This window comes from Ylistrum balloti, unplaced genomic scaffold, assembly GCF_031769215.1.
Source record: "Ylistrum balloti isolate Yb309-2 unplaced genomic scaffold, AGI_CSIRO_Ybal_v1 Utg369808, whole genome shotgun sequence".
NCBI lineage: Eukaryota > Metazoa > Mollusca > Bivalvia > Pectinida > Pectinidae > Ylistrum > Ylistrum balloti.
In genome coordinates this window covers 1,572,968-1,694,642 of record NW_026781982.1, presented here as the reverse complement: position 1 = coordinate 1,694,642, position 121,675 = coordinate 1,572,968, and the positions used below count along the sequence as shown (strand labels likewise).

The 121,675-nt window shown below is 35.2% G+C and overlaps 3 protein-coding genes across 4 annotated transcripts; 2 read left to right on the top strand and 1 right to left on the bottom strand.

The window, feature by feature from the left end:
• Positions 1–17,776: 17,776 nt before the first annotated feature.
• Positions 17,777–25,208, top strand: LOC132544743 (endonuclease V-like). Of its 2 annotated transcripts, none has more exons than XR_009554013.1 (8): positions 17,777–18,177; positions 18,846–19,041; positions 19,319–19,453; positions 20,393–20,432; positions 20,750–20,862; positions 21,240–21,308; positions 23,262–23,382; positions 24,390–24,456. XR_009554013.1 is itself a non-coding variant. In XM_060208392.1 (8 exons), the coding sequence occupies exons 1-8, from the start codon at positions 18,002–18,004 to the stop codon at positions 24,465–24,467; spliced, it is 936 nt and encodes a 311-aa protein (XP_060064375.1). In that variant the 5' UTR covers positions 17,777–18,001; the 3' UTR covers positions 24,468–25,208. The 2 variants fall into 2 exon arrangements, 1 of the variants encoding a protein (XP_060064375.1); XM_060208392.1 differs by having other exon boundaries at positions 23,254–23,382; positions 24,390–25,208.
• Positions 25,209–37,647: 12,439 nt separating this feature from the next.
• LOC132544727 (palmitoyltransferase ZDHHC15B-like) lies at positions 37,648–54,124 on the bottom strand. Its single transcript, XM_060208375.1, has 13 exons — positions 54,013–54,124; positions 52,317–52,343; positions 50,777–50,871; positions 49,821–49,941; positions 48,643–48,712; positions 48,159–48,191; positions 47,596–47,716; positions 46,952–47,084; positions 46,474–46,600; positions 45,942–46,016; positions 42,852–42,952; positions 41,151–41,208; positions 37,648–37,724 (listed from the first exon to the last, which is right to left on the bottom strand). The coding sequence occupies exons 1-12, from the start codon at positions 54,122–54,124 to the stop codon at positions 41,159–41,161; spliced, it is 1,065 nt and encodes a 354-aa protein (XP_060064358.1). The 3' UTR covers positions 37,648–37,724; positions 41,151–41,158.
• Positions 54,125–54,691: 567 nt separating this feature from the next.
• LOC132544781 (von Willebrand factor A domain-containing protein 3B-like) lies at positions 54,692–108,867 on the top strand. The gene is made up of 35 exons (XM_060208427.1): positions 54,692–54,746; positions 58,606–58,821; positions 61,326–61,420; positions 61,963–62,213; positions 62,682–62,841; positions 63,115–63,183; positions 63,540–63,646; positions 64,005–64,240; positions 66,205–66,398; positions 68,537–68,691; positions 68,988–69,126; positions 69,578–69,808; positions 70,179–70,364; positions 70,867–71,000; positions 71,390–71,649; positions 74,779–74,907; positions 77,896–77,947; positions 80,425–80,581; positions 81,186–81,307; positions 81,577–81,627; positions 84,745–85,201; positions 97,033–97,219; positions 99,522–99,646; positions 101,199–101,339; positions 101,618–101,715; positions 102,573–102,641; positions 103,028–103,407; positions 103,453–103,595; positions 103,929–104,030; positions 105,941–106,004; positions 106,591–106,701; positions 107,300–107,421; positions 107,590–107,848; positions 108,224–108,458; positions 108,756–108,867. The coding sequence occupies exons 1-35, from the start codon at positions 54,692–54,694 to the stop codon at positions 108,865–108,867; spliced, it is 5,604 nt and encodes a 1,867-aa protein (XP_060064410.1).
• Positions 108,868–121,675: the final 12,808 nt, after the last annotated feature.

The window sequence follows — 121,675 nt, the reverse complement described above, 5'->3', positions numbered from 1 at the left end:
ACACGCCTTGTTTAGTGTCACGTAACACAACAGAAGTGTTCTGGGCGGAACACGCCTTGTTTAGTGTCACGTGACACAACAGAAGTGTTCTGGGCGGAACACGCCTTGTTTAGTGTTACGTGATACAACAGAAGTGTTCTGAGCGGAACACGCCTTGTTTAGTGTTACGCGATACAACAGAAGTGTTCTGGGCGGAACATGTCTTGTTTAGTATTACGCGATACAACAGAAGTGTTCTGGGCGGAACACGCCTTGTTTAGTATTACGCGATACAACAGAAGTGTTCTGGGCGGAACACGCCTTGTTTAGTATTACGTGATACAACAGAAGTGTTCGGGGCGGAACACGCCTTGTTTAGTGTTACGTGATACAACAGAAGTGTTCTGGGCGGAACATGTCTTGTTTAGTATTACGTGATACAACAGAAGTGTTCCGGGCGGAACATGCCTTGTTTAGTGTTACGTGATACAACAGAAGTGTTCTGGGCGGAACACGCCTTGTTGAGTGTTACGTGATACAACAGAAGTGTTCTGGGCGGAACATGTCTTGTTTAAGTAAAAGTGATGGCATTAATGCAGACAGATGTGGTGCCTATTGGACTAAATGACCAGAAGTGGATATTCGGTGGTATACAGATTTAATCTAGTGGAGTTATATTTCTGTTATGGATACCGTCATCACGTCACGTGGTTTCCCTACACCGTCCAGAATCCAACAATCATATCACACCTGACAAGTACAGGGGCTGTGTTTTTGACTCAGTACGTATTTGTCAGAAATAGGAGTTATGAATCCAACAAAAACCGAGTGCCTGCTAGACAACACATGTATATTGCTTGTGAGTGAATTAACACGTTCTCATCATTTTCAGGTATCCATCCATTACATAATGTAAGTTCCGACATCTTGCCCAATTAGTATTTTATCAAAATCATGTTTAGATAAACCACATATCCCAAAATGTCGATCTCCCAGGGCTAACCTACAGTGCATTACCAAGTACGAATGTATTGTGTTGAAAACGAATTTAGTTTTGATAAATGTATATAACAAAGACTTTACAACAATTGATGTGGGTTTCTGTTGAATGTTGTTTGGCCGGTAGCTCCGTCCCAGTTACACAAAACAGGTTCAATATTTGTTTAGACGGCATTGTAAACCAAAGATAAAAAAGTTTAATAACGCACCACTTGTCCTCAAAATAACTTATCGGTTTATTTGATCTAAGGTTATACATGTATATAGTGAAAAATATTTCAGATTTCGCAAAATAGGGGTGGGAGAAGGGAGAATGCATCATATCCCCGTAACGGCCATTTTAAGTAGCTAATGGAGACAATGGTACGTACCTATGGGAACTCGATAGTACAATCAAAACATCGAGGAACACTGATTATGGAGTAATTTGCATTTAGAGAAAATTATTGTTTCTTCTGAACAAACTGTGAAAGTAAGCGATCAGTTAATAGTTATCTAGATATAAATAGATGTCATTGGATTGAGATGGTAGTACACTGGGCAGCTATGGTTACTATAACATCAGTAGAAATATCACAGAAAACTAATATACTGTAACCAAGACGGATTTATCCTTAACAAGATCAGGTCTTAAAGGTGCATGTCAAGATGTAAAAAAATGTCCTTATTTTGTGGAGTAACGTTTTCTATAATGTGTTCTTACATTGGAAGAATTATTTATTTGACACAAGATAAAAATAAACAATTAAAACATAACCGTTGTTTTTGTCTTTTACGGCCTTGGGGCATGTCATTACTATGTAGATACACGTGGCGATAATTACAGAGTTCTGCAGGCTTGGATGTAGGACATTTAAAAGTTTCCAGTGTTTTATTTATCCGTCATCATTATGGACAAGTTAAATATTAGTTGTTAGGAATGTTTCTAATCAAGAAGTGATGTACTAGACACATCCTTCACTGAAATATCTTATTAAAATGCAAACCAAAACACTAGATCAACGAATTTGTACAAAAAAATGTAAATTTTTATTCTGCCGAAACGAAGCAAAAAGATTTGCGTATTATGCGCTATAATCATCCATGTGTATATTAGATGATACTCTGAAAGTTTCAATATTATACAATAGTTGTCACCTTATCTAGGAACATGTGATGACGCAGTTATCTAAAAGTTTGTCTAAAAGTTATATGTCACTCCTAAATCAGTGTTATACAATAGTTGTCACTTACCTTATCTAGCATGTGATGACGCAGTTATCTAAAAGTTTGTCACCATCGCTAAATCAGTGTTATACAATAGTTGTGTCACCTTATCTAGGAACATGTGATGACGCAGTTATCTAAAAGTTTGTCTATTAGACCATCGCTGGGTATAAGTCACTCCTACATCAGTGTTATACAATAGTTGTGTCACCTTATCTAGGAACATGTGATGACGCAGTTATCTAAAAGTTTGTCTATTAGACCATCGCTGGGTATATGTCACTCCTAAATCAGTGTTATACAATAGTTGTCACTTACCTTATCTAGAAACATGTGATGACGCAGTTATCTAAAAGTTTGTCTATTAGACCATCGCTGGGTATAGGTCACTCCTAAATCAGTGTTATACAATAGTTGTGTCACCTTATCTAGGAACATGTGATGACGCAGTTATCTAAAAGTTTGTCTATTAGACCATCGCTGGGTATAGGTCACTCCTAAATCAGTGTTATACAATAGTTGTGTCACCTTATCTAGAAACATGTATGACGCAGTTATCTAAAAGTTTGTCTATTAGACCATCGCTGGGTATAAGTCACTCCTACATCAGTGTTATACAATAGTTGTGTCACCTTATCTAGAAACGTGATGACGCAGTTATCTAAAAGCTTGTCTACTATACCATCGCTGGTATGGTCAACATTTCGTTTCTATTTTGCTATCATAAATGCCAGACAAGAATCCATTTATTCTGAGTGGTAAGCAGAGTCGCCAAGGGAGATAAATCTTTATTAGTTACACAATATCGTAACATAAATCCGGTGTTCTTCATCCTAACCACAGGAATGCCACCCTTACATACTTAGAATATAAGTAACCGACCTTTAGCACTTGTCACAAGGTGACCGAGGTAATGGTGTTGGAGGTGACTTGGTTAAAGCATTTTCGCTATGATTGGTGATCTAAAAGACCTCTATGAGCTTCGTGATGTCCCCTCTACTTAGAACTACGCAGTGTGTAACAGAGCGATCTGTAAAGAAGACAAACTTCTCGGATGTTCTTGACTGACCGGGAAGCGAGATCCTGTTCAGAGAGTTAGAATACTCAAGGCAATGGTCACTGGGAAAGCAAACAAAAATTAAGATAATACATTGTATTTTGTTGTAGATGTTCAAACAGGTTAATATCTGGGTCAGTATTTAGTCTTGTTAAGACATAAATCTCCAGGAGAGAACAGACTCTAAATGAAACTATTTGTTTCCTGGAATCTACAATGGGGGCTGTAGTTGTCGGTTAATACTGCATGAAGAGGCCGGATTCTGTTTTGAGCCAGACTGTTGATACAATACACGGAAACAAGAATTTTCGAAATCTTCACGTCTTCCTCGGTTTCGGGGTAGACATCAGCAATTTTGTGACTAGTCAGTACCATCTGTTGCTTTTACAATCTACACGGCTATACTCGCTGTTGTCTGATATATCTGTAGTTCTGGGATTCATTATACCTTTCTCGGATACAGGGATAAGTCTCCCATGAGTGCTCTCAGCTGAGCGCGTGAGTGGTAACCCGGAGAACTGGTTCAACCAATGATCGTAGTTATTGTCACCATGACTACGCCAAGGGGCCGAATTTCATCTGCAGTAGTGGAAATAAAACGACTTTATGTTGTGTGGATATGGGATCTTGCATGAGTTTTCATTTGGTATGTAATGTAGGAAAAACGTCTTTAAAATTAAAAAAAATGTTTTGGCGACCTTGAAAAAATGTGACGAGTTTCATAAAAACATATCAAATGGAAACGAATTGACGTGGAAGTCATTTCAGCTCTTCATCGTTACGTCACAATACGCAATATGTGACGTCATTTCTTTATCTTAACCTGACGTCACGGTAGATTATATTACACATGTGTAACACTAAAAAAATTACATTGATTTGTTCACGGAATAAAAATACAGTTGTGAGATTAGGGTTCTTTTTGAATAACGACGACTGGTTCAATGGTATTGGGATCAAATGTATTGTCCGCACAAAGAAATCCCTAAAAAGACAGAAACACGGGTATACAATACGAGCACATAAAACTACTTTTACAAAACGTTATCGAACGCACTACACAATTACTTTACAATACATAATGCGAACCACTGGACATCTGAAGTAAGAGTTAATATATAAAAGACTGAACTTGTAAGCAATCGTAATTACTAATGAATAATAATCATTTACAAATAGTTCACAGCAACTTACCCTGCATGTGGTGCTGGAGATGTATACTTGGATTTCGAATAATGTCCAACCCCTTTGAAATCTGCTGCCCAAGTGAAGAGAAAGACTGAAAAGCGGGAAAGGACAGGAAGATTGACAGCGCGCATGTGTCTGGAGTGATCAGTCCGGTCAACAAAAGAATACAACACATCACACCACATCACACCACACACAATTACACACATTACATAACCATACTCAATATGCCTAGCACGGGCCGCAATGCAAAATACATATAAACCGAAAGTGACGGTCACGTGATCTAGCGACACGACGCGATTATGCTAATCATTTAATCAAGGTGCCACATAGTCCTGTGATAAGTCATGCCGTCTTACATTTAGAAGTCAAAGTGAACAAGTTGATATATAACTCGTGGTTTTCTATACACACACACCACACACACACGCCACACCACACACACACACACACACACACACACACACACACACACCAAACACACATAAAGGTCAAAACCACGTGAAACATGGAAAATGAACGTTAGTACATAAATAAGATAAACTATAATTTCGTTGTAACAAAACTCATAAACTTTAATAAACCTATGAAAGTTTACACCAGTTCAATTTACTTCTTTTGGATGTGATTACTATATAAATACCCAAGTCGTTAAGACGTACGACAGTATATACCAATAAGCACGTTATATCTACTTCTTTGTTGGAGCAGAATAAAAGAATAAGACAAAAAAATATTTAAAGGATCGTTTCACCAAGTTTGAGTTCTACGAATTTAGTTCGCTACATTTCTAACACTTATAAAAATCCACAGACCACTTCTTAAAACTTGTGCAACGTCCTTATTGTCTCTTCGGTGGCACTAAAATGTGCCGTTTTACTATTAAATAGCCGATCCGAAATGAATCTGTCACACTTCATGTCGACAGAGGGAAAGAGACCTGGTGTATATCAGCCTTGTTTAGCATGTTTTATAGCTCATCCTTACGAGTGGTCCTATCGGTATCAATGTTACTCTTCCTAAGTAAACGAACGAAATCCAACGAGAGCACGAACATGGTAGTGTATAGAACGGGAAATTGAATGCACTGAAGAAAATCTGTAACGTATTGTTATGGTTGTGCTTTCGAATTCCTCAAAATCTGAATGCATTGTCGGGTACATAATATATCTATGTACATGTAACGGTTAATTTGATTATCATCGCTAAAAATATTAATATCAAAATATGAAATGAAAATAAGGTTTAAAGAGACTTTGGAGCTAATCATCGTGGAAACTTGGCTGTGTTCATCATAAACACGCGAATTGAAGGAATTCTGTAATTTATCACAGGTGGAATATCAACAATGCCTTAATTATGAATCATTAACAAAGAATCTAGGAAGGAGCGACCCGCTATAAGTCCCTGTCACACGATTGTTTGCATTTTTTCATACCCAGAAATAATTCATATGATTTTAAAGTAATAATAACTTTGGAGAGTTTTTCTGTACTCGAACCTTTTGTGTGCCTCCGTGTGTCAACCCAAAGAACAACCAATATGTCTACTACCCTCTTGAAATTCAAACGAGAGTTTTCATAATCCGTTGGTGAGAGAGTCTATGGACAACATACCGACGATACGGTTTCAGGATATAAACGTTCAACCTTTCGCAGATCGTGATATAGACTTCAGCACGTGCGTGATCCCAATCCTGTTTAAATATAGACATTTATAAAACTTCAGCTAACATCGTTAATTTTTAATTGTGTAACATCAAAGGAATACTCACCTATGTCTGGGATTAGTCTGTGAAGAGGTGAACGCGCGTGGCACGTGCAGCACGTGCTCTAGTCGTGTGACTAGTCAGGGTCACCTCGTTACGGGGTAATGTCCACAATATTTTGGTGTATAAAGAGTTAGTCTGGTGTTGTTGGCATCCTAGATTTACGGACATAAAGACATTGAGACTTTCAGCTTTACTTCGACTGCTAAGACGGTCGGACAGGAATTTCTTTTCTTCATAAAAGATGAAACCTAGACTTAAATATTGAAATGGAAATCAAGGAAAATGTTGGATCAGTTTAAGTTTTAATGATTTACGGTACATGTCAATAGTTTATACTAAAACCTTTCGTGATAATAAAATAGAAAAAATCTACGGTTATTTGGATCAATTTAATGTCGTTTTTCTTCTTTTACTATATTAAAATGTATTGAAATCCTAGTAAATGTAATCATTTTTTATTTGAAATAACAACATCCTCGGGAAATGTACACGTGTTATTACACTGACACCCTCGGGAAATGTACACAGATTATTACACTGACACCCTCGGGAAATGTACACGTGTTATTACACTGACACCCTCGGGAAATGTACACGTGTTATTACACTGACACCCTCGGGAAATGTACACGTGTTATTACACTGACACCCTCGGGAAATGTACACGTGTTATTACACTGACACCCTCGGGATATGTATACAGATTATAACACTGACACCCTCGGGAAATGTTCACGTGTTATTACACTGTCACCCTCGGGAAATGTACACGTGTTATTACACTGACACCCTCGGGAAATGTACACGTGTTATTACACTGACACCCTCGGGAAATGTACACGTGTTATCACACTGACACCCTCGGGAAATGTACACGTGTTATTACACTGACACCCTCGGGAAATGTACACGTGTTATTACACTGTCACCCTCGGGAAATGTACACGTGTTATTACACTGACACCCTCGGGAAATGTACACTGGTTATTACACTGACACCCTCGGGAAATGTACACGTGTTATTACACTGTCACCCTCGGGAAATGTACAGAGATTATTACACTCGGGAAATGTACACAGATTATTACACTGACACCCTCGGGAAATGTCCACAGATTATTACACTGACACCCTCGGGAAATGTACACAGATTATTACACTGTCACCCTCGGGAAATGTACAGAGATTATTACACTGTCACCCTCGGGAAATGTACACGTGTTATTACACTGACACCCTCGGGAAATGTACACAGATTATTACACTGACACCCTCGGGAAATGTACACAGATTATTACACTGTCACCCTCGGGAAATGTACACGTGTTATTACACTGTCACCCTCGGGAAATGTACACGTGTTATTACACTGACACCCTCGGGAAATGTACACAGATTATACCCTCGGGACACACTGTCACCCTGACACCCTGACACCCTCGGGAAATGTACACAGATTATTACATTGACACCCTCGGGAAATGTACACGTGTTATTACACTGACACCCTTGTACATTATTACACTGACACCCTCGGGAAAAATGTACACGTTATTACACGTCGTTATTACACTGTTATTACACTGACACCCTCGGGAAATGTACACGTGTTATTACACTGACACCCTCGGGAAATGTACACGTGTTATTACACTGACACCCTCGGGAAATGTACACGTGTTATTACACTGACACCCTCGGGAAATGTACACGTGTTATTACACTGTCACCCTCGGGAAATGTCCACAGATTATTACACTGACACCCTCGGGAAATGTACACCAGTTATTACACTGACACCCTCGGGATATGTACACAGATTATAACACTGGCACCCTCGGGAAATGTACACCAGTTATTACACTGACACCCTCGGGAAACGTACACGTGTTATTACACTGACACCCTCGGGAAACGCACACGTGTTATTACACTGTCACCCTCGGGAAATGTACAGAAATTATTACACTGACACCCTCGGGAAATGTAAACGTGTTATTACACTGACACCCTGGGATATGTACACAGATTATTACACTAACACCCTCGGGAAATGTACACGGTTATTGCACTAGTATATTTGAATCTAAATCCGTCAGTATAAGAAACCTAAGTTGACGATTCAGGAACTTATCAGCTAATTAATAATTCAACAAAAAAGTAAAATTGATTTATTCTGATAATAACTAATTTCAGATCATACAGATCAGACACATAACTAATTATTTATCCATTTTCCACACAATTCTAAGGTTCAAGAAGTAAAGTAAGTTAAATGGTATTAAAGGGTACAATCAATGAAAATATTTTCTTAACTCTCAGGCTGTTTACACGACTGATCGAAAGCTTTTCAAAATCCGACAGAGAAAACACAACTTCATCACTTGAATGTATTTAATCAAATTCCAATAATAATGTTTCATAACACATTTATTTGATAATTTTAACCTTAAAAGAAATCTTATTAAGAAATCCATGTCGGTAATGCTTTGACACACAGAGTTACGGTGAACATAGTAATTTAACTTTTAAGCCATTCTATTTTGTAAATATCACCTGTATTTCTGCGCATGCTCTATGGAGATAACACCCTGTCTGTATTGAGGTAGTGGTCCGTGACACCAATTTGATATCGACTATCTATGTATTCGCATCACTGACTTCGATTTTCCATAAAGGCGTCCATCTTAATATCTGGTAATTTTAATCTGAAGCATCCCTGTTGGTTCAACGAAATATGACATTTCTTTACGCTTGCTTTCCCAATCTCATATCGCACAAACACACAGGACATGGTCACTGGGTGGTCAGCTGGACCTATGGGTCATTTAACATGTGGATTTAAGAGATTCTAACCAACATTGAAACCTGACCCCTTCAATAATAGTGGGTAAGTACACGCGACCCGAGAGATAAGGTCACGAGTTCGATCCCTTGTCGCTTCGTACCATTCCCCTCCCCCCCCTTTTTTTTTTGCTTGTTTGTAAGTAGATTTAAAATATGCATATCAAAAATGACCACTGACGTTTAAAGGATTTTCCGACGAATGAATGGGGATCCGGATAATAAATATGCAGTTTGTAGAAAATGGATGTGGCATGTCTTCTTATTTATTTCTTATGTATTTGAAGAGATCCAGTAGCTAATGAAATCTGATATATCAGTAACATAACACAGGTCTTTGTCGCCAATTCCAATCTCCACTTGTGTGTCATGAATATTGTTGAATTAAAGGATTATATAAAATACTTACACGTAAATAACAAAAGACAATCAAGCCAAACGATGAAGTTAACTGCATCATAAAGCTGTTGGTCTGGTCACGTGTGACAAATACCACTCAAAGGGGATATTATTACCAGTAATATATACATATAGGGACATCGTAATGAGTTCTGGAGACAAACGGGAACATTAATACCAGCTCTACACAAAACGATCATTTTCACAAGTCATACTTAAAGACGGAAACATCGACACAATCCATATATACAATTGGGAACATTGTCACTAGTCATACATACACACAGGAACATTGTCACTAGTCATACATACTAACAGGAACATTGTCTCTAATCATACATACTAACAGGAACATTATCTCTAGTCATACATACTAACAGGAACATTGTCTCTAGTCATACATACAAACAGGAACATTGTCTCTAGTCATACATACTAACAGGAACATTGTCACTAGTCATACATACTAACAGGAACATTGTCTCTAATCATACATACTAACAGGAACATTATCTCTAGTCATACATACTAACAGGAACATTGTCTCTAGTCATACATACAAACAGGAACATTGTCTCTAGTCATACATACTAACAGGAACATTGTCACTAGTCATACATACTAAAGGAACATTGTCTCTAATCATACATACTAACAGGAACATTGTCACTAGTCATACATACTAACAGGAACATTGTCTCTAGTCATACATACAAACAGGAACATTGTCTCTAGTCATACATACTAACAGGAACATTGTCTCTAGTCATACATACAAACAGGAACATTGTCTCTAATCATACATACTAACAGGAACATTATCTCTAGTCATACATACTAACAGGAACATTGTCTCTAGTCATACATACACACAGGAACATTGTCACTAGTCATACATACTAACAGGAACATTGTCTCTAGTCATATATACAAACAGGAACATTGTCTCTAGTCATACATACTAACAGGAACATTGTCTCTAGTCATACATACAAACAGGAACATTGTCACTAGTCATACATACAAATGGGAACATTGTCACTAGTCATACATACAAATGGGAACATTGTCACTAGTCATACATACTAACAGGAACATTGTCACTAGTCATACATACAAATGGGAACATTGTCACTAGTCATACATACTAACAGGAACATTGTCTCTAGTCATACATACAAATGGGAACATTGTCACTAGTCATACATACAAATGGGAACATTGTCACTAGTCATACATACAAACAGGAACATTGTCACTAGTCATACATACAAATGGGAACATTGTCACTAGTCATACATACTAACAAGAACATTGTCACTAGTCATACATACAAATGGGAACATTGTCACTAGTCATACATACAAACAGGAACATTGTCACTAGTCATACATACAAATGGGAACATTGTCACTAGTCATACATACTAACAGGAACATTGTCTCTAGTCATACATACAAATGGGAACATTGTCACTAGTCATACATACTAACAGGAACATTGTCACTAGTCATACATACAAACAGGAACATTGTCTCTAGTCATACATACAAATAGGAACATTGTCTCTAGTCATACATACAAATGGGAACATTGTCACTAGTCATACATACAAACGGGAACATTGTCACTAGTCATACATACAAATGAGAACATTGTCACTAGTCATACATACAAATGGGAACATTGTCACTAGTCATACATACTAACAGGAACATTGTCACTAGTCATACATACAAATGGGAACATTGTCACTAGTCATACATACTAACAGGAACATTGTCACTAGTCATACATACAAACGGGAACATTGTCACTAGTCATACATACAAATGAGAACATTGTCACTAGTCATACATACAAATGGGAACATTGTCACTAGTCATACATACTAACAGGAACATTGTCACTAGTCATACATACAAATGGGAACATTGTCACTAGTCATACATACTAACAGGAACATTGTCTCTAGTCATACATACAAATGGGAACATTGTCACTAGTCATACATACAAATGGGAACATTGTCACTAGTCATACATACAAACAGGAACATTGTCTCTAGTCATACATACAAATAGGAACATTGTCTCTAGTCATACATACAAATGGGAACATTGTCACTAGTCATACATACAAACGGGAACATTGTCACTAGTCATACATACAAATGAGAACATTGTCACTAGTCATACATACAAATGGGAACATTGTCACTAGTCATACATACAAACAGGAACATTGTCACTAGTCATACATACTAACAGGAACATTGTCTCTGGTCATACATACAAATGGGAATATTGTCTCTAGTCATACATACAAAAAGGAACATTGTCTCTAGTCATACATACTAACAGGAACATTGTCACTAGTCATACATACAAACAGGAACATTGTCTCTAGTCATACATACTAACAGGAACATTGTCACTAGTCATACATACAAACAGGAACATTGTCTCTAGTCATACATACAAACAGGAACATTGTCTCTAGTCATACATAAAAACAGGAACATTGTCTCTAGTCATACATACAAAGCGGCACTGTGCCTCTATGATTCTTGTTAGTCTGTGTTACATACAGTCCGATCTCATTAAGATTTCATCCTACCCTTTCACTTCTGTTCCAATCTGAGGGAGACTAATACCATAAAGATACAAATTCACAGGACAAGCTACAAAGGTATAATACATGACATACATTTTGATGAAACGCTTTAAAAGATAGATGTGGTAGATTGTGTTCATACATGTAGATATCAACGTTTTATTATTCATATCTCTTCAACACAATTCCGTAAATATGTTCGTAAATCTCGAGTGTCTGAGCAGCCGTCTCCAGACGACCGTGATGTGTCAGAATCGACAAGAAGGGTGTCATATTCAGTATAGCTATGTTTCTAGTGTCAAACCGACCGCAAGCCGTGTCTGTGTATTGGCTATGGCAACCCGAAATGAATTGGAAATTGTAAACCAATTACTGTAGTAATATAAGGTTTATAAGCCATATATAACCCATCTGTCGTCTGTTATATACCGTAATATAAGGTTTATTGTGAGGAATAATGCAGAAAATACAAATAATGTGTCACACAGGAAAAGCAGGCTGTGTACAGTGTGCTGACTCCTGATGTATAGAAATTATATGTACACTGACCAAACCATAGAACGGACGGATCGGGTCGGTGGTCGGGGATATTTTAATTTGACTAATTTCCAATGCAGTAGTACAAAATAAACATATATAGAAATAGGAGAAACAATGATGAAGTGTTTACATCACTCCGTCTCCTATTTGTTGTTTAGGAGCAAGAGGGAGATAGTATTATCATATTTCACTATTAGTACATATATATGAATATAGGCACTTTACCCATAATTGTTCTGGATGACATGTGACTGACCTCTCTATCCTAATTGTTCCGGGTGACATGTGACTGACCTCTCTATCCTAATCGTTCCGGGTGACATGTGACTGGCCTCTCTATTCTAATTGTTCTGGGTGACATGTGACTGACCTCTCTATTCTAATCGTTCCGGGTGACATGTGACGGACCTCTCTATCCTAATTGTTCCGGGTGACATGTGACGGACCTCTCTATCCTCATTGTTCCGGGTGACATGTGACGGACCTCTCTATCCTAATTGTTCCGGGTGACATGTGACGGACCTCTCTATCCTAATTGTTCCGGGTGACATGTGACGGACCTCTCTATCCTAATTGTTCCGGGTGACATGTGACGGACCTCTCTATCCTAATTGTTCCGGGTGACATGTGACGGACCTCTCTATCCTCATTGTTCCGGGTGACATGTGACGGACCTCTCTATCCTCATTGTTCCGGGTGACATGTGACGGACCTCTCTATCCTAATTGTACCGGGTGACATGTGACGGACCTCTCGTATGTTGTTCAGTGAGGTAGGCTTTGCCATTAGCTATTACAAGGAGGTTCTGCATTAAAACGATCCTGGATATTCACGGAGTGATAACCTTAACAAACAAACATGGCTACAGTATACAAACAGGGAAAAGAGGGATGGAAGAAGATGCGTTAGGAGAATGTTGGCCTGGGAGAAATTCAGACTGAAACTGTTCCATTCCATGAGTTCTTTGCTTCAAATATGATTATCTATATGAATTGCGTCACGGTCACTCCAATGGCTGTATATGTCCATTCAATTGTTCTTATCATAAAAGATTTTACAAAAAATGAAACTCTCCTGTTCGACCTGACCATCATTGTTTACAGGTCAGATTTGTAGGGTAGGCATTAACTAGAAGTCTATAACCATTACTGTTGTAAAATCTCACCACATAATTCAGAATACGAAAACTGTCATATTTGTAATCGTTTTGAAAAATACATATTACCAGTTTCTTTTTAAACTCTCTTGGAGCACTTAGGATAAATAATGTAATTACATCGATTTCGGGAGGCGATTCTTGAAATTCGGTTGTCTGGTTGTTCTGATTTATCAGAAATCGAGAAAGATTGTTGTCTTTGTAAGCAGGGAGCGAAATGAACTCCGCAAAGGGGGTATATAAAGTGTAAGTTATTTTGTTTAGCTGGTTTAAACTATAATGGCTTCAGAGCTGGTCAGCTGTGTAAATCAGAGATAGTTTCAGGAGAGCCTGTTGTTTATTGATAAAAGAGTGCTCATTTAGTTCGTGCAATTCCTAGTTCATGTCATCATTTGAAAATATGTTTTAGACCCTAAGCATCATTGACGGGTCCTAGAAGGACGAAACAGGTGTATGATGTAACATCACTGACGAGTCCTAGAAGGATGAAACAGGTGTATGATGTAGCATCACTGACGAGTCCTAGAAGGACGAAATAGCTGTATGATGTACCATCACTGGCGAGGCCTTGGCGGACGAAACAGTTGTATGATGTAGCATTACTGGCGAGTCCTAGAAGGACGAAACAGCTGTATGATGTAGCATTACTGGCGAGTCCTAGAAGGACGAAACAGCTGTATGATGTAGCATCACTGACGAGTCCTAGATGGACGAAATAGCTGTATGATGTACCATCACTGGCGAGGCCTTGGCGGACGAAACAGTTGTATGATGTAGCATTACTGGCGAGTCCTAGAAGGACGAAACAGCTGTATGATGTAGCATTACTGGCGAGTCCTAGATGGACGAAATAGCTGTATGATGTAGCATCACTGAAGAGTCCTAGAAGGACGAAACAGCTGTATGATGTAACATCACTGGCGAGTCCTAGAAGGACGAAACAGCTGTATGATGTACCATCACTGGCGAGGCCTTGAAGGACGAAACAGTTGTATGATGTAGCATTACTGGCGAGTCCTAGATGGACGAAATAGCTGTATGATGTACCATCACTGGCGAGGCCTTGGCGGACGAAACAGTTGTATGATGTAGCATTACTGGCGAGTCCTAGAAGGACGAAACAGCTGTATGATGTAGCATTACTGGCGAGTCCTAGAAGGACGAAACAGCTGTATGATGTAGCATCACTGACGAGTCCTAGATGGACGAAATAGCTGTATGATGTACCATCACTGGCGAGGCCTTGGCGGACGAAACAGTTGTATGATGTAGCATTATTGGCGAGTCCTAGAAGGACGAAACAGCTGTATGATGTAGCATTACTGGCGAGTCCTAGATGGACGAAATAGCTGTATGATGTAGCATCACTGAAGAGTCCTAGAAGGACGAAACAGCTGTATGATGTAACATCACTGACGGGTCCTAGAAGGACGAAACAGCTGTATGATGTACCATCACTGGCGAGGCCTTGAAGGACGAAACAGTTGTATGATGTAGCATTACTGGCGAGTCCTAGATGGACGAAATAGCTGTATGATGTAGCATCACTGAAGAGTCCTAGAAGGACGAAACAGCTGTATGATGTAACATCACTGACGGGTCCTAGAAGGACGAAACAGCTGTATGATGTACCATCACTGGCGAGGCCTTGAAGGACGAAACAGTTGTATGATGTAGCATTACTGGCGAGTCCTAGAAGGACGAAATAGCTGTATGATGTACCATCACTGGCGAATCCTTGAAGGACGAAACAGTTGTATGATGTAGCATTACTGGCGAGTCCTAGAAGGACGAAACAGCTGTATGATGTACCATCACTGGCGAGGCCTTGAAGGACGAAACAGTTCTATGATGCAGTTTAATCTATTGTTTGGCTTTACTGTATCTCACTCTTAATTATGAAAAGGTGTTATTCACTTGTGTGTCTTTTGTTCAATCTTTATGTTTAACATACTCAACAATGAATCCAGATTGACAGAATCTTTACAACAGTTCACTATCGACTAAGGAACGATAGTCTGTTGACAAACGTTCTAGATGCATTTTCGTCCCATTAGTATTCTGATATACTAAAGGCAGACTGAAGGGACGCGCCAAGTCAATGATTCATCCAATCTTTATTTGTTGTACATGTCCCTGTTTTAATATTAAAATCCTTAACCAGAGACAATTTCTTTACATTTATAGCGAGCGCTTCAAGGTATTGTGTGTGTTGTTATTCAACTCCAACAAACTACCCATACGATCAAGTTTAAACGGAAGTGTGGCTGGAACATCATTACCCACAATACACTTACCGCAGCACGCAATGAGAACTACTGACCCGTTGAATGGATTGAAATGATTTTGACCAACAAAATAACGTTTTAAGCTCTCATGTAGAAATGAAATCATACTAAAAATCTTAAATAATTCAAATGGATTTAACTAATATATACTTTAATGGTTTTAAACGCATATAACGAATATCTCGTTGAAAAATTACAATTTTAACCATTCAAGATATGTGCACGATTGTGCACCGATGTATCTGATTTCCGGTTTAACCTTCGGGAACTTTCGTAACTTTCCGTACGACATCGTCTCTTACACGAAAACAGCCGAAAGGTACTGATTTGGCGAAAACCCTGTCCTGTCTCCTAACAATATTAATTCTGCAAGATGTGGATATTCTTTCGATAACTGTTTGAAATTAATTATGATCAAATATATGAATGTTTAGAAATTTTCCAGCAGACACTTGTAAGGCACGATGATAAGATAACTATTGGTGATTTTTTTTTTTCAGAAAAATGCATTTTATGTAATATATTGTGACTTTTGAATTTCGTTTGAACATTTACATTTATATTGATTTTCTGAATTACAATGTATAACACAATAGTCTCAACAGTGTTTATAACTTCACCCTCTTTTTGCTATCAAGACAAGTCAACATTGCTTAAAAAACTGAAGGTTCAAAGCATTTTATGATTTGTTAATTAACAGATCGAAAACATTCAATAGCAAAGTGAAAAGAAAACGATGGTGGAGAACATTCTGTTGTTAATAAATGAAACTTTGTTAAACATATAACCACCGCCGTTACAAATCCGACTAAAACCATATTGTATTTCATAATATTTTGACTACAAACTCTTTTTTTAAGCAAAATCGTTATATAGTCCTCTTTGCAATATCTGTAACTCTGAAAGGGAAATTCTTGTACATTTATTTTGAAAACATTTTTTTTTTTATCAATTTTTAAGTCTAGATATGTTGTCAAAGACTTTATTAATACATTTACTGTTACCATTGAAACCGATGACCCTCATCACAAATTTCAGTTTTTCTGGGCCAATGCTCTGAAAACGTTCAAGATAATTGCTCAAAATTTTTTACACTTATTAGGCTTGTAGTATTTTTTGCTATTGGGGAAGTTCACCATTTAACTACTTTCTCTGTTACCATGGAAACAGATAGCCCAAATAACAAAATTAAGTTTTGTCAGGCCAGTTCTCTTAAACCATTCAAGGTAATTACCCGTTACTCATAACTTTGTACAGGCATCAAGCTAGTACTTTAGCAAAAGTTCTCAATTTCAATACTTTTTATGGAATTATTTGAATCGAACCCCGGACGGCTAGGTGAAAGACAAGTGTGTTACAACTGTGCCACCAAATCATCGACTGATCATGTTGATACATTGTTTTCTAGAAGATCAACAAGATGTAATGATGATGATGATGATGATGATGATGATATATTGGTACATTTGTATGTGCAGATGTTTTGTTAAAATCTTGCGAAATGAACAATTTTAAAAACACGCTTCAGTGCAGACACCGCTCAGGCTGTTCAAAATGTGCATCTTGTTGACCAACTTGAGCTCGCTTTTAGGCAGTGCCTATTTCATATTATATTCTCTAAAGAAAGCTCATGCCTCCTTAACTTTCAAACATGTAAGCCTCGAATGACCCAGACGCACTTCCGGTAAATCATGCTACTTCCGGGAAAAATAACGTATAAACAGTTCTTGCTGACAATTTCGTCAGTCACCTTATTCAGTTATACACTTATTTGTATGATAAAAGGCATATATTCTAGCACAGATATTTTCAGGCGATACTACAATTAAATACCTTCCTTTGCCTTGATGAACGTGAACGGTTTCAGAATAAGCTTTCGACTAAGACCCAAAGTCGTGCCCAACAACCACTTAACAACTGGCGCTGACTTTAATAGGTCCTAGTTTATAAGATATATGTTAATTATGTATCGGCGCTATTTAGAGATACTTAAGTCTTACATCTTCGGTGACACTGAATCGACAGATGACAGTAAAGAAACGAAGAATGAAGTTGAAGAATCCCAACGTTGCGAGAATACTGAACTGAAATCGGAAACAATTCCGGACGAGGTCCGAGCGAAATGGGAGAGGTATGACGGAGATAAAAACGATGTCAGATGTTTTGAAATTCATTGATGTTATTTTTCATTACAGATTTCTAAATATATTGGAAAGAAAACTTCAATTTTTCATATGAAGTTTCCTTAATAAACTGACTACAATCAAATACACGTGCACAAAACACCCATTGTCTACTATATATAGTTCTTCTATACAGACGTATATGGTAATAACGCTTGTGGGTATAGACCTTTGTAACTCCTAATTAAATGTAAGGCCGTTACAATAGAGCATGATTCAACACAATGTAAACTGATTTTAAAGATAAAATACATAGTCGGAAAAAGAAATGTGAATATAAATTTCATGTGAATATTTATATAAAAGCTATTTCATCAAAAGAAGAATCTCTCAATGTATGGATGTGAGTTAGTATTGATATCAATACCCCTGTTTCCTCTGACTGGTGATCTGGACAACATATTATGAAAAGAATGGTATCCTTGGTAGTATGACATGATTGAGGCTAAGATGTTAAGTTATTTTCCCAATTTTCAGGAAAACTTTCATTCACTGGTTTATCTTAACAAAAAGTTCAGAACACAGACATTCCTTGGAAAAGCCATATTAAATAATGACATTTTTTGTTGTTTTTTTAGTTTTGTTCTTTCGTTTACTTTGTTTTATTTAATTCTAGTGAACAGCAGAGGTTAAAGACCAATGTGATTGACTCTGATGCAGATGTGGTAAAGGAGATTCGACAATCTTCAGGACAACCTGGCAAGGGTGACATGCGTCAGTTTTATCTTGGAGGTGTTGACATTTCATTTGTAAAGGGAGATAATGTGAACGCTTGTGCTGCTTTAGTAGTGGTCAGCTTTCCTAGTCTAGAGGTTGGTAATAACTCGACTTTAAAGACAATTTTGAAATCTATATCAACTGTTATGACACTATTAAAATATCAGATATACAAAGAACTGGTTTTATAAACTATTGAAAATGAAAATTTATTTCAAATATAAGTTGTCACATTATGCCAAGATGTGAAATGAAAAAATAATATGCTATGTAAGTTTTTCCCGTATGATAAGCACTTTAAAAATGGATTTTGTTTTTTTTCTTTGCATCAATCTCACACAAAAAATAAGATGTATTTATTTTCTGTTTCAGGTAGTCTATGAAGATTATGAAATGATCAAATTGACAGCTCCATATGTGTCAGGTTTCCTTGCCTTCAGAGAGGTAGATTTTATTGTAGCCTTATATCGTAAAGTCCAGAAGAATGATCCTGAACACACACCAGATGTAAGACTGAATTGATTCATCTGTACTTCTCTATCTCTATTTCAACTCTTTTCTCTGTCCATCTTAACAGATGCTCAGAAATTAGTAACTGAATAAATGATTTGTTATCATAGCAGTGCTGTTTCTGTAGAAGACATCTTTGTCATCATGAGGCAAATGTGAATATTGAAACAGAATCTAATATTATATACATTTACAATGTACTTGAAACCTACAAGAAAAAGTTGTTGATTGTCAAAATAAGAACAAGCTTCAGGATTGACTTTGATCTCCATACTAAAGTTTTTGTCTTTCTTGCCATCAAGATAAATAGAGGTATTGTCTTACATAAAGAATTATTATTATCTTGATTACAAAGATAAATTTTAATCTCTACACATACATTGACGTACATATGATACCTGTGATGTCTGTTCAAATTACTAGTATTTATCTTAATAATAATATATATTTATAATAAGTTTATTCAGGAAAGATTTGCACAAATGTATACAAAGCACGATAAATAAAATACATGTTACATAGTACATAAGGTGTAAAATTTACATAAATAAAACATGCAACACCGGAACATAAAATCACAATAAAGACAGCTGATATATGTTAAACAAATCTATCCAAGGATAACCCAAAAAGCGTAATAATATACACTTATTTCCGTTGGGGTCCTTCTGTAAATACATTATAAAATACATTATGATTATACATTAATTTCTTCCGTGTTTGCCTGTTATAAATTAATTTATTGATAATCAAGGATGGTAATACTGTCTAAATGGATCTCCTTTCAGAACACTTTTTTCAGGTATTTTATGCGCAGAACTCAATCTGATAATTTTCCAACAGGTACACAGAAACATATCATTAATGAATTCTTAAGTTTGGAAACTGGATTTCATTGTAAAGTCTACATATGTTGTTGTTTATTGTTTGTTTCAGATTATACTTGTGGATGGTAATGGGATCCTGCATCATCGACGTAAGTTATTCATGTTTTTTTTTATCTCTAGATATAATTATGGCAACTTGTATCAGTAGTATTGGATGAATATATATGATCCCATTTAGCCTCGTTTTTGGTGCTTATGTATTTACATTGCTGATGTGGTGATTTTGTTTTCTTTTATTTCAAATTAACTCTTAAACATTTTTTATACATGACAAGTATATTTTGAAGTGATATTCAAACAATATTTAACACCTACATTGAAGTTATTTTAAATGTGTGATTAAGAGTGACTCATGATTTGTTCAAAGTTGTAATGTATTCACTGAGAAATCTAGTTTTTATTGCAGAGTTTGGCCTGGCTTGTCACCTAGGAGTTCTATTGGACATTCCCTGTATAGGGGTAGCCAAAAAGTTGTGTCAGGTAGATGGTCTTGAGAAGGATGCAGACCATACAACAAAGGTAGAGTTATCTTTCTTGAATGCAATCAAAGCAGTAGTAATTAAGTAAACATAGGGATAGCTTTTAGTCAGTATCAGGAATGTTGTGCTCGTTCCAATAGCAATTTGAAATCCATATTTACACAAATGTTTACCCAATGTTTTCTATAAATATTTCCAATCTTTGACAAAATATTTCATTCTTTTCTCTTTGTAATTTGTCCTATGTTTGCCATAATTGTTAAATAAGGGAGAATGGTTCGTGTGAAGAACTAGCTTACAAGTGAAGTATTCTTTGCTGTTACAACTGATAAATGGACACCCTTTGAAATTGTCTTAAAATGATTAGAAACAAGAAAACAACAGGTGTTTAATCAGAAACATATCTGTCTGATTTAGATTAAAGAACTGAAAAAGGGCGGTGATATGTTCCAACTGATTGGTGACTCTGGGAGATGTCTGGGAATGGTGAGTGTGAAACTATTTGTATCAACTTGATATTTGATAAGAGTTTAAAATACATTTCTGAACTAATCACTTACTTGTCATGAAAAAATGTTGCTGTTTACTCCTCCCATCAATCATTGTAGCACCTTGTCCAGGTCTTATCTCTCGAATGATAGTTTTAAGAGAACATGTTTTCCATGATGTGTTTACTATTATATACAATAGAAATTCTTACTTCTTATTTTTCTTTTTTTTTGTGCTGTCATACATCTCTCTCTCCCTCTCCCCCTCTCCCCTCAGTGTGTGTGTGTGTGTGTGAGGGTGAGTGTGTGAGTGTGTGTGTGTGTGTGTAAGAGTGTGAGGGTGTGTGTAAGTGTGTGTAAGAGTGTGTAAGAGGGTGAGTGTGTGAGGGCGTGGGTGTGTGTGTGTAAGTGTGTGTATGTATGTGAGTGTACATGTGTGGTAGGTTCAAGAGAACAATTTATTACTTCATCATCATGTAATAGCTAATGTTTGATATGATTCCTGATGATATGTGTGATGGACGTGAAGGATGGGTGAATGAATTAATGTATGTGGCGTTAACATGTATACTATTTAATTTATGTAAAAAAAAATTGAAAATAAAACATATACAAAAAAAAAATAGAAATTCTTACAATGTAAGGATGTAAGGATCTGTATTTAAGAATCAGACAGCTGAGGTCTTTATCAGTGACTTACAACATAGGGATGTGAAGATCTGTATTTAAGAATCAGACAGCTGAGGTCTATCAGTGACTTACAACATAGGGATGTAAGGATCTGTATTTAAGAATCAGACAGCTGAGGTCTTTATCAGTGACTTACAACATAGGGATGTAAGGATCTGTATTTTAGAATCAGACAGCTGAGGTCTTTATCAGTGTCTTACAACATAGGGATGTGAAGATCTGTATTTAAGAATCAGACAGCTGAGGTCTTTATCAGTGACTTACAACATAGGGATGTAAGGATCTGTATTTAAGAATCAGACAGCTGAGGTCTTTATCAGTGACTTACAACATAGGGATGTAAGGATCTGTATTTTAGAATCAGACAGCTGAGGTCTTTATCAGTGACTTACAACATAGGGATGTAAGGATCTGTATTTAAGAATCAGACAGCTGAGGTCTTTATCAGTGACTTACAACATAGGGATGTAAGGATCTGTATTTTAGAATCAGACAGCTGAGGTCTTTATCAGTGACTTACAACATAGGGATGTAAGGATCTGTATTTAAGAATCAGACAGCTGAGGTCTTTATCAGTGACTTACAACATAGGGATGTAAGGATCTGTATTTAAGAATCAGACAGCTGAGGTCTTTATCAGTAACTTACAACATAGGGATGTGAAGATCTGTATTTAAGAATCAGACAGCTGAGGTCTTTATCAGTGACTTACAACATAGGGCTGTAAGGATCTGTATTTAAGAATCAGACAGCTGAGGTCTTTATCAGTGACTTACAACATAGGGATGTAAGGATCTGTATTTAAGAATCAGACAGCTGAGGTCTTTATCAGTGACTTACAACATAGGGATGTAAGGATCTGTATTTAAGAATCAGACAGCTGAGGTCTTTATCAGTAACTTACAACATAGGGATGTGAAGATCTGTATTTAAGAATCAGACAGCTGAGGTCTTTATCAGTGACTTACAACATAGGGATGTGAAGATCTGTATTTAAGAATCAGACAGCTGAGGTCTTTATCAGTGACTTACAACATAGGGATGTAAGGATCTGTTTTTTTACAACTTTTAATATAGACTTTGAACTTTGAACCCTTGCAACTTGTGTAAGGTATTGTTATAGTTGACCTTGAAATATCCAATTCAATCTTGAAAAATTGTAAATCATCATTTTTGTGTGTAGCAATATTTGATAGAAGTGAACAGTTTTGATACCTGATACATCATAATTACATGTATGTTTTCTCTCCCAGACTCTCAGGAGCCACGACACGAGTACCAACCCCATCTATGTCTCAACAGGACATCGGATCTCCCTTGACTCCGCCACTTGGCTGGTCCACCAGTGCTGTAGATACCGAGTTCCAGAACCTGTCCGACTGGTATGTTTGTAACAGATCTACAGTTTCTTTACACAGTCAATAGATAATCTTATATACATTGTATTACCAGAACCTCAGGCTGTCTAGTGTCCCTAAAATTCCTAAAAAATCCTAATTTTTTTCAGTCTTGCTAAAATTCCTATAAAAATGAAAAATTCAAAAGGAATTCCTAAAAACACCCTAATTTGTCACTTCAGTTCCTACTTTTTTTTTTATATTTCTTACAATTTACTGAAAATGTTTCATTAAATTCATACTTAAAATGTATTTTAATGTAGTCTGTAGTTCTAATTCAGGGTAGACAATGAAAGGCAGTTGACCAGTGGATCTATGTACCCAGATTGTTATTGGTTGTGACTGAGTGACAGAGGTGTGATTCTTAAGGTCACAGCCAACAGCAGCTGGGACACTGAAACCCTGGAAGGCACCTTTCCTGCAATTAAGGCATTGTATGTTAGTTTCTATTTTGTCAAATTTGCAAAGGTAAGTCAGTTTAATGCTTTCATACTCCCTATTCTAGTTACAAAATTCCTAATTTTAGCCCTAAATTTGCCCTAAAATTTTGTCAAAAAGTGCTAGGCAGCCTGGAACCTGTCCGACTGGTATGTTTGTAACAGATCTACAGTTTCTTTACACGGTCAATAGATAATCTTATATGTAGTATGTTAACTTTATTCCTTCTACAATAATTGTAAAACAAGTCTTAAGATTGTATTAATCACTCTTTATATCCTGGATGAAAGTGTATGAGTGGGTCTAATTGTGGGAGAGAAACAGGGGTATTTGGGGATAACTGTGTTGACGTTAGGTGACCCTATATCTTGTCATATCCATTCAGGAATGTCTAGCCAACAAGTGTGTTATCAATGCACCACCATCCCACAAAACAGGTAACTTTATGAAATCTGAAATTTAATTTTCAGACTTCATGGTCTATCAGAGTATCTTTATGCAATATTTGAGATATTTCTGAAACTTTTGCATAATGAACATTACTTGTATTACAGGCAGATGTCAACTCTAGGGAGTACCTGAGAAACAATTTCAAACCGGACAAATTAGCAGATCCAGCTGATGATGTTTGAAAAATATGTTTATCTTTTGAATAATTCATTGATTTATCACTGTTTTAAATGTCAGAATAGAAAATCATGTATGTTGTAGTAAGAGAAATCCTTCTGAACATTATGTTAATGACATTTAAACTTCTAGCAACGGTATTTTGACACCCAAAAGAAAGTTCACACAAAAAATTGTTTATTTTAATAATTCCATATGTAAAATAGAATTTTTCAAAAATGTCTGAATTTTTCCAAATTGAATGCAGGCTAGCAGGAATTGAAGTTTTCCTGTTAGTGTGTTGTGTATCAATAATAGTACTTTGGTGCCTTAGCAGATATCATGTGTTTTTGTTACATATATACAGGGTACATGTGTTGATACCATTCAATTACACATTGCACCATTTTTGACTTGTGCAGTGTATCACAATTTAGACTACGAATATGTCAGCAATTTTTTACTTTCACTTTGTACCATGAAAAGGCACAAGATTTTTACATTTGATTATTGAAGATATTTTTTCATCTTTTAATGCCTTACTATGTGGATGTGATGCAGATGAAAGTTTTAGAATTTTAATACTACATAAGATTATTACTGTAATATTTTGATAACTTGTTTGAAACATTCTGCAATTATTTGTGACAGTGAATATCAAAATTGAATGTAGAAATATTTCAAAAAGTAAAAACAATTTATGACATACTGTAAAATCTTATATTATGGTGGGCGTCTTATTTTTGTGATTTTTTCAAAATAATTTTTTCGTGGACGACTTTAGCTCAATGATTCTACTTATGTCATCAGTTTGTAGACATATGAATGAATTGACTAAGAGTACCGAAAAAATGATTGAAAATCAGTCTCCCACAAAAGTGGATGATTTTACAGCTCTACGGGTACTAGATTGCAGATATCACAGATAGTTTGACTGAATCATTTAACTTATCTTTGTACTGGTATTACACACCTGGATATGTGTGACAGAGGGTTGAGAATGAATGTTTGTACGTACAGTGTGTGAGATGATCTCTCCTATGATGGTGGAGACTCACATTACATGAAAGTTGGTTTAAAGACAAAACTTTTTAACATGGTGTACTTACCTATATTTCAGAAACACAAGCAATATTAAGTTACTGTTTAGGAAAACAAATTCTTCTATATCATAAAATGATCATGTGGATTGTTTTTTTTTTAATTTTGGTAAAACAATATTTCTTCATTTCAGTCTTAAATATGAAATTACAATTAAGATAGAACTAGAGTATTTTTATTTTTTTATAAAGAAAATTTATCAGTTTTAAAGTACAAGGCACGTCCATGCAAAGTCGTTATACATACATGTTTATATCTGTGATAATATCTGATGTTGACCTGTTTTCCTGATGGTTGATTTATACAAAACATTATTTTACGTTGTTAAAAGAATTTTGTTATTTCAATAAATTATAATAGTTTCTATAAACATTATCAGTATTGTTTTTTATTGAGGGAGTGAATATGAACTGTATTATGCTATAGGATGAAATATTATGACAAAATCACAAAAACTAAGAAACAAGGAAGATTATAATAAGAGGGTAAAAATAAATCTATATTAAACATGTGACTTAAGTTCACACATATTGGACGGGAGTTAGAACAGGTACTTAGACTTAATGAATTAAAGACAAGGGGCATAACTTTTGTCAGTGTGACTTCATTTTAGGGGTTATGGTCAGGTGTACCGCGTCATGGATACAGGTCTAGATAAGTAGGAGTTCTTAAGGCAAAACTGACTCATTATGTGTATGGATAAAATAACAAGAGGCCAAACAGGCCTGTATCACTCACCTTCTCTATGACTGAAGAAGAGACAACATTATTAGTAGTAACTTAACTGTTCATTCTTTACAAATGGTCTGATAGAAGGATCACATATATTATATCATTTGTCATAAACCCTAAGTCCTTTGTGTGTGGATCAAGGTCATTCATTTTAACAAACTTGGTAGTCTTTCGTCCAAACATGCTACAGGCCCAATACCTTGGCCCAGGGACTCTTTGGTTATTGTTTCTATCTTGTTCTACAATCTTTTTAACACATCAGACATTTTGGGAAGGTAAGCCACAAAGTACATCATTTGAATTATATATTTTCCTGAAAAGTCATTCAAAAGTGGTGGTTGCCAGACATTTTTATACGCCTGTCGAAAGACAGGAGACTTCACATGAAGGTTTATTACCAGGTCAAATTCGATAACCAAAATTTTTCGATCATTATTTACAGAGTTATGGCCCTTGGTACATTTGCAAAATAGGTTTCCCCTGAATAACTTGAGTAATTTTTCATTTATTAAATTTGAAACTTCATATGAAGGTTTATACAAAAGGTTTCCGCTCAACAACTTACATGATAACAATTAAATGGAATTCATTGAGGCAGTTTTATTGTCATGGAAGCTGGGTAACTTCGATAGCCGAGAAATGAAATTCATCCAGTTATGGTTGCTCAAATTAGGACGGGCATATTTTGTAATGCTTGTTTATATCAGGGGAAGTAACTTTTGTTAAGAAAAAAATGGACAACAAGGCATTGAAACATAGCTACTCTATATACTATGTACTTAGTTTGGTAAAAATATGAACAAGTACAGTACATTAGACATAGATAATATTCTCGCAATGTCGTGTCTAAATTGGTTTACAAAATTTTAGTGAAGTAAAATACAAAACAGCACAACTTCTATGGTGAAATATATCATAAGTTCCTAATCATCCTTATGTAAATTTATGTACTGGCCGGCAGGTCGTGTAGAACAAATGGTTGACTTATTACAGGGCAATATCTGGGCAATATCTACTGGAGTTTTCTCATCATATCAGAGTTTTAGGGTCAGTGTATACTTTATGGTTCAAGACCTCCAATGATTAAAACTTGTCACAAGATATAATAAACTGAACCAGCACTTTGATACTTTTCAAGTTTATTTAAAAGGTGATGTGATGCAATCAAATTCAACAGCAACAATATTCCTAGTAAACTTTGATGTAGATGTTATTAAAACCCATTCCATCGTCTGTCAAGCTTATCACTATAATATCTGACAGAGTGAAACAACTTCTGTGTAATCTTTTGAACGTCTTCACTGATGGATATCTGGCAGAGTGAAAGAAATTCTGTGTAATCTTTTGAACGTCTTCACTGATGGATATCTGACAGAGTGAAACAACTTCTGTGTAATCTTTTGAACGTCTTCACTGATGGATATCTGACAGAGTGAAACAACTTCTGTGTAATCTTTTGAACGTCTTCACTGATGGATATCTGACAGAGTGAAACAAATTCTGTGTAATCTTTTGAACGTCTTCACTGATGGATATCTGGCAGAGTGAAACAAATTCTGTGTAATCTTTTGAATGTCTTTGCTGATGGATATCTAAAAGACAACAAATTCTGTGTAATCTTTTGAACGTCTTCACTGATGGATATCTGACAGAGTGAAACAAATTCTGTGTAATCTTTTGAACGTCTTCACTGATGGATATCTGGCAGAGTGAAAGAAATTCTGTGTAATCTTTTGAATGTCTTTGCTGATGGATATCTAAAAGACAACAAATTCTGTGTAATCTTTTGAACGTCTTCACTGATGGATATCTGACAGAGTGAAACAAATTCTGTGTAATCTTTTGAATGTCTTTGCTGATGGATATCTAAAAGACAACAAATTCTGTGTAATCTTTTGAACGTCTTCACTGATGGATATCTAAAAGACAACAAATTCTGTGTAATCTTTTGAACGTCTTCACTGATGGATATCTAAAAGACAACAAATTCTGTGTAATCTTTTGAACGTCTTCACTGATGGATATCTAAAAGACAACAAATTCTGTGTAATCTTTTGAACGTCTTTGCTGATGGATATCTAAAAGACAACAAATTCTGTGTAATCTTTTGAACGTCTTCACTGATGGATATCTAAAAGACAACAAATTCTGTGTAATCTTTTGAACGTCTTCACTGATGGATATCTAAAAGACAACAAATTCTGTGTAATCTTTTGAATATCTTTGCTGATGGATATCTAAAAGACAACAAATCCTGTGTAATCTTTTGAACGTCTTCACTGATGGATATCTAAAAGACAACAAATTCTGTGTAATCTTTTGAATGTCTTTGCTGATGGATATCTAAAAGACAACAAATTCTGTGTAATCTTTTGAACGTCTTCACTGATGGATATCTAAAAGACAACAACTTCTGTGTAATCTTTTGAACGTCTTCACTGATGGATATCTAAAAGACAACAAAATCTGTGTAATCTTTTGAACATCTTCACTGATGGATATCTAAAAGACAACAAATTCTGTGTAATCTTTTGAACATCTTCACTGATGGATATCTAAAAGACAACAAAATCTGTGTAATCTTTTGAACATCTTCACTGATGGATATCTAAAAGACAACAAATTCTGTGTAATCTTTTGAACATCTTCACTGATGGATATCTAAAAGACAACAAAATCTGTGTAATCTTTATATCTAAAAGACAACAAATTCTGTGTAATCTTTTGAACGTCTTCACTAATGGATATCTAAAAGACAACAAAATCTGAAAATCACATGTGTTCATATTTAATATCTCCATCAAAGTCAATAAAACTTCAAATATTGAAAAAAAGATCAATTTGCTATCTACGAAAAATGACCAAATCTCTTATGATTGAATGATAAGTTAATTTTGCCTTGGCTTTGTTCACAACAAATCCAGTTAACCTGTCCAATAACATGGATTTAAAATGAAAGGTCCCGTTATTTACTACAAAACCTGGATCTACTCTTATATAGAAAAAATCTCTTTACTCTGGTTCCAGAGTAACCAACTTACTGTCACAAAGTGGACTTACATGATCAAAGTGTCAAAAGAGATCTACATACAACTGAATATAGATAGTCTTGGTTTCTATGGTCTGGAAATCTAACGGAAAGGGACTTACTTAAACTTTGTGACCTGACAATTTATAAATCTGTTATCTTTTAGAAAAGCAAAATCCAGTTGTGAAATGCAAGTCTAAGTCGAGTTCTGAATGCACTGAACAGACCTTAAATGAATACTTTGTATAGCACTGACCACAAGGCTTGTTGGTCCTTTAGATAGCACTGACCACAAGGCTTGCTGACTTTGGTCCTATAGATAGCACTGACCACAAGGCTTGCTGACTTTGGTCCTATAGATAGCACTGACCACAAGGCTTGCTGAATTTGGTCCTATAGATAGCACTGCTCTGCCAAACTGATTGACCTGCGATCCATGCTGGTCGATATCTAAGTGAAAGAATTATCAATATTCGACGGTAAATAACATCAATATTTGATGGAAATACTTTGAATTTGTTTTGTGTATCGTCCAATGACATGGTTTAAACATTGAAATGTTTTAATTGAATTGTAACTGATATGACATTACAATGAAAAGCAGTGCTAATAAATCGCCTGTAATTTAATAGTTACATGTACTGCCAACAGAAGGCCTTTGGATAAACTTACTATTTATCAACCAATCAAATGAGAGTATGAAACAGCAGGATGACATTATGATGCTGAAGGTCTGGAAAAGATTTGTTAAGAAATATATCTATCTACAGCATTAACTAGTGATCATTGATCCTTGTCAATTTAAGATTTTTTTTAAAGAACTAATGAAATGAATAATTGCAAAAAACAAAAAAAACCCAAACAAAAGCTGAATTCATCATCTACACATTCTAACAGTCACAAATATCAAAGTAGTGAGATTGAAGAGTTAAAATTGGAAATGTGATGCTAATGAAATTACTTCTCTGGCATGATGACTAGCATGGTAAGAGCACTTAAAACCATCCACATAATTCCTTACAAGTGACCAGTGTTTGTTACATGACCTTGTTTAGTCCAAAAAAAAGTGTCTTGTTGGGCTGAAATTAACCTGCCATATTTAATTTGGGTGATTACATTAATTCAAAATTACGACCACTTCTCAATAATGATGGAGTGTATGACACAGCAGGAAGATTGATGATTTTTTACGATGGAACAGTAAAATGAAAGGTGAATGTGACAGATGATTCTGGATGGAATATACTATTGAAAGGGTATGGCCAATATGGACCGTTCACTATGTATGACACTACATGTCATCATTTCTCTCCATAAAATGAGGGGCACAATTCAAAATATTTTCATTTAGAACAGGAAATTGTCAAAGTGCCCAAAGTATAGCCAGAGTAAACTACAGATGACATTTCTTTTTTTCCAGTAATAGAAAATTTTGTAATCTTTCTATTTCATGATGGTATGACGTTTGAATTGAGTATAACTTCCTTTTTTTGTGTACAACATTGATTTTACTGTACCATGAGAAGCTGTGACAGAAATAGATTTCTATAAATAGATCACCAACATAGTGATTCAGCATCCATTTACTTTGTGAAGATTAAACCTTGAAAAAAAAACAGCACTTTTTTCAGACATGTGTTAACAAGTAATACCTATTATTATTGCTACTTTCACAAATTAAATCTCTTGTGAAGAAATGACAAACACCAAAATCACAAATAAAGTAACGGTGATGATATTCACTGCCACACAGAGTTAAGATATATAAAACTTATAAACAGTGTCAAGACATATAAAAGTTATGACAAATCAAATGAAAATTAATGCAGATTTTTTTCTTATATGCACACCTGCCAAACGAAAAATAAAAAAATGATACCCTAAATCACACACTGATAAATACACTGTCAATGGTCTTTATCTTTCCAATCAATAATGAATTTATTCAATTCTGATATACAAATATTTCAAAATTGAAGTGCACAGCAGTATTCTACAACTGACTAAACAGTCTCAAACGATGTTTATATAAACAACATGAAACAATGTTTAAAAGTCACTTTATCTGAGAAGCCTGACAGGCAGTAGTATCGTTAGTGCACTTAAATACACTACTGTGATTTCTTGGTGAGACTTTGACTCTGCCAAGATATGTATGTCTTTACCGGTAATATATATATATTTAAAAAAAAAAAAAGAAAAAAAAAATATTCATCAGGACATCCATCCTGAATTCTATCACTTCAAACAACAAATGATACCGATAAGATCAAAAGACAATATCTAAATACATGTACTTCTAAACCATATCTCACTAAGGGAGACAACTCATGTATCTACAGAATGTACACATTTACAGGTAAAGAACAATGCCACAAAAATAACCAAACACATTATTTACTGTTTTAGTGGCTGGGCACATTTTATAACAGAAATGGTAATTTTATCTACAACTGGTATAAAAGTGGCTGGTATCAACGTGTGAGAGGCCCTTATATCACAGTGTTGATATCACATCACTGTAAGTAATGTGTAAATGTGATGTCATATCACTATAGAAGAGTGAATGAAGTTTAGGGGATGAAGTGCCTGTAACTATTGATTTCTACGATTCCAATACAATAAAACATTGGTTATGTAGACAATTGTCCCAATTCATTATGTACACAATGAAAATAACTTATAAATACGCAATAAACATAAAATGCCATCATATTATTCTTTTCCATTTACCCAAACAATCCTCCCCACTTAAAAACTGACAAAAACAACAGACCATCTATAAACCTGGTTAAATTATCAATTGGAAATGCGACAGTTGGGTTATTGATAGTGAACTTATAGGTGACAGGACAATTTTTGGGGGATAATCCACTGGTAATGAAGGTGACTGGATTATCTACTGGGAATGAAGGTGACTGGATTATCTACTGGGAAAGAAGGTGACTGGATTATCTACTGGGAATGAAGGTGACTGGATTATCTACTGGGAATGAAGGTGACTGGATTATCTACTTGGAATGAAGGTGATTGGATTATCTACTGGGAATGAAGGTGACTGGATTATCTACTGGGAATGAAGGTGACTGGATTATCTACTGGGAATGAAGGTGACTGGATTATCTACTGGGAATGAAGGTGACTGGATTATCTACTGGGAATGAAGGTGACTGGATTATCTACTGGGAATGAAGGTGACTGGATTATCTACTGAAAAATGAAGGTGATTGGATTATCTACTGGGAATGAAGGTGACTGGATTATCTACTGGGAATGAAGGTGACTGGATTATCTACTGGGAATGAAGGTGACTGGATTATCTACTGAAAAATGAAGGTGATTGGATTATCTACTGGGAATGAAGGTGACTGGATTATCTACTGGGAATGAAGGTGACTGGATTATCTACTGGGAATGAAGGTGACTGGATTATCTACTGGTAATACAGTTGTTTATTTATTGGGTATAGAGGTGACTGAATTATCAATTAAAAAAAAAAGGTGACAGGATTATCTAAAGTAAAAGCTGAACGGATTATTGATTGGGTGAATTGTTAGCAATTAATGGTCCAAGGTTTTATTCTGATACATCTTTTTGTACCAACATTTTTTCAAACCGTAAATGTTAGATTTTCATAACCATTACATATCAAGAATTTATATGATTTAAAAAAATCAATATTCTATTAAGCAAGCTAAACAAAATTAAAATCACCAAATGAACACACTTATAAAATGTTTAGAAATAACCATAATACAGTGTACCAAATGTTACTCTCGGTTACACACTGTAATGAAAATCAGTAACAATTTCATCAATAGATCATCTCTCTCTCTATATGTGTTTAATGAGGGCAGAATATAGATAAAGCTGCTGTGCTTGTGATAGTGAAATAAATTAGATTATAAACAAACACAATATATAAACAGTAAGACATTTCTTAACGAAACCTTATATAACTATTGGATTATTTATTTGTATAGACTTATAAAAAAATTCAGTTGGTGAAGGCAATTTACTTGTGTTTAAGGTATTTCTATTTAACAAGAAAGAATTATACTGAATTCAACAAATAGGCTACATTTTGTAAATTAATTTTATTGTTTGCATGGTAAAAAAGTGATACAATTGAAGCAGAATTCTTTATGTAAAACACACTAAATAAATAAACATTGATGTAAACAAACCATTCCTTGAATCTTTGACCTACAGCAGTTTGATAATACATAAATATCTGTATCTTCTTACATGGTATTTCAACTGTTCAAATGTCCCAATCTGAGAGTTACAGATAATGATGGACTTATCGTCAGATATGGGCTTATTACTCGATAAATACAGTAATAATATAACAACTTCATGCCAAACAGAGTAGATCTAGGATAAACACACTACCCAGTAAGCTTATATATAGACCTGTAGATATCTGTTGATAATATTGACCATACTAATTGGCCAATGCATTTAGTAAGCTTATTTGTCCTGCAGTAAGTAGAGGCAAACACAACTTCTGGTTCAAATTAACGGATCAGTTGATAACCATGACTGAACACACAAAGATACTTGTGGATTAATGCAGCATTTACAGTCAAAGACAAACTTTTAAATGAATTCAGTCAAATATGATACAGCATTCAACAAGGTTTTTTTAAGTGAAGTTTTCAAATGTCTTTGTGACTTAAATCTATGGAACCAGTATATTTTTTATCAGCTGAAAGGTGTTGCTTAGCTAAAATCATAGCAAACCTAAAGAAACTTTTAAAAGCTACAAAATAGGATACAGATTATCCAACACAAAGCCCATAACACAGACACATACCTGATCTCAAAGTACGGTACTATAATACTTAACAGCATTAGTTGGTGCTTCTAACAAAAATAATATACACACACTTTGGCTTAAAAATAAATACACACACTTTGGCTTATATTACCAGGCACTGACTTTTTGTAAGATAATATTGAAAATCTTGAAAACAAAATTTGACCCTCTCAGTTACCATGCTTTCATCAGCACAAGCAAAAATTACAAATAGCCAACACTCTGTCTTGAATTAAAGTATTTCTCTGTGAAAATTTGTAAGTACAATGATACATGGGACTTGTTAAAAACAGAATTAGAGGATCACAGTACAGGTCAGTGGATGTTTTTCGCTGAAACTCGACTCTGGATAGATATTATGATTTTTTCTAGTGGTAGGTTTTAGGTAAACATGGTTCTTACTCGTCAAGTTTAGAAATTACAGGTAAACATGGTTCTTACTCGTCAAGTTTAGAAATTACAGGTAAACATGGTTCTTACTCGTCAAGTTTAGAAATTACAGGTAAACATGGTTCTTACTCGTCAAGTTTAGAAATTACAGGTAAACATGGTTCTTACTCGTCAAGTTTAGAAATTACAGGTAAACATGGTTCTTACTCGTCAAGTTTAGAAATTACAGGTTATCTCTTTAAAATCCTGAGCAGAAAAACAGATTGCCTCTACACACGTTATCATCCATTGTAGAATATTTCCCCCCAGCACTGCCTCCTTTAAACATTTATATATTACAAAGTAAATTTCTTCAAAGAAAAAGAATAGTTTCAGTTTTCCCACTTTCTATTGTTTTATTTGGATTTAAATAAAAAACTCTGAAAAATCTACAAAATCCTTTTCAAGTAAATCAAGAAATAAATGTAAATACTCTCTCAAATGGACACTAAAACTCAACAACAACACAAACATTACGTGTCTTAAATTCAGCCTCATACCACATAGATGAGATCAGATAAAACATATCACATAACACATATACAATATACATCTTAAATGAGATTTCACTTCCTATGAATTTTACGAATTTAGTCTTAAAAGTTTTTATTTTTGCAAGCCTTGGCAAGCTGAAATTTAAACTTGGGAGACCATCTTAATAAAATCTCATAGGGAAGGAAAACAAATTTCAGATATTTTTTATCACATAACTCAATGAAGTTACAATGTGACAAGTTTTAAAGTAAAAATATGAAGCACAAAATTAAATTCAGACAGCCATTTTGTTGCTTCATTTTCAATTCAAGATGTAATAACAGGTTGATGATGTGATAAGTTCATATACAACATATTATATATACAATATATTTATCAAGTAGCAGTAATTTTTAAGTCTTAATCATGCTGAATAAACCATTGAAAAGAAAATTTCCTACCTCCTGTCATTTGTCCATCTCATTTCAATAAATTCTTAACTCTGTATTTCCATATGAAATATCCTTCTCAATCAATAATAGACCACTAACCATATATGTTTTTTTCACTCGCTGAAATAGGATTGATATGGAATTGCAAAAAAAATATAGGTGGGTGGGCTTATATCTGAGCAAGGCCTATACTCAGTAAAATTTAACAATAGTTGTGGTACCTATGCAATTACACGATAAATGATGATGTTATACAATAAATATCAAAACCAATGTATTTTATGGATTGTATAACCTTATCACATAATTCTTCATATTGGTAATCAAATCAAATTATCTGAAGAGGAAAAGAACAGAAAAATTCTTCATCAAATAATTTATTCAACAAAATCTAATATATTGTACATGTAGGTACAACTTGGAGATGATAAAAGTAATTCTCAGCTTGTAGAAAAATAAATAAATATGTAAACATTATACATTCAATTTAAAGCCCCATGAGAAAATCATTCATTATTCTACCATATTGTGTAATTATACAACAAGTATTGGTCAATTCACCCTGTCCCCGCAATATTACCCATGACCCTTAAAGCAACTCATTTTATTGACCTTGTGAATTGTCCTTCTTATCAACTTTGATTGGTCATTCAAATAAACAGAAAGGTTAATTACAGGTTAGCTACAATCTAACTCACAGCCAAATGAACCAAGAAAACTATCACCAATGTGACACTATAACACAGTTATAACTGGGAATGACAGTGTAAAACAGTGCATTCTCTAAAACTACTGTTTTAGGTAAAAAGTAAAGTAATACTATACAGCTTGTGTGTGTTACTAGTGAGCCATACCCAGACTTCCCTTTACTTCTGTACTTCAGGGTATAATTTACAGAAACTCTCCATAGGGAATGTGAGAGACACATCTGTAGATCTTTACAACTTTCACAGACCATTTCATGAACAAATCATGATTTTAGCAAACTGTTGAGATCCTTGGCTGTTAGCTGACAGACCTTGGCAAACTGTTGATATCTTTGGTTGCCATGCTGACAGACCTTTGCAAATTGTTGATATCTTCTGTTGTCATGCTGACAGACCTAGGCAAACTGTTGATATCTTTGGTTGCCATGCTGACACACCTAGGCAAACTGTTGATATCTTTGGCTGCCATGCTGACAGACCTAGGCAAACTGTTGATATCTTTGGTTGCCATGCTGACAGACCTAGGCAAACTGTTGATATCTTCTGTTGTCATGCTGACAGACCTAGGCAAACTGTTGATATCTTTGATTGCCATGCTGACACACCTAGGCAAACTGTTGATATCTTTGGTTGCCATGCTGACACACCTAGGCAAACTGTTGATATCTTTGGCTGCCATGCTGACAGACCTAGGCAAACTGTTGATATCTTTGGTTGCCATGCTGACAGACCTAGGCAAACTGTTGATATCTTCTGTTGTCATGCTGACAGACCTAGGCAAACTGTTGATATCTTTGATTGCCATGCTGACACACCTAGGCAAACTGTTGATATCTTTGGCTGCCATGCTGACAGACCTTGGCAAACTGTTGATATCTTTGGCTGCCATGCTGACAGACCTAGGCAAACTGTTGATATCTTTGGTTGCCATGCTGACACACCTAGGCAAACTGTTGATATCTTCTGTTGTCATGATGACAACCTTGGTGCCAAAAGTGACCACCAGCTTTCAGTGCAGATGCAGTGTATAAAAGGTGAATTTCTGAGCTTCATCTGATCCATGAAAATTTATTTGAGTTGGTCATAGTCAGAACCATGATGACAAAATAGTCTCGTGGCTGGCCTGCATCCGGAACTCTTCTATCAGAGGAAATCACAATCAGTCATATTTCACTCACCATGCAGTGCCTTTATCAGTCAGTTTTACCTCAGCAGGGAGCTCAAGTCAAGTCAGAATTTACTCCATAGTGAGAGTCACTGTTACCTTGACCTTACTCCCAGTCAGATTTCACTCTACAGGAATAAATTTCTCGTTAGAACATCTTTTGTTTTTCAGTAGTTTACCACAAATGGGTGCCTTATCAGTCATTACCTCTCACTAGGAGACACCACTGTTCCACATGTTGTAACAAAGAACTGCTAGTATAAGTCACTTCAGACCAAAGGGCACAGCCTCATTATCTCTTCATTTATCAGCAAACACCACTATCTCAGCTCAAGGTTCATCCCGGTGTTGTCATGGGCACCATAACTATTTCCTGTAACAAATTCATATCACAATATAAACTGTGGGTAAATTTCTTTTTTTTTTTTTTTTTTTTTAATTTTTAACATGTTTTGACAGAAGCAATATCACAACTTCTTTGAAACATCAACAAAGTTTGTTAAAGGTTATTTCTCTATGCATACAAAATATAATTTGAATGAAGTCATCTTATTCTACATGACAGAATATGAAATGAGTGATAAATGAAAATACCGTCATTCGTTTGAGGTATACTGGTAATACAATAATATTTCACTAATTGTCTACCGTAAAACCATACATTTTTTTCACAAAAAAATCAATGTTTAATTTAAAAATCTAAATAGATCTGATTTTGACAAAACAGAACCATAAACCAATGCTATCAAGGCTCCCTTGATTTCTAGTGATTTTATTAGCCAGGTCTATCGTCCTTTCAACAGCCAGGATAATTTAGAATCTTCCTGTAGTATCTGCTGGCTACCTTACTGAACACTATGTCAGATGCCCTCTGTATGTTCTCTAAAGCAATTGGAGTAAAGAGTCTTGCCGAAGGGCACAACAACACACAAAACAATTTGCTGATTCAGCTCTCTGAAAAACACAAACTGTCCTGCATAGAGACATCTCAGATGTCCCCTTATATTTCAAATATCTAATGTTCAAACAAAGGAGTTATGATACCCTATTTTTCTACTGGACTAACTGGAAATGATTATTAGGATTTTTACAGAATTTTCAGCGACCTTAGTGACAATGAACTGAGTCTATAACTAAATAAAGACACAAATAAGACTGTCCCTCAAAGTAAGGGAGGGCGTTGACTGTGTAACAAAGAATTTAAAACTCCAAAAATTCATGGCATGGTAAAGCTAAATTTGATGTGAGGACAAGCAAACTGATGTTATCATGATAATAATGAAAGGCAGTACTAGGGTTATCTTCTATAGTCAGCATTTGAAATAGTATTCTAAACATGTCTACATGACAAAGCTTATTTTAATAATGCCTTTATTCCCTAAAACTGACCTCTGACCTGTAAGTCAGATTGAATACTTTTAGTTAATATTAGTAATAAATTCAAATAAAATATTCACCACTTTTTATAAAACAACAATGTTTAGGTAGGTGAAAGCATACTCAGAGGTCAATATCAACATACAGACCAGGATTGTATTGACTATGTGAAGCAATTCAAACCAACTGCAACATGCTGTAGGTCTGTAGGGAAATTCTGAAGGGTATTGTGGACATTTTTAGAAATGGCATCCCTTAGTGAAGAATAACAGGTTAAGTGTAGGCAATGGGATCCACATGCTGCCAGAGAAAAACTGAGGCAAACAACACTCTCTTACTTTAGACCTCAGAGATAATAATCCTAATGACTAAATATGGAATTTGATCTATATAATATCCTATCTCTCATGAGCAACTTATAGTCTTCACTTCCTTTTGTGTCATTTTGAAAGCACTAGACTTACTTTCTCTAACAGTGTTAAGCCTCCCTCAAGTTTTGATGATTTTCAGGGCAGATGCATATAAAATATCACAAACACCATCAGTGAGATGATAAATGAAGGTAGGGGATAGGGATGCATCTATCAGGGAGGAGCTTTCATTGTTTATTGCTAAAAGAACATGTTACAAGGCATGCTTAGGACACAAGAGTTGTCTCCCTTGTTATCATGGTGTATTTTGGCCTTCTTGAATGCAATGTTTTCATTCACTGAAATTTTCTCAAAAGAAATGGTCTGTTATACAAGGTCATAGCCATTTGTGGCGATAAAGCTAAACTTACTTACAGGTAAAAACTTCAACCTTTGGTGCTCTGTTTGTTGTGTGTTATGGCTCCATATAACCATATTTCTATCTGACAATAACCCCATACCTGGTAATAAGCCCATTCATACATACTTCTATCTGACAATAACCCCATGCCTGGTAAAAAGCCCATTCATACATATTTCTATCTGACAATAACCCCATACCTGGTAATAAGCCCATTCATACATACTTCTATCTGACAATAACCCCATGCCTGGTAAAAAGCCCATTCATACATATTTCTATCTGACAATAACCCCATGCCTGGTAAAAAGCCCATTCATACATATTTCTATCTGACAATAACCCCATGCCTGGTAAAAAGCCCATTCATACATATTTCTATCTGACAATAACCCCATGCCTGGTAAAAAGCCCATTCATACATATTTCTATCTGACAATAACCCCATGCCTGGTAAAAAGCCCATTCATACATATTTCTATCTGACAATAACCCCATGCCTGGTAAAAAGCCCATTCATACATATTTCTATCTGACAATAACCCCATGCCTGGTAAAAAGCCCATTCAAACATCTTTCAGATTCATCAGAAATGTCAGAAAATGCTAATGAAATTTTGTTATATGCCCATCTCTGTAACTTTGAGCGAGATGTAATGTGTTGCCCAATTTTACCCTCTTATTGCAGGACATCACTAACTGATGTCATATAAAATCAGACTGAAGACAACAGGAAAATTCCTGACTTTAAGGCTGAGGGGTGGATATATGGTGCAGGCAGCCTTCACACACCTCTGGTATATTAGTGCTATAATGAGGATATATGAGTTTCCTGATGGGCCTATAAAAATACATATATTCACTGATATTAAGTGACATTAACGAGGTTATGGTGGAGAATGCTGATCTCTGGGTTTATTTTATAAGTTTTGTGCAATAACACTGGGTAAGTTTACTAGTGAAAAACTGGAAAACACCAATGTATAGTTTCTGCTACATAAAATATTGAATACCGTACCCATGCATTCCTCAGCGATAAAGCTATAAACCCATGGTTAATACCTAGTTTGTACAGTGTCATCCTCGGATGCTATATGAAGAAAAAATAATGAAAAAATAAAACACAATTGTATGACACAATCATGTTGTATGACACAATTATGTTGTATGACACAATTATGAGACTTAAAGATGCATTAGGTAAAAAAAAAAAAAAAAAAATCAAAATATGTCAAACTTCATACAGGGCTTTAGGACTTCCACTGCAGATGATCAATGCAAAAATGTTTCCCATTGGTCAGTAATGTTAGCCATGATTTTTTGGACAACTGATCCCAACACAGTCTTATGCTAACAAATACTTGAACTTAGTACATAACAGAATGTACATGAGGTGGTTTGTGAATACATGTAGTATGAAGATTAGCAATCTCCTCACGAGATCAACATTCATTGATCAGTTAACAGAAATGAATCTAGACAAAACCTTTCAAGACAGTATCTGGTGAAGAGATGTTGTTTGACAGAGCTGGAGATAAAAAGCTGGGGACAAAATGACATAGGTAACCCCAATCAAAACACTTCCATTTACTCCATGCAAGTTTAAGTTAATTATTTCACAGGCCATGCAGAAATATTGATCACCCACAAACCTGTAGAGTCAGTCTTGAGACATGGCTATTAACTGTTGACTAGAGCCAGTGTTGTCTCCTAAAACAGAAATCCTGTCTACAATATCACATTATCTTTGTCTAAGGAGTCCACAGTTTCTCCAGGTGTAACTGTCTTTGTTGTTCACAAGTTTGAATGGTGTAACACCATTAGCTACACTGTGTCTGCAAATTATTGAACAAGGACAGTTTTAATCTTTTCTAGGAGGGAGGTCGGTACTGTACCTATTTCACATACCCCTATTTGTACCTTGAACAGGGATCTTCCAATCAAAAATACTCCACGCAGTTGACAAGAAAAACTGTCAAAAAGAAACCCAGAATATATCTGTAGGACATGAATGCCCTTCCTCATACAGATTGTAACAGTGACCTTGACCTAGGAACCCTGAAGCTTGAACTCATCATCTGCCATTTTTTTAGGTTCTGACAGAAATCTTTTCAGAAATGAAGTCACTAGTGTAAAGACATTGACTTATACAGGATGAACATGATGGAACTAAAACTACCACCCCTTACTCCATGAAAATGGCAGGGCAAAAACATTGAATCCACACACAAAAAGAGGGGAAGATGAAATTATTGTTCTACTCATTAACTTTAGACAGTGATCATGATGAAAAGTAAATCAACTGCATCAACACAGCAACAAATATGAATCATCAGAAACTTTCATCCACACAGACGTTAATAAAGATGAATTTTACTTGTACCCCTACTCCTGCCTTCCCCTTTAAGGTAAGATTAAACAGGTCCAAAATGTAACCAACTCGGTTAAGTTTACGCATAAACAAAATATCTAATCTGTTAAATCAAATCAACATGATGGATTAACCGAGAAAAACTGGTAAATGAAGAAAAAAAGATGAATTGATGAAACAGACTAATAGCTATATAGGTAAACATGTACACTGTAATAATCCAAGAATCAGACTACATATTAACGTTTATCTTCGTTGTCTTTAACAAATCCTAATCACAAACAATACTAACCATTTATTTTCAGGAGGGATTTATTATTGTTAAATTCAAGAATATTCAAAATACACAGATTCATAGATCCATGAAATAATAAGTGGAGAAAAATCAACATGGATAATAGGACTTGTGGATGTTAAAAGCAAGACCTATTTATGCAATTAAGTGCCGACAGAAATATACATTTTCCTAACACTGCAAAGTTTTCGTCCAATGAAAATATATATGATTTTACAGTAAGAGATAAAACATGATCACACATTTCCCTCAGGGGATATTTGTCATTCATCATAATACCTTGGTATATTTTAAATGTTTTATCCAGATTTTTTCCAAATACAAGATTTCCAAATAATTTGTTTTCATTGTTTTCCCAAGTAATGATATCTAGACTTGCTTTTTATCATTTTATCACAGCAGTTTAACTTTTGTGAAATTATGACTGCGCAATTATTTTGATGAGTATACTTAAAGCACCAGAAGCTCTAGCCAGTGCTTTCATCAATAAATATCAGCATTAACTTGATAATTTTACAACAATTACAATCATGTTATTTCAACTTACACTTCTAACTTGTTTAGGCAGGTGACACCTTACCTTGTCACATCTGTTTTCGGAAATCGAACCCCGCATGCCTAAGTGAAAGACGAGTGTGTTACCACTGCGCCACCCAACCACCCCATTCATCAATAGTTACAATATACCTAAATCTCCTCCCTCCTCCATCCACCTCTGTCGCTCGGCCAGCAGACCATCACTGTCCAGGTCGACTGTACGTGTTGGATAGGTAATACCATCTCCCACACTGTAACACAAGGTCCATAGTGACACACATGTTCTATACTCACATGTTCTACAGCCAATGTTTACTACACAATAACTTTATCATTATAGTGGGGTCTGACTTAGGGAAAGTTAATGTACCTGTACCCAGTGTCTAGATATAACATGTATCCTAGTTCTTCAGAGAGACTAGCAAGGAATATCATGGAAAAGTTAATTTCACTATAAAGAATTGAAATGGTGCAAAATCTTTATCACCATAGTGATAATGCTTGTCATCATACACAGAGAAAAAAGTCATGCAAGGTATAAAGTACAAACAGGTGGAAAGTTTCACCGTGAAAAGCTCAAATGCAAAACATGCATAGACCAAAATGATATCACAGATTGTAGTAATCCTCAAAAGTTTCAGATTAATGCTGCCACATGGAATATTGAATTGGTTAATACTTGTAAATATATTCATAAAAGAGTCGGAGGTAAATCAGTTATCCACCAAGTAATATAATGTCACTAAAATAGAAAAGATACTGGTGGGTTATACTAATTATACATGTAAGTTCTATTTAAAGCCAATGTGAATTAAGGAAAACCATACTCTTACTTTAATCGTAATTTCAATCTTTTACATTTGACCTGTGCTTTAATCTCAAATATAACAAATAAAACAGAATTTTATGTTTTACATTTGTAATTAATTCTGAATACAAGATAAAACTTATGTAATCCTTATGATGTAATATAGACATCCTGATTATGTTTATAGATCAGAATAGCATTCTCTACTGAAATCTACACAAACAAACCTAAGTGGGTATTCCTCAAGGATACCTTATGTCCTTCCATTTCTCTTCCTAATTGATTGAATTCAATAATTATATGCAGATTCATGCCAAGTACATAATTCTCCATTATTAAGTACAAAACATATGGAAAAAGAAAGTATTAAGACATATATATCAAACAGATGGTAGCCCTTAACTGTTTGTAGAGCAGAGTGCCCCTTCCACATCCCACAGCTACTGGCACAAGGGTCAAAGGTTAGCTCTGATGATTTTTAAGAAGCAATCACTCAAGAAAAACAACTACTTTCATATACAATGTATTACATGTACCAAGATTTATGTATTTTGCCATTTTTAAAAAGTTTTCTGTATCTTTAAAAATCTACAAATCAAGAAAACAAATCAACTAAGGTAAATGGTCAAAGCACAATAATAGATTATCAGGGGACAGGAACCCCACTGACCCTTAACTATTATGGAATTTTAGAGGAAAAATGCTCAACTTAGAAAAATGTTGTATCCTGGAAATTATCATCTACACATGCATACTTACATATCAACATTACCCTGTCTAGAGTGATGACATGTAATCAACAGATTTTCATTTTCTCCACCTTCCTAATTATTTTCAAAGTCATATTAACAAAATTTCCTCTTTAGAACATTCTGTATACTAACAATTCTGACAATGGATTTTTTTTATTTAATTATCGAATGATTTATTAATTTAGTTTTGCCTGGGAAGAAGGTCAAACTTGCCACATAAATCCTAGACATGTATGTTTTATAGGTGAAGACCTTTCCTTAACCTTTGATAGTTAATTAGTAAGCATCATGTACAAACAACAGGATATATGTAGTAATAAAAAGATTAAGAAACATTGTTTCAAAAAACAATTAAGTTAGTAAGAAATATATGTCACTGGCAACTACAATAGAGTTCATCTGTCATTCACATGAAAATCAAGAAATACAGCAATGATAATTACGTTTCTTCTCTTAACAGAATTCATACTTTGTTCATTTTTGAAACCAAGAGTTACAATAACATATACCATTATCAAGAAAAGCTAAAATGGAAGTTTAGAACAAGAAAAAAAATTAGTATATTATATAGGTGTCAGTTTTTGAACATCATTTTGAAATGATAAAAAAATGCATTTAAAATTGTAAATATTTGATAAAGAATGTATCGTTCTGTTTTTGTAAACGTACAACAAAAGCATATTTAAACTAAGTAAGAGAAGAAAGTATAAAACTGGCAAGCATGCACTGTAAAAAAGCCGAAAACAAAACATACAGAACATAATCCTATCATACAGAAACTTTAAAATCATATTACAGAGTAAATTATATAATAACAAACACAATATTTTATGAGTTATTATTTTCCAATTAAGAATTTGACACACGAATACATCAAATTCAAACTTTTACTCTAAAGAAAGTGTTTGATAGAGTTATCTTCCCTTTTTGGAAACGTTTACAAAGCTTGAAATCTCTGTCAAGGCTTACCAGACAATGACATCTAATTTCTAGATCTCTATTTCATAAATTACCAAATCTAGTGCAACCTGTCATAACATTTGGAATCAAGGAAACAGAGCTGTAGAAATAATTTGCCATGTGTAGTCTTTCATCCATAATGATTAGTCTAGTGCTTTATATATTATTTCACTACATTTTTGTGCAAATTCAAAAACCAGGCAATCCATGCATTTAGTACCCTTAATGAGACAGCATACAGTGTTAGCTTCTACAGAGAGTGAGACACAGGTACAAACATGGATGAACTTTGAGAAAGTTAACTGTTACATACATGTAGTAAAGTGTTATTAAAAAGAAAATTGCAGACAATGTTATGAAAATCTGATACAGTACTCATCCGTGTAATAAAACTATCTTCTTACTTGTTAAGATCAATACAATTGTTTATCTCCTGCCCTTTATTTCAATTTCAAAGATATTTTTTTCTTATAAAAATTATTTCTGGAGATATTCATTAATGAAACATCACAAGAATGCCATGTTCAACCTCAACCATACACTTCAAAATAAAAAATGGCTAAATGGGACAGAGTACAATATCTAATTTTCAAACAACTGCATCGCAGATACAGAGCATTAGTGTTGGTCCAGGATGACAAAGCCACAATGATACAAACATATATCTATGAAATCCTTAGTATCACAATACAAGTGTATAAGGGAAAAGGCAGAGCTAACCTTGGAGTTTTACCCATTGTTTGGTACGTATTAGCTTGCTTCGTGCGAGTAGGAAAGGACACCCCGTCTCTTTGACTGTTACCATGGTAACCAACAAAACAAACAAAAAGAACTTTTGTTACCATTTTTAATTCATTTTACATTGAACATAAATATTGTTATATTCATTGATTGATAACTTTTTTTTAATCTATCACATTTTTACTGAGTTGGGAAACCTCCAAATGACAAATATTTCCCTAACTTCAAGACCAACCAGCCACAGCTATACCATATATAGGTGGCAGTGTAATACAATGTTGGTCCTTGAAGACTTTTATTTTATAAATTTCCACCCCCAACCAAAAAAAAAATTATCTGATTCTTCTCCTTTTATTGCTGAAGATATTTTTGTCTGACATTATTTCATTCATTTACTCATCAACTCTCGTGCGACAGCCACCTCAACTGTTAGGGAGCAGATGTCTGACAGCCAATGGCAATCCATTCATTCCATCGAAAACGTTTTTATGAACATGTCAAAATTACTTACGTTGAAAAAATGGGCAGAAACCATTGCTTCTTTGTTTCACCAAAGACTTCAATAAAGTTACTATACTTTCCCAAACTGAAGCCATTTTTGTCTGGACCACTTTGGAAAATTGGCGATCTAAATGCCTCTGAAAAATGAAAAACGAAAGTAAGGAAAATATATATGTATGTGTTAAATTAATGAATATTGAATCAAAATATTGTTTAAATTAACTAAAATAATAGTAAACGATGAAATTGATAGGACTTATATTACTACATGCAGCAGCCTGATCTGTGGCAGAAAAGTGGTCCTACAAACTTAATAGGGTAGATAAGTTTTCTTTAATTTGAATTTCAGCATTATTTCTATGAAACAGAAATCAAAATCACATTGCTGTTCATTTACAAAACACTATTTAAAGGTAGACAAGAATAAATATGATTCTATACTATAGGTAAATCTGTGATATATATGTATGTGACATGTTTATACTTACCTAGTGTTGATCTGTTACTAGCAGTGAGGTAACAGTGGTAACCAAACAGGGAGATTAAACTGATCCCAAACATAATGGACACGAAGAAGAGGAAAAGCACATGAAACTTCCCCATGTCTCGATTACCTTCACCCTATCAATAAAATTTAATCAGAAGTTTTAATCAACGTGCCAGACAGGATTGCTGATATATGTGGGATTGAGGCAGGAGTTTGAAATCACACTGGAACCATGGGAAAAAAATAACACTGGTTGTAAGTAAAATCTCCTTTAACAAGAATTCCTGGATATTTTTTCATGTCCCACTACTCCTGCAATATGAGTCTTTGAAATAAGTTATATTCAAAATGCAAAAATGGCTGACTGAGCAGATGGTGTGTTTTTCAAAATTCTATTTATCAAAATTACTTTATTCAAAATATTGAGCCAATTAAAACATCTTTGAATTTGTTGCCAGTTCTCTAAATCCATCAAGATTTCATATTTATTGATGAAAATATCAGAAATCTCTGTATTTTCCTTCTTGTGTTGTATACACACTATGATGAACCTACACAAAATTTGGTTGCTATAGTAACTGTAAGATATCAAGGTATCTTCAGGATAGAATTATACATATCTATAAAGAAAATGTCTGTACTTACCGACCAAAACAAAATGAAATATTTCACAGATGTAGCAGCTACATATAAACAGTATATAAGGGCGTAACCCAAAAACTGTACAAAAAACTTGTAATTTGTGAAACCCACACAATTGTTCACCCTGAAAAAGCAAAACAACCCACATTTATTTTTTATATTGTTTCCTTGGTAAATTCAGCACACCTAACCACTGTCCTAGTTCTATCATATCCTTACATGGCAGCTAGATATGAAGTGTCTAAAACACTGAGGTATTGAAGCTTGACATTGAAAAATATACCATGTTTAATTACAGAAGAGTACAGGGACATTTTGTATTATTTCACTGTGTACAGAATACAACTTTCAAGACAACATTTAGGCAATATTATCACTATGGTGTCTGTTTTAAATTAGCAAACAACAATTCAAATCTGACTAAAATAGCATCTTGTGTCTTATTTAAATTAGCTGGAAATTTTATAAAGATGAGATATCATTTAGGAGAATCAATTAAAAGTTTTAATACCAAGAAATCATCTGAAAATGTTTAAATAATACTTAGTATCTTATCTAACACTCACCATGGACAGTGATGGTCCATCTTTAATACACATCTGGAATGTAAAACAGAGAAATAGGACATATACATCTCACATATAGTACCCCGTACTTTATCTGTGAAAATTCTAGTTAAAACCCTTTAAGGATTTTCTTTTATCTGTTTATAACGTATTATTAGTCTGGTTCAGCTATGAAGGTCTCCATTGCTGATCAAGGAATAACACATCCTTCAATTCACTAGAAGAGATTCTGAACAGGAAAATGTGATGCCATTTCAAAAACTGGAAATTTCAAATTCCCTTTAAATGTCAATTAAATCTTTAAAACTAAAATAAACAACTCCTAAAACTAAAATGATATTGTTAGGACAACAAAAGAAATAGGAAACCACCTCATTGTGTATAATCTATGGGATTCTTACAATCTTATTCATTATAATAATTGTTTTTTAACTACAAATATTTAGTATTGAACTTTGAAGTAGATAACAGGCGATATACTTACGCCCCACACACAGAACAGTGATGACATCTGTCTGGTTTTATACATTTACACTTTTCACAATAGCGTGGTACTGCAAACAAAGGCAGAACTTGATTAAAGAACATCTTCTTACTAATCACAAATGTAAATATTCTAAATATCTTATTATCAAACCACACAGGCAATAATTGATGTATGTACTGTATTGAACAATGAGTAGGTAACAATCCAGAGTTGTTATCAGCTATAACCTTTTTCCAAATCATCATTTACATTTGTTTGTTTTTTTTTTCTCAAAAAAAAAAAAAAAAATATGATCAAATCAAAAGGATGCTTTGTTTACTGTATATATCAATGATTTTTTTCTCTCCTTGTTTTTGACTTGAACACTTTGGTATGAAGAAGAATTTACTTACATCCTGATGATGTTAACTATTGGCAGACTTTGGTATGAAGAAGAATTTACTTACATCCTGATGATGTTAACTATTGGCAGACTTTGGTATGACGAAGAATTTACTTACATCCTGATGATGTTAACTATTGGCAGACTTTGGTATGAAGAAGAATTTACTTACATCCTGATGATGTTAACTATTGGCAGACTTTGGTATGAAGAAGAATTTACTTACATCCTGATGATGTTAACTATTGGCAGACTTTGGTATGACGAAGAATTTACTTACATCCTGATGATGCTAACTATTGGCAGACTTTGGTATGACAAAGAATTTACTTACATCCTGATGATGTTCTGTTAAGTATTGGCAGACTTTGTTAACTATTGGCAGACTTTGGTATGAAGAATTTACTTACATCCTGATGATGTTAACTATTGGCAGACTTTGGTATGAAGAAGAATTTACTTACATCCTGATGATGTTAACTATTGGCAGACTTTGGTATGACGAAGAATTTACTTACATCCTGATGATGCTAACTATTGGCAGACTTTGGTATGACAAAGAATTTACTTACATCCTGATGATGTTAACTATTGGCAGACTTTGGTATGACGAAGAATTTACTTACATCCTGATGATGCTAACTATTGGCAGACTTTGGTATGACAAAGAATTTACTTACATCCTGATGATGTTCTGTTAAGTATTGGCAGACTTTGGTAAGAAGAAGAATTTACTTACATCCTGATGATGTTAACTATTGGCAGACTTTGGTATGGAGAAGAATTTACTTACATCCTGATGATGTTCTGTTAACTATTGGCAGATCCTTAGCAGCGTTCACTAAAATTGCTTTTTGTATGTCTTCATTTGTTTCTCTTGTCAGGCGGTCAGAATCTTGTTTATTTAAGTAAAACTGCAACATAAAATTTCTGTCAACTGAAAACTCTGAACAATTTTGCATAACTAGGGAGATAAACTTAAACATATGTAGGTAAATATAACTTAACAGATAGTTAAACAAATATCTTATTTTTTAGAATATGTTTGAATTAAAAAGAAATATCTTATTTTTTAGAATATGTTTGAATATATTTTTTAAAATGAAATATCTTATTTTTTAGAATATGTTTGAATTAAAAAGAAATATATCACATATAAAAATAAAAAGATTAACAATTGAAAGAACCTGCAGATATGTTGGATTACAAATTATATATATATATATACATCCAAAACATCAGGAAAGTGGTAGCAACAGCTGAGTTGGTTAGAGTGTTGCACTACATAAGTGTGAAGATCTGAGGTGTAGTGTGACACTCCCTTTCCATGATGGTTTGTGTTTCCCAAGAAGCTCAGATACAGACATGGTTGTGTCATCGAGCGAGAGACTTTTACCAAAATTGCCTTTAATGGCAACTGCAGAGAGACCCGGCCTCAAAATGACCCTGGCTGATCACAGGGCAATACACCCAGCAAACCAAATAAAGACTTATCAGGTAAAATTATGCAATCTAATTAATATTTAATAAAACTGAAACGTTATCCTTACAAACACAACAAGATTGAAAACACAACAAGATTGAAACAAGCATTTCTTCAGTCTTACTGATTGTGTTCCTATGCCTAGTTTCAAAATAAATTCGTTCTCTTATCCCAGAGGACAAAGTTTTGCCTACAAATACTTGAAAACATTACAGACCTTCTGATCACATGGCCTGCCTAGTCTAGTACACTGGCTTTATACACACCTGACGTGGGACTTTTCCTGGAGCAGCCATTATTGTGCGTGCATAGGACCACATGAAGACGATCAGCAGGGGATGATAAAGGATTAAGTACACAACTGGAAAAAAGTGTATTATCTGTTAAGTATATTAACTTTTGTACCCGTAATAGCTGTACACAGATGTAACTCGCAAACAACAAGTCACAAATTCCTGACAGTCCTAGCCATGGTCGTAAATTCCTGACAGTCCTAGCCATGGTCGTAAATTCCTGACAGTCCTAGCCATGGTCGTAAATTCCTGACAGTCCTACCCATGGTCGTAAATTCCTGACAGTCCTACCCATGGTCGTAAATTCCTGACAGTCCTACCCATGGTCGTAAATTCCTGACAGTCCTAGCCATGGTCGTAAATTCCTGACAGTCCTAGCCATGGTCGTAAATTCCTGACAGTCCTTGCCATGGTCATAAATTCCTGACAGTCCTAGCCATGGTCGTAAATTCCTGACAGTCCTACCCATGGTCGTAAATTCCTGACAGTCCTAGCCATGGTCAGTTATTTCATATGTTTTGTAAAGAGTGATATAGTGTATCAGCTAAAATATTCAGTTTTGTATTTCCCTGATTATAAATCACTTTAGGATATAAGCCACAGTCATTTTTAGTGACTTTTTAGATTTGATCCACATGTAAGTCGCACTGGAATATCAGTTGTGCCCTTTCTTACGAAGTGGTAACTATTACGTTGACCAAAGTTTGTTGATATAACAAACAACAGAGGGCAATTTTATCAAGATCATAAGTGAAATATCTAATAAAGTATGAAAATGAATTATACACAGATAATCCTTTCTTTTATCTATGTATTTCAAAAAATGCATAAAATAGCAAATATCAAACTTTTTTGGCTTGGGTGCCTTCACAGATTGTCTACAAACAGATATAGGGCCTGACGTTATGTGCAGTTTACTAAACAATCTCCATCAGTGTCTGTATTGTTAAATATTAATATAGATCCTTGTATGCTGACCAAACTTTCGTAGTTCCATATTATTTCTTCTTTTAAGTTATACAAAACCATTCATATCATATACAGGCATGGTGGTTGTTATATAATTTGACCTATAACCCAATGACCTATTGATACCAGGATGCAAAAGGCTATTGTAAACTTCCACTATGGCTTCAAAGTAACCTTGAAAGTCCAGAAAATGTTATTGTGATCATATTAAAAGGTATGATTAATAAAATCCACAAGAATGCTATTTTTATTTCAATCTTCATATCATCCTGTACAAGATTGCAAGTGACAATTCTAGACAATCTGTTTCAGTCACAAACATGTGATGGGCAGGGACTCATAAGGAAAAAAGTTGTGGTTTATAATCCAGAAAAATATGGTATAGAAAATCACAATGTATAGTCAATAATTTGATATCAAACAATATTTGTACATATTCATGTTCTGATTTAAAGTATTTGTTTTTGTGGGATTCTGTATTTCAATGATTACAAGTTCACAAACACTAGCCCTTTCTGGATACTGTCAATATAAACATACTGACCTTTTTCAGCTATGCTGGGAACAGTTACTGCAAAAAATCAAATAACAATATGACTTATATAGCTAATAATCATAAAATATGACTGTACATGTATTTTCACAAAGAATCATCAAAGTCTGACATACATTTTCAGGAGAGGTAAATAAATTCTCACATTCATGACATAAATACCTATTGTATAATTAGTGACAGGTGAATTCTAGGTGATAATGATGATGTAAATCTCCAAAATTTTGACTTGAAACATTACATGATCATTACACTACTGAATCTATGTGCCTTGTTATATGGTAAATTTCATTTACTGGTTTTTTTTTGACACTATACTTTTGCATACTTGATATCTGTTTTAGAACTTTTTTCTGAAGACAAAAGCAACAGTATCTTTAAATCTACCTATATATATATATTAATTGGTTCAATGTATAAACACCAAATCCATAATTAACAAAGCATTTGATAGTGAACACTTGATAAGGACCAGCGTTCCCCATTAATCCTGAATGAGGGAAGAAAAAAAACTAAGATTTGTTCCCCCAGTCTTCAGGGACTCTCATACATGACTATATTTTTAAGGGTAAACTGTGCCCCAGTTTTAAAATACATGGGGTAACACTGAGGAAAATTCAATATTCAACATTTATAAGGTCAATATGTGGTCAGATATTAATGTTCACATATTTATCCAACAAAAATTTCTCCAACACATTATCAGTTATAATCAATTAATACTGACTGGATCATTGTCCACAATAAACAGCAACTTAAAAATATTAAAATTCAATACATTTGAGAGCTGGTACTTATTACATTGTGATGCATTTCTATTATGATACTCTTTTAATTATCTTTGGCTATGATGATGCATATGTAACCCTAGCTGGTAAAGTAATGGGTGTAATATATGGTTTGGCTAGAGAGAACTCAGCAGCTTTATTAGTTGAGTGCAAGACTAGTAGGCCAGGCATCCAACATTTGATTCCATGCAAAAACTTTAAGTAAATAATGACATTTTGATATTTGCTCTGATGTATGGCCTCTGGAATAATTCTTCTAAAATCAGAATTTATTTCCTGGAGGGGCATAGGCATCCCTGGTAAAATACAAGCCTCAATCTACTGCTTGGCTAGAGAAATCTTCTCTTTAGTTTGATTGGTTTAGTGTAAGATGAGAAAGCCAGGGGCCGGGTCTTCGGTTCGCTTCCAAGTAATGACGATGGAATAGATGATAACATCTGTTACACCTATCTTTTTTTTTTAAATTCTTTTTGAGGTACTGAAAGTCATAAGGAAGGTGATTATGGAATTTATAAATGATGTAAAAAAATAGCATAAAGAGCTAAATACTATATTTTACATCTTATGAAGGAAATGTCATTATGGTCATGTGATGATGAACATGTTGGTAAAAGCTGCTGAACTGGATCTAAATATAACATTTTTAAAAAAACACACTTTCAAGACTAAAGTAAGTCGCCCTTTAACGCCATGGAAACAATTCACGAATATAAAACAATAATACCAATAATATTAAATATTCAATATAAACCATCCTATTTCCAAATCATCAAGTTATCATCGATTTTACAGCGAAAATAGACAAAACATCTTGTTCCACAACAAATGTCAAACACCCTTAAGCTCTAAAGGCATTGTCGTATGATAGAAAACGATTTCCCTAATATAATCAAACTTACAAGCACAGAGTTGAACAACGTATGCATAATACGACCATACAACCACAGCAGTTATAAATACGACTGGAAACCATCGGACAACATCACAACACACTTTTAGTGCGTTCGCCATTTCGATGTTTCTCTTCCGGAATCAAGTTTGTGATGTACGTCATCAGTTTTGTTTGTTCTAGTTAAATTGTAATTGGGTCATGTGTACGCTTGTAAGCCAAGGGTTGGAGTAAGGATATTACAAGCGTCAAATAAAAAAAATTTTTTAAAAAAATATTAAAAAATATTTAATGCATAATTCATCATTTCAGTTTATTCCTTTTATTTAAATTTTGTAAATAATTGATAGCGAAATATTTTTAGGTAAATTATATTGTATTATTTTTTAACGGGCACCTTACTCTACTCCCAGGCAACTACGATGTAAACAAGATGGCGGCTGTTGGCAGGTTTGAGGTGTTGAAAACATGATATGGGTTGGCGTGATACAGGTCGTCACTAAAAGTGAAAGCTATTTTACGCTATTTGGTTAACCTGTGAGCTAGTCGGGGATTTGATTACACGTGGATAAGTGATTGGAAAGTGTAACTGGCTTCATTAACAACAAGGCCTGTTTATAAAAAGGAAACACAGTGAAAGGGAAAGCGTGACAGTTGTTTTTTCGGCGTGAGATCATAGAACACCAAAGATGGCTACAAAACTGATGGCATGCGAACCATACAAGAAAAACGCATACTCAGAAGGTAATACTGCTGTTTTCTATCCACTTTCCAGCAGCAAAATTAGGATACAAGACTTTTAACCACTATAATGAAACAAGCAGTGTTATGTTAACAACCCAAGTAGTTAAACTTATCTTTCGTTTATCTGTAACGTGTCAAGTTTCTTTAGCTTGAAGCCTTGCATCTATAAGCATAGCAAGTCGCCCGATACAATAAACCCATTCAACTGGGACACTGAAATATGTTGTTATTGAAAAACACCTTTTATTTAACTTTACATGTATTGATAAAGTGGTTTTATCAATCCATTGTTTGTGCTGTTTGAACTGTTTCTGCTTCAAAAATGCTGTTATGGCTTTCAAATCTATTTCTATTTTTTTTTGCTTTTTTTTTCTTTTTTTATTAATTCTCATGCATATTCATAACTCAAGATATATAAAATAATGACTTTGGGATACTTTTGTTGTGGATTCCTGTTTTCCTTTGGGACGTGTTAAAATTTTGAGAACCCACTGACACATTATACTTTTTAGTAATAAGGATTGTCATAATTTTGGTAATGGCATTCTAGACACTCTTGAAAAAATCCAACAAATATTGGCATGCTTTCACTGATGTATAGGTGTTGGCAAGTGTACATATAGTTTTGGCAAAAATAAGATAAACAATGGATTTTGTGTGTCTGCATCGAGTCTCACATTAAGACATGTATGTATGATAAACTCTCTAGTTTCCATATTTTTATGAAACTATTCTACCCCCCAACTTTTTATTGATAATAGTTTTTATGAATTATTCATGATCAATTAACTTAACTCTAAAACATAAAATAACCACTAAAGATTACTTAAGTTAAGGGCAGAGAGTGAGGTCCAAATGACTGGAAAATATCAGGAATCTTCAAATAACATGATAAGTTATACATGATTTTAACAGTTTTATTCAAAAGACAAGAAAATACTTAGGTAGAGTGCCTGTGATACAATAAATATTATGATTTCATGACATTATGACTTTAACACAATGATTGTGATTTGTGAATCAATCAAATCCAATTATCATTTCATAATAAAATGAGAAATTTAACTTGAATTGAATCAGAATGACTAAGGTTAGCCAGGTATAATTTGATTATTTATAAGTAATTTACTTGACAACTTAAAAACTTGAATTCCTCAACAGAAAAATTACCTCAAGGTATTTAACTTTGTCATATCATAAATAAATATTTGTATACCTGCGTAGCCAATGTAACAAGATGAGACAAATTGTCTTACTATATCATAGATAAATGTACAAAAGATAACAACATGTATTCATACTGAAAAGCATAAACTGAAATACTTGTTATCGTGAAGTCAAAAACATATTATGTGTAATACAAGTTAAAGTGAATTATAATCACCTGAATACTAAAATTATCAAAAATTTGATTTGACCCTTGATGTCAACTTAAGGACTGTGAAGTGTTTTCTGTTGAAATATAACATTTAAGTCTAAACAATACCCGTATTAAATTGACCCACATTTTTATGATTATAATGATTATACATTGTAAACAAATATGTACATATAAGCATATAGACAACTAAACAGTATGTAAAAATGTTTCTTATTTACAACAATACCTCCTAACCATAATTGATATTAAATATCAAAAAGAATTTTGAAAAAAATGACCTGTAATTTTAGGTTTATGTTTGGATTATTTTTAAGCAATATAAATGGTTTATTCTGTAAACAGATATAAATTTCAAATTGACAGAGCATGAAGTATATACCAATTAACACCAAGTCCCATTCAGTAATACATCATTCCTTTACTTTTCTTCATTTTGACAGATAATGCTAATGAAATCATTTTTGGTATAGTTCTACTACTATATATATTTCTGTGAGAGTAAGCCCTTAAAGTATGGTAGTAAGCTAGACCATATAATCATATTGTTGTACATGAAAGTGTAAACCGTTTGATGCTATTTTATTGCCCTGTAATTATAAACATTATGAGCCACTCCCGGCCCCACCTATGAGCCATGCCCCTACCCCCATGCCCCCACCCCCTGACTTTAGCTGAATTAATTACATGATATATTGTTGACTTGTGCTTATTTCTGGATACATACAGTAATTCTTAATTCTTTTCTTGAAATGAAGGAAGAACTTATGATCACTTTAAATTGAAAATGGAAATGATGTGGCAATATTTCAAAAACATGTTATAGTAAATATCCTACTTTAGATCTTCACTGACCATCAATGATTTGGTTGTTGGCTTTGATGGCTATATAAGCCTGGGATGGGTTAGTTTCACAGGAAATGAGTTCACATTTATTGCTAAATGTATTCACTGAACATTTGATAGCTGATGATAAAAGACCATTTTGGTAATTCTATAATACAAACTTTTCAGTCTCCACCCAGAAGTATGACAGTAAAGTCAAAGTTACAATCTTTGTAGTGAAAGTGTTTTAGCTGTATGTAGTGACTGATGGTATCACAAGATCTAGCAGATACAGAAGATCAGTAAATAGCTACCAAAAATTTTGTAAGTTAGTGGCCATTGGTAGTGTTAATTAGTTTTAACGTTGATTAACCCATCCAGCTTACTTTCAGAATAATAATAAGTCTTTTTGATTTGCCATGACTTCCTGCCCATTTTAAAGTGTTAGCAAGTTTTTTTTTCTCAAAAAGACAAGAATATTTAACCAAACTTTAATATTCACATCTAAGTCATATTTTCATTAGGAATACTGCCTTAGACAAAGCTAATTTAAATATACAGGAAAGCTAGAGTTTGAACTAATCTGAATTTACAGCATATAAACTGCCTTATTTATATAAGATAGATGACTATTTCAACCATCTTCATTTTTGGTTTGATTTGTCCATGAATCAGTTAGTTATCAGAGAAAGAATAGGGAGGGAGGTGGGGGTCTATCCTTTCTTTATTGGATAATAAAAAAACATTATTTAACAACATGAAGCTTTCCTAGGTCGCTTTTCATTGCCTCAGACTTGTAGATTCAATGATGATCACTGGAGACGGTTCACACTGGAAGAATTGGTTGTTACGGACGCTATTGATTGGCAAAATATTATTTCCCAATGTAGCCATCAACACAATGTTAACAGTATAACATCTGGTACATTTGAGAAGGATAAATTATGTATATTGATGGAGTCCATGCCTACTATTTATACTGTATAGTATCTTGATGGAATTTTATTGATCAAATGGAGAGTTCAAAAGTTTGTTGAAATTGTATGTATAGAAAAAGAATAAAGTGCATACAATGTACTTATTTACCAGTCACTTCAATATCATTACAGCCCTAGGTGAAATCTGTCTATGTCTTTACACAAAGTATGCATATTTATATATTTATTGAAAAAACAAGAATCGAGGATAACATTATATATAGGTTACATGAATTTCAGATTATAAAGCTCTGAGTATATGTATTATATTTTTGAATAAGCTGCTAATATAATTCTTGTAGGGTCTGGGTATTATTAAGAAATGATAATATAGTAAATTTTATTTCCTAGATATGGAACTTACTATAGCGTATATAAAGTTTGCATACTTATTGGAGCTTCTGTACTTTCTTAAAAAAAAACAGAATTAAACACCAAGAAAATAAAATGATAGCTTGATTAGTTAAAGCTGCAAAAGGATGCATGCATGTGCATTAATTTTCAAATAACTCAGATAAAGAAAGGGAGATAACTGTAAGATAAATATCACAAGTATTGATAATAATTTGTGTAAGGGGACATGTATCATTAAAATGCTTAAAAAAATTGTAAATTCAATTAGTTCTTTGAAATTTATCTGATTTTATTTGTTCTCATCACTGTTTCTTCTTGATTTCAGGAGTGACCTTTGACATCCCTATTCCGACCCCACCAATGACACAAGACGTAGAATATGACCCAGCTGTTAGTGAGAAAAAGACCCCCAGCAAAGAATGGGAGCTAGATGTTCGTTCTCTTATATCTACAAAGAAATGGCTACAAAATTATGGCCTCCGAAAAAACAAAATTAGTCTCAAACAGATCCTCCCAACCATCGGATTCAAACATAGTGACGGTAAGTTCAACGTTCACCATCAATTGTAAATATTTTCTTTACATGTCATCACTTCTGCTTAGTTCACTTGATTATTGAAGATAAGACGACTATGTTAAACCTAATTTTTGTGTTTATCTCTCAATGAGCCCAACAATATCTCTTGCTGTTTTGCAGAATTGCAGGCATATTCTTTTCATATTTTACTGTCCTTCAGTAAGTCCTCTTTGTAATTTGAGTAAAAATTTGTGCTAATTGGATCCTTCGACTTTTTGCAGTAATATTGCACTTCTGATATTGAAGGACTCTGTTATGTCAGACTGTTTGTGTTGTTATGATCCTAAGTATATATGTAAATAATTTAGATCCAATGGCCAATGATTAAAAGAAAGAAAAAATGTTTTATTTTAAGTAAGTCAGTTTTGTGCAATTTTTGGCGCACGTATTGTGTATTCTGAGCATGCAGGGCCAATTAAGAGGCCTGGAAATTTTGTAATATTTTTACTATCAACTTGTCATTGTAGTAAATAATCCAGGTTGTTTAGTAGTTTTTAGTAAGTGATAAATCATCCAGACATTTATTTATGTCTGTAACACCAATAATTATAATCACAAGCATCAACATTCAATAGATAGCCAAACCAATCTCAGATATCTTTTTGTAACAAAAATAAAAACTTTTCAGGTTTTTTTGTCTATAAATATATACAAAATGTTATATGAAGTGAGTTTAAATTGAAAGCAGATTTTTGTTATGTGTGAATAACTTTTTTTGAATTTTTCTTCATGATTTCTTGGAAATCATGATTCAGTTATTGAAAATGTTGTTGAAAATATTAAGGTACATACCCAACCCCCTGCCCACCAGTATGTTGTAAGGTGGTGTATTTTACATAGACAACACCTTTAAACAGGTGCATATATCTGAGAATATCTAATTTGATTGGTTCAATGATTACAACTTTTTATCTCTGATCAGAAGATCAGATAATATTTAACAGAAACTTAATCCTAGGCCTTCCCGTTCATAGGAAACTGTTCTATTGAACATACAGCATGTCAGTGTAATCAGTAACTCACTGATTAGATGAATAGGTCTTAATCCACATGAAAAATTGATTTAGAATAATGGTGATTTAAACTGCAAGTAAATGGCAAGGTCACGTTCTGAGAATGGCAATTAAATTCATTCCTCCATGTGTGATACTGACTATGTCAATATAGTGTGTATTGGGGTGTTTTAAATTCTGGTGGTAGATCCACGCTTAGCTTGGTTGTGTACATAGTTACAGAGATAATTTTTACAAGCTTTGTCAGCTGTGAAGAAATTTAAAGTGTTTGTGTCTTAATTGTAAATGGTTATAATAAAAAAAAGTATACATTGATTATTTTTGTAGGGACTGATAATTTCAATAAAAACACTGCTGAAAGACTTAATTCATGATATTGTATGAAGTTTTCATATCAAATTTCAAATCTCATCTAAGGTATGATAACCTGGCTTTGAGTGTCTGAAATATACCCGATACACACGGTACATGTACAGACACCTGTATATATTTCCGGCGGCTCGTTATATCCAAGGTGATTACCTCGATCACCTGTCTCTATAACTCCTTATCTACTACCAGATTAATGCCTTGTTATAAAGGTAAATGTATATCTACTCCCAGGACTTTGTCCTAACATAGATATATAGGTATGAACCTGTCTAGATTGTACTACCTGGTCAGGGCCTGTCATTGTTTATTGTTCTCATCAATAAGTTGGTGATATATGAAGACTGGGGGAAAATATATGCTATGCTAGTTTGAATGAAAATACATTTTTCAATAACAGATAATAAAAAACTCATTTATCTAAGTGTTACCATTACATTTCAGTTTAATTTGATGTAAGCTATTCAGTTGATAAAAAAAACAAAAATAACAAAAAAAAAAAAAAAAAAATGAAAAAAATCCCCAAAAGCAAACAAACAAGAAATACTCAGACAAAAGCAAAAAGCAATTCTACTAATGTTGTTCTGCTCAAATCACAACATTGTAAAACCTGTTGATGGGTTATATGTTATATGTTATTATGCTGCCTAATCACATGGATTTTCTTACATACTCCCATATCCTCCAACAGTAAGATGCCTCACCTGCTATTATCCAGGTCAACATGAGTAGTCATTGGAAGTTGCATATTTCTTTGAAATGTATACATTAATTTAGGGAGAGAATATTACAGAAGAAGGCCTTTTTTTAAGGACATTTTGACATTTTATATTTTTGGATAGATTACTCCATACATGTACTTTGTAGAGTTACTTAGTTTTGGAAGTAAACACTTTCTGTGGGATACAAGGCTTGTCTTTCTCAGACAGATCTCATATTTCTGGTAAAGGGAGATAAGTATTTGTTGGCAACAGAAGGTATTGACTGAATGATATTTATTATGGGGCGTAAGTTTCCTATTAACAGTGTGTACATTGACATTCTCTTCTCACATAACTGTTTATATATAAATTATTGTCTTCACAGATTATGACACATCTTTGAAGCGACCAATCAGCTCCAGATACAGCTCAGGATTATTTAGTAAAATATTTAGTCCAAGTGATGGTAAAACATTCAATGTAAGTATCAGTGTGGTGTTGATTTTGTCTTGTTTTTCTATACATAAAATTGCTGTATGATGACAGTTACCAAATAACAACTGTAATAGGTCAGGAGACAAAGTTTGATGTCACTTTCAGTGCTAAGGGCGAGCTACAGACTGTTATGTTTTAGCTTGGAAAAGTGCTCTAGTGGTCAGGACAATTGGAATCTGTATGACTTCAGGAAAATACATGTATATCTGCAAAGACATTAGGCTATAAAAAATCAAGACATGATTTCTAAGCTCAAATCTATTTTAGAAGACAAATGACCATTTTATGAGTTACATCTGATCAAAACATTTGACATCATCTTTAATCTGCTTTTAATGACTTAAAACACATCTGAGATTGTTTAGTCTGTATAGTGTATTTGTTTTGTAGACTGCTCTTAAATGAATTAAGTTGATCATGTCAAAAAGTAAAAAAATTCTAAGTAAGATTTTTAACATCAGTAGAACAAAATAAGTAGATGAATTTGAACTTCTTTAGTTGTTAACCCCCCTGTAATCTATATGCAGGTGACATGTAGTCGTCAGATGCTGAAACAGTTGGAAGGGAGATTACTCCAGGCAATAGCACTCTACAAAAGGAGGTTAGAATGGCTGACAACAGAGAGTCGGCGACTGTTTGGTGTGATTGAAGAAAAGGCGGTGACTATTGTGTTGGATATTCGAAATATGTCTCCCCAACAGTTTGACCAGTACAAGATAGCATTAGAAAGGGTCATATTTGAACAACTCACACAAGTTGCTAAATTTAACCTTATTAGGTAAGTCTAAGCTTTGATAGATTATGATGTTTTAAGAATTTCGAATAATTAAACTTTGTGAAATTTAATGGTAATGCAAAATTTTGTGGCCTGTTTAGTTCACATCATACAGTAAACGTAAACATACATAACTTTTATCATTAAGGGTAAAGAGAATGACATGTGTACATGTAAAAAGAAAGAGAAATTTCAGCAGAAAAATAAGTCAAGGTCAGTTACATTGACAATTTTGATGATAATTATATGGAATATACTTAAGGGACTTTTAACTATTTTTTATTAACTATGGCTATTAAATCAATGTGTTATATTTAATGGATTGGCAGACATTTGTGAAAGCACCTGTCGATGATTCAACACTTAATGATGTTATGTTATATAAAACCTGTTTACAATTTAGTGATACTGTAAATCTGACATATACAAAGACACAAGTCAGTGTGTAAGATCTGTATGTCTATGTTTCAGAGCTGTCGATGATTTGGTTGGATATCAGGAGGAATGTGTTCCTGTGACCTTTGACACGATACAGGGAGCTGTTGATTGGGTGTGGTCTTTGGATCGTCTCCAGTCTGTATCACGATCTGCTGCTTGTGAAGCAGTGCTCAAGGCAATCGCTGACAAAAATGTAGGTCATGCTTTGACTAAACACTGAAGTTACAAAAAAAATGATACCAGTTTTACAAAATTCAAAAATTGAAACTCTCTCATATAAGTGCTTTGTGTGACTGAAAGAATGTCGGCCTAAGTTAAAGACTAATTAAAACAGAAATAAATACTGAAGTAAATGACTACCAGGTATGTTTAAAACTGAAACATATCAACTGGATTTATTTCGAACAACAGACTTTAAAGTTTTGCTCTAGATCTTATTGAATGATGTATAATTGTTTGTTTTCAGAATGAAGCTGTTTACCTCTTCACAGAAGGTACCTCCATAGATACTTGTAAAGAAATCATGAAAGAGAAGGTGAGTTCTACAATAGTTTTACTGATGTAGATAAACAAATAGTGTTTACAATGTATGTACGGTGAGACGTCAGCAATCATGATTTATGTTAGTGCAAATTCTTGATCAGATGATGATGACGACGATGATGATGATAATGATGATGATGCAATCATCACGGAATTTTCATCTATAGTTCTGCAGCGAGGTTTATATAATTTTATAGAAACAGATTCACCGACATCTTCTATGTACTTATATCAGATACTTCAAACATAAAGATACATAATGTATCATTAATGTAAAGTTTAAATTTTATTCTCTTAATCAAGCCTCTCTCTTGTCCAGCCTCCTGACATTGTAATAACTTCTTTCAGGTGATGGCACTGAAGCGTAAGATCCCAGTCCATTGTGTATCATATAACTGTGGAAGTTCTGACACTGTTCGATTTCTTAGAGATTTTGCAGCATGCACAGGTGGCAAGTAAGTATAGAGATTACCCATAATTCCTGTACATCTGAGTTGTTCAAATTTATGATTACACTTTCATGGTCTTGTTTGTTTGTTTATTACTAGCATGGCAACGATCATTCTCATCTGACAAAAAAAGGGGATATCAAATGATCTTTTTGAAAAGTTTTTGTTTTCAAATGATTTCAGTTTGTATTAGATAAAGCATTGCAATCTGTTCATGCATGAAATTTTTATTTATTCTGCTATGGAAATTTTTTTTGTTTTTTTGTTTTTTTTTCCAAAATATAATATATACATGAAATTTTTTACTATCAAACTTCTTCTTTCATTATTTTCAATGTCCTCATTCTGACACCTTTACACACAGGTTTCATGCGTATGCTGTAATCATGGAGATGGATTCCTATGAAGGTGAGCCCCTTAACCCCCGCACCAACAAGGCTAACATCCTACTGAAGAAGAAGACCTATGGAGGCATACCTCCAGGATCTGGTATGAGGGAGGATGTGATCCTTCTGTTTGAGGAGCTAGAGGACGCTAAAAACAACCTCTCACAGATCCAAGCACTTATGGAGGAAGTACCCGAACCAAAGATTCAGATAGGTAGGTTTGTCTTTGTGTATGTCTTTGTCAGACAAGACATGTCTTATGCTTAGTATGATGGTACCAGTATTGGTCAGATTAGACAGGGTGTCAGACAAGACATGTCTTATACTTAGTATGATGGTACCAGTATTGGTCAGATTAGACAGGGTGTCAGATAAGACATGTCTTATACTTAGTATGATGGTAAATGTAGTCTTCCTTACCAGTAACGGTCAGATTAGACAGGGTGTCAGACAAGACATGTCTTATATTTAGTATGATGGTAAATATAGTCTTACCTACCAATAACGGTCAGATTAGACAGGATGTCAGACAAGACATGTCTTATACTTAGTATGATGGTACCAGTAACGGTCAGATTAGACAGGATGTCAGACAAGACATGTCTTATACTTAGTGTGATGGTACCAGTATTGGTCAGATTAGACAGGGTGTCAGAGTAGACATGTCCTATACTTAGTATGATGGTACCAGTAATGGTCAGATTAGACAGGGTGTCAGAGTAGACATGTCCTATACTTAGTATGATGGTACCAGTTACGGTCAGATTAGACAGGATGTCAGAGTAGACCTGTCCTATACTTAGTATGATGGTACCAGTTACGGTCAGATTAGACAGGGTGTCAGAGTAGACATGTCCTATACTTAGTATGATGGTACCAGTTACGGTCAGATTAGTCAGGGTGTCAGAGTAGACATGTCCTATACTTTGTATGATGGTACCAGTAATGGTCAGATTAGACAGGGTGTCAGAGTAGACATGTCCTATACTTAGTATGATGGTACCAGTAACGGTCAGATTAGACAGGGTGTCAGAGTAGACATGTCCTATACTTAGTATGATGGTACCAGTAACGGTCAGATTAGACAGGGTGTCAGAGTAGACCTGTCCTATACTTAGTATGATGGTACCAGTAACGGTCAGATTAGACAGGGTGTCAGAGTAGACATGTCCTATACAGGTAGTTTTCTCTAATTAATTCTATAGAAGATGAAATTATGTGAAATTGAAGGATATATTTGAGAGAGAACTTAATATTGAATGTCTTTTGCAAACACAAAAAAAATAACTATAAATGAAATTATTAGATAAAGATATTCTTCACTTTGGGAATACAAATGTTGTAAATATCAACAAACCATCATCTTTCTACTTTGTCAATATCATCATCATCATTGTAATTAAACAACAACACTATCATTGTTTTGATAACTATCTGTCCACGTGTACACGGGCGTACACACACACACACACATGTAATATAATATCAGGTATGATCAGTCAGATATAAATAATAAAGGTGATTTGGCTTCTGTCCAATTAAGCTGAATTTGATACAGCTGACTGGCTTAGATTGATAAAGCTTTGTCAGCTATTCATGAATTATAAATTTGAAAAAAAAAAAATCAATTTTATCATGTTCTTATTTTTTAATGTAATATTTGTGTTTTCATGTGAATTCTCTGAATATGTCTTCCTTTTGTGAACATTATTATCAAAATTATCAGTGAGATGTTTTTTCATATTAAGCTTACAATGCTTCAAGAATTCAAAGCTTGCAACTTATTATTGAATGAATTCTGCACAAACATAAAGTTACACCCAACTACCTATATGAACAGTGTATTGTATAGACTACTGTAGTTTTCCAGTGGAGTTACTGACAAATCAATTCCAGTTTGACAAAGACTTGTTAATTTACAGTCAGCACTTAACGATGGGACCTCATGTCCGATATAGGTCCCATTGTTTTCTTTGTGATCCTCTCAAACATTTGCAACTGATCTGTGGGATGAAAATGATTTGTTTGTTGTATTCATTGTTTATGACGACGTTGGATTAATAATTGATCTCCCTAATTGTTTTGTTATTTTGTTTATGACTGTGTGATCATGATAATTGTATGTCTGGATATCCCTACCTCTCTTAACCCTGCCTGGTTGCTTGGATTTGTTATTAGACTCTGTGATAGAGAGGACACCAGACTCGGACCCAGAGGAGCAGTATATGAGCTCAAAAGAGTGGCTGAAGAAATTTGGACTGAGTGCTAGACGGCTTGAATTATATGACGTTCTTGCTGGTGTGGCTTTCAAACATATGGATGGTGTCGTGAATTTAAAACAGAAACCTGATCATAATACACAGACAGACGCAGTAAGTATGATATAGGTACAGATGTATACCTGAGACCCAATCATAAAACACAGACAGATGCAGTAAGTATGATATAGGTACAGATGTATACCTGAGACCCAATCATAATACACAGACAGACGCAGTAAGTATGATATAGGTACAGATGTATACCTGAGACCCAATCATAATACACAGACAGACGCAGTAAGTATGATATAGGTACAGATGTATACCTGAGACCCAATCATAATACACAGACAGACGCAGTAAGTATGATATAGGTACAGATGTATACCTGAGACCCAATCATAATACACAGACAGACGCAGTAAGTATGATATAGGTACAGATGTATACCTGAGACCCAATCATAATACACAGACAGATGCAGCAGTAAGTATGATATAGGTACAGATGTATACCTGAGACCCAATCATAATACACAGACAGACGCAGTAAGTATGATATAGGTACAGATGTATACCTGAGACCCAATCATAATACACAGACAGACGCAGTAAGTAAGATATAGGTACAGATGTATACCTGAGACCCAATCATAATACACAGACAGACGCAGTAAGTATGATATAGGTACAGATGTATACCTGAGACCCAATCATAATACACAGACAGACGCAGTAAGTATGATATAGGTACAGATGTATACCTGAGACCCAATCATAATACACAGACAGACGCAGTAAGTATGATATAGGTACAGATGTATACCTGAGACCCAATCATAATACACAGACAGACGCAGTAAGTATGATATAGGTACAGATGTATACCTCAGACCCAATCATAATACACAGACTATGATATAGGTACAGATGTATACCTGAGACAATCATAATACACAGACAGACGCAGTAAGTATGATATAGGTACAGATGTATACCTGAGACCCAATCATAATACACAGACAGACGCAGTAAGTATGATATAGGTACAGATGTATACCTGAGACCCAATCATAATACACAGACAGACGCAGTAAGTATGATATAGGTACAGATGTATATGTATACCTCAGACCCAATCATAATACACAGACAGATGCAGTAAGTATGATATAGGTACAGATGTATACCTGAGACCCAATCATAATACACAGACAGACGCAGTAAGTATGATATAGGTACAGATGTATACCTGAGACCCAATCATAATACACAGACAGATGCAGTAAGTATGATATAGGTACAGATGTATACCTGAGACCCAATCATAATACACAGACAGACGCAGTAAGTATGATATAGGTACAGATGTATACCTGAGACCCAATCATAATACACAGACAGACGCAGTAAGTATGATATAGGTACAGATGTATACCTGAGACCCAATCATAATACACAGACAGACGCAGTAAGTATGATATAGGTACAGATGTATACCTGAGACCCAATCATAATACACAGACAGACGCAGTAAGTATGATATAGGTACAGATGTATACCTGAGACCCAATCATAATACACAGACAGATGCAGTAAGTATGATATAGGTACAGATGTATACCTGAGACCCAATCATAATACACAGATTGATGCTGTAAGTATGATATAGGTACAGATGTATATGTATACCTCAGACCCAATCATAATACACAGACAGACGCAGTAAGTATGATATAGGTACAGATGTATACCTGAGACCCAATCATAATACACAGACAGACGCAGTAAGTATGATATAGGTACAGATGTATACCTGAGACCCAATCATAATACACAGACAGACACAGTAAGTAAGATATAGGTACAGATGTATACCTGAGACCCAATCATAATACACAGACAGACGCAGTAAGTATGATATAGGTACAGATGTATACCTGAGACCCAATCATAATACACAGACAGACGCAGTAAGTATGATATAGGTACAGATGTATACCTGAGACCCAATCATAATACACAGACAGACGCAGTAAGTATGATATAGGTACAGATGTATACCTGAGACCCAATCATAATACACAGACAGACGCAGTAAGTATGATATAGGTACAGATGTATACCTGAGACCCAATCATAATACACAGACTGATGCTGTAAGTATGATATAAGTACAGATGTAGATGTATACCTCAGACCCAATCATAATACACATGACTGATGCTGTAAATGTGAAATTTACTACAGATAAACAGACCAAAGTTGATGAACGCCAAGTACTGCGACAGATTTCCTGTGGTTCGGTGGAAAGACGGAGGAGTGGTTCACGTACAAGTGACACCTGAAATCCATCGTAGCTACGAACAAAGGATGAATGTGGCAATACAGGCCTTCCATCAGAGGTATGTGTCACAGTCAGTGTAATGATCATTTGATTTAAGTGAAGTGAACCTTTGTTTAATTAATTATGTAGTTAAAAATGTAGTTAGCATGTTACATTATCCCTAACAATAGACATAATAATGATCATTATTCAAGTTTATAGCTATTGTCATTGGGCATTTCATTGTTCTCAATTGTTGTAAAGATCAAAATATAAAATTAACACACTTTGACTCTTTGTGACATCTGCGCTGAATTATATTAAACAAGTGCAGTTTCATAGTGTGTTAAGGCTTTGATCCTGTTTGTCTTTCAGGGTGGACTGGCTAAACCAGGGAAGTCGAGCCTTGTTTGGGACAGTAATTGAGGATCAGATCTACATCCTCATTGATACCTCATCCTCAATGTCACCCAGTATACAGTTTGTCAAGGATAAACTCTTCATCCTCATGCAGGTAATCACTCATGCATGTCACAGTTAGTACATGTAGGTCTTAATGTACAATCCTTACAACTACCCTTCAATGAGAAAACCCAATTAATGGCTGATTCATGCATGACACTACATTATCATCAGACAAGTCGTCATGACCATCTGAAACTTATTTAGAAACTTTATGATTATTACCATAAACAGGAAATATTAACCCCCCCCCCCCATCTCCTGTCAATAACTCTCCTTTCTTTAAGCTGACCATACCAAGTCTTCATGCAAACAGTGCTTACAAGGGCCACCTTTTAAGATTTGAAAGGTCAAAATCAAGATCACCATAATGTATTACTATAAGTTCAAACTTGACTTCTGCTAATTAACTTAAGTCTGTTGGTCTAATCAAACTCATTTAATCAGTTTAAGATTTGAATAAAGAACATTAATGTTTATACAATGTTTTACTTTATTTCCAGGAGCAACTTCGACACAAGATGAAGTTTAACCTTGTAGCCTTCAACTCCAAAGCCATAACTTGGCAGAACCGCCTGGTGGAGGTGAACGAACAGAGTCTGAAGGGAGCGTGGAAGTGGATCCAGGGATTAAGCTGTTGGGGGTCAACCAATACCTATGCTGCCCTCCAGTTTGCCATTTCTGACCCTGGTACCCAGGCAATCTACCTGCTAACTGATGGTCGACCTGACCAGGTAAATATATGGTGTGGAATATTTAGAGACAACACATTTTATTCTCCTTCGAGAAATTCTAAGGTCATATACAGCATATTTACCCACGCTGATGAACACTGATGAAATAGATATTTGAAAAAGGATTTGTTTTTGTTTCTTTTTCTGAGTTTTCAAGAAAAAAAGATTAAGATTTTGGGTTTTAAATAACAGTAAAGTGCTTTATGAGAAATTTGTAAAAGTGTTGATATAAGATAGTAGAATCAACAAAATATGAGTTTATATCACATACACACAAAACCCAGCGATTCTAAGGCAACAAAATCTGTTGTCAAAAATACTGAGAAATAATGATAGACTATCAGTACTGGTAATCTGTTTAATGTTGCAGCCTCCCCGGTCCATCATAGCCCAGGTACAGATGCAGCACTGTGTCCCTGTGCACACTATCTCATTTAACTGTAATGACACAGAGGCTAATCAGTTCCTGTGTGACCTTGCTCGTAACACTGGAGGTCGCTACCATTACTTCTCTGAGAAGGGCAAACTTGACCAGGACCAGCCTGCCTCTTGGGAGGTATGTTGTACTGTATTGTTTATTACTGACTTAAAGATGTAGAGTACATGCAGTCCATAGTAACCTTTGTCAGGGCCTGAAGTCAGTTATGTAAAGATAAATCTATTCTTACTTAGCTCCTGAATGTTCTGACACTGAAAATCCAACAACATGCTGTAATACTTCATGAAACCTGCTGGGCTTCTTTCAACTACAAGTCAAAGTGATAAAAAAAATCTTACCATAGACAAACATTTTTGATTTGGAAATAATTGCCCATGTACACCAAACAAAAAACTCATAGCTATTAACCTCAAAATTATACTCAGACATTTTTTTAAAAGAAAAGGAAGATAAGGGTATAAGTTGGAACTGTCAAGATCCCAAGGAGATAGACTTATGATACACTTGTTAATTGAAATTGGATTGAATGACAGGAAAATTACTTCATCAGCCTAAACTGCTAAAGTATAGCAGTGTGTTAAATATTACAATCATAGCTGTACTATAATTATAATGACAGAGTGAAGATATCCGCCTGCTGAAGGAAGAAGCTACTCGAGGAAGAGAAAGTCTTGACAAGGTGGAAGAACTCCGTGATGAGTGTTCCAATCTCTCCTGGAAGAAGGAAGTAGAGTCCCTAAAAAGGTGCTCCAGGTATAGTAATGTTGTAAAACTCAATAAATAATATAATGTACTGTCGTGGAAAAAACTCAGGAAGGATATATTTCTGTTGTATAATCATACATTAGGGAGAAGAGATGTGAAGATGTCACATACTTTGTTATTCTAATCATCTGATTACAAAGCATCGTATTTAACTGTAAATCTAACGATACAGCTACAAAGCCTTATGTTATTTGCTTAATATTTATATATCATTGACTTATTTTTGGAAATTGTGAACGTATCCTGTTGATAAAAAAAAATTTCTCTATATTGTACAGGCCTAATTTTCAGGATTTATTAAACACTTGTGTATTTTATCCATGGATTTGTCTGAAGGAAGCAGTTTTCTTAATCATTATCTTTATATTTCCCCACAGGAATCATGTGAAATCTTCATCAGAGCGTGTATCAGCAGTCCCATCCCTTAACACTAAAGATCTGTATAGAACCTCCACACCTCCGCCCCCGAGACCACTGAGTGCCTCACTGGATTCCCCTCTGATGTCTCCTGCCCCACCCAAACAGTCTCGTGCATCTTCAGCCTACAGGTCTGTCAGCTCATCCCTTGACTTTCAGCGTCCAAAGTCAGCCGTCCCAACAAGTGGATCAAAAACAGAACGTAGTCCTCTTTCAGCAAGTGAGTGTATTTCTATGGTAGTTATAAAGTCATGTGCTTGGTTCTATTGTTCACTTGGTCATAATGTCTTTTAGAGATCGTTCCAGAAGTCATACCAAATGTCATTTTTGGAAAATGTATATAATATTGTGTTGCCATGGTTACATATGTACATGTCATCATTAGTGATAATAGTCACAATAAATATAATCATTTTCACCAAATCCTCTGTATAGTATTGATTGAAGGGAAAGTATTGGGTGTTTTCTTGTCACCAGATTGGGACGAGGGTAAGATTTTATCAGTAAGGTGTAGATGACACCACATGGTGTTATCTTATGGTTAACCATTTAACAAACCTGAAATACTTAAAATGCACTTCGAAGTAGAATTATTTAAGAATTTGTTTTACAACTTCTTTTTTCAAATATTTTAACTTTCCAAAGTTTTAGAATCAGACTAGACTTGAATGAGAAATATTTAAACTATCAGATCTGAAGTTATTAATTTCCACTGAAGTAGCATGATTGGAAACAGTATGGTTTCATTTTTCAAAATGATTTCATATTTTGTATATTTGTAATAATTCATAATCACAAATAAGTTTTTAATTACCTTACATTACTGACTATTTCATTTCCTGTTGCCTGTTCCATTTGATTGATTTTCGATAAAATCTAATAATTTGGTCATCTTTATATTATCCCCATCAATCTGCTGAAAAATACACAAATGAATTGAATACCAAATTATTTTCTGTAAACAATAGTTACAGAACATCAATAACTAAAAACAATAATTTTTTTTTTCTTTAAGAAATTTAGAAATTTTCAGTCTTATTTTAGACTCATTCGATATATAAAAAAAACCTGCTGTTGAGGGAAAAATTCCACAGAATGATTAGAATGAGAAGAACATTCTATCTATCATCTCAGATTTGAGAGCCTTAATGAATAAGTGGAACAGACCTAACTTCATCATTGATTTTTCATCTGACATTCATTTTACAACTTTATGTAATTTCTTAAACAGAATCCAAGGGTAATGGGAAAGTTCGCTCTGATCATAACTCAAAAGGTACCTTGGTTACACCCTAGTTAGTGTACTGCTGAGAACATTGTACTGTTTAGTGTGATGGAGATAAAGCTTCATTTGATTTTTGCATGGCTATGGATAGTACCTATATAATCACATGTAGCAGTATATTTTTTGCATGCAATATTTTTACCTGTACATACCGTATTTATCCTCCAGTAAGCACAGGAGACTAAAATATCATTTTTCATTGAAAATAAAGGTGATTGGCCTATTGTAGAATGATAAATACCGTAACATTTTTTGTAATTCTACTGAACAACAATAGATATGGGTGGTGTGTGGGCTTATTAGCTGACACGGGCTTATTACTGGATAAATACGGTAATTGTTTAACCCTATAATTGTAGTTAAATATCACTTTCATTTAATCAGTGTCATGTCATTGCCTATTACATCCTAAACTAAGATATCAGTATTAATGTTTGACAGGGATTGTTACCACAGTTAAACTGTTAATTTGTGTTTGTCTCCTGATCATCTTTTGAAGTTTACACTATGAGCTCCAGAAGTATACACATATGTAGGTATTTTTGTATAGTCTGCCAACTGAAACTTGTCTGTTTTGACTCCTGGCAATTCTTATTCTCTATTTTATCATGATGTTTGTATCAAAATATTTCTTCTTAAAACTACCATACATACTCACTTGTATATTTCAACATTTTGTATAACCTGACCAACATGATTGATCATATAGGGTGTCATTATAGACAGGTTTCACTGCAGTAAATCTTAGGTAGTTCCAAATATCTTAATCCTATATGATTACCCATCCTGCTAGTCCTACAGATGTATATCTAGTTCTGATAATTAATCAGTAATTAAGATTTTAAGGAAGGAGCTATGGAGTATTTTACAAAATATTTGTGAGAGATTATTTTGGCGGATGATTTGCGGCCTACATCAGAGTATATGATGTAGTGTCATCGTAGATAGAACTGTGTACAACGTTGTATCATTATTATGTATTTGTTTTTTGTGATAACTGATGATTATGTTTTCCTTATATCTCAGTGATATATCAATGTATACTTACAAATATATGTGCTATTGATTGTTTATAATTTGTTGTGGTGTTAATTTCAAGTTTGCTAGAAAGTAGTGTGTTCTCATAAAAAAAATCATGAAGCATAAACAAAATTGTATATATATATAAATACATTATCAGGCTGATTGCCTGGATAAATACTGTTATACTGTTTCTGTCTAATGTCTCATTCTCCAGAGGTTCTAGTTTTTATTCATATCTTATTACAAGGCAGCACTATATTGAGCCTGTCATATGATAATACTGATGCTTTCTTGATAACACTTGGTAAAAATTTGTTTATCTGTGGGTATGGAATAAAACATTTTAAACTCAAAATATGAAATATATACTGTTTAACTGGTAAATTTTGTGATTTGCTTTTTTAAAAAAAAAAAAAAATAAACAATATTTTGACAAATTAAGATTTCGTGATCTGGGTGTAAAAGGACATGTTATACAAAAAAAATCTCATTATTTCATGGAAGAAATTTTTGCAATCAAGTTCAACCTAGTTTTAAAGATTTTTACTGTATCCTGGAAATGTTTGCCCAGGGTCACCCTCACATCAAACAGTTTATTTTTGGTAATTATTAAATTCACCCAGGAATCATAAATATGTAGGGTAGATATATCAAATGTTAACCCACTCAGAAGTTTTCACCCTGTGTAACAAAGGACAAAACAGGCAAATACTAAACAGTGGTAAAACATACTGCTTTTATACCATGTCTCTTCTTAGTTTTTTCCCCCAAAATGTTATCAGAAAAAGATACTTTAATTTGTCAGCTTCATGAATATATTGGTATATAACACGATGCTATTATGTTATATAGCAATTGTTCTCTGGTTGTGTACAGAAAGTAATATAAACAAAAATAAAGGAAGAAGTTGAAAGAAAAAAAAACCCAAAAATTTGGGATGTTGAATAAAGAATATTTTAAGAGACAAAAAGTATGTCATCATCACATCTTTGTTTTTTTGATGAGTGATAATTATGTATTTCTCATTTTCTGTGTAATTAGGTCATACCAGGACTAGTCTACTACGCACTCTGAACAGCACCGGTAACTTCTCCCCCGAGGAATGGCTTCTTCCAGAGACCCGTCAGTTGTTTGAGAAACAGGCAGTACGACAGAAACAGCTTGCAATAGGTAAAGTGATGGGTTTTGACTGGGTATCAGTACTACTGCTTGCAAGCTTGACTTTCTGAAATCGTCTCAGTGAGCTAATTTCATATTTTCTCTTTCAAGAACTTGATTTTGTTAATCTTCTAAACATTATTCTTAAACACTGCTGATAGTTTCTTTCAATTCTGAAGAAATTTTTATATCCTTCTTCAAATCTATTCATCTTGTACGTCAAAAATATTATATGACTGCAGTTTTATTTTGTTTTTTCCCCACATACATATACTTGATTTTATTACCGCTTGGTACATGTAGTAAAAGAGAAACCAAGGTCTTCAGGCATTGAAGAAGGTGTGAAATAAATGTAAAAAAGAAAGATTTAGGGAGGAAGAATGTGTGGAATTTGATCTGAAGAAGGTGTGATATAACTGTAAAAGAAAAGATAGATTTAGGGAGGAAGAATGTGTGGAATTTGATCTTGGATCATGTTGGATATAAGTGAATGTTACAAGGATTTTAGGTCAAGAAATGTTGGCTCTGTTGTATATTTTAACGTCCTTTACATCATTTTTACCTGTATTTCGTTTCTAATTATTCCTTTGTTGTTAGGAAGCATCAACTTTATTTTTCAATTTCAACTACACAAGAAATGTATTCAGCTTTCTTATAATTCTTTTCAAACATGCAAAAAATTGTGTTTTTTCAATATACAAACATACTACAGTAATAAACATCTATACCATACTGGTCAGTGTTTTTCTCACTACACTGCTAGCTATTAGTGGCCATTTTCTGGTCAGTATAATATCAGTACTGGTCAGTTGGATGACTTTGACCATTTGTTTTCAGTGTTACAGCGCTATGATATGTCTCCTTACATCCTGGAAGAATATGGTAGTATACCAAACCATATACTGCTTGTGTCTTACGCTAATGATTTAACTCAGCACAGTGTTAAACATGTATACAGTAGCTATACCACAGCATCTCTATATGATCGTTATCTCAGTCCCTCATGTTATCTAAGGTCACCAATGATATGGCTGGTAATTAATCCAGTAATGTATATAACACAGATCTTAGTCTAACAAGATGTGGACAATTTTGTTTCATGGTAGTTTTATCTTGTGCATTATTTCAATATTCCAAATTTTTTATCAGCATTGTTTAAATGTCTGCCCTGACAAGATTCAATCTCCAGATTCATTATTTAATTCTGTTTGTTTTAGACATGAAAGGTAAAAGTATATACATTGCCCTGATAATACGACAAATTATGTCTTATGACAAGGCTGTTCTGTGCTGAGTTACAAGTTTGTGCTGCTACAGTCGTGATTTGTTTGTTAATACTACAAATTGAATGAAACCTCATTGTCTGATGTGTAATATATGTGAATGGTAGCCTGCTAATATCTGAATGAATTCTGTGTTATTCAAACCCATATATAATATATATAATCCACATTCCTGTTTTGATATTATTTATTTGTTTACCTATTTTATCAAATATTAGATCACATATCTCTAGAGTTTCAACGCGAGAGAGCCAAATATTTTAATAACACAAAAATGAAAAATGTTCTTCACTGATAAGAAATAATGAAAATATTCTCAACTACACTTTTGTAAAAGAATTTTTTGAAATCGAGTAGACTTGTCTAATTTGACCCATGAATATTTTTACTTGTTCTTTATCTGGCTCAAGTAGGAGGGTGTACATTTTGTTCTTATGAAAACTACTTTAAAAAACATAATGTTATATCTAAGGATTTGTTGTGTTTCAAAGTAAAAAACAATAAGTCTTAAAGCACACTAATTATACAGTTATAAAAAATGTCATGATAAACTGGAATGAAATTCTGCATGGCAAGTGTTACAGAAAGCATGGTTAACTGGTTTGAGGTGTTTGATGCATGAAAATGCGAAAATATTAAGCATGTGATAGAATTCAAATTTTGAATAAACTGTTTTAATAATCATCCTTACTAACTACCAATGAATGCAGAAATTCATTGAAATATTGACCAATAAGTACAATAAATGTTTACATTGCTAGTCCATAACCCAAACTGGTGCTGTTACAAAGATATTAGTGGGGAAAGTATGTTTGTAACTATTTGGTGCTGTGACCAGGATTTGTTGGTGCAGTTACTAGGATATGGCAAGAACATACATAACAATTTGGTGCTGTGACCAGGATTTGTTGGTGCCGTTACTAGGATATGGCAAGAACATACATAACAATTTGGTGCTGTGACCAGGATTTGTTGGTGCCGTTACTAGGATATGCAAGAACATACATAACAATTTGGTGCTGTGACCAGGATAACATTGTGATTTAGATTTTATATGTGATCTTACATTGTTGCATGGTTTTTTTATATTTCACCTTGAAATTATATGTATATATGTATGTCTGTATATATGTATGAATTTGATATGAATTAAAACCACATTAGACTAGACCACATACAGGCAGTATCAATGCATGAATGAGCGACACTTGGGTAAACAAATAAAATGTAGACATGTGTTGGACACCCACTGTATACATCACAAAAAACAGCATACATATCTAAGTATTGAGAATGAAAAATATCTTTAAGAAATTTGTGGCGTGAAGGTTATTTGATGTTAAAGATATAAAAAGGAGGCCAATAAGTGACTAAGTCAATGATTTGATTCCCTAATCAGGTTTTAAAAGTCACTGGATTATCTGCCAAACAACCTGAGTTGTCTACAAGATGCCTTCCACTTTTAGACATGCTTCCTGCTACTATTGAAACAAACAACATTGTATTGTTTTGAAATAAGTAATAAAATGGGTTCACATTTTTTTCATTTTAGATTCTTGTAGGAATTCTAATATTTCCTGTTTTTGTTCAAATGTTCTTGTGAACAGTAGTTCCTAACAATTGTTATTTCATGAAATCTAAATTTCTGAATGGACCATCACACACATTGAACCAGTAAAATTATCTATACCTGTACTATACTGCTTCTTCTCTACAGATGAAACCAGAAAGTCTAATAACAGAAGGAGTAAGATTAAGAAAGGCCTGAAGTAAGTGATTTATACCAGTGTCCAGGGTCATTGTAATTCATAATGTTTATACCAGTGTCCAGGGTCATTGTAATTCATAATGTTTACAGGAATGTCCCCAGGGTCATTGTAATTCATAATGTTTATACCAGTGTCCAGGGTCATTGTAATTCATAATGTTTATACCAGTGTCCAGGGTCATTGTAATTCATAATGTTTACAGGAATGTCCCCAGGGTCATTGTAATTCATAATGTTGATAGGAATGTCCCCAGGGTCATTGTAATTCATAATCTTTATAGGAATGTCCCCAGGGTCATTGTAATTCATAATGTTTACAGGAATGTCCCCAGGGTCATTGTAATTCATAATGTTTACAGGAATGTCCCCAGGGTCATTGTAATTCATAATGTTTACAGGAATGTACCCAGGGTCATTGTAATTCATAATGATTACAGGAATGTCCCCAGGGTCATTGTAATTCATAATGTTTACAGGAATGTCCCCAGGGTCATTGTAATTCATAATGTTTATAGGAATGTCCCCAGGGTCATTGTAATTCATAATGTTTATAGGAATGTCCCCAGGGTCATTGTAATTCATAATGTTTACAGGAATGTCCCCAGGGTCATTGTAATTCATAATGTTTATAGGAATGTCCCCAGGGTCATTGTAATTCATAATCTTTATTGGAATGTCCCCAGGGTCATTGTAATTCATAATCTTTATAGGAATGTCCCCAGGGTCATTGTAATTCATAATGTTTATAGGAATGTCCCCAGGGTCATTGTAATTCATAATGTTTACAGGAATGTCCCCAGGGTCATTGTAATTCATAATGTTTATAGGAATGTCCCCAGGGTCATTGTAATTCATAATGTTTATAGGAATGTCCCCAGGGTCATTGTAATTCATAATGTTTATAGGAATGTACCCAGGGTCATTGTAATTCATAATGTTTACAGGAATGTCCCCAGGGTCATTGTAATTCATAATGTTTACAGGAATGTCCCCAGGGTCATTGTAATTCATAATGTTTATAGAAATGTCCCCAGGGTCATTGTAATTCATAATCTTTATAGGAATGTCCCCAGGGTCATTGTAATTCATAATCTTTATAGGAATGTCCCCAGGGTCATTGTAATTCATAATGTTTATAGGAATGTCCCCAGGGTCATTGTAATTCATAATGTTTATAGGAATGTATCCAGGGTCATTGTAATTCATAATGTTTATAGGAATGTACCCAGGGTCATTGTAATTCATAATGTTTATAGGAATGTCCCCAGGGTCATTGTAATTCATAATGTTTATAGGAATGTACCCAGGGTCATTGTAATTCATAATGTTTATAGGAATGTCCCCAGGGTCATTGTAATTCATAATGTTGATAGGAATGTCCCCAGGGTCATTGTAATTCATAATGTTTATAGGAATGTCCCCAGGGTCATTGTAATTCATAATGTTTATAGGAATGTCCCCAGGGTCATTGTAATTCATAATGTTTATAGGAATGTCCCCAGGGTCATTGTAATTCATAATGTTTATAGGAATGTCCCCAGGGTCATTGTAATTCATAATGTTTATAGGAATGTCCCCAGGGTCATTGTAATTCATAATGTTTATAGGAATGTGTCCAGGGTCATTGTAATTCATAATGTTTATAGGAATGTACCCAGGGTCATTGTAATTCATAATGTTTATAGGAATGTCCCCAGGGTCATTGTAATTCATAATGTTTATAGGAATGTACCCAGGGTCATTGTAATTCATAATGTTTATAGGAATGTCCCCAGGGTCATTGTAATTCATAATGTTGATAGGAATGTCCCCAGGGTCATTGTAATTCATAATGTTTATAGGAATGTCCCCAGGGTCATTGTAATTCATAATATTTATAGGAATGTACCCAGGGTCTATACAACACACCTGAATGTGGTGCTAGATCCTTTATTTTTTCCATAGAATAAGAGAAAATCAATATTCTCCAGTTGATAAAATTCCTTAGTGGAATACACTTGTCTGACCATAGGGTTTGAACATCTATTTAATCAGTCTGAGAGTCCACAGTGTTAGTTTCACCAGTGTTTACATATTCTCACATAGATCCATCATTTTGAATCAAATCTGTGACTTTTCAGATTTCTACAAAATGATTTTAGATTTACTGATCTGTTTGTTGGTGAAGCAGAAGACTATTTCCAGTCTAGAACATCTTATTCTTTATTGTGATTTTTGAAAACTTTTTGTGTCATTTTTTCTTTTGATCATATTTTGGCCTCTTTTTCATCAGTTTAATGTTTGACGTCTGTGACGTGTCCATGATTATTTAATGTCACATACGTTATTTTTATCTATACATAAAAAATAAGAAATATTCATGAACACAACATTGATGTCATACCCAGTCAATCTTATTTTTAGAAATAATCAACATTACTTAGATGTAACTCTTTTCCACTTTCTATAATGACTGATGATTTTTTTTATATTAATTAGGCCACATGCAATGTCCTCCAAGATGTGGATTACCAAACATGGGCTGGTGGCCAAAAAGCTTACTATACTGGACGCACTCGCTCCTACCTTCGTCTCACATAGTGCCAAGTATGTACCGATCTTGGACAAACATGTGGTAGCCAAGGTGTTTGATGGGGTAAGTAAGTTGTGAGATTACGGTCTTTACAGAGCGTTCTCTTCTATAAATAAAATGTAGTCTAACCTCGACTCCTCCAACTCGTATAACATAAAGACTTTGTTTAATTCTAAGTATTTCATCATTCCTGGCCAAACATCTAAACTCACTTATATTGAATACCCAATCAATCTTCATACCAAACATTCATACTCACTTAAATTAAATATGTTTATAACTCAACTTTTCCCACTGTCCCTCAGACTTTGAGATAACGAAGTTTGACCGTATATTCAAAACTCATCAGAAATACAGGATGTAAATTTTAGGGATGTTTTGACAGCTGTTAGTGTCCTTGTGATGATACATCTATAGATTTATTCGAACCAAGTGCCCTCAGAACAATAACTTAAAGTTGCTTTACTTTATAGAGAAAGTATTATCAAGATGTATACCCTATCTGGAATACCTCTTCAAATGAGATTTCAAATAATTATATCATTGATTTGTCCTCTTTTTACAGGTATTAAGTATAATTTGCAGGGTTTATTTTAGACATGTGAAGTTAGTCTTTCCTTTCACATTAAATTTGTGGAGCATTATTTTTTCGGTTTGCTGTTGTCAGGTTTTGCCACTAGCACATGTGTCATCTCGCAACAAGCAGAAAATCACGCTGGTCAACCCAATGGCAGTTGACCTGAAGGGCTATGAAGTGAAGGTCCAGTCTGCCATTGACCTCTACAAAAGGTACAACCCAAGTTAGATTATCTGTCTGTATCAACATGTCCTGTGCTTCTACGTCAAATATCTCTTTCATAAAAGGATATTATTTTTAATGGACTCATGTTATGTAACAAAAGCATTTCTTCCTTAAAAAGTACCTTCTACCAGTCAACTTTAAATTGCACTGCAATGCATACATGCCTTGCACTAAAGTTCCATGTCAGCTTCAAATGACCCAGGAATACAAGCATCCTTTATCCAGAAGTGCCTTGAAATTTGTGTTTATTTTCCAGACGGCTGGATAAGTTGGTATGGGGAGCTCTTCCACAGGAAACCAAGGATGAGTAAGTACTTCATTGTATCAACATAGCTGTATAACATCTGACTCTCAACATCGAGAGAGGCTGAAGTCATGTGATAGGGTCAGAGTTTAAACACCTTGTGATATTAGATGATACAGGTGTTTCAATTTAGTGCCAGATGTCAGTTAGTTTAAGTAATTTTTTTTTTAATAATCGTTTCCGAATCCAAGGATGTAAACTGTAATCCAAGATTGAACAATGCTTTTTTTAGCCCACCATCTAATAGATGGTGGGTTATTCAAATTGCCCTGCGTCCGTCCGTCCGTCCGTCCGTCCGTCCGTAAACAATTCTTGTTACCGCTATTTCTGGAAAAGTACTGGATGGATCTTTCTCAAATTTCATATGCAGTTTCCCCTTGGTCCCTAGTTGTGCATTGTACCTTTTTTGGACTGATTCAAATTCAAGATGGCCGACAGGTGGCCATCTTGGATTCTGGAAGTAAAAGTTTGTTACCGCTATTTCTGAAAAAGTACTGGATGGATCTTCCCCAAATTTCATATGCAGTTTCTCCTTGGTCCCTAGTTGTGCATTGTACATTTTTTGGACTGATTAGAATTCAAGATGGCCGACAGGCAGCCATCTTGGATTTTGGAAATAAAAGTTTGTTACCGCTATTTCTTGGAAAGTATTGGATGGATCTTTCTCAAATTTCATATGCAGTTTCCCCTTAGTCCCTAGTTGTGCATTGTACCTTTTTTGGACTGATTCGAATTCAAGATGGCCGACAGGTGGCCATCATGGATTTTGGATGTAAAAGTTTGTTACTGTTATTTCTTGGAAAGTACTGGATAGATCTTTCTCAAATTCCATATGCAGTTTCCCCTTGGTCCCTAGTTGTGCATTGTACCTTTTTTGGACTGATTCGAATTCAAGATGGCCGACAGGTGGCCATCTTGGATTTTGGATGTAAAAGTTTGTTACCGCTATTTCTTGGAAAGTACTGGATGGATCTTTCTCAGATTTCATATGCAGTTTCCCCTAGGTCCCTAGTTGTGCATTGTACCTTTTTTGGACTGATTCGAATTCAAGATGGCCGACAGGTGGCCATCTTGGATTTTGGAAGTAAAAGATTGTTACCGCTATTTCTGAAAAAGTACTGGATGGATCTTCCTCAAATTTCATATGCAGTTTCCCCTTGGTCCCTAGTTGTGCATTGTACCTTTTTTGGACTGATTCGAATTCAAGATGGCCGACAGGTGGCCATCTTGGATTTTGGATGTAAAAGTTTGTTACCGCTATTTCTTGGAGAGTACTGGATGGATCTTTCTCAAATTTCATATGCAGGTTCCCTTTGGTTCCAAGTTGTGCATTATACCTTTTTGGACTGATCCGAAATCAAGATGGCTGACAGGCAGCCATCTTGGATTTTGAGAGTAAAATCTTGTTACTGCTATATCTGAGGAAGTACTGGATGGATCCTTCTGATATTTCAAAGATATTGGTTTCCCTTGGTCTCTAGTTGTGCATTGTACCTTTTTTGGACTGATTTGAAATCAAGGTGGCCCACAGGCAGCCATCTTGGATGTCAACAGTAATACAGCACAAGCATATCATCCATTATCCACCTGTAACTGACTGCTATCTAATAATACTTTGGGATCTTTTTCAAATGATATTTGCTAATAGGTGCTTAATAAAAATATCTTGTGCCATCATTGAGTACATTCAATGAAGACCAGTTCATGAACATTTACAACACCTGTAACAAACAAAAAAAATAAACAAATCTTCAAGAACTGAAAACAGATCCTCAAATGGTGGGCGCCAATATCCCTCTGGGATCTCTTATTTCTTTATAGCAACTATTGATGTTCTGATTGATTCATGGTTCAGTGATTTTACTTATTACATCATGGTTCAGTGATTTTACTTATTACATCATGGTTCAGTGATTTTACTTATTACATCATGGTTCAGTGATTTTACTTATTACATCATGGTTCAGTGATTTTTCTTATTACATCATGGTTCAGTGATTTTACTTATTACATCATGGTTCAGTGATTTTACTTATTCCATCATGGTTCAGTGATTTTACTTATTACATCATGGTTCAGTGATTTTACTTATTCCATCATGGTTCAGTGATTTTTCTTATTACATCATGGTTCAGTGATTTTACTTATTACATCATGGTTCAGTGATTTTACTTATTACATCATGGTTCAGTGATTTTACTTATTACATCATGGTTCAGTGATTTTACTTATTACATCATGGTTCAGTGATTTTACTTATTAGATCATGGTTCAGTGATTTTACTTATTACATCATGGTTCAGTGATTTTACTTATCACATCATTTACTTCTTAAACTGACTATGCTCATCAAGTTTTTCTATGACTCAAACTTCATAATATTAAGTTGTACAGGACACTGAGACAGTGAATAGACAAACAGTTTTATAAAAGAAATTTCAACCATATTACACATGTTGTGAGGGTCTTTTTTGTAATTATTCCTGTTTTGAGAACTGGTAATGAACATTAACGAATTTTGATATGAATCAAAACACTGATAGAAACTGTCAAATCTTGTGATAGTGTGATGTAATAATATTGGGCAAGTACAGTTGTACTATCTTTTTGAGGAATAATATCAATATGTTGAGTCAGTCATAAATTAGCATAACCTGCCTTTAAGTCAAAATGTACTTGGAAAATACTATATCTACGGTTAAGCAGCTTGAAATGATACAAAAATAATTTTACATTTAAATAAGTAATTACTAAATTGAGTTTTTCAAACGTCCAAAGGATTCTGACTATCAATCTGCAATTTTATTTTGTCAAGGTTACAGACTTAAAGCTTTATATATAATGGATAACGGTCTGTGACCAAGACAAATTAAAATCAGAAATAGATAGTAAAACTTTTCTACAGAATGTCTCATTAAGAAAGATGTCAAATTTTTGTTTTTTGTTTTTTATTTTTTCTGACAGGAATATGATTTTCCAGATGAATACAATACAAAACACAGATGTTATAGGATTCTATTTCTGATTTACATAACATATCAATTGGTTAACTACATTGTTAGAACAGAACCAAAACAAATTAACTGTAAATAGACATTATTTTCACAATAACTATTACAGATTGGGATCTGAGGAGCCATTATCATTTGAGAACAACCGTCTGTTGCTAATGAAGGCCATTGATGCTGCTGGATGGCCTATTGAAGAGTCGGACATCTTACTTCTAGAGGAGGAGATTGCCAGGGGTCGAAAATTTCTCAGCCAGTCTGAAGAGCTCCGCAAGAAGTCTGAGTCAAGAAACTCTGACAGCGAGGACGAAGCTCCAGTTTCTAAGAAAAACAGACGGAAACACCGTCATCGCTCGCGCAACAGCAGCAATGAGTCTCGCTCCAGTCGGTCATCATCAAGGTCAAGTTCTAGGTCAAGGTCAACGTCTCGATCAGTGTCAAGGAAAGGATCAGGAGTGATGATATCGGAACAACATTTAGATGTGAACTTAGATGATGAACTTAATGTGTATGATGATAAAGCTAGTGTGGTGTCCAATCTGACCAACAACACCAACCAAGAGTTTGAGGTAAGTCATGCATAATGTAGTGCTGCAGCCCCAACCCTAGAATGTCCAACCCTGTCTGGTCACGCCCCACCCAGCCCATTTACATGTAGCTAGTCTGGTCCCGCCCCTGCATGGCTTTAACATTATATATCTATATAAAACATGGGTGGGAAAGTAGGCATGTCCATCATTGTCTTGTAAGACTGGCTCATGCATGTACAAAATTGCCAAAAATTTAGAAGATGATATTTATAGAAAGCCAAAGCTAGTTTTATTTACCTATAAATACTAGTGCTAGAGATAATAAACACTTATCATGACCAGCATGTGTTTGTGTTCTAGCGCTTTTATCAGAATGACGAGAACAAATATAGAATAATTTGCATGAATGCATAATCAAAATTTGCAGAAGAAATATATATACAACTGCATGGAAAGTTATAGAATGATTTTGATAATTAATTTACAATACGACAGGGTGACTAAACAATGTAATAGAGAGTATGTTATGTTGATGTTGACTGTGACTTGTCACAGAACCTCTAGAGGGATCAAGTTTATCACCAGGAGTTTCAGTAAAGTTGTTCTTTAATTATTGATTCTTAAATTTATTGTTTTTTTGGTAAAACCAAAATCACGACAAATCAGGAGTATGGAAGAAGAAATCAAATCATTAATCAAAATTGTCATTGTTCTAAAACAATATTTTACTACAAGGGTAATAAGCTGTATGATATATGTTGAGGGTGGGAATATTTTCTTTTTAAATCTGTGCAACAAGGATCCACAAAAGAAATCGAGTGTTGGGTATCAAATTTTACTCATCCGTTTATTCAGACACTGATTTGAGTGTACAAATCGTAATTAACATAGCTATTATTTATACAGATACATAAATACTTACAGGGTTTGCTAACTGAAGGGAACAATGCTGTGGTAGTAATGAAATAGAATATGATAGGGTTATAGGTACTATGGTAGTATATAAATTTCCTGAGTTGTCTGCCCATACCCATCTTTAAACTGGCTATAATAATTCAATGTCCTCACGATTACACTGCAGCATCATTATGTATGACTTTCCTTTTGGAGATCTGGCCTAAACTTTTAACGTACATAAGAAAAAATATTGGAACTACAATAGCGTGTTTTTCTAGAGGTATATCCGACATAACTAAATATGTAATCAATTTCATTTTCAAATGGTCTTTTTACAAATACATATACTTTTCTTGCACAGTTACCAAAAACGTTGATGTTTTTGCTCACACAAAAAAGACTTTTGTAGTTTGAAGTATATTTTAGATAAAACAATACAGTATAGATTTTTTGAGGTTTATATTTATTTTTTCAAATTGTTAAATTTCTTAATCAGTTTTGAATGATTAAAATTTTTTATAGTTGGAGAAATAAACAAAATGTATATCTTGAACTGTCAGACTAGACAATGATCACTTTATACAGTGTAACGATGATCAAGAATTTATCAGAGGTCAATCGTACTATTTAATATTTTTGATAAAATTATGTTTTGTGGGTATTAACATACTGACTGCTTCAATTGTGCAGTCCCCAAAATTTCAAGCAAAGTACATTTCTGAATTATATCAAAAATATGAAATCTGAAAAAAACCTGTGAACACGTGCTTATCAGGGATAAACTGTGATAATTAACAGTCACAGTAATGAGATCAAGTATTTAAGAGGTTTCTCATTTTTCTTGGCATCATTGAACCATTTTTTACTGTCCTAATGTATAATAAGGGCATAAACAATTTTTATATACAACAGAATTGACGTTTTAAAAGTTAGTCTGTACAGAGGAAATATTTGTCGCTCAAAAATGAATCTCTGTATTGAACCAAAAGCTATTCCATGTACTATAGTTATTCTTCAGTTGTTTCTGTATCATTGATTGATTGAGATTATTAATTTTCACCTTTGAGTTATGAACATACCTTGCATTGATCTTTAAAATAAATGCTGGCTCTGAGAGCTTTTTATTGGAGATTTGTTTTTTGTATGTAAATGGTTTTAAAGATGTCAAATTTAAAGCAAGACCTTTAGGAAACAAGGTAGACTTTTTTTCCCTTTTCAATTGCCTTCAAAAAAAGACTTAAAAACAGAAATGATATTTTATGCTTAATAATGTTTAGCCATAACCTGACCTCATGTAACAGTAAACATGAATGTTACACATAAGTGTTGGTGGTAATAATATTGTTTTTTGTAGATGTAGTGATATGTTAGAGAAAGTTTAATCATTTCTTTAAAGCTGTTAACAAAATAAGACATACATGTTTTTTTCTTGTTTGTTTTTTTTTTTTATTTTTGTGTACTTTTCAAAGTGTGATTTCCAACCTCATCATTTTCTTTTGTTATAGATATTATATATATATATATATATATATAGTCTGTTAGTTGTTAAATTTGCTCATATTTTATGCTTAAGATAATACTAATTAGGAGTTAAATTTGCTCATATTTTATGCTTAAGATAATACTAATTAGGAGTTAAATTTGCTCATATTTTATTCTTTAAATGAAGACCTGTCATATTTACACTTATGTGATAATTGTCATCTGTCCTGTATCAACAAACCCATCCGTTACCATAGTAACTAGTCATGTTCACCAATCAGTATTACTATCAACGTAACCAGAGTAATGGGCTGTCCTCACGTTAAACTTCTAAACCATTTTATTTTTCTATATTTTATCAGCTATCGATATTTGCTTGTGTTATCTGTGCTTATGTACACTCCTATTATTTTTTGTATTCCTATTCTCTGTTTACGCTTTTTTATGCATGTTTAATGCTTCGTGTCAAACCTCATAGTTTTTATGTTCTTTATGCATTTTCCTTACTGGTAGAAAATGTGCCAACCTTTCTGTTAATGTTCATGCTTTTTGTATGCTTGGCCGATGTATTTATGTTTGTGCTTTATGTAAATATACTTTATAAAAATGGATTAAATGTAACAGAATCTGCATGTTTTAGGATCAGAAATGTTTCCATGTTTGCCAGCAATAAAGGCTAACCCAAATTTTACCATCCCCTTTTCTCTGGGTGAAGTGACTTATTGGAGATAAACTGAATCTGCCCACGTACTAGTTACTCTAATGTATGAGGTGAGAAACCTTGATAGCTCTCACTACGACTCTCATGCAGAGACATGTAAAAACATTAATCATGTTAACATACCGCTGTCTTCTTTTTGTTGAAAAATACCTATACAATGAGCAATTTGAAAACTCCAAAAATGCAATCCTAAAAACTGGCCTGCATAATATAGTTGTTTTAACATGTCCTGTTATCACTGTAGTGTTATCTCTTCAACATTTTTATATCTTTGTACAACTGTTGATATTGTACCATCAAGAAAATTTTGAAGATTTCTTAGGGGAAAAAATCCACAAAAATATATTTTGTGTCATATTATGGATAATGTAGGGAATTGACGTTATTTTCTGTTTAGAGAAAGTTCTTGAAAGATTCAGGGACACCAGACTATCACGATTCTTAGTTAATCTAGATTTAATGATAGTAGCTTGCTCATTAGATATTCATGTAAAAATCAAATGTAAAGAAACACCAGTATGCATGTTGTATACTGTTGTAAGAAAACATAGAGTTTATATATGTTGTAAAGGATTTATTTTTTAGTTCTTTAAAATTCATATCATGCACCTTGTTGTGTAAAAGGTGTTGTTGAGTAGATGGAATAATTCACTTTTGTAGCAGCAGTATTAAAGGAAAAACAGATTTCAAAGAAAAAGTATATTTAATGCTGGCCTATATAATAGTTCTAGTTTGCAATCCTAGTAGGAAGTGGGACTGGATTTATCTTTTTTTGTTTATTTTTCATTTTGTAATCATTACTTTTATTGACCTATTTCACAGAATTAGCTAGGAGTGTTTTCCCTAAGGAAACGGTTTTTTGTCTTTATAATTTATAAAATCTGAAAGAAAAATCATTATTCTTTGATTTAGAACTTTCTGTAGTGGAATAAAAAAAAACTCAATATTTTTGTAGAATGTTTGGTAAAAAAATATTGATTTGAATATTTTCATGAGTGTACAGAAATGTACCTAAAGGAATATGACGTATGGGTTTTTGTGTTTATGTTAGAAGTGAAAGGTGATGAGAGGTGCTAGCAATCAAGAATCATAAAATCTACTTGATTATGTAACAAAAAAAATGTTTTTAAACATTTCATTTTCAAATACCATATACATCAAATTGTACAGAACATGTTTCTCAGATCTACACTGTACTAATTGTAAATGGTATGTTATACAAGTACATTTCATCATGAGAACCCAGTATTGCAGTCCTGGGAGTCATTATTGGATTATGTACAAATTTCTATCGTTTTATGAGAAGAGGTTTTTACCTGTAACTACAGGCAGTAGAAGATTTTAGGGGCTAATATTGATACATCATAGAATCTGTTTTCTGGATACGTTTACAATGTATAAGGTTTTGTGAAGCTTGCTTAAGTGTGTAACCAGAATGTTAGCTCTTCTGTTGTCACAAAACAGAAGTTTTATTTGAATAAAGTAGATTTAAATGGGCTTTTATCATTGGTTATAGTTACACAAATATAATTCTAAATATCCGTCGTACAAACATGTACACATTTGATTATTCATAATATCTTGTTTGACCTTATCATCTTAAAACCTTTCATCATTACAGGTATCATCTGACTTATTATCATTATAAAATAAGCTATCAAACATGTTGTCAGATAAAACGAAACTGTACAATTTCAGAATAGAATCGGTAAAATCTATCAATATATCAGTACCCAGACTTATCAATATACCAGTACCCAGACCTATCAATATATCAGTACCCGGACCTATAAATATATCAGTACACAGACCTATCAGTACCCAGACCTATCAATATATCAATATCAATATATCAGTACCCAGACCTATCAATATATCAGTACCCAGACCTATCAATATATCAGTACCCAGACTTATCAATATATCAGTACCCAGGCCTATCAGTACCGAGACCTATCAATATATCAGTACCCAGACCTATCAATATATCAGTACACAGACCTATCAATATATCAGTACCCAGACCTATCAATATATCAGTATATCAGTACCCAGACCTATCAATATATCAGTACCCAGACCTATCAATATATCAGTACCCAGACCTATCAATATATCAGTACACAGACCTATCAGTATATCAGTACACAGACTTATCAGTACCTGGACCTATCAATATATCAGTACCCAGACCTATCAGTATATCAGTACCCAGACCTATCAGTACCCAGACCTATCAATATATCAGTACCCAGACCTATCAATATATCAGTACCCAGACCTATCAATATATCAGTACACAGACCTATCAATATATCAGTACCCAGACCTATCAATATATCAGTACCCAGACCTATCAATATATCAGTACCCAGACCTATCAATATATCAGTACCCAGACCTATCAATATATCAGTACCCAGACCTATCAGTATATCAGTACCCAGACCTATCAATATATCAGTACCCAGACCTATCAATAAATCAGTACCCAGACCTATCAATATATCAGTACCCAGACCTATCAATATATCAGTACCCAGACCTATCAATATATCAGTACCCAGACCTATCAATATATCAATATCAATATATCAGTACCCAGACCTATATCAATATATCAGTACCCACATCAACCTATCAATATATCATTACCCAGACCTATCAATATATCAGTACCCAGACCTATCAATATATCAGTACCCAGACCTATCAATATATCAGTACCCAGACCTATCAATATATCAGTACCCAGACCTATCAATATATCAGTACCCAGACCTATCAGTACCCAGACCTATCAATATATCAGTACCCAGACCTATCAATATATCAGTACCCAGACCTATCAATATATCAGTACACAGACCTATCAATATATCAGTACCCAGACCTATCAATATATCAGTACCCAGACCTATCAATATATCAGTACCAGACCTATCAATATATCAGTACAGATATCATATCAGTACCCAGACCTATCAATATATCAGTACCCAGACCTATCAATATATCAGACCTACAGTACCCACTATCAATATATCAGTACCCAGACCTATCAATATATCAGTACCCAGACCTATCAATATATCAGTACCCAGACCTATCAATATATCAGTACCCAGACCTATCAATATATCAGTACCCAGACCTATCAATATATCAGTACCCAGACCTATCAATATATCAGTACCCAGACCTATCAGTACCCAGACCTATCAATATATCAGTACACAGACCTATCAATATATCAGAGTACACACTCCTATCAATAGATCAGTACCCAGACCTATCAATATATCAGTACCCAGACCTATCAATATATACCCAGTATATCAATATATCAGTACCCAGACCTATCAATATATCAGTACCCAGACCTATCAATATATCAGTACCCAGACCTATCAATATATCAGTACCCAGACATATCAATATATCAGTACACAGACCTATCAATATATCAGTACCCAGACCTATCAATATATCAGTACCCAGACCTATCAATATATCAGTACCCAGACCTATCAATATATCAGTACCCAGTACCCAGACCTATCAATATATCAGTACCCAGACCTATCAATATATCAGTACCCAGACCTATCAATATATCAGTACACAGACCTATCAGTATATCAGTACCCAGACCTATCAATATATCAGTACCCAGACCTATCAATATATCAGTATCCAGACCTATCAATATATCAGTACACAGACCTATCAGTATATCAGTACCCAGACCTATTAGTACCCAGACCTATCAATATATCAGTACCCAGACCTATCAATATATCAGTACCCAGACCTATCAATATATCAGTACCCAGACCTATCAATATATCAGTACCCAGACCTATCAGTATATCAGTACCCAGACCTATCAATATATCAGTACCCAGACCTATCAATATATCAGTACCCAGACCTATCAATATATCGGTACCCAGACCTATCAATATATCAGTACCTGGACCTATCAATATATCAGTACCCAGACCTATCAGTACCCAGACCTATCAATATATCAATATCAATATATCAGTACCCAGACCTATCAATATATCAATATCAATATATCAGTACCCAGACCTATCAATATATCAGTACCCAGACCTATCAATATATCAGTACCCAGACCTATATATCAGTACAGACCTATCAGACCTATCAATATATCAGTACCCAGACCTATCAATATATCTGTACCCAGACCTATCAATATATCATTACCTGGACCTATCAATATATCAGTACCCAGACCTATCAGTATATCAGACCTATCAATATATCAGTACCAGACCTATCAATATATCAGTACCCAGACCTATCAATATATCAGTACCCAGACCTATCAATATATCAGTAGACCTATCAATATATCCAGACCTATCAATATATCAGTACCAGACCTATCAATATATCAGTATCACAGACCTATCACAGACCTATCAATATATCAGTACCCAGACCTATCAATATATACCCAGACCTATCAGTACACAGACCTATCAATATATCAGTACCCAGACCTATCAATATATCAGTACCCAGACCTATCAATATATCAGTACACAGACCTATCAATATATCAGTACCCAGACCTATCAATATATCAGTACCCAGACCTATCAATATATCAGTACCCAGACCTATCAATATATCAGTACACAGACCTATCAGTACCCAGACCTATCAATATATCAGTACCCAGACCTATCAATATATCAGTACCCAGACCTATCAATATATCAGTACACAGACCTATCAATATATCAGTACACAGACCTATCAATATATCAGTACACAGACCTATCAGTACCCAGACCTATCAATATATCAGTACACAGACCTATCAATATATCAGTACACAGACCTATCAATATATCAGTACCCAGACCTATCAATATATCAGTACACAGACCTATCAATATATCAGTACCCAGACCTATCAATATATCAGTACCCAGACCTATCAATATATCAGTACCCAGACCTATCAATATATCAGTACCCAGACCTATCAATATATCAGTACCCAGACCTATCAATATATCAGTACCCAGACCTATCAATATATCAGTACCCAGACCTATCAATATATCAGTACCCAGACCTATCAATATATCAGTACCCAGACCTATCAATATATCAGTACCCAGACCTATCAATATATCAGTACCCAGACCTATCAATATATCAGTACCCAGACCTATCAGTATATCAGTACCCAGACCTATCAATATATCAGTACCCAGACCTATCAGTATATCAGTACCTAGACCTGAGACCATTCATATTGAGGTTCTGAAAAGGTCAGTGGATTGATCTTGATGATAAAGTTATTGGGTATTTCCTTAACAAAAATAATACAGAAAGATTTCACCAAGGATATCACAGCTTAAACAAGAACATCAAAGAAGATGTAGTTAAATCTTTTAAAATGACCATCATTTGCAAAAACAATTAAACTGAAATTTCATCACCATACTTCAGTGTAGAGACCTAATATAATACAGCATACGAATAACTTAACTGAGGACATTAATTATATGTAAAAAGAAGGAAGAAAAATATCAGGACTATTCCCCGACTCGGACCTTGAAAAGTTGACTCGTCAGGTACCCATTTTGATTGTTATACTTACCATAACATTATTGTACTTTAGATTTTAAATTTCCCTTAAAGGGTTGGTCCGCCATCCTATTTATAATGCAATCCGTATACATTTATCTAACTAGAAGCTAGAACGATTGTAAAATATAGGAGGGTAATATTTTTTAAAATGTCAACATAACAAAGAAAGCCTGGAAAATAAAGGGATGTATCAGTTAGCCAAACTGCGTGCCCCCTCTAACAGGCACTCTGGATCCGCGCCTCGTGACAGCCATAAAAATCCAATTATTTTCGTCAATCTTCCATTTTTGAAATACTTCAGAGTTTTTTTTTTTAAAGGAAATCATGATATCAGGAGCAAGCCTTCAAAACAGCAACATGTAAAGCAGGCGTGTTACTATCTGGAAATGGAATATTAAATCAGGCAGTCGAACTTATCATTTGTTATACACTTTAATGGGAAGCTACCCTTGTTTTCGTTGAAGTGAAATATCAAGTGATGTAAGTCTGTCGTGACCTCGATACCCTCGTATGTTGGGTATATACGATGGGCATGGTTTTCTCTTTTAAATTCCAGTTCTTTCCGTGGTCTTTGTGACCTGTTTTAATTAACACTTTAATTAAATCAGTCTCCAATAAAAATAAAAATAAAAAACAAGTTAGAAATATCTGTTTAAACAAATCTATGGAACAATCATATTTTTATAGACAGAAGTAAGCAAGAAGTTAGAAAATATGATTACCAAAATGTTCTTTTACCACAACCAGTAAGAAAATAATGTGTGACGTATCGATACTACACAGCTATCTTCATCAGGCAATTGACAGGTGTGGAGCTTACAATGTATTTGCAGAGTATTGGTAGAACGTAGTATGACGAGATGGTGATAAGATTATATTGAAATCAAGCCGATTTGATCTTCCGTTCGTAAATTAGTTCATGGTAGCGAGATATATGTAATACTATGCCTTATATAGGGAGTCGTCCGCTGAAAGGCCGTAATAGTGGACGTAAACCAGTTAAATATCAAAATATCTATATATGAAGTGGAAAAGGGCGGCGTAAAGTTGTGAGGGTTCATCTAGATGAATTTTTTTACATTAAAACGGTACGACAGATACCAACAACATACTCATTTGTAGTCTCTTGTTACATAATGCTAGATCACGGACTTCGACATAAGTAATTAAATAATATCTTTACTTCCATCGTGTTGTATCAATAACCAGTTGACATCAAGATTTCCGTCACATGAAAAATATTCCCATTGTATCGAAAAGACCATCCAATTTCCATCTATACTCAAGTTTGCAAAATAAAGAAGTTCTCATTCTGAAAAAAAACTCTGCTTTTGTACATCCATTGGTTAGGTAGTACTGGTGTGTTTCTCGGGATCTTTTCACGTCTTATCGGGCGCAAAATCGATTTCTTAAGGTAAACAGTTTGTATTTTAATCAAAACAAAAAAATATCAATCTGAACACATTTCTCTGTCACAGCGTACCGTAAACTGCAGAGATTTAGAAATAAAAGACACTATCTTGTGGTGGAAGGGAAATAACTCGTATAACATACGATGTGGTTGTTATGGCGACGGGTAAACAGGTGTTCGTGTACCTGTTAAACGATATCGCACAACGTTATTTTTATCGACCAGGAAAAGCCTTGCCTGTAATTAACAAAGTATAACACAGCCATATCTCAAAAGATCCCAACGTAGTGTCCGAAAATCAATAAAGTATTGAAATCTTATCTCAGTTTTTCCTGCATCTGTGAATGTGGACAAAACCTTGTAGGACACGCACCTGCATGGTAACAGGTGCGTTCAGATTTTGATCACATTTCATCGAAGGTAATTCTAAAGATATTATTTTTTATTTGTATAGACTTGGCAGTTTTTCGTTTTAATTCTAGGTTTGTAGGTTTAAATTTTCGTTCAATGCGTTCTAGTCCGTTTTGCATGAATAGTTGTTTGATCTCTGTGTCCCTAAAGCTATAGAGATTTTAATGAGTATGCAAATACAAACAAGTCTCGTGCTGCTCTCGTTATAATAACGACATGGCGTTTTGACGTGTGTTTATTCGTAAAATTGTTGCCGAGGAAGTCAACATAAAGCAGGACAGTAAAACGGATAACTGAATTCGACAGGGAGGAATATAGGGGAAATAATTTGATCAGTGGATACGGCCTGTGTTTAGTCGGTTACAGGATATAAACATTGGTGACAGACATGTCTCTTACCACACATCCGGACGTCAACGTGAAATGGCGAGTGGATAAATACCCCGATACCCGTGGCTACGTCATCCAAACCAAATACTACCGGGGCGATATAGATACAGTACGTTGGTCAAATTTACAGGTGTAAGATTGGGAGTTACAGACGGCGTCGGGGGGAGCAAGATATGGGTGATGGTGTAACCTCTATGTACAGGTTTGGGAAGAGCGGGGGTCTCTTTTTCATTATCAAACTGGTAAATTTTGCGTGTAAATCTGTATACATGTACAATACACATAAATTACTAATAGAGAAGGTTGAGTCAGCTGTAGGTTTACAATAAATGTAGACAGAGAAGTTTTAGTGAGTAAGGAGAGACAGTTCTAAAGGTAAGTATTAAATAGTGAACTATATTAAGTAATCTACATTTAATATATGTCAATATCAATTTTATACATTTGTATATGACTAACACATGTATAAAGTTCAGTATAACATATACATATATATTTAATTTGTGTTTGCTTTACAGCAGTAAGATACCATTTAATACAATTATTTGTCAGGCCATAGATATATCCAGAACTGACAGTGTGGACTCGTCTTCTCACCAAGCTGAAATGCACTAGTAGTGTACAGATTTTAGACTAGCAGTTCTCAAGATAATAATTACTAGTATTGGTGCGCTGTATATCTAGAGTGAACAAAAGTGATGGAACTGTATTCCCTGATGTACAGGTGATGGGAGCACATTAAATACCTGTGGTATTTACCTGACTTTAAGCTCATACCTGTATAGTATTCTGCTGTACTCTCAAAGTCTTATTTGTCATCCTCGTAAACTAGGGAGATAGAGGCATAGTCTGCATTCATTATTAATCCTACTGAACGTAGGATTTGATACCAGTTCTCCTTGTATATTTTGTCAGGGTCTGGGTGATGTAATACATCATCGTACAGACGGCATTCCATACAGCAGGATGGACAGCGGTCAGCGGGGCAACCAGTACAGGCCGCTAAAGGTTCTCAATACACAGATTGTTAAGAAGGTGTTGGATACACTGAAGGGACATCATGTTATAGCTCGTGATGATGCTGATGGTCACTACTACCCAGGTAAGATCGGAATTCTCAAGTCTACTGTCACCTCACATTGACAGGTATCACAATAGTGGCATTTTCATATCAAAGAAATCTGATTGGTTTAGTGAAATTGAAATATGAATTAATTCAGCTTTCAATATCCTTCACCAGTTTTGCTGTAACAGAGCTTGATCATTTAATTCTTTCCCATATTTCCTTCCAGTTCCATTTATCTTTCATTAAGGAGACAGATTTTTTTTAAAATTTTGTAAATCAGTTCCTGTTTTGCTTAGATTTTTTTTTTTTCTTTATGAGTTGTGAGTGGAAATTGGGAAATTTCATGTCAGGTTCTAGTTAGGATTATCAGAAACACAATGTCAGACAAAATGTTCATTATTTATTCATTACTGGTGATGGTGAGATAGTGTAACAGGTATAAATCTTCAGTCTAACAAGTTTACCTGTACAATCAATACCGGAGAGGTTCTGCGGCAATCATGATGGGTATACATTAATGATAACAGGAGGTGCAGGTCTCCTCTAATTACATCTAATGACAGGTCATCATGTATTGTCACTAGGGCCAAATTGCAGGTGATTACCTCGTAGTGCTAATTACAGGTGAATCACAGGTAAACACTTCTCAAGTACCTAGTTAATTAAATTCTACTATGGCATCAGATTTTTCTTTTATATAATACACTCCTAGTACAGTTTATCATCATGTCATATTCCAGGATCTTGATGATGTTCTATACGTGAGATTGACCTATGTATATAGATATATTCTGGGTTTTATTTTCATCAATGTCCTGTTAAATAGTGTTAATCATTGGTTCTGATACATTTTACATCTTGTTGCTAAGTTGTTTATCAATGAATGTACATATGCCCCTTTCAGTAATTTAAGGATGTATGGTACAGCTGATCTTTCTTTAGTGCCTTCGTTCCAAAGAGTTCCACACTTACACATTTAAAATTGTGTATCAGTAACCAATCACAATCCAAACCTAAATTAAATATACATCAAAAAGCCGATACATTTTCTATAATCTTCTATATCTGTAATCTGTCATCATCCTCTTTCTGACAACTCATAAATTCCTGTCAACACTTGCCTTTAGCTTTAGATCTTTCGATCCGTTGGCATGAAAATACACAAGATGGTAACCATGTACTAAAATCAATTTAGCTACACTCTATTTAACACCATCTATCAGCAATGGTTTAGCAAAGCTATGGGCAGTCCAGTGTTTCTCCGATTGTAGCCAACTTGTTATAGAGCACTTGGAGAGAGAGGCTATAGCCACGGCCCCTGTAAAATGCGAGCCCAGTCTGTGGAAGCAGTATGTTGATGGCGTGTTGGAAAAAGAAAATGTCGGAGAACATTTAGAGGATTTACTGGGCCATGGTATTGCAGCAGCCATGAAACCTCACAAGGCTCTCTGAAATACCCGAGTCCATCCTCATAATAAAACACTCAAAGAGAGTGTCACAGAATGTGTATACAAAATGCATGAACTGTGATGCATCATATATCAAAGAAACAGGCAGGAGATTCAGGTTTTGACCCAATGAACATCAGAAAGACGTGAAATACCAAGAAGCAAAAAAAACATTAAGTAGATCAGAGCGAAAACATTTTCAGTCCCTGATCAATAAATCTGCACTTACAGATAATTCCACACAGCAAAATTATATCATTGACTTGGAAAATTCCAAAATAGTCAACAGGGAGAACAACCATTTCAGGCAGTCAGTTGAGAAAGCCATCTGGATATGCTGCAGTGGGCCACTACTATACAGGGATGATGGGGACCACTTTCCCACATCTATGACCAAGTGTTAAACAATTACCATCTTTTTGTGCATTTCTGTCGATTCCTTACCATCTCTTACACTATGTACATCAGTGCTAGTTTGCTCCACACTGGTCATTTGTCTGATAAAGATGACTGTGTTATCATCGAAATGTCACACTCTAACCTTCTACTGTTCCACTTTTACCCAAACATAGTTTGTCATTTGTTTAACTGGAAGGTAACTATCTATCATTATAAATGTTAATTTTACCTATCAGTATTGACCAATGGTCAGTAGCCAATATCTTCACTATTTTTATTAATTGCTCTAATAGCAATAGTCATTAGCTTTCAAACCTGTTTACTTTTTGAAGCCTTTTTTCAGGTGCTTGATTTGAAACTTTAATACATTCACTGTTTATGAATAACGGATTGGCCAAAGACACCAGTCACATTTAAGGTGGTCTTTGGTAATTTTTTCCATCAAGTTTAAAGTTCTATCTGATCTAACTATTTTCTGTGTTTTTCAACAGGAGTGGTGCTCAAGTGTCCAGATGCCAGACATGCTCTGGTGAAATTTGCAAACAAGGAAGAAAAGCTGATACCAACTCGAATGGTGATAGCAAGTAGTGGGGCCATATCTAGACCTATCCTTAGGGTAAGTACTGGGGCCATATCTAGACCTATCCTTAGGGTAAGTACTGGGGCCATATCTAGACCTATCCTTAGGGTAAGTACTGGGGCCATATCTAGACCTATCCTTAGGGTAAGTACTTGGGCAAGTTATGGGGCCATACCTAGACATAACCTTAGGGTAAGTACTGGGGCCATATCTAGACCTATCCTTAGGGTAAGTACTGGGGCCATATCTAGACCTATCCTTAGGGTAAGTACTGGGGCCATATCTAGACCCATCCTTAGGGTAAGTACTGGGGCCATACCTAGACATAACCTTAGGGTAAGTACTGGGGCCATACCTAGACCTATCCTTAGGGTAAGTACTGGGGCCATACCTAGACATAACCTTAGGGTAAGTACTGGGGCCATATCTAGACCCATCCTTAGGGTAAGTACTTGGGCCATACCTAGACCTATCCTTAGGGTAAGTACTGGGGCCATATCTAGACCTATCCTTAGGGTAAGTACTTGGGCCATACCTAGACATAACCTTAGGGTAAGTTCTGGGGCCATACCCAGACATATCCTTAGGGTAAGTACTTGGGCCATACCTAGACCTAACCTTAGGGTGAGTACTGGGGGCATACCTAGACATAACCTTAGGGTAAATACTGGGGCCATACCCAGACCTAACCATAGGGTAAGTACTGGGGCCATACCTAGACATAACCTTAGGGTAAGTACTGGGGCCATATCTAGACCAATCCTTAGGGTAAGTACTGGGGCCATATCTAGACCTATCCTTAGGGTAAGTACTTGGGCCATACCTAGACATAACCTTAGGGTAAGTTCTGGGGCCATACCCAGACATAACCTTAGGGTAAGTACTGGGGTCATACAAAGGCCTAACCTTAGGGTGAGTACTGGGGCCATACCAAGACCTATCCTTAGGGTGAGTACTGGGGCCATACCAAGACATAACCTGAGGGTAAGTACTGGGGCCATACCAAGACTTAACCTTAGGGTGAGTACTGGGGCCATACCTAGACATATCCTTAGGGTGAGTACTGGGGCCATACCTAGACATAACCTTAGGGTGAGTACTGGGGCCATACCTAGACATAACCTGAGGATAAGTACTGGGGCCATACCAAGACCTAACCTTAGGGTGAGTACTGGGGCCATACCTAGACATAACCTGAGGGTAAGTACTGGGGCCATACCTAGACATAACCTGAGGGTAAGTACTGGGGCCATACCTAGACATAACCTGAGGATAAGTACTGGGGCCATACCAAGACCTATCCTTAGGGTAAGTACTGGGGCCATACCTAGACATAACCTGAGGGTTAGTACTGGGGCCATACCAAGACCTAACCTTAGGATAAGTACTGTGGCCCACTACTAAGACAATGTCCAGGCATAGCCTTGGAGTACCTTTGTTAGACACAAATCTCACCTTATAAATTTGACCACTACACATGTAGCAGACATTCTCCTTTATCAAACATTTTTGTTCTTTTGCTTATTTCATTGAGCTACATATATTTATATACAATGTATTCAATGATCTGACACCATTATTTGTACAGGCTGGTGACTATGTGTTGGTACGGGTCCTGTTGGACAAAGCAGGGGGTGAGTGTTATGTACCTGGTATTGTACAGGTGCCCCCAGCCAGGAATGAAGCCCAGGCCAAGTTCTACACTGTACTCATGTATAATGGCCAACAGGTGAGTAAAATTCTCAAGAAGAGGGAGTAAGTGATGGACGTTTCCTGATAAATATTTAAATCATTTTCAAATCTAGATAACCGAAGGGAGATAACAACCTTGTCAGCGATGTCAAGGGGAGACAACTTTTAGGGGAGATATATGTAACATGTTTGTAATTTCTGTGAAATAGAAACTGTTCTTGCTATCAAGGGGTATAATCAACTTATGAAATTAAACAAAATAACCTATTTTTAAGTATTCTGTGTGATTGTTTCAAACAAAAATGTTTCTGACAGGCGACCACTTTGAGAAAACACCTTATGAAGATCAGCAAATCAAGGTTTGAGTTTGCTATCAAATACATTGCAGAAGTTCAGAACCAGGACAGAAAGAGGTAAGTATCAAAGACTTTTAATTTTATAAGAAAGAGTTGATTTAAAGTAAGAAAATCAACACACTCAAAGGTATAGATACAGGACAAACGTCACACACTCAAAGGTATAGATACAGGACAAACGTCACACACTCAAAGGTATAGATACAGGACAAATGTCACACACTCAAAGGTATAGATACAGGACAAATGTCACACACTCAAAGGTATAGATACAGGACAAATGTCACACACTCAAAGGTATAGATACAGGACAAACGTCACACACTCAAAGGTATAGATACAGGACAAATGTCACACACTCAAAGGTATAGATACAGGACAAATGTCACACACTCAAAGGTATAGATACAGGACAAATGTCACACACTCAAAGGTATAGATACAGGACAAACGTCACACACTCAAAGGTATAGATACAGGACAAACGTCACACACTCAAAGGTATAGATACAGGACAAACGTCACACACTCAAAGGTATAGATACAGGACAAACGTCACACACTCAAAGGTATAGATACACACTCAAAGGTATACAGGACAAACGTCACACACTCAAAGGTATAGATACAGGACAAACGTCACACACTCAAAGGTATAGATACAGGACAAACGTCACACACTCAAAGGTATAGATACAGGACAAACGTCACACACTCAAAGGTATAGATACAGGACAAACGTCACACACTCAAACTAACAGGATTATTTACAGCAAAAGAAGTATTTATTTATAAAATATTTTTATATTTTGAGTTTAAGTATATTTGGGAAAAAAATCAACATTTACAATTAGAAAATAAGTAGGTAAAACTATTAAAAGTTTGTAAAATTAATTGATCATTGTTTATTTCAGAATAGAAGAAAAGGTTTATGTGACTCCGAGACGAGAGAAAGAAGACAGAAGTAGTCGCAAACGACACAGGTATTGCATTAACCATATTGTATTTTTCTTACGATATGTTGAGAACTGGTCACTCCACAGAAGGCGAAAGAATATCTGCAGGGTGTTATGTTTCAAAAGTCAGAGAGTCGGAGTCCTGCTATATAAAGTTATTTTCTATATCTGACATTTTTCATTTCATATTTTAGATAGATATATGTTGTTTTTGATAGTTTGGTGTGAACATTATGAAAGAACACATATCTATATAATAATTTTGATGTGTAATACAGTCAATAGATTTCTTTTAATTTTTCTTGAAAAGAAAGAAACTGATATCCCTTTTACAAATGAGTTATTATTCATCTTTTTCATGTTTTCAGAAATAAAGGTAAAGAAAACAGAAGAAAAGAAAGATCTGCATCCAGCTCCAAAAGTAGGTCACCCACACCTGACAAGAAAGAGTATCTAGCTGCTGACAGACCTACAAACCCAACTCCGGATAGTTATCGTCACCAGGTCAAGCAGGACCTTCTCACTCCTCAATCTCAATTGTCCGCGGCAAGCTCCCCAGTTTTCAGTCAAAAAAATACATCAAGATCAAATTCAAGGTCACCACCAAGGCGAAGGTCGAGGTCACCATCTTATTCACGCTCCAGGTCACGCTCAAGCTCACGCTCAAGGTCACGTTCAAAGTCCAGGTCACCTTCACCTGTCAGGTCTCGGTCACCTACTCCAATTAAGGATAGGTCTAGGTCACGATCGAAGTCAAGGTCAAGGTCAAGGTCAAGATCCAGTTCCAGTTCAAGTTCAAGTTCAAGTTCAAGTTCTGAGTCTTCAATAAAACAAACAGAGATGCAGAGGTCAAGATCAAAGTCACCAGATTCAATACACCGCAAGAGAAGCAAAGAACGGCTGCGAAAAAAATCACAGAAACTGAAGGCTCTTAAAAAGCAATTACAAGATCAACAAAAGGCCCACGCAGAACAGCAGGAGGTCAGTAGACAGTATACTTAATTTGTTACTATTTTTAGGATAATATTGTGAGTGTCGAATGTCTGAGAGTGCATCATTATTGGCAAGGCTCATTTGCTCCAGTAAGGAATCAGTGATAATGGCACTGTTATTTGAGAAGTGAATAATTGTTTTAATGTATTGTGATGTAACAGGATTAACCTGTTGCTTTCCACCATCCATAATATCATTATAGAATTGTTTCTATCTGGAAATCAACCTCTGATCAGTGCGGTATTTATAAAACCAGCATGAAATTTGATTTTAATATTCAATTGTTTTCTTGCACACTAACAAATATTTTCAATTTGATAGGAAATTCATAAACAATCAAAGATGCTGAAAAAATTGAAGAAAAAGCTGAAAAAGTCTAAGAAAAATGGAACAGTTCAAGGCCCCTACTCCACAAAATCACAGGTGAATTGATGTTCCTTGTATCATGACTGTAGTCTACAGGTGAATTGATGTTCCTTGTATCATGACTGTGTAGTCTACAGGTGAATTGATGTTCCTCGTATCATGACTGTGTGTAGTCTACAGGTGAATTGATGTTCCTTGTATCATGATTATGTAGTCTACAGGTGAATTGATGTTCCTTGTATCATGACTGTGTAGTCTACAGGTGAATTGATGTTCCTTGTATCATGACTGTGTGTAGTCTACAGGTGAATTGATGTTCCTTGTATCATGACTGTGTATAGTCTACAGGTGAATGGATGTTCCTTGTATCATGACTGTGTGTAGTCTACAGGTGAATTGATGTTCCTTGTATAATGACTGTGTAGTCTACAGGTGAATTGATGTTCCTTTGTAGTCTACAGGTGAATTGATGCTCCTTGTATCATGACTGTGTGTAGTCTACAGGTGAATTGATGTTCCTTGTATCATGACTGTGTATAGTCTACAGGTGAATTGATGTTCCTTGTATCATGACTGTGTGTAGTCTACAGGTGAATTGATGTTCCTTGTATCATGACTGTGTGTAGTCTACAGGTGAATTGATGTTCCTTGTATCATGACTGTGTGTAGTCTACAGGTGAATTGATGTTCCTTGTATCATGACTGTGTATAGTCTACAGGTGAATTGATGTTCCTTGTATCATGACTGTGTGTAGTCTACAGGTGAGTTGATGTTCCTTGTATCATGACTGTGTGTAGTCTACAGGTGAATTGATGTTCCTTGTATCATGACTGTGTGTAGTCTACAGGTGAATGGATGTTCCTTGTATCATGACTGTGTATAGTCTACAGGTGAATTGATGTTCCTTGTATCATGACTGTGTAGTCTACAGGTGAATGTATGTTCCTTGTATCATGACTGTGTGTAGTCTACAGGTGAATTGATGTTCCTTGTATCATGACTGTGTAGTCTACAGGTGAATTGATGTTCCTTGTATCATGACTGTGTATATTCTACAGGTGAATTGATGTTCCTTGTATCATGACTGTGTGTAGTCTACAGGTGAATTGATGTTCCTTGTATCATGACTGTGTATAGTCTACAGGTGAATTGATGTTCCTTGTATCATGACTGTGTGTAGTCTACAGGTGAATTGATGTTCCTTGTATCATGACTGTGTAGTCTACAGGTGAATTGATGTTCCTTGTATCATGACTGTGTATAGTCTACAGGTGAATTGATGTTCCTTGTATCATGACTGTGTAGTCTACAGGTGAATTGATGTTCCTTGTATCATGACTGTGTGTAGTCTACAGGTGAATTGATGTTCCTTGTATCATGACTGTGTAGTCTACAGGTGAATGGATGTTCCTTGTATCATGACTGTGTGTAGTCTACAGGTGAATTGATGTTCCTTGTATCATGACTGTGTGTAGTCTACAGGTGAATTGATGTTCCTTGTATCATGACTGTGTATAGTCTACAGGTGAATTGATGTTCCTTGTATCATGACTGTGTGTAGTCTACAGGTGAATTGATGTTCCTTGTATCATGACTGTGTGTAGTCTACAGGTGAATTGATGTTCCTTGTATCATGACTGTGTGTAGTCTACAGGTGAATTGATGTTCATTGTATCATGACTGTGTAGTCTACAGGTGAATTGATGTTCCTTGTATCATGACTGTGTGTAGTCTACAGGTGAATTGATGTTCCTTGTATCATGACTGTGTAGTCTACAGGTGAATGGATGTTCCTTGTATCATGACTGTGTGTAGTCTACAGGTGAATTGATGTTCCTTGTATCATGACTGTGTGTAGTCTACAGGTGAATTGATGTTCCTTTTTTTCTGAATTAACGTTCTGTACCTTTTAATCTGTAATCTGCCCAGTTTTATTAAGAAATAAACAGTATTACTTTTTCTCCAGGTCATCGAAGTGGAACGAAGCGAGGATTTTGATTCTGATGATGAAAAGAAGTCAAGTAACACAGGTAGATTATCTTTTGAATTATTTTTGAAGTAAATAATCTGAAGATAAATTTTAAGATTGGAGTGATCTTTATACCTGGCACATTTACATGGAATAATGTTATTGTAAAATACATGTATCTACAGCAAAACCCCTTTTTCTATTGTTTGTTTGCTGGATTTATCAGCCTGTAAATCGCCATAGTGGGATCTACTTGAAGTAATTGGTGGTTACATTACTGAACAACATACAGGAGGCACGTTACATGCCATAGGACAATTAAGGTAAATTGTCTGTCCCATGGACACAGCTACCTCAGCACAGACCTGTTTCTCAGCTTCCTGAGAAATACAAACAGCTAGGGGAAAGCAGCATCAAACTACACAACTCTGAACTTCACCTGGGGTTTCTGTACATAGGTCAACATTCGTACCAACTGAGCTTTCGTAGCCCGTTTTTTAATATATCCAGATGATAGTATCTCTGTATAAGTGCCCTATTTAAGTAAAGTATTAAGTAGGTCATTTGACTGAAATATTATTTCTAAAACCAAAATTTTAAAACATTTTAACTTAGACATAGCTGTTAATCTCTCACCTGTATTCCAGGTAAGGTCAAGGTGAAGTCTGGGCTGCTGGAACTGAGGAAATCTCTCCCGGTGTTGAGGGAAGGAGAGGAGGTTCTTGCTCGCTGGTCGGACGAAGGCTGGTATTTCAGAGGTAAGATTTGTACATCAATCTCCTACAGTTTGGTATATCACATCATAGAAATATTGAAAATGTTTTGGGAGTTGAACACCATTCAGAAGAGAGACACTCGAGTTCCTATTTTCTGATGTTTTACATTAATGATCTAAGAGATTCTTTTCTAATTTGTACTTTCAAAACTTCACCTGATTTATCCAACACAAAGAACATATTCAGGTTTATTGTTTTAGGGTTTTTACTTTAATTGTCACAAATAAAATTTTTGACACGGCTTTCCAAACCCACGTAAAATTAGACATAGAATTGTAAAGTGTAATGAACTAAATTTAAATAGCCTTACTCATCTGTTTGCCTTTCTAAGACTTCTCAGTGTTGTTAAGGGACTTGTCAGTGATGCTAAGGGACTTGTCAGTGTTGCTAAGGGACTTGTCAGTGTTGCTAAGGGACTTGTCAGTGTTGCTAAGGGCCGAAATTGTTGGCAATCCACATAACACCTTGTGCCAAAACAAAAGAGTTCAATATTCAAGGATTTGTATCATACATATTTAAAATTGAAAAGATTTTAATAAAAAAAAGATGAAGAGAAATAACAGGTGTGTATTAATTACAGGTATAGTCCAGCAGGACTGTGGAGACCTAAGCTACATCATTGAGGACAGTACGCGGATGTGTGAGAAGATCTGGAGAGAGGATATCATTACAGATTACGATGACGCCAATCAGATCATACAGGTAAATAAAGGCTACCTCACCATAATATCTGATGATATAGATTCTGTATCGTTATGTTTATCTGACACCATACAAGTTCAGTTTAGAAATCTTCTTCTTCAGCTCTGTATATACAAAATCTTCACACCATACACATTGTGACACTGTTCTGTAATTTTATCCCCCTAGCCTAAGGATGCTGTGGTAGCTCTCCACCCCAACTACAATTTCAGCTACGCCCCAGGCATCGTCCTTGAGGTGTATCAAGATTTACATATGAAAATTCGATTTTACGATGGTGAGGAGTCAACCCTGCCACGCGAGGAGATCTATAAACTCACAAATGAAAAGTTTGAGCATGACGTGAACTATATCATCGAATGTGAGACTAGATGGGTTGGACAGGCGGTGGTCGGGCGCAATGACGAGAACGGAACATATCATTTTGGTGAGTATCTTTCTTTCATATCAAAACAGTCTATCAGATACATTGGGAATATCAGCAAATACATTGAAAAAATTAGTACTGCACTACGTAATTAATTTGAAGATGTGAAAAAATTGCACTGTTGAGTTTTGGTGTATGGATTAAATTCTAGAATTTTGATATTCTACCAGTCCTCATGTTTGAATGAGTTTTTGGCACATCTTCTGAAATCTTATATTTTATGTGTAAGGTAGAGTGTTTAATAAGAAAATTGTAAAGAAATCTGGCCCCATAAATACAGAAAGGAAATGATTAGTACAATGTACTAAGTAACATACTTACCGGTATGTATTTTATTTCGTGGTGTAGAAGAAAAGTTTGTATTATTCTCCACAGCATCTGTGAAGGAGCGTGTAGGTAATGGCCGTGAGTACAATTTGGAGTGGTGTGATGGTACGCTCTCACGTCAGAAATCCATCAATATATTCGGAACGTTCACCAAACATCATCCTCTGGCAGTTGGTGATCATGTGTTGGCAATGGTGGACAATCACCAACATGTTTACCTCCCTGGCTGGGTCGCAGGTATCGTTGGCGACAAAGTCAACGTCAAATTCTGCAACGGTGTCATGTAAGTAAATCAGGGGGTTCTGATGATTTAATTAAAAATTTTCATTATCATATGATATAAGATATTCAGTCAAGTGGATATTTTTTTTTCTAATTTTCATAATCAGACCCTAGCAGATATTTCACTCTGTACAAAGTACCTACCAAACAATATTAACGAAAATAGATTTCCTACATCATTTAGATTGGACAACTTTGAAAATAATCATTATTGATAAAACACTATCTGTTTATTGATAATTTCGATATTTTCTGTTAAGTGGATGCTCATCTGTACATGATTGAATTTAATTTGCAGACAAAACGTAGAGGATGTTCTTCAATGTTTCTGGTTAAGTAGTCGTTACTATGACTACGCTAAGGAATACTACCTACAGCGTAACCCTGACATCCCATTACCACCACAATGAGATGTAAAGGATTGAGAAATATAAGGACAGACATAGGGTTTAGCTTCGCCATATTACCAAAAACACTTTTTTGTACATATACTGTGATAGATAGATCCACCACTGAAAATTAGAGAGAAAAAGTCTATAAGCATTCCTTTATATCTATATGATATCTGAAATACTTACGTTCCTTGCCAGATGTAAGGACTATGAAGAATATATAAACATGGTTTGCTTTACGCCTAGCAATATAGTTTAATTCTATGTATGTACCTCACAGACCTTATCCTTGGCAAGCTTTTAGTAAGGTCTGCATTGTAATAAATATATTGTATGTCTTACTTGTATACATTTTTATAAAAAAATTTTACAAAGGATATCATTTACAGAGATATGTGTGTGAATCAAACATAATAACTGTGATAACATTTCAACAACCTGGATTTTCTGTGTGGTACACCAGGGACTTCATTTTGCTTTTTATTCGTAAGAGAATCCATACGTAGCCTTATAATGATTCTATGTAAGATAGACTTTGCTTGCAAATACAAAAGTATTATGTAAAAAGATTTGTGCTTTATTAATAGTAATATTTACTATGTATGTAAGTATTTGTAGCAGTATCAGATATTTATAGCTGATTTAATTATCAATTTTAGAGAGATAAATGAACAAGTTACATTTGAAACTCTTTATTAATTAATTAATCAATTAAATATCAGTTAAGTTACTTGTGTATTACATTTAGAAAGATGTAAATTTGATTTAATATTATAGATTTTTTTTGGAAATGATTATCAATAGATATATTAAACATATTTTATTAGATAAGTGTGATTTAATCTATTATTCAGATCTTGTTTTTACCAGACAACAGTATAATGACTTTTTATGCTAGTTTGTAGATCAGTGATATTGCAACTGAAAGCTTGTTGATTCAAGCTGACCATTATTTGCAAGGACTTTGGAAAGGACGGTCAGTCTCTGTCGACATCATGAAATCTAAATGTGATTTGTTTAGTTGCTGAAAATGTTTGAAGTGTCACGTTCCGTAGGTGGGTCGTTAATTATATCAGGTACAACAAATTTAGACGTATTATTGATAAATAGAAATGAAATTTTCATAAATTGTTAAAATCATGATGATATTTTGCAGAAATTATGAGAAAATAAAAATTTTGGCACAGTATTAAGAGATAACTACAAAATATTCATTTGTGTATGAAATCATTGATTCACATGTACAGTGAAGAATATTTTATAAATGTTAGTGAATATTGTAATACTATAATAAATTATTGTTGCTATTGTTCTGTTATGTCAATCAACTTTCAACGATTCTATTTTTATACAAGTACGTGGTACATATTTTCCTATTCTACTAATCTTTGTATGTGAATTTTACTTGAATATGACTAAAATGAATGTGTGATAAAGATCCGAGGTTGTGTGTAAATTACGTAGGTGTATTTTATGTCTGCTTGTGAAGTGTGGTGATGGAACTTTTCTCAGTAAATTTCATCAAAATCATTCTCTTAATTTTAATAATAATCAGTCAAGATTTATTTTCTCAATTTCACAGCTGAATAAAATTTAACACATTTAATGATAAGTATTTAAATTTCATTTTAGTGGTAGTATCATCTTTGTTCTTTTCAAACAAAATTGAAAACACAAAATAAATAAAACCATGTTAGATATAGATTTAACTTATTCCTAAATATTGACACAAAGTGCTACACCAGGAGAACTCTAACTACTGATGCTGAGAATTGTATGATAATCTATTTAAGTCTAAGAAAGCTCTTTACAAGTGCAAATCTTCAAAATAATTAGGTATGTCGTTTAGAATTTCATAAATCTTGTGTGTGGCTGCTGTAATCAAGTGGTCAAGGCGTCTGACTGCCTTTATCACTAGCTGTCCACTTCTGTGTTGTGAGTTTGAGACCTACATCGGGCGGTCACCAGGTTTTGGCCACAGATGGAATAGTTTTTCTCCAGGAACTCCAATTTCCTCCTCCACCCATACCTTGAATGTCCTTCAATCACCCTGACTGATAATAGGACGTAGAGCAATAATAAATTCTCCTTAAACTTGTACGACATGAAAATAGAAATTGTGTTTATTATGTAACTGATATTGACTTTTAATCAGTATCTTAAAATGCTAGATTTGTTACGTCACTTTGTAATTAGAACTGATGGATACTAGACATGAGAGTGTGTCATGATTCAAGTTGAAACACTGGGAACAGTTATTATCGTGCATCATTTTTAAAACTTTTTGTTCACTAAAATTTCTGTATTGTTACTTCCAATATTTTTCAGTTTTATGCATCAAACATAAACAAATTATTTTTTTTATTTGGCAGTATTACCTTTTAAGAATGAAATATAAACCATATATAAAAATTAGATTAATTCTATGGGAGTATATCTTGACAATAAGTTATAAAGCCAGGTTAATGACTTTAACATACCTGACTTGTTTGATTCTTGAAATACTGATATTGAAATCATATATTTCTGAAAACTGCCAGCTTTTACATGTCATCCATATATTTGTAAAGTTCTGAATCTCTTCAACATGGATTTTTTTCCAAATTTCAAACATATTGTCTCTCCATTATTGTGGCTTATTAGTAACTATTGTATCATATCAATTGAGCTAATAATCATCACAATTAGGAACTTTGTATCATTTTTTTATTATAATTTGCTTAAATATTATCAATAACATTATTTCTAACAGGGTTTAATCTGTTTAAGATTTCAATTTTTGAAAAAAAAATCAGAATAAAAAATCAGCATTGATTGATATGTTTGATAATGTCTGTGTTTAACCTTTGAGGTACAGATAAATAAGGTTATATGAAAAACTCCAGTGTGTAATTAAGTGGAATTAAACATGGTGCAGTCCGACCACCTTCACATAGCTACCTTTGTTAAGAATAGCTTTATACTTGTTTAAGAAAGTCCTAAAGCATTTTTTATTAAAAAAATAAAGAAATATTTGTCACGATATTTGTAATCTCCCCAGATTTATTAGTGATATGAAACATATTCGGGTCCCAGCATTTTTAAAACACAACACCAATAGGTTTGTCACTGTTGTTTTCACATTTTGAACCATTAAAAACTCCTATGGGTTTAAGGTCTTTACAAAACTCTGTAAGTTAAAAGACCAGGAATCTTGGGTATTGGGCATAAAGAACCATTTGATAGATGTTTGTTTCTTTATAAACATTGATAATGGTGGCATGCTAGTTAGTTATACATCTTTATTAGCAATTTTATTTAACAGGCTCATTTTTAAAGACGTCAGTATTCTGAACAAAAAGGGGAGGTAAGCAGTAGACATGGGGAAAACAACACTAAAATATGTATCAATTTTTTTTTTTTAAATCTAAAAATAGAAATAAAAAAAAACATGCAGAGTTTAAAGATAATGTGGAGTGTCCAGATATGAAATTGTCACAAGCTTTGTTCAGTTTTTGGCTTAAAGATTATTTTGAAATATCACAAATGAATCAATATCCTAAATTTCTTATTCATCTCTTGGAAGAGATGCTTTTGAATATCACAGCTATGGGTTTAATGAGCATCAAACATTTCCTGAGTGAAACTTTCTACTAAATCTAAGTTAGAAATGGGAACTATAGAACATCATTTATAATTTTAAATAAATTTTAAAAAATCACCCTAGGGTGACATCTCATTTTACATACTTCTCTATATATAACATAACTTATTTAAATCTAAGGTGAAAAGATTAGCGAAGTACATATTAGAATAATTAATGGGTTTCACTAGTTTTTACTGTAGTTGTAAAGCTGATTTATGATACAATAGACTTCAGGCCCAAGCTGTTCCAAGCTAGGCAACCTTTTACTAATGGTTAGTGAGAAAACTAATTTATTGCCACAAAAAAACAGAATTCTGAAGAAATATTCATATTCAAAAATATCATTCTGACCTTTCTCAACAAATCTTAAGCTGACTGATAAAGATTGTTCCCAATTTTTTGTAATAATTTGTATTTGAAATTTTTACTAACCACTGGTTAGTTAGTTTTAACCAAGTTTTCAGCAACTTGGGCCTGATTGTTTACAGTGTATGTCTCTTGTTTCTGTATCTACTGCTGCTGCTTGTTAACTAAAAAATAAAATATTGTCCTTTACTGGAAACAATATATTCTTAGTTATATATCAATATTCCACAAAAGTTGATCATTTTAAAAATGGATCATCTGATGCTGAAAATGTTGTGAAATCTTGATTGGTAAGTGAATAAAGACACAAGAGAATATACATATTTTGTTATAAGTACCTGTCAGGAAGCAAAGTGATCTCAGGTACTCGCAAAACATTTCCGACAGCTGATGGAAAGAGGATGAAGATATTGGTCAGTGGCATGCTGGAATGAAGTGTTATTTTTGTTGACATAAATGACCTTGACCCACTTTCTTTGTCACAGGAATCTGATATGTTTCAAGGAATCAAGTCCCATTTAGTCCACAAATGCTAGAAAGTATCACTGTATTTAATCTCGCTAAAACAAATGACATTAACTTAATTCAAATTTGTATTTGAGTAAGTTAAAGCATTTACAATAAGCTATTTCTCTCAGGAAACATTTAATTAGGTCAAGGTCATGTATTTCAAAAAGAAAACCTCAGCATTTAATTACTTTAGTAGCTGCAGATAGTTTTACTCTTGATCTGTATAATCATTTGTCAAAGTTGTTGGATGTTAACTTATTTGTAAGTGCAACACTGTCATTCATACAGAACAGGGTCTCTCATTAATTGTTGACATATTTGGCTCATTAAAAAAATTATTTGACCTTGACCTTGCCACCTTTTAAGAGAACCCATGGGCAGCTGACTGACCAGCACCAACTTAAGGCATTCCCCAGTCAATACTGTCTGGTGTAGCATGGTATTGTGAAGTATGGGGAAATGAACCGGGGTCAAAATACAATAATGGTAAAATGAGCTGCGGTTCTCTTCACCGTTATGGTGAAATGAACACCCCCGTGGTAAAGTGAACTGTGGTTCTCTTCACCATTATGGTGAAATGAACACCCCCGTGGTAAAGTGAACTGCGGTTCTCTTCACCATTATGGTGAAATGAACACCCCCGTGGTAAAGTGAACTGCGGTTCTCTTCACCATTATGGTGAAATGAACACCCCCGTGGTAAAGTGAACTGTGGTTCTCTTCACCATTATGGTGAAATGAACACCCCCATGGTAAAGTGAACTTACTAATTAACTTTTTTCACCAACTGTTTTGCAATTCATCCTGATTGAGTCATATAAACACATAAATAAAAAGATTGCCCAGTCCACCTAAATTTCCCCACCCAGACCTATTTTTTGTTATTTATGTGTTTCTATGAACCAATCAGGGTAAATTGAAAAACAGTTGGTATTATGTATGTAGGAACATAATTCAGTAATCAGATGAAAAATTAAGTGAAGAAACCACAACTGAAAACAAAATATATAGTGGCTTCACTTTGAAGAAAGTGTTTGCAGATAATTTCATTGGCAACAGTTACAATTGTGACGGCTTTATTGAAGGTGGGAAAAAAAGACAGAAAAAGAAGTACACAAAAGGAACACACTATGTTCAGCCCAGATGAAACCTATTCAGATGAGATACATAACTCATGAATATATATCAGATATCATATATTTTATCTGATTAGAAGGCATCCCATAATATTTATAAAGATATCTGATCAACTTATAGACGGTATATCTTATGAAATACAGAACCACAACTATTCAGCTACACAAAAAACTCGCAATCGCGAGACAACATCTCGATACTTGGTTATTTGACAATCTTAAAAGGACAACAACCAACACGGGAAAAATCATTCAAACTGATTTTCTGTTGGTGTATGATATGATACAACCAACTTTGACTGTTTGATCGAGCCTCGAACCTCGGATTCTCGTTCCTCGGCCTCCGACAAAGAGAGAAATACCGCACGGGGTATCGTTCTATTTATAAGCACCATAGGCCTTTTAGGTTTTAAAGTCACGTATAAATATACAATAAAAGTGTTATACCCTGTACATCAGTTCTACTGTCTGAGGACTGGACCTCTGATCATATACCCTGTACATCAGTTCTACTGTCTGAGGACTGGACCTCTGATCATATACCCTGTACATCAGTTCTACTGTCTGAGGACTGAGACAGTATTTAACAGTAAGTACAAGCCACACCGACCCGGCAGCTGACTGATAGAGTCCGTATTTAAAGTAAGTACAAGCCACACCGACCCGGCAGCTGACTGATAGAGTCCGTATTTAAAGTAAGTACAAGCCACACCGACCCGGCAGCTGACTGATAGAGTCCGTATGTAACACTTTCTCTATTTTATTATCCAATAGGATTAACAACACAAAATACGAAAATGTATTTCACGGCGACAGAGACATCGCGACTGATTTATTAAGCAAACATGTAAATCATACACTAATCTGTTACAAATACACAATATACAATGTATGTATATATATGTCACTCCTTTCCATTAACAACTATTACATTTTACCGCCGCAAAATAAAAATTCCAGAGACCGTATTTAACACTATGTACAAGTCACACCGACCTGCCATCTGAGTGACAGAGACCGTATTTATCAACATGTACAAGTCACACCGACCTGCCATCTGAGTGACAGAGACCGTATTTATCAACATGTACAAGTCACACCGACCTGCCATCTGAGTGACAGAGACCGTATTTAACACTATGTACAAGTCACACGGACCCGCCATCTGAGTGACAGAGACCGTATTTAACACTATGTACAAGTCACACGGACCCGCCATCTGAGTGACAGAGACCGTGTTTAACACTATGTACAAGTGTAACACAATGACTAAACACAGTGTTTACTTGGGTTGACCGAAACTTTTATTTCATCGTATAGTGGTTTTCCATAGTTAGTACTTCGCGTTAGTATCCATTACAAAAGATAGTTCCTAATCAACATACAGCATCATGTCGTGGCACCAAAACTAAACACCTGTGTAAGGCAGACAACAACGAAAAACCTGCCCGTCCATATCAAAGAGTTCCATACAAAATTTCATGGGCCAACTTGGCCAGGACCCACTCCATCGCGGAGCAGGTCCCATACGGGACTCTGCCCGTCTGCACGTCCGAATCCCAACTCTCTCTCTAGCTACTCGATCCCAGACTCGACTACCCTAGTGCTGGCTATTATCTTTGTATAAATAATACCCAAATACTTAATTTAAGCCTAGTCTCAATTGGACAACAATAACCCAGCCCCCGGAGCATCTAATTATGAAGGCACGTGCGACTAGGAGTACCCGTTATCAACTTCCCATCTTTGATCTACCTTATACATTGTTTCTTATCTTGTTTACTTACAAATGTGTTCGCCAGCGCAAGGCATACAAGAAAGCATCTACCTGTCCTGATCAATCATAATGGCGAATTCTGCCACGGTGCTTCACCACTTGGGTACACACCCCGCCCGTTATCAGGCGTGCATCACTATCTATCACTCACGGGATTAACTGACTTTTGACCTGATGTACTTTAAACTAAGATGCTGCTCTCTACGATACACACCATTCCAAAATTACCATTAAACCCATTTTTTTACTCATTTTGTTACACAAGTCACACGGACCCGCCATCTGAGTGACAGAGACCGTGTTTAACACTATGTACAAGTCACACGGACCCGCCATCTGAGTGACTGTGACGGTATTTAACACTATGTACAAGTCACACGGACCTGCCATCTTAGTGACTGTGACGGTATTTAACAGTAAGTACAAGCCACACCGACCCGCCATCTGAGTGACTGTGACTGTATTTAACACTATGTACAAGTCACACGGACCCGCCATCTGAGTGACAGAGACCGTGTTTAACACTATGTACAAGTCACACGGATCTGCCATCTGAGTGACTGTGACGGTATTTAACAGTAAGTACAAGCCACACCGACCCGCCATCTGAGTGACTGTGACTGTATTTAACACTATGTACAAGTCACACGGACCCGCCATCTGAGTGACAGAGACCGTGTTTAACACTATGTACAAGTCACACGGATCTGCCATCTGAGTGACTGAGACAGTATTTAACAGTAAGTACAAGTCACACGGACCCGCCATCTGAGTGACTGTGACAGTATTTAACACTATGTACAAGTCACACCGACCCGCCATCTGAGTGACTGTGACTGTATTTAGCACTATGTACAAGTCACACGGACCCGCCATCTGAGTGACAGAGACAGTAGTTAACAGTAAGTACAAGTCACACGGACCCGCCATCTGAGTGACTGTGACAGTATTTAACACTAAGTACAAGTCACACCGACCCGCCATCTGAGTGACTGTGACTGTATTTAGCACTATGTACAAGTCACACGGACCCGCCATCTGAGTGACAGAGACAGTAGTTAACAGTAAGTACAAGTCACACGGACCCGCCATCTGAGTGACAGAGACAGTATTTAACACTATGTACAAGTCACACCGACCCGCCATCTGAGTGACTGTGACTGTATTTAGCACTATGTACAAGTCACACGGACACGCCATCTGAGTGACTGTGACTGTATTTAGCACTATGTACAAGTCACACGGACACGCCATTTGAGTGACAGAGACAGTAGTTAACACTATGTACAAGTCACACGGACACGCCATCTGAGTGACAGAGACAGTATTTAGCACTATGTACAAGTCACACGGACACGCCATCTGAGTGACTGTGACTGTATTTAGCACTATGTACAAGTCACACGGACACGCCATTTGAGTGACAGAGACAGTAGTTAACACTATGTACAAGTCACACGGACACGCCATCTGAGTGACAGAGACCGTATTTAACAGTAAGTACAAGCCACACCGACCCGGCAGCTGACTGATAGAGTCCGTATTTAAAGTAAGTACAAGCCACACCGACCCGGCAGCTGACTGATAGAGTCCGTATTTAAAGTAAGTACAAGTCACACCGACCCGGCAGCTGACTGATAGAGTCCGTATGTAACACTTTCTCTATTTTATTATCCAATAGGATTAACAACACAAAATACGAAAATGTATTTCACGGCGACAGAGGCATCGCGACTGATTTATTAAGCAAACATGTAAATCATACACTAATCTGTTACAAATACACAATATACAATGTATGTATATATATGTCACTCCTTTCCATTAACAACTATTACATTTTACCGCCGCAAAATAAAAATTCCACGTCCGTGTGTCTCTACCTGTGCCGCCTGAATGACACGTACAGGTAACACGCGACAGTACGACCCTAGTCTTGATTTGCACGTGCAAATCATACACATAGCGCCCCCTATTGGCGACTCAAACCGTAGAGAAAATAATTTCACCCTAATTCCAACCCGTCAAAGGGTTGAAATAATATATTTACAGCTGTACATCCAGGGGCGTAGCAAGCCCAGCAGAAATGTGTAAGCCCAGGCGAGGGGTCTGAATTTCATGATTTCAAAGATGCTTTAATTGTTTTCTGAGACAATTTTTTTTATCTATTTAACAACAAACTTCAACCCCTGATATCTATTTTCAACCTTAGCTTTGTTATTTTGTCCGACATACTCTATGCACGGATTTTTTTTATGTGTAAGCCCGAGCTTTTTCTATGGAAGCTACGCCTCTGTGTACATGGGCCAATGAAACTATTTCCAACAGTCTGACTAGAAGTACGAGTAAGTTTCACTTTATCGTTAAAGATATACATATAAAAAATAAATTGAAAAATAGAGCATTATATATAAAGGTTTTGTTCAACATATATTATATGTATCACAAAGAGGAGATTGTGTCAGAAGTGAATACGCTGAGTGAGCACATGTAACATTATATTGATGGTTTGTCATATCTTACTAGTCACTCGTCTCTGTCACAGCTGACTAGTCACCCGTCTCTGTCATAGCTGACTAGTCATCCGTCTCTGCAATAGATGACTAGTCACCCGTCTCTGTCTCAGCTGACTAGTCACCCGTCTCTGTCACAGCTGACTAGTCACCCGTCTCTGTCTTAGCTGACTAGTCACCCGTCTCTGTCACAGCTGACTAGTCATCCGTCTCTGTCACAGCTGACTAGTCACCCGTCTCTGTCACAGCTGACTAGTCACCCGTCTCTGTCATAGTTGACTAGTCACCCGTCTCTGTCTTAGCTGAATGACTAGTCATCCCCGTCTCTGTCATAGCTGACTAGTCTCTCTGTCACAGCTGACTACTAGTCACCCGTCTCTGTCACAGCTGACTAGTCACCCGTCTCTGTCACAGCTGACTAGTCACCCGTCTCTGTCACAGCTGACTAGTCATCCGTCTCTGTCACAGCTGACTAGTCACCCGTCTCTGTCATAGTTGACTAGTCACCCGTCTCTGTCATAGCTGACTAGTCATCCGTTTCTGTCACATCTGACAGTCACCCGTCTCTGTCACAGCTGACTAGTCACCCGTCTCTGTCATAGTTGACTAGTCACCCGTCTCTGTCTTAGCTGACTAATCACCCGTCACTGTCACAGCTGACTAGTCACCCGTCTCTGTCACAGCTGACTAGTCACCCGTCTCTGCAATAGATGACTAGTCACCCGTCTCTGTCACAGCTGACTAGTCATCCGTCTCTGTGTCAGCTGACTAGTCACTCGTCTCTGTCACAGCTGACTAGTCACCCGTCTCTGTCATAGTTGACTAGTCACCCGTCTCTGTCACAGCTGACTAGTCATCCGTCTCTGTCACAGCTGACTAGTCATCCGTCTCTGTCACATCTGACTAGTCACCCGTCTCTGTCACAGCTGACTAGTCACCCGTCTCTGCAATAGATGACTAGTCACCCCTCTCTGTCACAGCTGACTAGTTATCCGTCTCTGTCATAGCTAACTAGTCACCCGTCTCTGTCACAGCTGACTAGTCACCCGTCTCTGCAATAGATGACTAGTCACCCGTCTCTGTCACAGCTGACTAGTCATCCGTCTCTGTCACAGCTGACTAGTCACCCGTCTCTGTCACAGCTGACTAGTCACCCGTCTCTGCAATAGATGACCAGTCATCCGTCTCTGTCATAGTTGACTAGTCACCCGTCTCTGTCACAGCTGACTAGTCATCTGTCTCTGTCACAACTGACTAGTCATCCGTTTCTGTCACAACTGACTAGTCACCCGTCTCTGTCACAGCTGACTAGTCACCCGTCTCTGTCACAGCTGACTAGTCACCCGTCTCTGTCACAGCTGACTAGTCACCCGTCTCTGTCACAGCTGACTAGTCACCCGTCTCTGTCACAGCTGACTAGTCACCCCTCTCTGTCACAGCTGACTAGTCACTCGTCTCTGTCACATCTAACTAGTCACCCGTCTCTGCCATAGCTGACTAGTCACCCCTCTCTGTGATAGCTGACTAGTCACCCGTCTCTGCCATAGCTGACTAGTCACCCGTCTCTGTCACATCTAACTAGTCACCCCTCTCTGTGATAGCTGACTAATCACCCGTCTCTGTCACAGCTGACTAGTCACCCGTCTCTGTCACAGCTGACTAGTCACCCGTCTCGTTTATCATCCTTAGTTATGTTGCGTAAGAATGAAAAGTGAAAAAAATATGAATATTTCCATTACGTAATCCGTTTTTGTCGTTTTAAATAAATGTCGATTGCGAAATTTTGTAGTGTATGGATACGTCTAATGTTACACCAAGTGTTATTTATTCAAGTGGGAAATCCATGTAACCTCGACAAAAACTCTACTTTCAGTTTATATCTTTATTTCTTTTTCATTTTGTTTGACACCGATCATTACCAACAAAATCAATAGATCGATAATTCATCAATTCAATTCAAATTACCGTATTTATTCATTGAAACATGATTATAAAACTGATGCTGACGACCAACAGGATGTTTTTATCAAGTGCCCTTGTCCCAGGTATGTGTTTTAATTAAGAAATGGATAAACATTTAAAAGGATATTCTTTTGAATTTGTGGCCTTGACATGGTACTGTTATATAAATTAGACCCTGTCGTAGATCTCCTACAGCTAAAGTATACAAATCCACAAACATTACGTAGTATTAACTCTCGTGGTATTGTTCACACAATGTAAAAATTTAAATGTTGTCAATCCTTACTTTAAACTTCAATGTTCGAATGGTATTTGATTTAGCTGGGATCGTCGGTTTACTGGAGATCTTCTGTACAGTATGAGAACATGTCTCGGTAGTGGTCGGTTTACTGGAGATCTCCTGTACAGTGTGAGAACATGTCTCGGTAGTGGTCGGTTTACTGGAGATCTCCTGTACAGTGTGAGAACATGTCTCGGTAGTGGTCGGTTTACTGGATACCTGTACAGTGTGAGAACATGTCTCGGTAGTGGTCGGTTTACTGGAGATCTCCTGTACAGTGTGAGAACATGTCTCGGTAGTGGTCGGTTTACTGGAGATCTCCTGTACAGTGTGAGAACATGTCTCGGTAGTGGTCGGTTTACTGGAGATCTCCTGTACAGTGTCAGAACATGTCTCGGTAGTGGTCGGTTTACTGGAGATCTCCTGTACAGTGTCAGAACATGTCTCGGTAGTGGTCGGTTTACTGGAGATCTCCTGTACAGTGTGAGAACATGTCTCGGTAGTGGTCGGTTTACTGGAGATCTTCTGTACAGTGTGTACAGTGTGAGAACATGTCTCGGTAGTGGTCGGTTTACTGGAGACCTCCTGTACAGTGTGAGAACATGTCTCGGTAGTGGTCGGTTTACTGGAGACCTCCTGTACAGTGTGAGAACATGTC

Excerpts from the sequence above, each read along its gene's own strand:
- LOC132544781 (XM_060208427.1), top strand. The coding sequence starts at position 54,692 with ATGGCTACAAAACTGATGGCATGCGAACCATACAAGAAAAACGCATAC. Across the intron at positions 81,628-84,744 it reads CCACAGGAAACCAAGGATGA|ATTGGGATCTGAGGAGCCAT; the intron begins GTAAGTACTTCA and ends TAACTATTACAG. Across the intron at positions 103,596-103,928 it reads CCCACGCAGAACAGCAGGAG|GAAATTCATAAACAATCAAA; the intron begins GTCAGTAGACAG and ends TCAATTTGATAG.
- LOC132544727 (XM_060208375.1), bottom strand. The coding sequence starts at position 54,124 with ATGGCGAACGCACTAAAAGTGTGTTGTGATGTTGTCCGATGGTTTCCA. Across the intron at positions 48,192-48,642 it reads CACTGTTCTGTGTGTGGGGC|ATGTGTATTAAAGATGGACC; the intron begins GTAAGTATATCG and ends TTTACATTCCAG. Across the intron at positions 46,601-46,951 it reads TAGTAACAGATCAACACTAG|AGGCATTTAGATCGCCAATT; the intron begins GTAAGTATAAAC and ends TTCATTTTTCAG.
- LOC132544743 (XM_060208392.1), top strand. The coding sequence starts at position 18,002 with ATGTTAATTATGTATCGGCGCTATTTAGAGATACTTAAGTCTTACATC. Across the intron at positions 19,042-19,318 it reads TCAGCTTTCCTAGTCTAGAG|GTAGTCTATGAAGATTATGA; the intron begins GTTGGTAATAAC and ends TTTCTGTTTCAG. Across the intron at positions 20,433-20,749 it reads TGGGATCCTGCATCATCGAC|AGTTTGGCCTGGCTTGTCAC; the intron begins GTAAGTTATTCA and ends TTTTTATTGCAG.